This window comes from Cupressus sempervirens, chromosome 3 (genome assembly GCF_028749045.1).
Source record: "Cupressus sempervirens isolate cs-2001-9-10 chromosome 3, ASM2874904v1, whole genome shotgun sequence".
Taxonomy (NCBI): Eukaryota; Viridiplantae; Streptophyta; class Pinopsida; order Cupressales; family Cupressaceae; genus Cupressus; species Cupressus sempervirens.
The window spans coordinates 285,587,153-285,731,331 of NC_143120.1; the positions used below are offsets into that span (position 1 = coordinate 285,587,153).

At 36.5% G+C, this 144,179-nt stretch overlaps 2 protein-coding genes across 2 annotated transcripts; one reads left to right on the top strand and one right to left on the bottom strand.

Moving 5' to 3' along the window:
- Positions 1–18,374: 18,374 nt before the first annotated feature.
- LOC149566069 (uncharacterized) lies at positions 18,375–21,558 on the bottom strand. Its single transcript, XM_089816429.1, has 7 exons — positions 21,262–21,558; positions 20,250–20,919; positions 19,638–19,937; positions 19,514–19,593; positions 19,066–19,422; positions 18,677–18,909; positions 18,375–18,528 (listed from the first exon to the last, which is right to left on the bottom strand). The coding sequence occupies exons 1-7, from the start codon at positions 21,556–21,558 to the stop codon at positions 18,375–18,377; spliced, it is 2,091 nt and encodes a 696-aa protein (XP_089672555.1).
- A 1,279-nt stretch (positions 21,559–22,837) lies between these two features.
- Positions 22,838–109,216, top strand: LOC149566070 (spermidine hydroxycinnamoyl transferase-like). The gene is made up of 2 exons (XM_089819504.1): positions 22,838–23,488; positions 107,761–109,216. Exons 1-2 carry the CDS (start codon positions 23,060–23,062, stop codon positions 108,820–108,822), a joined length of 1,491 nt encoding a protein of 496 aa, XP_089675630.1. The 5' UTR covers positions 22,838–23,059; the 3' UTR covers positions 108,823–109,216.
- The last annotated feature ends 34,963 nt before the right edge of the window (positions 109,217–144,179 follow it).

Below are 144,179 nucleotides of genomic sequence, written 5' to 3' on the forward strand. Positions count from 1 at the left end.
TTATAGGGAAGACCTAATTGCAATGCAACAATACAATGTAAGGTTTGGATATAGGAGAGAGACTCTTATAGTTGAATCAAAAGATAAATCATCTTTTGAAGAAATGATAGAGACTACATGTGACATCTCTAAGGTACATTGATTCATTTTAGTCAACTTTCCTTTTTATTTTTATCATGTAAGAAAATTCAATGATGGGATTTTGTGTGTATGTCAAGAATAGGAGGAAGAAGGGTTTGAAATTGAGCCAAGGGTGCATTACCATGACAAATAAGGAAACCTATAACAATATTCTTCTTGAATGGCTAGAAAAATTATTGGAGCTCTTTCGAGATGAAAGAAAAACTGATGCTAAAAAAAAATAGCCAAATTAATGTAAATCTTGAAACAATAAAATATGTTGATAAGTGCTCTAGTGAATGTCTGGATATAATTATGGAGGTTCCCCAATTTCTCTCTCTCTCTCTCTCTCTCTCTCTCTCTCTCTCTCTCTCTCTCTTTCTCTCTCCCCCTCCCTCTACCAATTTGAAACAAGAGAGATAAAATTTTGCATGATAATCTAGTAGTTGAAGGTTCCATCTTCATTACATGTTTTCCATGATAGTCTAGTAGTTGGAGATGCTATCTTCATCACATTTTTTCATGACAGACTAGTAGGTGGAGGTGCCATCTTCATCACAAGATTTCCATACTAGCCTAGTAGTTGCAGGTGAAATCTTCATCAGAAGTTTTCCATGACAACCTAGTAGTTGTAGGTGTCATTTTCATGACAAGTTTTCCATGAAAGTCTAGTAATTGTAGGTGTCATATTCATCACAAGTTTTCCATGAAAATCTAGTAGTTGCAAGTGTCATCTTCATGACAAGTTTTCTATGATGGTCTAGTAGTTATAGGTGTCATCTTCATTAATAGTTGGAGGTTCCATGATATTCTAGTAACTTTGTAGGTGTCTGAGCTCTTCATCACAAGATTTCCATACTAGCCTAGTAGTTGCAGGTGAAATCTTCATCAGAAGTTTTCCATGACAACCTAGTAGTTGTAGGTGTCATTTTCATGACAAGTTTTCCATGAAAGTCTAGTAATTGTAGGTGTCATATTCATCACAAGTTTTCCATGAAAATCTAGTAGTTGCAAGTGTCATCTTCATGACAAGTTTTCTATGATGGTCTAGTAGTTATAGGTGTCATCTTCATTAATAGTTGGAGGTTCCATGATATTCTAGTCTCTCTCTCTCTCTCTCTCTCTCTCTCTCTCTCTCTCTCTCTCTCTCTCTCTCTCTCTCTCTCTCTCTCTCTCTCTCTCTCTCTCTCTCTCTCTCTCTCTCTCACTCCCCTGTACCCCTACCCCCCATTTTCTCTCTCTCCTTCCTCACCCCTATCATTCCTCACTCTCTCTAGATATAAAGTTATTACATATTTGATCGGTGTATCTCCTCCATTGACAAATATAAGCGTTGCTAGAGACTTCTTGGCTCTAATGTGTTAAAAGGGGTCATGAGGGATCCTAGTGTGTCGAAAGGGACATTAGGACCCCTTAAGATCCCTTAAAATGTTGTTTCTAGGTACATGTGCACTAAAGACCTTATGTCACTACTTGAGTGACTAGTAGATGGTGAGTATTCATCATCGTCATCTAGCATAGGCTCACATGCATATCATGTGTTAAGTGCAACCAAGGTGAATGTTAACTAGATCTTCCCAGTCTCAACAATCTCAAGAACCTGTCAATATGCCATCACCACTAGATTTGTAGGGCATAGAAATGAAACCATCATTATCCTATGTGGTACACTTAATTTCATATGTTGCAATAATTTTTTCACTTGTATGCATGAGCTTGTTCCCATTGTAACAAACGTTTGTATATGTATTTGGGTTTAAGTATGTAGTTATGACTATGTATGTTAATGGGGGATGTAGTTTTGTCATTAGTGATAGTTTTTTGCAAATATTGTTGTTTCTATGAAATAAATATTTCTTTGGGATTCTCATGAAGCTTTTGTACAACCATTGAATCATAATTCTTTAGAGTGGCAAGAGAAAAATAAGAATAGGTTGGTAGAGATGGACAGAGGTATCAAGTCAAGATATAGATAATATTTGTGAATCAAGTTGGGTTTGATATAGTTTTTGACAGTTGGAATGCTTTATAAGTTGTCATACCTCCTATATCTTTTTATAAGATCATGTTAAGTTGTGTTTTAGTGTACCTTCTTTTTCAAGGTATCTATAGAGCTTATCACTAAACTTCAGATTTTTGTTTTCATGTAGGTACTATAAAAGGGCAAGGAGGACTGGTTGGGAGAAAGCTTTAAAATTGGTGACATTGATTGAGGTGAGATGTCTAAGATTATTATAGATCCAATGGGTGTATCTCCCTCATTGACAAATATAAGTTCTTCTAGAGACTTTTTGGCTCTAATGTATCAAAAGGGGTCATGAGGGGTCCTAGTGTGTTGAAAGGGACATTAGGACCCCTTAAAGATCCCTTAAAATTTTGTTTCCAAGTACATGTGCATTGAAGACCTTCTATCACTTCTTGAGCTACTAGTAGGTGGTGAGTATTCATCGTCATCATCATTTGACATTGTCTCACATGTATATCTTACTTCTTTCCTTTGTTGCTTTCCCCTTCCTAGCCCTTCAGGTTCTTATATGTAACCGTTGTCGTGGGCCCAAGAAACTCTTCCCAATTTTTACCATTAACTAGGTGGCCTTTGTTCCTTAATCCTGAGTAGTTCATTAATAGTTTCATTCTTAAAAAAATTCATAACCAGATTCTCCATAGTCAATTTTCTTCTTGATTGCTACAATATTTTCTCCTCAACTGAACATTTTGTAATTAGTTGATATACAGTCACAATTTTCTCTTGGCCAATCCTTTATGCATGTGATTGAGCCTATATATCCACAAAAGGGTTGAAATCTAGATATGGTAGAAAAATAGTATTTGATCCATCAAGTGTTCCATAAGGGGTCGTAAAACCCCTTAGGGAAAACTTGATTGCTATGATGTGTCAAAAGGGGCCATTAGGGGTCATAGAACTTCTCAAAAAGGACATTAAATAACCCCTTATGAACCCATATGGCCCCTTAATATAGATTACAACCATCAAGTGTTTCGTAAGGGGTCTTACAATCCCTTAGGGCACACTTGATAGATCTAATACTATTCTTCCACTAGATCTAGATTTAAACCCTTTTGTGCATCTATAGGCTCAATCACGAGCTCAAATGATTGGCCAAGAGAAAACTGTGATTGTTATCGACTTATTAAAAAATATTCAATTGGGGAGAAAATATTGTAGGGATCAAGAAGAAAATTGTATATGGATAATCTAGTTATGAATTTTGTTAAGAATGAAACTATTAACAAATTTACTCAAGATTAAGAGACAAAGTCCACTGGTTAATGGAAAAGAGTAGGAAGAGCTTCTTGGACCCATAGCAAAAGTTATAGACAATGACCTAAAGAGCTAGGAAGGGGAAAGCAAAAAATGAAAGAAGTAAGAAATGCATTTGAGCCTATGTTAAATGATGATGATGATGATGAATTCTCCCCATATACTAGTAGCTCAATTAGTGAAAGAAGGTCTTTAGTGCACATGCAATAAAAAAAAAATCAAATAAAGAAGTGATCAGTGGTGTGGAATCATCCATACAGTAATGTGAATTATATCATCCCCCCCCCCCTCTTTCTCTCACACACACCCCTCCCTTACATCGCCTTCACCCCCCTTACTATATATCTCATTCTCACTAATTTTGGTTCTTCATAACCTGATAGAGCTATTGATGTAGGAGCATCAGAGGTTGTCTTGTTATCCTACTAATCTTTGTTCATTCTGCATGTTGGAGTCGAGTGCCAGTGGTTTCCAAGTTGTTGTTGCTAATGAGTTATTAAATGTTGGTTGTGTTACTATAGCTAGTGATGGTTGAGTTACTGTAGCTAGTGATGGTTGAGTTGCTGTAGCTAGTGATGGTTGGTTTATTGTAGCTAATTGATGACTAAGTTATTGTAGCTAGTGTTGACTGAGTTATTGTAGCTAGTGATGATCGAGTTACTATAGCTAGTGATAATTGGGTTATTGTAGCTATCTTGTATTGACCGAGCTATCTAGTGTTGGCTAAGTGTTCCTTCATGTGCTAAGTAAACCTGATATTTGTTGATGCTCAGGTTCTTCTTTGACTGAGTTTGTCATGATTGGATCTTAGTTTGAGCTAACTTTAATTTGGATCATGAATTTAATGATGGGATTGTGTCTTGGGATGAGTGTAGACCATTTTAAGGTTGGCCTATCTATTATATAATGATTTAGAATCTTCTGTAAGCCATTTTGGTAAGTATAAGTAGAGGTATTTGGTTTAGTTTAGAGGTAGGACTTAGAGAGTTAGACTAGATGTTTCTAGGATTACAAATTTGAAGTTGGATTGTAGATCTTGAAGTTATATTTTGTAATTGGTTGTAACTCAAAAGGCCTTATAGCTGGGCATGTATGTTGATAATTTGATGAATCAATAAAGTGTTGTGTTCGCCCTCTCCCTTTGGTGTTGTTCTCTATTTTTTTGCTTCTATTTTGTTTACTCGGTAAGGTGTTTGGACAATTAGGTGTGCCTTTATCCCTAACTGTTCATACTATCCTTCTGTTAGCTATGGAGAACTAGAAACAATGCTTCTAGTTTTTTAGCATTATGGTTGTTGGTAAACAGATTTTGTTCTTTCAAATTATTACTCTTTATTGTCCAATTTGGAACAATATCTAATCACAAACAATTGGAAAGCTCCTTATGGATGTTTTAGCTTTCGTCTAAATTGGTAGGTACAACTCCCTAAAATAGATTTGCAATGAATTATGTTTTCTTCCTAAACTACTTTGGAGTATGTTCTTAACCTGAGAATAGTAGAGGGATAACCGAGTTAGACCTAAATAAATCCAACTCAGGCAGATAGAATTTTCTCAACACTGAAATAGATTTATGCATCCACACATCTTATGAATCCATAAATTTCATCCACGTAATTAACTAATGTTGAACTAGGCTAATTCAAATCTGAACTCTGACTAATAAACTAGAAATGTTGGAAGGATTTCCTCTTCGAATGAACTATAACAACACTTATCACATTCATCCATTGCCTCAAAACAGGGGAGGTAAAACTCTATTCTTCCCTTGTTCCAATTCAAACAAAAGAGAAAACATGAACGAAATACAATACTAACTGGAATAGAAAATGATTGACATAAAATACCATTCGATTGTCTCTACAACAAAAAGTACTTCACACCAAAAAAATTTCAACCATTCATTAATCTTTTCAATTCATACATATAGACTTTTTTGAGATGATCGTTACAATGGAAGTTTAATTGGTTCATCTTCTGAGGATGAAAAATGGCAAGGTGCTAGTTTTTCGTATTAAAAAATTACAAAAGAAAACAAAAAAGGGGGCATAATATGAATCACTTAGACTTCTTCCCCTTTTCGATTTTCACCCTATATGCCTTAGCAACGACCATTATTGGGATTAGCTCTTCATGGTTGGGCACGTGTGTATTAGTGAATCTCAAAAGCCATTTTGAATGTTCCCTTGGCAACTCCTTTACAACATTTAACTGATCTGGCAACTCCTTAGCGGCCACATGTATCCATCCATTGAGCATTTGGAGTTATGTGGTCCTGTTCTGGCTACTAGAAGCCACTGCAAACAGATTATCCAAAAAAGTAGAGATGTTACTTTTCATTACTTCCACTCTAATGAGATCCTTTCCTTGACCACTAGTTTGAGAGTCTGTGTGCAACCCTCTCATAAGCTCAAATCCTCTATCTTGAGTTTTCTTTATTTTACCCTTGGTTTCTTTGAGTCCCTTCTCAGCTTCCTGGATCATTTCTAGCTTGAACTGCATACTTTGGAGCCATTCGAACAAAGGTTCATTTCCTTTCTTTAGAATCTTGGCTTCGACTACTTCTTTTTCTTTCATTTGGATGATCATCTTTAAAAGGGAGATACATTCATCACACCTAACTCTTTCTCCAGCCAGAGTATTATTGTTAGATAATATGTTATCCTTTTCTGTTTCCAATCTTAGGATAACATTTCCAATTTGATCTATGAGAGAAACTCCTTCTGATTTAAGTCCCTCGATCCATTCTCTACCAATCTGGCCATAATGCCTATCTTCCTATAGCTAGGAAATGAGGGCTTGCACTTCAGTTGTACTAGCAGTCTGGGTCACAAACATATCAAAAATAGTTGCTAGTGAAGTGACTAGCTGCTTGATAAATTTGTTCAATTATTCTATCTTTGCTTTCATCTTGATCTTTGACAATTTGAGACTCTCCAATTGTCCTCATATCACTTCATTGCTTGATCTCCACAGCCAACTTTTGTATCATGTCTGGCTTCTCCAAGATCGATCGAATGCAGAGTAAAATCTTTAGGTGTCATACCCTCAATTCTCCCTCCTTTGTTTGGCCTGGCTATTTCCATTGTCAAGTGCCATGTTCTTGGATCTTGCCCCAGTATTGACAAAGTCTTTTGCTTTTGGACCTTTGTCAATGCAGTCCTAAAATGAACTGTGAGAGATACAGTGTCCTTCGCAGAAATACTTTCATCTTTTCTCTTTCTTTTCCTTTCCAAGGTATCTTCTAACCAAGAATCAATTCCTATCACTTTGGAAGCTATTCTAAGTGATTCAATGCTGAACATTTTCTTCTTCACTGGAGTCATGGCTACAATAGTTGAAGAGAAAGGATTCTTTGAGTCCTTAGAGATGAGTCTAGAGGAAGCCTAGCCTTTCTCCATCTCTGAAGTCTTCTTCATCTCTTCCTCTGATTCGATAGACTTGCTACTGCTACTTTTTCCATCCCCTAGGTCTACTATCTATATAGGGGAACCACCTGGCTTCAAAAGTGAAGCACTTGCTGATGGCATGGGGCTATGATGAGGAGATGGGATTGGAGTGGTATGTGGAGAAGGAATGGGGGTAGTATGAGGAGATGGAACAAGAATAGTATGTGGGGAAGGTACTGGAGTAGGGGCATTGTCCTTTGGTTATTCTGCTTTCTTCTCTTCTATACCAGTCTAGGTTCCTATAACTGGCAAGGAACCATCATGACATGTTTGGGCTATAGAGATATTCTTGTCTGGAGGTTGATCACCTTCACCAGCAGGCTGAGCCGACCCTTGAGTGGAAGCTATAGTCACACTTGGTGTAGCACTCTAGGATGAAGTTGACGTTGTAGTTGTTGGAAAAGCTTGAGTGGTTGCTCCCTTACTCCAACTCTTTCTGGTCATCCACTCAACCCATTTCTCGGTTCTCTTGATAATCCTAGCCATCATGATATCAAGATTCTCCTCCACATCTACATATGGCTCGAAACTGATAGGAATCCCCCTTAATTTCGTCAAATATGTATTGCTATACATATTTTGACCATCATCCTCCAATCCTTCTACATTGAGATCAATACCATATGTCTTTATTTGTTCCACTGTGAGCCTAGGGAAAGCACAATCTCGACTCTCTAACTCATCCCTGCAATCTACCCAATAATCCTCCAGAGTGGTGACATGTTTGATCACACTCCTGATTTGAAGCACCTCTCTTGCATATCCATTTGGGTCGAACATGGGCCTCGCAACCTCATATTCCTCCAATTTGTACTTATTCTCAAATGCCTTGAGCATGCTTTTGGCATCAAACCAAGAATCACAACTGTAAGCCCCGACCTTCATGGGGAGCTCATACCCCTTCTTCCTTAAACTGGCACTCAACACATTCACTTGGATAGCTTGTCTCACGATCTCTACGAGCACGATCATGTCGCTTGGGTATCTGGGAAGCTTCAGAGGAAATACGTCAAAGGCTGAAGATGCAAATATGAGAAGGATGAGAATTGAATAAAGTAGCTACCAAATTGACTGATGGTTGCCATCGCTTCTGGGCTAAACCTCCTCTCTAGGCATCCTTGTAGTTCCTTGCAAATCCTTATTGTAAAAGAGTCATTATATCTGACATACTCTGTGTAACTATTTTGTAACTGCAAGCATGGATAAAATTCATAACTTTTTACATCATCAAGAAAATCCTCTATTCTGGGAAGGCCTGGCCACAATTGTAGAGAAGCTAACATATAAATCATGAAAGAAGACATGTAGAAGGTATTATAGAACTTTATAGCACTAAGAGCTCTGGATAGATGTTCACTTACCTCATACACCCAATCAACATAATGTGCATCTGAATAGATGATTTGCACTAAAAAGAAATATTGTTCTACGAAATTGAGTGCTTCTACCTCACCTTTCAACTAATGCAAAAGAACCAAAATGTCCACAATTCTAGGCTTGAGATTAGTGCCAAAAAGGGTCTTAGGAACCTTACACTTAGCTCCTCATGTCTTTTGGAACTAGTACCTCATGATTTCCTTCTGCCACACCATCTTCTTCAAGGAGAACTTGGACATGGTTCCTCCTATGGTCAATTCAAAATATTCTTCCCGCTCTGGAATCCGAAGGCAATTGACTACAGTTTGTCGATCAATTGAGATCAAAACTATATGATTCGAAAACAAAAAAAATTTAGTGTCCAGATTGTAATGGTTAATACATTCAACGATTAGCTCGAGGGCTTGAAGTGCCACTGGAAACCCGACTACTTCCATTAGCCTGCTTCCTCGAAGTTTCTCTATTATTGGGTGGATTGGGTCCATCCTCAACCTTCTTAGGAAATCTTGCATGTCGAAGAAACAAAGTGAGGTATCTGTAACATTCTGCAATGTTGACTTAATCCCATTCAGCCCATCAAATCCAATGAATCTTGTTGCCATCTTAACTGAGATAGAGATGAATTAAAAATCTTAAAACTGAAAATAGCACAGAGAGTAGAGCTTGCAACTGTGAGAGTTATGAAATCACTATTAAATTCAACAACATAACAATTTAAAAAGAAAGTGGTAGTTTGAAATTTTGTTATGTTCATCTCTATATAGAAATCCCAATCCACCCATTAATCTTCAAGATTCGCACCACACGAGTGAATTAAAGGATAAATCTGTTAGATTAGTAAATGCAAGGGTTCCTAATGGATTTTTCCATGTCTTTTCACTATTCCTGTTGGCCCAACGATAACTTTCCTTTATTACAGACTTACTTTCCAATTTTTCACCAAGTCATGGAAAATTAAGAACAGAGTACTCTGTGGGGATAAATTTTCTTAGCCAGATTTTGCTCAAGATACCTTCCCAAATGTGATTAACTTGCTTCAATTATCCTTTTTAAGTATCCTGCGATCGATCTATGAGCTCAATATGCTTACAGAAGTGATCTTTCAATAGATGTGAAAAATCGCTTTCCAGGGTTGAAAACCTGCTGAGGAGAAGGCAACTTCTATTTTTTTGCCCTTGTCTTATTTTCACTTAACTCTTTAAGTCAATGCGTCTCCAAGCTTCGAAAACTCTAAAAAGGGCTGTGAAAGTGAAAAAGGAACCCACTTACTTGCTTTTCTCCCTTGTGAATGCCTTTGTTAGAAAACTGACTTCCTGGGTCAAAAACCCACCGTGGAGAAGCTACTTCAGAGTTTTCTACCAGATTCTATTTTGATCATTATGATGAATTTTGAGTGACTCCCAAGGTAGAATACTGTAATGTAGGAACAATCTATCCATAAAACAACTCATTTCTTCCTTGCTTTAGCTTGTATACCTCATTTGTTGACCTCTGCGGAAAATCACCTTCACAGTTTGAAACTCTGCCAAGGAGAAGCCAATGCTAGGTTTTCCACAAACTTCATTTTCTTTGTGTGCAAACTATAATAAGTCACAAGCAAGTTCAATTCTTGGAAATGACTTTGTGAAGATCATGATATGACTCAAGAATCTCCATTGAAAAGGATCCTAGACTACCCACGAAACTCACGACAACAAGGGAAACCCACCCAGTTATGTAATGTGAGAGAAGAAGGAAGATAAAAACCTGATGGAGAGACTTTTCATTTGGGGAAAATAAATAGACTCAGACATACCTAAACCTATTTGAGACACAAGATCATTTTCCACTTTGCATAATGGGTACAGGATGAAAAGTGGGGCAACAATGGCTAAGTTCAAAATTTTCGATGTTATTTGCTTGACTTGTTAATGAGCCAAGCCCCATTTTGAAATTTGATGAAAAGTACATATAACATGATTGCATCATGTTAGTTTTGAATTTTCATGGTGTCCACTTTTTTCACACCATCTTGGTGCATATGCCCATAGTTAAAAATATATTTTACAATAAATAATTATTTAAGAATTGTATTCATGTGTTCTCTTTCTTTCATCCTGATGATGGATCACATGTGACCCAAAACATGACACACAAAAATCTTAGTCAATCAAATCCAAAAGTGATATTACAATTAATCTAATCGATTGTAGAAATATACTAGCTTTCATTTTTTTGAGAATTCACCATTCAAATTAATATATAATTCAGATTATAGAATCAACTTACTCTTTGGTGTAACATACCTTTGAAACTAGTGATCATTGCTTAGAATATTTCAATTAACCCAACGAAGAACCTATTGAAATCTATATATTACTTAACTTTAATAAACTAGCACTTACAATTTGGTGTACAATTAGGTATGTTGAAAAGGCATGGAAATTAAATTAGGAAAAAACTAGCTAACTTCTTGCAAGAAAAAAATGTAGTACATAATGTCAATTGGTAGGTCATTTAGAATAGAATATGGTTAACACAAAAAAGGTCTCAATGAAAAATTCATAGCTTCAAATAAAATATGCATTCACTTAATAGGATCCAATCATCACTATAATAAAACCTTTAAATCAAGTGGATAAATAATTTCTATTATCAATAGAATCATTTAGAGAGAGAGAGAGAGAGAGAGAGAGAGAGAGAGAGAGAAACAAATAGTTATAGATAGGTGGATAAGTGAAATAAGAAATATGGAAAGATTGATATTGAGATGAATATAGATCTTTCTGTGTGTGTGTGTGTGTGTGTGTGTGTGTGTGTGTGTGTGTGTAGTGTGAAGTTCTAGCAAGAGTGAGAGCGAGGAGGAGGGGGAGTTATATATGGATAGAGAGAAGTGTCCAAAAGTGGATTGGGAAAGAGGAGGATAGAGGTAGATATAAAGATATAAATATGTAAGGGTAGAGAAGAAGATAGATGTATATATGTATGTATATAGATATGTACATATCTATCTATGCATGTGTCTATATGTCTATACATCTATATATGTATATATGTATGTATGTATATATTGATAATCTCTATATCTATACACACACATATCTATGTGTGTGTGTGTGTGTATGTAACAATAAGAAAGGGGTGGGTTAGGAACACAAAGGGGTTTTAGAGTAGTTTCGAAGTGCACCACCTAACCAATTATCTTATTATTGCACAATCAGAAGGAAAATGACACACTAGGTTCAATTAGAACTTAAGCACTAAGAGGGTGGAATCATCCTTCACTTTTTGTGGAATGTATGCATCAGTTAGGGGATTGACTAATGCAAGACATAAAGAAAAATATGTGAAACTAACAAATTTGAAATAAATAAACTGATAGAAAATAGACAATTACCTACAAGTCCAAAAAATCGATAATCAAATAGGGTCATTGACTAGTGATTTCAGTTTCAATTTGTTTTGTGGGGAAGAAGTAGTTCATGACACCCTCTTCTCAGGAAGAGGTGAAAAAATAATCTCATTCCCAACACTTTTGATGAAATTTGGATGTAGATTGTCAATCAAATCATGTACTTTTTTTATTTGAAAGAATTTTTCTTCCACCTATTTTTGCTTATAGAAAATGGAAAAATTGTTAGATTAATAGGGGTTTTCCTTGGTCAAACCCTGATGGAAGAATCAACCTTGAAATAGAAATGAAATTTCATGAAAGGAAAACATGTAAATGTAAATGTGGGTTATATAGTAGATATACCTTGCAAATGTTTATGCCTTCATAAACTGATATTAAGATTGTGATGTCTATGAAGATGCATATATGTAATTATGTGTAGATGTAAGTTAAATTTGAATCAAGGATGTATTTCACAAATGTGTAGATCTATTAATACTCCTCAAATATCCTTAATTTTATTATGCTTGAATGACTTTTTCCTTGACGAATGGATGGATGAATTCATGTACATGGATAAAGGATCTTCTTGATTGATTAAGAACTCCTCTATTTGGCCATCATCAAAGAGAAGCTTGCTACAATGGATAATATTGCCTTCAAAGATGTCTTGGATTCTTGAAGAATTCTTGGAATGAAGTATTGAACTTGAATGCTTGAATTTTTGTCTTTAAATCTTGAGAATGCTCTTGAAATCCAATCATGAATGTGAATGTGTCATTATGGATGTCAAAATAAGGAGAGATAGGTTGCATATATTCTTCTCACAACCCTTTGTATCTCAAAACTCAAAGGAGTTGGAGACAAATTTATAAATATTTCTACCTCTACAAGTTAAGGCTTTGATTTAAATTTTGGAAAAAACATCTTGTGAAAAGCGTATGAAATTGAAATTGGAAATTGAGGGGGAAAGGAAGTAGAAAATAAAGGTAGTGGATAGTTGGATCAAGCATAATAGACATGAAATCTCAAGAACACAAAATCAAACCTAATTGCATATCTTATAATAGGTGTTTACAATTTAGGACACACACACACACACACACACACACACACACATATAAAGAGATATGGAGAGAGATAGAGAGATAGATAAATAAAGGTGGAGCTATTATATATACACAAGACCTACATGGAAGTGGAATCTACAAAGCGACAAGAGAGAAAATCATTAATCTTTGCAACAATGTAAAGAGCATCATTTGGTGCCCTAATAGTCCATTTATGATCAAATGCAATGTAAGGATCAAGTGTTTCTTTTGCTTTGTATTTAGATTGATGAATAAGGTTAACATTGTTGGTCTTGGTACATCCAATGTCATGTTTCACTTGAAAGTAGGAAGGTCAACAACATTGATGAAAGAATAAGGTAAAGAATGGGTATACGTATTTGTATTATAAGAATGAGAAGGTAAGGGATTGATATAGATTTGCAAGATTTGGTTGGGAGAGGAACATAATTTTTCCCTTGATCAATAACACCTTCAATGGATATAACATTAGAATATATAAGGTATTGAAATATAGCTTTCAAATAGAAAGGTTTTTCAATATCATGACCAAGTTGACAATGGTTTCTACAAAAAGCTTTTGGATGAAAGGATTTGGAGGATTTTTTTGAAGGATCAATTAGTTTAATTGGAGTAAGTGTTAAAAATTTGGTATTTATCAACCTCAACATTGCATTATGAAAAGATACAAAAAGAGGTATACACACAAAGTGGACCTAATTGAAAATCTAATTATAGGTTTTTAGAATTTAGCATAGTGCATACACATATATTTTGTTAGACTAATGATAAAGAGATATAAAGATATAAAGATATATGTAGATGAGAGCATGAAAGTGAGAGCGAGATAAAGAGATAGGAAAACAAAGGTGGAGAGATTATATGAATGCAAGATTGTGGATGTAGAACCTACAAGGATACGAGAGAGAAGACCATTAATCTTTGCAACAATGTAAAGAGGACCATTAGGTATCCCAATAGTCCCTTTAGGATCAAATTTAATGCAAAGATCAAGTGTTGGTTTTGGTTAGAATTCATACTATCGCTAAGGTTGACATCATTGTTGGTCTCAATACATTAAATGTCATATTTCTCAAGAGTAGGAGAGTCAATAAAATGGATGAAAGAAGGTAAAGATTGAGAATGCTTAATTGTATTGGTAGAATGAGAATGTAAAGGATTGGTATTTTGATTTGCAAGTTTTAGTTGGGAGGGTCAACATATTTGTTTCCTTGACCATTAACACTCTCAACAAATATAGCATTTGAATCAATAATGTATTGCACTATAGATTTCAAATAGAAACATTTTTCAAGGTCATAACCATCTTATCAATGGTATTGACAAAAAGCTTAGGGATCAAGGGCTTTGGAGGATTGTTTTGAAGGATCAATTAATTTAATTGGAGAAAGTGTCAAAACATTAGTATTGATTAACCTCAATGGTAAATTATGAAAAGATTCAAAAAATGTATGAATTAAAGAGAAGGTTTAAAAAAATAGATCACAAAGAAGCCACACCTTTAGATGTTACTGTTGCTTGCACACCAATATTGTTTGATGAATTATTGATTTTGACAAAGCCTGTAAGTTTTTGAAACTTTTAAATTGGTTGGGATGCAACATCACTCTATCAACTAGAGACATTGGGGACATGCTCTCAAACTCACTCACTTGAAGTTAATAATTATGAAGCATTGCACATGATTAAGTAGAAAAAATTCAGAAAGCAATATCGTATCTCTAATATCTTTTTGTAAATCAATAATGAGAATGTTTTGCACATGATAAGAAATTTGAGCATGCAAATGATTAAATATGCCAATTAGATCAATCACTTTTTATTTAACAACTCATTTACATTGTTTAAATCAGTTAAAAATATCTTGCAACCAATACTATTTTTAAATTGTTGAATGAAATAATTAGCAAGTTTTTAAAAAGAATCAATAAAATAAGGAGCTAAAGAACAATAATGTCGTAAGGCCTTGTCTCTAAATGTTTTAGTAAAAACATTAGTCACAAGTCTATGATCATAAGAGAAGTCATTACACAATGTTTGAAATATTTTCTCATGAGTCAAGGGGTCTTCTTTTCCAATATAAATATCTAAGTGAGGTATTTGTATATAATAAGGGATAATGATACAAATGATGTGAAAGGACAAAGGGATATAAATTATACAAGTAAGAATGTTGAATTTAGATTGAGTCATGGAGGCAAGTTGTTTTTGCAAGGATGACACAATTTGTGTAAGACTCTTGATAGTGGATTTAGTACAAAGGTTTTTATGAAACATGTGTGAAAGATTTTGAACATTACAGGAAATGGAAGGACCATTTAAGTATGAAAATGGAAATTTTTTTTAGATAGGCATGGATGATCGTTGAAAACACATAAAACAATCAAAGGAGGAGAAATGACATGATTAGGAATAATTCCAAAACTAACATATCTATCATTAGTGTTTGAAATGGATGTAGTCATGAGAGGTGGAGCATATGTATGAACACTATATATATAGACACTAAGTAATGAAGTAAAATAGAAATAGAAGGCTCAACTCTCATGTCAAATTTAGTTAAACCAAAATCTTGAGCACAATTTTAATGGACTAATATTGTTATGAATAAGATGAGAAATAATACACAACAAATCAACACCATACTCACAATTATGAGTCATCTTTGTTAATGTTTCTACTAAAGAGATAGTTTTCATTAGAATGTTCTTGACAGAACCATTTCTCAATCTTTTCAATCATGAAAAGCTTTTATACTTGGGTAGGAGACACTCTTGAGGTTTCATCTTCATCATGAGAGAGAGGGGAGAAGGATTCCCAACAATTTGGGAATGTAATTAGTATGCATATTTGTTTCATCAACATAATTAGTATGCATATTTGTTTCATCAACATTCCTAGAAAGCATAGAGGACTCAAGATCAAACAAACTCATAAGCATATGACATGTCCTAACAAAAGTGCTATAGGACTCAATATTATAACACTCTTGTACAAGGAAAAGAAAGAGATGTATGTGTAACAAATGCAAGTAAAAAATTGGAGATAAAGATGAAAAACACTCAACAGATTTATGCAACATAAATAGAATTACACATGAAACATAATGAATAGAACATATAATCATCAAATCAAAAGTAAGAATCTAACACTGAAATTAGAATGAAAATGCTATAAGTTGGATTTACCAAAATTTACAATAGAAAATGGGCGGTTAAACAAACAAAATAGGCTTTTAAAGTGGTTTCATAGTGCAACACCTAATGAATTTTGTTTTTATTGCATAATCAAAAGGAAGATGACACACTAGGCTCAAGTAGGACTTAAGTGATAAGTAGGTCCAATGATCCTTCAATTTTGGTAGAATGTGTGAATTGATTAGGGGGAAATGGCTTAGTAAGACAAGATAGAAATAAAATTAGGTGAAACTAACAAATTTTAGGATACACAAACTCATGGAAATAGACAATCATGTACAAGTACAAGAATTAGTAACTAGATAGCACCATTGGCCTATGGTTCCTACTTCAAGTTGTTTTGTAGGTAAGAGGTTTCCTAAGACGTCCCCTTTCTAGAAAGAGGGTGAAAAAGATATCCTATTTCCAACACTTTTGACTGAACTCATGTGTAGTCTATGTGGCAGATCATGTACTGTTCAAATTTGAAACATGTTTGCCACCTATTCCTAAACACAAAGAAAAGGGAAAGTGTTAGGCTAAAATGGCTATGCCTTGGTCAAACCCTGGTTGAGGAATCAACCTTGAAATGGAAATGAAAATACATGATAAGAAACATGGTAATTGTGTATAATTTTTGGATATGGAGATTCTAATGTCTATGAAGATGATTGCATGTAATTGTATTTAGTTGTATGTTGACTTTGAATCAAGGATGTCTTTAAAAAATGCATAGATATACAAATACACCTCAAAGATCCTTAATGTTGTTATGCTTGACTGATTATTTTCTTGAAGAATGGATGGATGGATGCATATAGATGGACAAATATTATTCTTGCTTGATTGAGAACTTGTTTACTTGGCCATTATGTGAGAGAAGTTTGTAACAATGGATAATATTATTTGCAAAGATGTTTTGGATGCTTGAAAAGTGCTTGGAATGAAGTATTGATGTTGAATGTTTGTCTTCAAATCTTGAGAATGCTCTTGAGATCTTGATCATGGATGTGAGTGCTTGATTGTGGATGTCAAAATGAGGAGAGATATGTTGCTTATATACCTCTTACAACATTTGAGAGCTCAAAATTCAAAGGAGGTTGACATGAATTTAGAAATCTCGCTAAATCCACAAGAAGAGCCCCAAATTCAAATTCTGAGTAAAACATCTTCTTGTGAAAAGAAAATGAACTTGAAACTGAAAGTTGGGAAAGAGTGAAGGGAGCTAGAAATGAAAGTGGTGGGTAGTTGGATTGAGGTAACATAGATGAAATTTAAAAATGAAAAAAGATCTAATTAAGCATCTAATTATAGGTGCTTATAATTTATAGGATAACACACACTGTGTGTGTGTGTGTGTGTGTGTGTGTGTGTGTGTGTGAGAGAGAGAGAGAGAGAGAGAGAGAGAGAGAGACCTCTTTTCTAGAATAAATCCATCCAAATGATTGATCAAATCACTATTATACCCTTACCATAAATTGATAAGGTAAAAATTAAATGTTGAATAAATGTAATATATTCTTAGTAATATTATCTATAATTTTTTTTGAAAAAAGAGGGGTAAAAACTTTATTGAGCTTTAGAACATAACAATACAACACAAACAGGGCCAGAGCCCCATGAGACAGCAAAAACTACAAAAAGGGCAAGAGAAGGATCATCCCCTCCCAGCACCATTTACATCCTCTATAAGAATCCTCTCCAACTCTTGACATAACTCACTAGGCATCTACATCCACTCATCAATTATCCCACCATCTATATTTCCAAATGCCCATTTGGCCAAGCTATCAGCTGCCCTATTCCACTCCCTTGGAATATGGGCAAAAGACACTGACTCCATCAAAGAGCTAACCTGTAAGATCTGCTACACTATCAAAGACATTTGCCAGCTAACATCCGTAATCTTTCTCTCAAGGAGAAGATTAACCAGAACTTGAGAGTCAGATTCACAAATTACCTTACGCCACCCTAGAGCATAAGCCCGCTTCAAAGCATAAAGGATAGCCCAACCTTCCATCCTATTAACAGTCAGCATCCCTTTATTGGCCGAAAAAATAAAAACCACTGATCTAGAAGAGTCCCTACCAATCCCACCAATCCCAGCTGGGCCAGGATTCCCTCTAGAAGAACCATTCATATTAAGTTTCAAAAAACCAGCAGGAGGGGGAAGCCAACTCCCCATCCGATGAACTTTTTGCTGCCCCCGTCTACCTCTCCTGACACAGACTGAGGCAGGAGATATCTCATGTAATCCCAACCTATCCACCATCTCAGCCTGATCTTTCTCAAGCGGAAACACTACCTCACTCTTAGCCATGATAGTCTCACGGATCATCCCCATAATTCTGAGCCAGACCTGTTGAATCCCTAATTTTTCACTCCGAAAAATTCTACGATTCCTTTCCAGCTAGACTTGCCATAGCAGAAAGATAGGCCCCACATACCACACATCTTGCAAAAAAGGGGCCAAGGAGGGGGGCCTCCCCAAAATCCCCCAGAACTCTACCAGGGAGGAGGCATGAATGCACGGGCGTTTCCAAACACCCCACCAGAAATGCCAAAGTTGCATGGTGAAAGAACACTGGAAGAACAGATGCGGAGAGTCCTCCTCCTCCTTACCGCAAAGAACACACCTCGAAGGGCCGAAAAAACCCCTCTTGCGAATATTGTCCCAAGTCAGGCATCAATTCCAAACCAAAGTCTAGGTAAAGCAATTGCACTTCGTCCAAGAAAACTTATTCCATACTTTCTTCCACCACTGAACCTCCCCCCCCACAAATTGTTGGGAGAGCAATTCCTGATACCCAGAAGAAATAGTGTAAACACCCTTGGGATTGGGAGCCCAAGCCAAAACATCATCATCTAAAAGAGCGCTACAATTACGGCCAGAAAGAATGTACTGGAGCTCATCACGTACCCCTTCCAAACCAAAGATAGGCCATTCCTCTGGGTTCTTCCATCTTGCCTCTACCACCTGCCCCTGAAAGGAAAAAGATTGAAAGTCGTGCACCTTTGACCAACCAGCTTCACAAAACCTCTGGGACAAAGTACACAAATGAGGATATTGAACGACTATGGGAGGGTGGCCATCCCAAGCATCATACCAGAAGTGAGCCTTTGACCCCCCTTTGCAAATCCAGAAGCGGCCCCTCTTGATGAGCTCAGCACCTTTCTTGAGAGTACTCCAAATTACCGAACCTTTTCCATTCAAGCTGTGTCGAGGGATGTCTTTCTGTGGGATCCCTGGAAAGTACTTCTGATTGAAAATTTTGGCCCAAACCCAGTCTTGTTCCATACACCAACGCCAATACAATTTTGCAGCCAAGGCAGTACTAGTAAGCACTGACTGTCGTAACCCCAAACCACCAAATTGTTTTGGACTACAAACAACCTCCCATTTGATAAGGCTCCACTTAGTAGAAGATAAATTGCCAGACCATAAAAACTGTCTTGCTAAGGAATCTAAATCCCTTACAAAGCTCATCGGTGCCACCTGAATCATACTCCTATACAAAGGAAGAGCCTGAACCACAGACTGGAGAAGTTGGACCTGACCAGCAAAAGATAGCCAGCGATGGGTCCAATGAGTAACTTTGACACCGAACTTATCCAGAATGACTTGCCAAGAATCCCTAGGTTACTTGCCACCAGAGATAGGAATCCCAAGGTAAAGCAACGGGAGACTCCCAATTTGGAATATGAGAATATGAGTGATTCTCCTCTGAATTGAAGGTGGAGTATTAAAGAAAAAAATGGAAGACTTGCCCTCATTGATCAGCTGGCCTGAAGTAGCAAGATAAACATCCAACACCCTGTAAATATTGGAGGCTTCCCGAGTGGTAGCTATGCCCATTAAAGCTATATCATCCACGAACTGTAAGTGTGATTGCCTCGGAAGGTTTACTCCCCATTTCCAGCCCTGAATGAAGCCCCCTTCCACATTCCTTTTTATCAACCGTCCCAAGCCTTCCACCAAAAGAAGAAACAAGTAAGGAGATAGAGGGTCGCCTTGCCGTAAACCCCGAGAAGCAACAAAAAGATCTGAATGCTCCCCATTAGTTAGAACTGAGAAAGAAGTCTAATTCACACAACTCATAACCCAATGAATCCAATCTTCCTCAAAACCAAAAGCTCCTAACACCTTCTGAAGGAATGACCACCGAACTTTTTCATAAGCCTTTGCCATATCCAGCTTGATGAACATAGCCTTATCTTTGGAGTTGGACATAGAATGAATAGTCTCAGTAGCCACAACCACCCCATCCAAGATCTAGCGACCCGCCACAAAGCCACTTTGTTCTTTAGAAATTAACATTGGAAGCCACTTTTTTAACCTATCAGCAATCAACTTAGATATAATTTTATAAATAACATTACAAAGAGAGATAGGGCGAAATTGACTTATCCGATCAACCCCTTCCCCCTTGGAGATGAGGGCAAGGAAGGTAGAGTTCAGGGCCCGTAGCATTTGCTTATTCTCCTGGGATTCCTGAACAACAACCAGTAAATCTACCTTGATAATGTCCCAGAATTCCTGGAAGAACTCAATCGGAAAGCCATCTGGACCCGAAGCTTTTCCTTTTTTCATTTGGAAAACAATCGTCTCTAGCTCTGCCAAAGATATGGTACACATGAGATGCTCTTTCATTTCCAAAGAAACCAAAGAAGGAATATAAGAGAGAACCCGAGCCTCCTCAACCGAGTCCCCCTGCGAATCCTCCCTAAAAAGAGAAGCAAAATACTGCATAGCTTCCCTGGATATATCCTGAGAAGAAGAGAGAACCTCCCCCCTATCAGTCACCAAAGTTGATATAGAATTTCCATGTCGCCTGGCCTTCACCGAATTGAAGAAGAAAGCAGTATTCTTATCTCCCTCTTGAAGCCAGTCCATCCGAGCTTTTTGTTTCCAAAAGATTTCCTCTCGCAATTCCCATTCCTCCAAGGTTTTTAATGCCCTAGCTTCCTTTCGCAACAAGTCATCTAACACTCCATCCTCCCTAATCATTTTGGTGACATCATTCAACTCAGCTTGAGCCACATTTTTCTCCTAAAAAATATTACCAAAGTAATGCCTGTTCCACCATTTGAGCTGATACTTGACATATTGTAGGAGTTTAGAAAAAGTATACATTGTTGCGCCAAAGGCAGGTCTACCATCCTTCCACCACTTAGCCACACATCCATAGAGGTCTGGATCCCTCAACCACATGAGCTAAAATTTGAACGGTGGTCTCTGAGGCAACCGAGAAGAAGAAATAGCTAACTTAATGGGCCAATGATCTGAACCTCTCCAATCTAATATCTCAGATTTGGAAGACCACCATTCACCCACCCAAAAACAGGAAACCATGAATCAATCAAGTCTTTTAGCAATGCAACTTTCACCCACCCTTCGATTATTCCAAGTGAAATGACCATTGCTAGGCTTGATATCCACAAGATTGAGTGCCGAAATATTGTCTTGAAGAAGCTCAAAAGAGGGCTCAAGTTTTGGAACACCCCCCCGTTTTTCATATAAATCAGGAATAGCATTAAAGTCTCCAGCAATAATCCATGGCAAATAAGGATAAAGACTACGAACAAAATGAATATTATTCCAAGTAAGAAGTTTCCCTTGGAGCTCAACAGGAGCATAGACATTGGAAAAAAGAACAGATTCCCCTGACTCAGGGCAAAGAGCGATCATGGATAAGGAAGACCTAAAGGAAATCCAACACAAAGGTTGTATCTTTCGTGGGTTCCACAAACATGCCACACCCCCCGAAGACCCCTAGGCTCCAATGCACTGACATTGACCATTCTTCCACAATTTAGGTGCTAAACTCAACATGCATTCAACATAAACCTTGGTCTCCTGAAGAAAAAGAACATCAGGAGAATGACTTCTAACCAATTCTCGAACAACTTTTTGTCTAGGGCCGCTATTCAAGCCCCTAACATTCCATGAAATAATGATCATTTCAAAGGAGTCAAAAAGTGGGAGTCCAATGTCTTAACAGAACCTGACTCCACCAAATTCTCCCCTATCAATTAAATCTTCTCTATGTCCTTCTTACGCCCACTTTTACCGCTCTTCTCTGAACTTCCCTTCCTTCCATCTTTCTGAAGAATGCCCAGGTGAGGAGACTTTCTGCGTTTATCCTTATCCGAAACATTGGCCTGAGTAGGAAGGGCTGTGCTCTCTACTCCTTGTCCCAAATCCACATTAGGCCCTAGAGTCGCCTGTGCACCTGCCTACTCCACAGTGACCATGGGCATGGCAAATTCCCCCTGTGATGCCAGAGGAGGATTGGGAGAGGTAGTCTCAAGGCCACAAGTCGCCACAAATTGATCCATACTGATAAATCCTGGGGTAACTTCTTGCTATCCTAATTCATCCAATACCTCAAATCTGTTAAAAGTATCCTCAACTTGTCTCTCCATTAAAGTCCTCTTATTTCCTCTATTACGGTTACGAGCCTTAGTTTGAACAAAATATTATCTATAATTTAAAAGACATTAATATTTAAAATAAAATTTCAACTTATTAAAAATTAACTCTAAGAAAAAAAATTGAAATAAATAAAAATAAAAATAGAATATCTAATAAAATATATAACAATCATATTTTCTCAAAACAAGATAATAATAATCGAACATTATTTTTATTCAAAATAATTATGCTATACATTTAATAAAATAAATAATTAATAGGTAAAATCAATTGCAATAATTTCAAATAATCATTTATATATTTATAAAAAGATAAAATATTAAAATAAATGTAAAATGTAAAAAAAAATTTAATATGTTAAAAAAATAAAATGATTCTTTTAAAATTTAAAAATAAATTAGTTAATATAAATTATATAACTGAAATTAATTCTAGAGTCTTGCATCCTTCTCCTCCCCTCAGTTTAAACTACTAATTTCATAATTAACCACATCAACTATGTTTGCAATGACTCATCTGAAAATACCAGTCAGTCAAACATTGCACACGTCTTAGATTCTGGTGTTCTTAACCAGCATGCTAAGCTTCTGGGTTCTCTCCATGTTCATTTGAGACGTGAGCATATATATATCCACCACTTCATTTTGAGTTTAGAAAGCTAGTGCACGCCTCTAAAAGCCTTGCATTTAAACTTGGACTGGCTAATTTAAGCCATCTAGCTCTAACTTGAATAACGTTTTGATTGGAGAATATAATGGAAGAAGTCTCAGAGATAAACTTGCTGAGGGTCTCCACGGTAAAACCGGCTATGCCTACAGAGAGCAAACGGATGTTTCTCTCTGCTTTTGATCTTATGTGGCGTGGTCTTACGTCAGTTGAAAGGATTCTCTTTTTCAAGACATCTTGTTACGAGTTTGATGAAACGGTGGAGAGGTTAAAGAGCAGCTTGTCATCAATTTTGGTGCAGTTCTATCCTTTGGCAGGGAGATTGACCTTTGGAGACGAGCAGGAAAGGCTGAAAATAGACTGCAATGATGAAGGAGTCCTGTTTTTTGAAGCCTCTACTAATCTCCATTTTCCTGATTTGGAAATCAGTGAATTTGAGTTCAGAACTGTTTTCAAAAGGCTTGTCCCTGCTCTCCGCCATTATCAGGAAAATGAATTACCACTTCTCTCTATCCAGGTAATCCTTTCTTTCAGTTTCTCAAATGGGAACAAATTTTACAAAATCTACTTGAGATTTATTTTTGAAGTGGCAACAATCTTAAAACAGGGCTACATAGGTCTCTTTGTTTCTGTAGACGCTGATTCAATATCTTTGTTTGCTAAATTCGATGCCTTTTATTGTCTGAGCCTCTTCAAACCTCTGCCCGAAATGTTACCTTACAATTTGATTTCCGGAAAATAAAAAATTGTAGTTTTCAACTGCACCTTGTACCACAACATGTTGCAGCTATCGCTGATCATCCACGTGCCCCCAAAAAGGGCACCTCTCCCAGACAGGATGACTAAGAGTTTGAAAATTTCCGCTCTAAAGAAGTATGACATTGTCTTAACTACATTTCATTCTCACAAAAGCAAAAACTAAAATCATTAACTCTGATTTCTTCCTTTCCATGTTACTCTTCTTTAAATACTTGAACTTTTATTTTCACAAATATTAAAACCATCAACTGCACACCGTGCCATAAACAGTTGCAACTTGCAGCTATCTTCGATCCAGGTGTCCCCCAGATAGTGGAATCCACCAAGAGAGGCGGCTAAGGATCAAAGTAAATTCTGCTTGATACCAATCTTCAAACGACTTGGCTACAGGGTATTTCCATGAAAACATGAACTACAATTTCTTCCTTGCCGCTTCATTAATAGGGTTTAGAATAAATATGCATCAGTCAGGCATAAGTTTGCCCCAAAGCACATAAACCACATCATAACTTAATAAGACTGGCAGGGCTTCCAAACCTTTGGTCGAACACCTTTACACAAACAGATCAAAATTCACACACTTACATATATCTCATCGATTTAAAATATATATAAGTGGATTTCATTGACAGAGATAAACTCAACATAGTTTTAAGCCTTATTTAGAACACCTACACAACTCTGTTCTCCAGGCTTTTCCCCGCTATCCTTTCTCTTCCTATTCTGTTCGTCCACACTAGAAATGACAAAAAGAACAGTTTATCCTTACAAAAATGACCACAAAGTCTCCTCATTGAACAGAAACGGAGTCATGTATCCATCTTTTCCTTTAGTGGCTTCTTGTTCTTGCTTTCTGTTGATTGTGTGCTCATTTAACCCAGGCAATGATTTGCCCTCCCAACCATAGACAATATCCGATTGTCTCCCCCAAGCACTCGAATATTTAATCTGCTAGAAGATGTGAATTGCAGTGAATCAAAATCTCTGCAGAATGAAATAACATTACTTTGTTTTTATATATACCAGCCTAGGTGTCCCTTCATCTAGGTTGGCCCTTCTGATAAATAGAAAATAAAAAATATGATTATGTAATGAGGCCAAATTGCCTTAATTATCATTTATTATACTTAGGAGAAAATATCTCCCTAAGTTACAAACACTAACACTTCCTCTTAGCTAGGAAGATATTACTTTCATGGATTCTCTCAGCATGACGTCCATCATGGCTACTCCCACGTGTGGAAAAACACAGGTACAAGGAATTCATCGTGGAGTCACTCAACATGATGACATTCATCATGGCTACCTCCATGCATGGATATGGATATGTGCACAAGTGTCTATCATTGAGTCATTCAATGTGATGTTGTCATCTCATCATGACATTCACCATAGCTACTCCCAGAGGGTGAATCCTACATGGCTACTCCCAAGTATGGAAATGCAAATGAGCACAAGTGCCCATCACGGAGTCACTCAATGTGATGTAGTCATCTCATCATGACATTCACTGTGGCTACTCCCAGAGGGTGAATAAACACAAGTGCTAAGTCATGGAGTCTCTCAACATGACATCTACCATGGCTACTCCTAGAGGGTGGAACAAGGGATTTCACCTCAAATCTCTCTATCATAGAGAAAGATGCATTAGCAAGGGCTTGCACCTCAAACTTCTCTCTCATAGAGAAGAATGCAATTACAAGGGCTTGTACCTCAAACTTCTCTCACGTAGAGAATAATGTATTAACAAGGGCTTGCACCTCAAACTTCTCTCTCATAGAGAAGAGTGCATTAACAAAGGCTTAGTGATGATATGGCTCCTTCTGAAGCTCAAGTTCTTGCGTCAATGTATTGACCTCCTCGTCCAAGGTTGCCTCTAATGGTTTATCATACTCCCTCTAAATGTTAATTCCTCCTATTTGAAGAAACTGATCACAATCTATATATGTACCTCCTCTTTGAGAGATGACTCAACTTAGTGCCACTACAAGCTCTGTCTCCATACATTTCTTCAGCCTGTGTGACTTCCTCGTGGGATGCAATAATCTCTTCCTCACTAGAATTGTTATGCAATCTCTCATCATCCTTTTGCTCCTTGATTCGTCCATGACACCCTCTGCAACGTTGACAACTAGCACAATGTCATCAGCAAGCACAAGAGTGGCTGTCATCTCGTCAAAAAAGTTAACATGGCTAGGGGAATCCATGACATTGAAGAGGTATGATAAGGCATTACTAGCCTCCGAAAAAAGAAACATGGGAATTGCCTTGATTGAAATATGGCGCTCCTGCTTGTTAATCCAAGTGTCAATGTACCTCAAATGCTTCTCCCTATGGACATCAAAAGTAGAAATGCAACGGGTCTACTCAACCAACATATCCATAAACATGGCCTTGTTGTGCTAGATGTGCCCCACTAAAGCAACATTTCTCACCAGTATGGGGTTTGATATCAAGCAAGAGATGAATGGAGACATAGGTTGAGAAGTCCTTCACACCTACCTTGAACTTAATGTTTGTAATAGGCTTGATGATAGGTTGCACCAGTGGCAGTGCATCCTTGTTCATCACTGAGGATTTTATGATTTAGCCATACACTTCTACAGTGGGGTAGTATGTTCTCTCCTTTGACAGTGGGAAGACTTTAATGCCAGTTGAAGATTGCAGAAACTTCACCTTCCATTGATCTTTGTGGGGCAGGCACATTGCCTGGAGTATTTGGCATGAACTTCTTATCTATAAGATATGAAAGCCGCTGTCTTCCTTCCTTGGTCCAAACCTTTGACAGTAGTCACATGCTCAATGCCACCAAATACAAACTTGATCTCTGATTTGAGCAAAAACACCCTATGATCTCCATGGAAAACATTATCCCTTTCCTGCTAGAACAATTGAAAGTTCTCGATGAAGTTTCTCTTGTGTCTGACAATTTTCCAAGAGAATTGTGAATTGCTTGTTACTCAGTTCGAAGTAACCATCATTAAATATTTCTGATCATTTTTCCAAGTGTATGGCAAAACGTAGAAGCTTGCATAGACACAGTATCCCACTTCTTAGACATCCTTGAAGTTATGTCCTCTGTTCTCAAGAAACAACACTGGTGACACCCTTCGCAGAACACTACTGTTTTGTCATGGCTATTGACATTTGCAGTCCTTGCGCTTGGCACTGATGAGGATATCTTACTCTTCACTTCTTTGTTAATTCTTAATCTGTAACCAGGCCAAGGGTTCCACATCATTCTTTGAATTCCACTGGAGACTTGTATCCATTGTGTGTGTAGCTTTGACCAAACACTTATTGCAAGTGCGACTAGAGCTTCAAAAAGAATAGCTCCCCTTCTTATAAACATATACACTTTATGCTAGTAGAAAGCAATTATGGTACCCTCCTTTTCGTTGTCAGTAAATTCTATATTCTAGCCAACGGGTAGAAGTGTATCCGAAAGGGCGCATGACGGTTGAGTCACCCCTTCAGGAAAGTATATGTACACCGCCGGAAGGGACTTTGAGACATCATCATAATCATATTGTAAGCATTGGACTGCATATTGCGTATATGAATAAAGATTCTGTTCTGTGTAAGTAATATCTTACTGTACTACATGCGGTAAGTATCCGTTTACCCTGTACGGTAAACATTTGGTGTTGTTGCCAGCCAAACCTGGAACAAAGGAAATGTTATGAAGATTAATGCCTAATCTGCTTAATAAAGATAGGAGTAAGATAAAAGATAAGGATGAAATACACATAGCACAAGAAGTTTTAATTTTAGCACAATAGGCGGAGCGCCGACAAAAGCTTTAGCAACTTACTGACAGACACTGAGGGGGTGAAGGAACACAAACAAAGAGAGTGCATTCACCTAGTAGACCAAGGAGGGCCCAGGAATTGCTAGAAGAGACTCGATGGCGATTGAATTTGGTGGAAGAGACAAGGGAGGAGTTTCTTAACTTGTATATGCCAAGGGTAGAGAATCCGAATAGAAGGGAAGTAATTCACATAGCTTGAAGTGCCGAAGGAGCGCGAGCGTGGAGTGAACTCTTCATTCTTGATACACCCAACGAATGGATACAAGTAGAGAATCAAACAACTTCGCTTGAGGAAGATATTTTATCATCGAGTAACGTGGTTGTCCAAAGTAGGGTGGTTGTTCAAAGCAGCACGGTTGTGCAGAACAACGCGGGTGCTTAGAACAACGCGGGTACACAACAAGTACCTCACAATAAGAAGAAAGTAGCAATGGCAGGACCAGACACTACAAAACATGTGAAACAATATGGATGGTGAATGGTGTAATGGACCAGGATGACTAGGTCCGACAATTCCTGGCCACCCTACGGGGTGTTGTGATTGATTGGTTTTCAGATGCCAATCCACAAAAATTAATTACATGGATAGAAGTCAGGAAAAAATTCATAGCAGAGTTCCGACTACTAAGGGACGATAATGAAATTGTGGCAGAAATATACAGTACGAAACAGGGAAAGAATGAAACGATTTGTGTGTATGCAAGAAGGCTGAAAGAGTTAGTGGGAAAGATGGAGAGCCCACTAGCAGATGGATTAAAGAAACAATGGTTTGTCGAAGGGCTACGGTTGGCACTAAAGAAGAAAATGAAGATTGTACCTCCAACATTGTACATAGATGCGTATAATCAGGTGATGGATCTAGAGAGAGAAAAAAACAAGCAAAAAGAAGAAACACAAATTGTCAGACTCAAACAATTCATCTTCTGAAAGTAGCAACAATGACGAAGAATCAAGTAAGAAAGTTCAAGCGTTGCAGAAATATATGCTACAAATGATGAAGGAATTAAAAAATTTGAAAAAGAATCTTGACTTGGTGAAAGGAGAATTGTGGTGTACAGACTATAAGGAGGAGGGCTACACAAAAGGCTCCTGCTCGAAAAACAATTTTGCGATATCTGCCAAGTTGTAGGACATTCCACAAAGGAATGCCCGTTCAATATGAAGTCAAAGGGACACCAACAAGTGTTACTGATGTAGGAAGTGTCCACTAGAACGAGCATGAACAACGATGCAACCTCAGGAGGATACCATAACAATAACCAGTGCGGACAAGGTGGTAATAATAATAATAACAATGGAGGCTAAAGTTCGATACAGTATGACTCAAGTGGACAACCGATGATACAATGGCGTATGTGCAACCTCTGGGGATTTTGCTAGAGACTATAGCATGAAGGAAACACCACAACTGTTATGTAGATGGTGTGGTCCGGGAGACCATGAGGATTCAAAATGCCCGAAGCAAGGGGTGAACTTGTTAAGCATCGAAACATGTGATGAGGAGATACTAGCCATCACTTGTGAGCAAGCAAAGAAGGCAATATACCTAGATGGCGAGGAAGAAAAGAAGAGGTTGCAGCAAGCATGCACAGAGTTGGAAAAACAAATGGAAACATAAAAATTACAAGCAAAAGACATTGTCGGCACCTCGAAGAGTAACCGAGTAGAACAAAACATGATAAGACAGGTAATGCAAATGGAAGTTCCTATGAAATTAAATGACCTTCTTACAATGCCTCAGTTGCGGACAACAATATTGAACATGACACCACTTCCAAAGGCAATAGAAGAGACAAAAAAAGATGGCAGGAGAGCGACTGCAATAGACCCAATGCTACTAGCACTCACTACTAGAAGACATCCGACAATAGTAGAGATGGGTATCTTGGGAACTGTACTCATGAACACAATCGTCGACAGAGGGTCAGGAGTAAACGTACTACTGAAGGATGTATGGAAAATGTTGGGACAACCTACATTGTGGCCACCTACATTTCAATTAATCACTGCACATCAGCACGAAATTAAGCCCTTAGGGGCCTTGATGGCATAGCCTGTAATTATAGGCACACAACCATTCTTATTAGATTTCGTGGTTATTCTGTTAAAAAGAAAAGGGTATGATGACATCCTCAGACGGGGCTGGCTGGTGTTGGCAAAGGTGAAACATGATTGGAAGCAGAATACCTTGTCTATGGAAGGCGGAGGCTAGAGATTTATAATCGACCTGCACACACAGATGGTAGTTGAGGAGGCAGTGTTGTCAAATTCCGAAGGTGAAGGCGAAGGTGACGATAAGGGAAAGAAGAGAATGAAACCTGACAAAGGAGTATTGAGATTAGAAGGAGGGCCGAATGATGACGACCTGGACTCGATGAATGACTTACTCGATTGGCAGATGGAGGATTACGAGCTCTTTTCGAGCTGTAACATGTTGGGAGTCGAAGAGGGAAAAGAAGGGAATGATTTTTTGAAAGAATATAGTGAAGTGAAGGAGGGAGAAGCACATGTAGATGAAACGTTGGCACATACATTTAGTGATGAAAAACTTATAAAGTATGAAGAGCCTACTGTAAAACCAATGAACTTAGGAGATGAAGCCAATCCGAAAAATATCTTTGTGGGAGATGACTGGAATCCAGTCCTGAAGGTAGCAACGTTCAAAATATTTATGGAGTACAAGGAAATCTTTGCATGGACGTATAAGGATTTAAAAGGAGTACCACCAGAGTTATGTGTTCACCGGATACCATTGATAGAAGATGCAGTACTCGTACAGAAGCAGCCATACCAGATGAACAAAAATTATGCCACACGGGTCACTAATGAGATTGACCGGATGCTAGAAGTAGAAATTATTTTTAGGGTGCAGACGAGTGAGTGAGTATCACTGATTGTGATATCTTTGAAAAAGGACACCACACAAATAAGAATATGCGTAGACTTTCGATGCCTAAATGCAGTAACAATCAAAAATCCATTTCCAATACCATTCACAGATAGCATTCTAGAAGAAGTTGCGGGGCATGAAATTTATTCATTCATGGATGGGTTCTTTAGATACAATCAGATATCCATCGCCAAAGAGGACAGGCTGAAAACAACATTCATAGTGGAAGATGGAGTATATGCCTATAACAGGATGCCATTTGGACTGTGTAATGCTCCGGCAACATTCCAGAGAATTATCTTACACATATTTGATAAAATGTCTGTCAAGAACTCTAAGTCATTCCTGGATGATTGGTCAATTTTTAGCGTAGAAGATAAACATATAACAACACTCGGAGAATGCATGGAGAGATGCAAACGGGTGAGGCTGGCACTAAATCCGAAGAAGTGCGGGTTCATGGTGCCACAGGGGAAGCTATTAGGACACATAGTTTGCAAAGCAGGATTGAAGACAGATCCTGACAAAATCCGTGTAATTTTGGATATGCCACTGTCAATGGATGTATCAGAAGTAAAATCATTCCTCGAACATATTGGATATTACCGGAGTTTCATTAAGAACTTTGCAAAAATATCCTACCCGCTGGACAAACTTACTTGCAAGGGCGAATCTTATAAATGGGAGGTAGAGTAGAATGAAGCTTTCGATGGATTGAAAATGAGGTCGGCCACAACATTGATTCTAGCTTATCTGAATTGGGATAAGGAGTTCCATGTTCATGTTAATGCATTGAACTATGCAATTGGAGCAACAGTGGCACAAACAAGTGACCACGGATTGGATTATCTAGTGTACTTTGCGAGTAGATTGTTATCTAAAGTAGAGAAAAACTACAGTACGACAAAACGAGAAGCACTTAGAATCGTGTACGCAATACAAAAATTCAGGCATTATCTACTGGCGAAACCATTTGTGTTTTATGTGGATCATCAAGCATTGTTATATCTTATGAACAAGTCGATCATACAAGGAAGAATAAATAGATGGTTATTACTGTTGTAGGAATTTACATTCAAGATTGTGTTACGGCCAAGAAAGAGTCATGTAAGTGCAGATCACTTGTCGAGGATAAAATCGGAGAGCCACCCAAGGGAGTCAATGATGATTTTCTTAATGCGCAGCTATTTCAAATTACTGTACTGCCATCCTAGTACATATCAATGGACAGTTTCCTAGCAAAATGTCGCTGAACAAAAGGAGGAAACTGGTGCTAAGGAGGCGAACATTTTAGTTGATCAATGGGTTACTATACAAAATGGGACTCAACCAGATTTTAAGGCGATGCATTCTGGAGGAAAACATACTAAAGGTGTTGAAAGAAGCGCATGAAGGACCAACAGGAGGACACATGGGACCGATACAATTGCGCGGAAGATACTGCTGGTAGGGTTATGGTGCCAACTGTACACAACGACACTAGGGAGTGGGTCGTTGCCTACGATACATGTTAGAGAGCTGGAAAACCATTGAAGAGAGACTTCATGCCTTTGAATCCTTCAGATGCATAGGAGTTATTTGAAAGATGGGGTTGGACTTTGTCGAAGCCCTCGAGGTAAGTAAAACTAGAAGATTCAGGTACATCATGGTGACGACAGAATATCTAACCAAGTGGGTGGAGGCACACGCACTACCGGACAACTTTGCAGTAAGCACAACTAATTTATCTGAGGAAATAATCACAAGGTACGAGATTTCGCTACAATTAACAAACGACCGTAGGGGACACTTTGTTAATCATATCATTTGACTACTCACTACGGAGTTCAAAATTTATCATTCAGTGTCGAGCCCATACTACCTGAGAGCCAATGAACAAGCAGAAGCTACGAACAAGATCTTGGTCGAGGTGATTTATAAATCTTGCAGTCGAGGGAGAAGATTGAGAAGAAAAACTACCATCAGCATTATGGGTGTATAAAACTTCATATAAAGTAACTATGGGACATACTCCATTTCAATTGATGTATGGGCAGGTGGCCATGGTAGTGACTAAATTCATGGTACCGAGTTTAAGGATCGTGATCGAGAACAAACTGGGAGATATGGAAAGTCTGAGAGAGAGGTTGTACAATTTAAATAAACTGGATGAGCAACGACTGCAGGAACAATGGACCACAAAAGTTACACAAAACAGGCCTAAGGTATGCCATGCCAAGCATTTAAAATTGAATAAATTTCATCCAGGCCAGTTAGTTTTGAAGTATAATGGGCGGAACTAGATTAGACCAGGAAAGTTCAAAGTGAAGTGGGTAGAACCAAACAAGATACGTGAAGTTGGTGATAATGGAGCAATCAAATTATGGACATTGGATGGGAAGGAAGTGCTTGATGCAGTAAACAAGTTGAAGTTGAAAATTTACCATGAAAGAAATAACACGCCTCCGTTGACGAACAACTCAGGGAGAATATAAAAATAATAGATAAATATTGTATATATGTAAAATAAATGTAAATAATAATAAAGAATGTAAAATGGTAATATGTTAATAAAATAGTAAACTGAAGGCCATATAATGCACCCTACCGTCAAGATGAACTTGTATGCAGGAGATGACCGCACTATACAACTTTGACGAAGCATGTCTAGTGAGTCCACCGTACGTAGGAAGGAGAACATTAGCCAAGAGAATCATTACCATACGGTACGGTAAGGAAGCCTACCGTACGACCATCAGAAAAGACTACTATTGTACAGAAGAAAGAGAGGTTATAAAAGGTGTCATATGACCATGAATTAGAAGGCAGGGGACTGGGAGACTACCGTACGACATGAACAAAGAAGGGAACAAGGGGAACACAAGTAGAACAAGAGAAAATCATACTGTACAGTAACATGGAAGACTAAAAGGAGAGCAATATTAACACCGTACGATATTACATCGCACACTAGGTGTCGTACTGTTGACTAAACAATAGGGAGAAGATAGGCACCAAACGCCTTCCATTTTTAAATATACCGTATGACTTCCACAGAACTAGAAGAAAGGAATATCGTATGGCCAAAAAGAAGTATGCTGGATATCGTAGACCTTGAGAAAGATAAAGCGAGAAAGACCACTGTATGGACCCACTTGAGAGGAGGAAAGTGTCGTACATTTTAGGGTAGACACAAAAAGCTATAAAGCCAAGGGTAGACAAGGAATTGTCTTGTACGATTGAGGAGCAAACATTGGCGTTCAAGCATTGTACGGTCATGTAGGAGCCAGAGAAAAAAAAACCAAACACCACAACGAATTGGGGTGTCCATACAGCCAAGCAGTAAGAAGAAATAGAAACATTAGAAGTTTGTCAAGGAAAGATGAAACAATTTTGATAGAAGAAAAGAGCAGTCGTAAAACCTCTAGAGGAAAGAAGCATTGCATTTGTACGATTACAAAAAACAAACAAGTGCAGCCATACAATTTCAGTTAATAGCAACCGTACCATCATTCAAGAGAAAGTTACAACTGACCTAATGGTTTTGTCTTCTTCAAGCAAAACAAAAAAGAAGTGACGGTTATGCATTTAGTTGAAAAGAGAGCGTGGAAGAAGAAACTAGAAGAGGATTCATCAAGCAACACAATGAACAGAAAGTCTTTACCATCGGGTGTACGTATTGCAGGCAATATAGGCAAGAAGAAAGCAAGGGCACAGTCGACTGTAACAACACATCTCACACCTCAGAATGTGGCGTTTGAGGGTTTGAATAGACTAGAGTCTAGAAAATGGTGGCAGGAGGCTCCGAATGATCACTTTGTACAGGACAATATACAAAGGGCACAGGTAGAATGGGCATTGTGGATGTCAGCATTCTGCATTCGCCTCTTTGAAGGGTTTCTTTGCACAATGCTAGAAACCTATGACAGGTTCTCACGAACATGCTCATTTCCTTATCTTGGACAGAATTCAATAATATCTTTTAGAGCCGTAGACTTCACTAGGGTATTCGGCATACCAGGTCAGGCACAGGGAGGAAGGAAAATCAATAATAAACCAAAGAAAGTCAACTGGAAAACTAAGAAGCAGTTGGTAGAATTAGTGTGTGGGAAACGGCCAGAGGTAGAAAGCAAAGCATTAATGGGTTCTTCAAAGGCAAGAGGACTAAAGAAATCTGAGGTGCTAGAAGGACATTGGTGCTATTTGATGGATTTAGTGAAGAGCATACTCACTAGTTCGAGTAGGGCATCAGACATTTCATTTTTGCAGGTAACCATGATGAACGGTATCATGAATGATATAGTGTATGATTGGGCATCCTTGCTGGCTGAGCACATGCAGGAGTTCATGTCGCTGCAACACAAAACCTTTTACATGCCAGACTATGCCATCAATCTATTTCTTGATGCTACCACATCGATGATACCAAATGATATATTAGAAATCAAGCCAGGTCTGATAGAACTAGGGGAGCCACCGATTATGCGGTGGAAACACCTTGATACTCCTGAAGGGTAGAAGGCCGTTGGACAGAAAAGAATGTGACAGGAGGTAGAAAGTTCTGAGCATAGGAACACGGATAGTGGGAGAGAGACACATTTTCTAAGGACAGTGACTTAGAGGAGGAAGTGGAGGTCAAGGATGATGAAGAGGAAGTCGAAGTTGTTATAGTACTGCCCCTACTATTTCTGAGGACCCTCATAGCTACTTCCTACTCACACTTAGTCCCCACAGGCATTCACATTCCTGGGTTTGGACAATTTAAGCAACCTATTGTCATGACGCTAGTCACCATAGCAACCAAACCAGCAACAAGACCAAAACCATAGCCAGTAGCATGACCAACAATATTAGCACCTTCATGGAGTACCAATCCTTCACTCGTAGTACTTGATACAGTCATGCCGAAGGTAGCCATGGGGTTACCTGGAGGAGTTGGCGAAGAGGGCTTGCCAATTGTACTAGTAGTAGAGGCTGATATTATTGTTCCAAAGGAAGAGATGAACACTTAGGAAGGAGTGATGGAGATATTGACAGGCGAGGGGTTGAGGACGCTAGGTGTTCATTTGGAGTGGGTTTAGATGCAGTGGTTATAGTGGATACAACATTGTTAGCATTGCTTGAGGAACCAGACAAAGAGAGCAGAACTCAGAAGTTGAGCACGTACTTGAGTATGAGGTTTCACCATGCACCAGGACCTCAAATGACATACCTTCACACACCTACATGAGAAGTAGCTTCAGAGGAAGATCCTCTACAAGCACAGGTGGAGGAGCGTTAACCGACATGGATTGATGGGCTACCACATAGCACTGTTGAACGAATGGTGGAAACAGTAGAGCGGGCTATGGGTGCTCAATAGTAGCCTCCAGTAGCATCGGAAACAGGGAGGAGAGAAGCATTCTTCGCTGATATAGCAACTCTAGCCACCTAGGATCACCAAGTAGTGGCCTCTACAAAGATACAAGCCTTGAACTCAGTAGTAAAGGAGCTAGAGAGTGTGAGATCCTTCATGAGAGTAGGATGCTCGATGGCCTTTACAATTTGTTTTGAGGAGCGGGGATGGCTGAGTTTGGAGACTGTAGAGATGCGCCAGGATTGGACCACTACAAGAGATTCAGGTATGGAGAGCCGAGTAGAGGCTTTGACTCTAGAGATAGTCGAGATACACAGGGATGCCTATTACACCATTTAGAGGAGCCAGGCAGACCAGGTAGCAGCAGAGAGGGCTCAAGAGGAGTCAACTACCAAGCTAGCCATGAAGAGGGTAGCATGGGAATCTGAGAGGGCAACGTTGTTAGCCCGACAGAGTTAGCTACAGAAGGTGGCAGTAGAGAAGGAATAGTTAGCAGTAGAGGAGTGGCTAGTAGAGGAGAAAGAGCTTGGAGAGATTTCTGACATGATGCAATCAGCTTTGGAGCTTTAGATGGAGGTAGAAGGAAAATTGAAAGTAGGGAAGGAGCAAGTGTATAAGCTTCGAGAAAAGCTAAATGAGCTTAGGGCACGGACGACTACTATACCAAGGACGCATCCCTCTTGTTAATGTTTAAATATTGATGTACTTAACTATTTTGGTTGTAATTTGGGTTTTGCTGCAAGGGTTGTCTCTATTTTGTCGTCCGGAGATGACTTTACTTTTTGGGGGGGATGATGTTGTTGGTAAATTCTATATTCTAGCCGATGGGTAAAAGTGTATCCGAAAGGACGCATGACGGTTGACTCACCCCTTCGAGAAAGTAAATGTACACCGTCCAAAAGGGACTTTGAGACATCATAATCATATTGTAAGCATTGGAGTGCATATTGCGTATATGAATAAAGTATCTGTTCTATGTTATATCTTACTATACTACATGTGATAAGTACCCGTTTACCCTATACGGTAAACACTTTTTAGGAAGACTAACATATAAACCTGGGATCTGTGATTCATTGTAATATTGCTTGTACAGTTCGCTCACCTGCATTTTATAATCAGTTCGAGTCTTGGTCAATCTAGCCTGGGCAAAGACAAGATAGTTTGCAGGCTCTGAGGTTCCCTAATATGATGATGTAGAGCTTGAATATTGGCATCCTGTCATTTATATACCTAGTGACCAAGGATGTAAAATTCTATCTTTGGCAAAGATGATCTCATGTATTGTTGCAACGAAGAGCCACCAAAACATACACAACCATTAGTCTCCATTTTGAGGACAAGAGAGTTTAACTTCTATCCTTCTGCAATAGAAGGTGTTGGAGGACAACCATCCAATCACATGCTAGTTATAGTTCATATGACCCACAAGTCAACTTCAGAAGATTGTAGAGTTCAAGCCCATTGTCAACAACAATGTTTCCATATAGTCCGTTCCAAAAGTTAATACCATGTGCCAAATGGTTTCGGCAAAATAAGAAAATTGTTTTATGAAAGAATAGGCACAAGATCGAATATGCTCTAATACCATGTTGATTGTGTTCTTGTTTAACCATGGGAAATGATTTGCCCTCCCAACCATAGACAATACCTGATTGTCTCTCCCAAGCACTCGAATATTTGATCTGCTAGAAGATGTGAATTGCAATGAATCAAAATCTTTGCAAAATGACATAACATCACTTTGTATATATACCAGCCTAGGTGACCCTTCATCTAGGTCTGCCCTTTTGATAAATAGCAAATCAAAAATATGTTTATGTAATAAGGTCAACTTGCCTTAATTATCATTCATTATATTAACCTAGGAGAAATATCTCTTTAAGCTACAGACACTAACACTTTCAATGTTCTTAGTGGAGGGAGAGATTTGGTTTCTCAACTCCCTAGATGGTCCCTTAACAGCTCTCATTGTTCTTTAATCTCACAGATCTAGGATTGAGGACTTTTAGAACTCAATCATATGCATTAAATGTAGGCATTACCCATTTATTTAATCAAGCAATAGTCTTAAACATATTATTCCTCCATTCCACCTAGTTTATAGGGCAAAGATTTTGGAGACAATGGGACATGCTTTCAGAATAGCTGATGGAAGGGCATTTAAAAGCGGATGACATTTTCAAAAATGGGGAAAGTTATGAAAAATAAGAAATTTCAAATATTTGTACTGTAAGGCATTTTCCATATTCATTATATAACTATATGATGAAACATTTGAACTGCACTGGGAATACTTTTGAGTTGACATTACCAATATTTTAGTGTCTAATCATTTGAGTATCTTTTATAAACAACAAATATAGAAGGCAGAAAGGCTACAACTGCAAAATGAAAAATGTAGTCAACTAGGTCTTCCTAGCTAGATCTGCCTTTTTATTGACTAGTCAAAATAAACCAATATGAGAGATCCCTCATCCATAACCTTAGCCAGTCCCTATTGTGCATCCTCGTCAATTTGCATGGCATCATCAAGATCAACATCTTACCATGCAATTGGAGTCTGACAATAATTAGGAGTCTATTGATCCTAAAGATACAAAGCAATATGCATGACCACCAACTTATCTGCTCATCAAGAGTCAATTCAATGCAGTTTGATTGACTAGATGAAGTTGTATGTGAACCAATTCCTTTCTGCGATGATTAAGTTGATAATATGTGAAACAAAATGAATAGTAAGTATCCCCAGTTTTGTTCTATCGTTGCCATGCCATATCCACCATTCAATAGGGTCAATGCAGGTCTATTTGTTCTTGCCTCTAGTTTGCTAAATGATTTACCCCAGAGATTGACAAAACCTAGCCACTATGTTCTAAGTAAAGTTGTCTCCTCATTGCCATACATCTTTCGATTTTTGAAGGTCCTTCATGAGTTCCTCCTTTATCTCTTCATCATTAAAAGAAGGCACTCTCCTAGGCCTTAATGCATATCACTTAAAATTTGGAACATTGGCTGCTATATGAAGTGGGTTGTTCATGGTGTTCCACTGTCTAGGCACAGACTTACTATGCACCTTATTAATCTCAAACCAAGAATATGGCTATGAATTGCTTGATTTCCAGGTAGTTATAAAATGTTTCAAAAATATCTCCAAGATAGGAGAGTGTACATCAACATATACAATGACTGGCATAATAGGTAAGATGAAGGGGAAAACATATCTACAAACAAAGTTTTCAGAAAAGAATGACTCATGACAATTTACAAAAAGTGAGAATTATTTATAAGTTGCAAACATTGAATAAAATAATCACACTTCTTTCTTTAGCTGTTTCTCATCTCTGGCCATCTACCCCACTCTAGATTAACCATCATTAATTGTAGAGGCTCTTGCACATAACGCATTCTCTTTGACAAAATAAAAAAAGTTGTCAAAACTAGTTTCCATAGGTTTCCTTCCTCAAAAAATCCCTAAGGAAATCAAGTGAAGTTGAATTGTTGCAAATAAACGACATGCATCTCTTGCTTCTGCCACCACTCACTTTATCTGATCTTTCCACATTTTTCAATGCATAAGCACAACATAGAGGCCAAAAAATGTGTCTGTATGTAGACTGTAAGTACCTTCCACTATCATGCCAGCTAACTTATACCTGGTTGTTGAATTGGTGATTACTTCTATAATAGAGGCATCCTAATTTAAATTGAACTACCCATAATAAGAGGTTAGCTCATCTTCAACCAAATTTGTCCCATGCCCTTCATCACTAAACTCGCCTTAGTATACTCTCTATAAGGATGGTAGTGTGTTTTTTATGTTTTCTAGGGGGCATATCAGAGACCAACAACATTTTTTTGATAGAGTGTACCATATATAGGATAACATGATCAAAGAAAAAATTGGCAGCTAAGGATGTGTAACTTCTCATGCCTGCATATTTAACGTCCTTTCTACACTAGTAGCACTTCTCTTTCCCTTGGTAGAATCTTCTCCCCTATGAGATTCAATATCCATGGTTTGAATAGGCAATGGCATACCTGATTGCCTAGTCTGCACTGTAGGATATTTCATCATTTACCTATATTGTTTATTTTATTTGCCATCAATTTGGTTTAGTTGTTACCTATTTAGATACTATTTGTTATTTGTTAGTTTCATATGTGACTGGTAAGTTCCAAATTCATTGCTATTTAATAGCTATATATACCGATCTGTCTAATACAACATTTTTATGGTTGAAAGTCCATTGTCGAAATGCTATCGAAGTGTAGGAGTCTCACCAAACTTCAAATAGTTGCATGAAAATCTGTTATCCCTGAGGTTGTCAGTGATCTTGGTGATCCACTGGACGTGGGCAGGAGAAAGAGGATTCAGACTAACTTATGTTGAGTTTGGTTTAGTGATATTCATCCAAAAACAGTGCATAAAGCTATGTCATTCTGATCTCTAACACGGCAATTGGATGATGCAAACCTGTATGTAGGGCATTTAGATGTAAGAGGAGCCATGTTCCACAGACAAAAGAGACATTTTCATCCTTGCAAGGGTGTGGAGAAAGCTCTCATGCAGACCTCTGCAAGCAGATCCAAATAGGAGCGAAGAGGAATGTATTAAATGGTTCATGCAAAATCTTGCAAGTGTCAACATTCTGCACTATGATTCCCTTTCTACTCACTTTCACACAAAGGGCTTTCTTCTGAAAAAGATTATATGGGTAAGAGGGATTAATGCACATGTCCATGCTTACCATTGCTTGTATATGTGATGCTTTGGACACAAGTGCAGTTTGGCTTAGCTTTAGCAAGCCAAAACACATAATGTGGTTTAGAATTGAGTTTTATCGCTTGGTACTGTGGTTGCAATGTGGTAAGTCTTGTCTTATGTCATAAAGAGGCTCTCTTGTATTCCACTAGGAGTTATAACATCATTGAATGTGATATGAGCTCCATGTGATTAGCTAGTTAGATATCTAGTTCTTGTATCATATAAGTTTCTTGTGTCCATTAGTATTAGTGTTATCTCCACAATTCAACTTTTTAAATAGTGAGTGGAATTGTGGAGGTGGTGATGTTGATGTGAGTTTTATGCCACTACATCATGCTGAATTATATGCTTGGTATTCCAAATGAAATAATGAATCTCCAACTCTCTCTTGAATAAGAATGTGCATATGCTAAATAATATATATGAATTGTGTGATCAAATGAGACAACCTCAAGGTTCCTTCTTACTATGGACTTTCACTTAGTTATAATGCTGTGATATGTTGGGTATCACATAGAATTTTGCTGTTCAATCAAGGATTATCAACTGCTTCAACTTCTTTCAACCAAATGAATTGCAAAGCAAAATTGTTTAGAGAATCTAATCTAATCCTAGAATGCTAGAGATGATGGGTGTCTTTGTGACTCGACTAGACTTAGTTTAATGATCGCAATCAACCAAGCTAGTGCAATCTCCTAAGCTAGATGTAAAAAGTTCTAAATATTACCATTCCATTAATACCATCCATCAATGTATTTCAATGTGCAAGCAATAATTTGATGCAAATGACTATGGAGTGGGTGCAAATTGGACAAGACTCAACTCAAGTGGACAAATGCATTTTGGTTTCACAAATGGGATTCCACAAAAGGCCTCAAATTTCACCCCTTACACAAAAAACTCCATAATTATGGAAAAGACACCTAAAACCACCATTCCACCGGAGTAGAGCATTTCCCATAGTGGAATGAGAAGATATTCACATTATTGTAATAAACTCCTTGTTATGTAGGGTTTTAGACCCCTACTCAAAGAAATTTAACTTCTTCAAAACCCAATGAAAATTGATGATGACCTAACCAAATCAAAGCTAGTTCATGTTTCTATCAAATCTCATAGGTTTCATAATATGATTCGACCATACCAATCTGTACATAGCACTGAAACAGGAAAAAAAACAGGTTTTGTACAGGAAAAATTAAGGTTATTTGCCTCCAAATGGTATTTCAACTTTAATAACCTTGAAAAACCACCTCTAATTGATGGAGGGAGTGTACTTATACCCCCTATAGCCTTCAGAATGGCTATAACCTACATTTAAACCCAATTAAACAAAAATGTCCAAAACATGCTTCAAGTTGCCTTGACAGTTTTTTGTCAATAAAAACAACTTTGCCCAACTATGCACTTTATAACCCCTAACCGTTACAAATAGGTCCAATTAGAACCAATAGACCCTTATACATGACAAAATACCATTTAGAAACATATTGACATGTTTTTCCCCCTTATGCCCATATTCAACAATGTTTGACAATATTTCACAATTTTCTATCAACTTTGCACCAAGGTCTGCTAGTGCTTCCAATTACGTGATATGAATTCAAATTTCACAAAATGGTTCATGGGAGGTTATTTTACACAAAACAAAACATAACTTGCAAATTTGCCTCATGGAGGCATGGATGGCCTTGTGTTACATCCCAAAATTTGACCTAATTTTAAATTTGCTTATAGCTGTTAGATTGAACGGATTTTTCTTTCATAATCATGTGAAGTAGGTAGTTATTTATATCCGTTGTACTAACTGTTAATGAAGATGGTCGTTATCCATTATTTGCCATGTGATGTTTAGCAGTTGCTTGATTTTGGAATTATGGTTAATAATAAAATTCTTTTAAATATTTATGTGAAAATTATTATGGAACTTGTTATTATTTTGGAAGTATTTCACGGGTGATTACATGAGAAGATGAAGAGGGGAAGCATTGCTAAACGGGATCAACGGAATGGGATACTAGCTTAGTCCAGTTATCAGGATTGACAGGTTTGACCTTAAACTGCCTTGGTAAGGATCTAGCAATTTGAACTTCAGGATACAACTAAAGGACCTGCATGAGCTATTAATAAATAATTTAAAATATAAAATAATTTAATTAAAATATAATACATACCTCAAAGGATTTTGAATGATCTTTCACCATATTATTTTAATAAATACCTATGTACATACACATGCATATAAATATAAAGTTACACCATAATATTATTTTCTTTATAACAAAATGATGCCACCTCATTAATATATCTACATATACGTAGATAGATATAAACCATAATAGTTTTTGATTTATAAACTTCAAATCTTCTTCCAACCTTTTATTCTTTTTTCTTGTTTAAAACCGATTGAACACTTGGCATCTTTAATTGGCATTCAAGAGCCAAGATATTTCTTTATGTTGTGGCTTCTTGGAAGCCAAGGAGTCACGTTACCCTTTTTTTAAGGAGTCGAGAGTGAGAGGCAGAAGACATCTATTCTTTCAAGCACCCGACTTTTATATTTTCTAGGCATCGAACTTCCTTTCTCAAGTCCGACTCCCTCTCTCATTTCCGACTTCCATTCACCACCCAATATCCTGCAAATATCATTTGAAATCACTGCCTCCATAGCATTACCAACCCTTTCCATCTTGTAATAGTCTTGTTTGCAGAAGATGTGATACACTTTTACACTGGATTTTTGCGCCTAAAGAACGTTTGTGGAGGGGCGAAATCATAGCGGCCAGCTAGGCTCATACTTTTTTTTTTTCCAAAATTGTCTTAGGTTACATAATCAATCATGTTCCAAGCATTGCTGTATATTTTCTTATCAATTGCTACTGGTTTCCGATTTCCATAACAGCTAAACTATAGATATAATCATCTTAAATATCATTGGATAGAACCTCTTGAGAAAGAGTTATTTAAGTGCAATAAAATCATGATTTAAATATACCATTTGGAAATCGGAATCAATGATGTTTGTGCTAGTCTTAAATAACATATTCTTTCAAGTCACAGTTTGTGATAAACTGGAAAACATATATTTCACAATGAATCATTTGAGAATCAATGGACAAAGCTGATTGCTCTGAATCTTCAAGCACCTAAGATTCACCGGTTGTATGGCCATGGAAAAGGTGAAGAGGTGAGATGAAATCTGCAATGACACGGAAGTGGAATCAGATATGATAAAATAAATTAAATAATTCTACTTAATAGCTCATGCTTGTCCCTATTGTCAAGTCAAGTGGTGGTGATTAGGTCATTGAACCCATGAAAAAAACCTTGGGCAAGGTTGTTTAAAGGCATGTTTTCCATCTATGATCACTTGATGTCAGTGGTGCTAGTTATTCAAGCATGTCCGTCCATAACTGTGCGGACATTCTAAACACCAGAATGCTCAAGTGGCTGGACTAAGAATATCCCAAGCCTGATCTCGGGGTAGGGAGGGTCTTTCTAATTCAATAGATTTTGTGGGGATAAGTATGGTCCGAGGTTGGGAGGTTAAGCCTAAGTCAATGCTTCTCTTACCGAAAGTCGAGACTTGCACAACCAACTAAAGACTCACTAGATAATACTTGTATGTTTTCTTTTTCTTCTTTCCATGTTAAGCATTTACTTTACTTGTATGTAGAAAAAGATAGTTAATCGTTATTATAGTTATAGTTAAATTCAGTTAAATTGATCATTGATATAGTTAATTTAGTTAATCATTATTTCAGTTGATCATTGATACAAATATATTCAGTTAATCGTTAATCTAGTTGTTTTACTTGATCATTGATATAGTTATCTCAGTTGAACATGGTTATTTGAGTTAATCGTTGATAGTTAAAACAGTTAATGTCCTATGAAAAGGAATTCAGTTATCTGTTCAATAATTCGTTGGGAAAATCTCTTTATAAATCGTCTTTGTTTTTGTTATGAAAAACTGTTTGTTACACCTTGGGTGCCTCTGCACCATACACCCTTCCTAAAAAGTTTCCAAGTCCCTTGGAAATTGATATTCAACTTGTCCACACTCGAACACTTCATCTCCTTTATCTTCAAAAACTATTTCACCTGGTAAACCTTTCCATTGGGTTAAGAACTGAAAAATGGCATTGTGCCATGTGTTATTGAACTTGTTACCAAATTGGTAATGTCCCAACTTTGCACACTGCCTGAAGGTGTGTTCTCTGACCCTTCTTTCATCTGCAACTGACATAGAACTTTCTTTTACACCTACATTCATGTCGTTGTAATTCTTGTGTTGGGCTGTTTGAATTTTTGGTCTTGAATCACACTCAAAACCCTTTGCTTGTCCTGCCCACTTACCTTGGCTCACTTCACCTTTAGTTCTCATGACTTTTCTCAGGTTTTCTGCCTCAAAGACTACTGTATAATCAGAATTGTGAACCTCTGTTCCATCTAATCCACATAGTACTCAATTTGCAAAATTAAACTGTCCACTAATCCTTGGTAGGCTCAAGAGATAAAACACTGTCCCTACTATGATAACCTTTGAGCCTTCTTGACCTGTTCATGCCAACCTTTGAGCCTTCTCGACCTTCTCCTTATCAGGTCTTGGCATCAAACCGTCGTCCTTGTTCAGTGGAGTGGCTGCAAACTCCATCTTCTTTTCTTCTTAGTATCCTCACAAGTTCTTTCTTGCTAAGCACAATCGCTTTGGTTGCCTTGGCCTGCTCTTTGTCATCTCTCTATAATGGTATTAGTGTAAAGGTGTTCCCATCCTTTTCAACATGATAGGTATTGTTTCTACCATCATACATGGCACGTCTATCAAACTCCTATGGTCTTCCAAGTAAGAGGTGACAACAATCCATTGGTAAAATATTACAAAGAAGTTTATCCTTATACCCACCAATATGAAACTCAAATGGACTGATTATCATTCAACCAAAACACCTTATAAGGTGTTCCATGAGGATTCTTTCTAAATTCATTTTGTCTACCATCTCATTAGACAATATTATCGGCAAAACTTGAATCTATTAACACCTTACATACCTTTCCTTTGCATTTGCAAATCGTCTTGAACAATGCTCTTCTTTGGATCATCTCCTTCTCCTTCGATGCTTTTAGGAGTTGTCTTCTCATCATCAATGACTCTCCCACTTTTGGAGCAGCAAGATGACTAGGAGAGTTGACATCTCCATCTTCATCTTCTTGCACCAATCGCAATCTCTTTTCACTCCTTTCACCACCACTTGAAGTAGAACCTTGCTTTTCAGGGCACCTGAATGCTGGATGGCCCAACTCATTACAAGTATAACACCTTCTTGAGAATCAATTGGAACTTCTACTTCCTCTAAATGTGCCTCTTAAAACACACCTCTGTTCAGCAACTTGGTCCTCGCCTTTGTTTGTATCTCCCTGGTCTTCTTGGGCCGTCTTCCTCTACTAGCGCTGCCTTTGTCTCTTCCTTGTCTCTCCTTCCTTCTATTAATCCTCTCTTCTTCCGTACATGCATTTGGAAACACTCCTTATTGTCCTAGGAGTGACTAGGCTTATTTCATCTTGAATATTGAATCTTAGGCCATTCAGGTACCTGGCCACCTTCTCATTCTCTGCATGATCTATAATGTCCCCATTTTTTGGCCAGTCTGTGCAGTTGATTGAGTTAGCTCATCATAGTGACCCTTGTGAGTTTACAAGGTGTTTTGGGGGTCTCAATTGATTACTTACTATTTTTAGTGCGTCTATTATGGGCAATTGCTATTTTTGATAGCACAATGGATGGCTTGGCAGTTGGTTGTCACCTACTGTTAATCAGGTTAATAATTGCATGAGCTCTTATTTATTTATTATTCATTGAGTTGCATTATTATAATAATGACTTTAAGTGATATTTCTTAAAAGCAAGTTGGAAAGTTTGTAGTGTTGAGTTCTTTTGGGAAACTTCCATGATTTCTGAAGTGGAGTTTTATGGAAACTTCTACCAATGAAAGCTTATAAATAAGAGTTCATTTCATTGGGAAGGAATGCTTGATTATATATTTGATTTTGTGCCTTTATGGCTTTTTCCTAGGTTCTTAAAAATATGCCCTTACTGATGTATATGTTGGAAATATTCAAGATATGACAAGTTACTAAGAGGGGAGGGGTGAATCAGTAACTTCAAAACTCTAATACAAATCAACACTTTAATCATATATACTATTCACCATTCATTCATCTTAGCTATTGTATGTATGAGAGATCGAACATTCATAACACATGTACACAAAGATTTGGTGACCCAGAAACCTTCCAAATAGAAAGTAAAACTGGGGTGGGGATGATACCCACAAAACTTCAATACTGCAGTATAAAGTTGGCCTGTTAAGGCTTACATTGACCACTTCTGGTGATCTGCCCTGTTAGAAGCACAAAGGACTGCTAGGTCCACCTTGTTAGAGGATTTATAAACATACAATGAAGTATGCACTCGGTTAAGAGATTTACAAAAGACTGTTAAGTCTACCTTGTTAAAGGATTTAGAAACTGGTTCACTTGTTAGGATGAAACAGTAGATTTGACATACAACTTGATTGCTGATTAGATCCTTGAAGTACAAATCAACTTTTGTGATTGACGAATCTTTACTATTCCTTGTGGACCTTGCTGAGTATTCTGCTCTACTGCTGATTTGCATTTACACTTCTCAAGACATTACATGTCTATTTCTTGATATTCTCATGCATGCATTGTAAATGATATAATACATTACATATATATCATTCCAATAATTATAATTGCAAGGTCGGCTAAAACACAAGTGAACAAAACATTACTGAGTCGGCCCAATAGTAAATAACTCGGGTTCACTGAATTGACTCGGTGACCTTCTAATACTCGGCGTCCACTGCATTACTCGGCATCGTCATGCACTCGGTAGAAGTGAAGGCTCGGTCCATACTAATCACTCGACGTAGTTCTGAACTCGGTGACCACTGGTGACTCAGTAGATGTAGTGTTACTCGGTAGATACTCCACGCTGAGTTTACCTTGCTTTACTCGGTAAACATTATAACTTCCATGCTTGGTTTACACTAAATTCTCATGACACAGTTTGACGGTAGACATTGAGATGCTTGGTGGATATTGAGATGCTCGGTGTACATTGGTAAACACTTCTAAGCTCGGTGAGTGTAGAAGATTGAGTGCTGAGTTTAGTAGCTATACTGATATAGATAAGTGTTGTCACTAATGGCAATAATAACTTAATTCCAATAGTATAAGGGTGGAAATTCTTTTTACAATTTAGCTACTGAGGTATAGCTAAGTTTTCCCAACTTCTCTATTGTTCATTACTGTATCTGAGAAGTGTTTTTCATTCCATTGCTGAAGTATAGTGGATTTGATATTTGTTGGATTCTCCTACTGTGTTCATTGTGGCTAAGGAGACGAAAACCCTGGAGGTTAATTAATTGTTGTTGTTTGGCAATTAAGTAGGGATTGAACTGGTTATTGTGATAGCTAGAAGTGTCATTCTGGAAATACGTGTGGTATTGGGGGGTTTCAGTTTGGACATTACTGAGGTATTGCTGGTGATTGGCGACATTGAAACACGGCTAGCAAGTGGCCAAGTAAATCTTCTGCAATCACATGGGTAACCCGTGAAGTGACATTGACATCAAACATCCTTTATAATTTTGCTGCTGTTGTAATTAGGATTTGAATTCACCAATCAGATATTGGGCATGAAGTTTGGTTGCATTCAAAATTGGAGGTGGTAGCTGCCAAATATTGAAGCCACATGAATGCGTTTGAGATGTCCTTTCTAATTGGAGGCAATTGAAAACATATTCAGCAAACAGGTTCTTGCAAAATATTGTAACTTGATAATAAGTTTTCTCATAAAAACTCATCTTTCCATTTCAATAAATTAAAATAATTCTAGAGTTGTTTTTATGTCATTGTCTTAATATGCAATCTGAAGAATTCAAAGAGATATAGTTTAAATAAAATAAAACAATGGAATTAGTTCATTGGCTATCTAAGATTTGCAGAGGAAAAACCAAGGGTTTTTATAGTGGTATTAGAGCGGTTTCCTGCCAACCTGCAAGAATTGGGCTCAGTTTGGTCAATGCTTGGTTCAAAGTGCAGTCATTATTTGATTTGATATTTCTATCATGGCTGATGATAGGAGGTTTGTGTTGGGTATGCACTATACCTGAAGAGGATGTAATTCTCCTCCCAAAAAAGAACTTGAGACTCAGTTTGGTTCAGATGGTAGTCCAAGTGGTTCTGATGGCACTGGACTACGACCCATAGATGTTGAGGTTGATAGAGATTCCCTGTAGGCATTTAGGAATATTACAGCTTGACAACAACAGATGACAGATGTACTAAAACAGTTGTCTAATACCCTGTAGCAGATAGCACTACCTTGAGAACAGAATAGGGAGAGAGCTCGAGATGTTTCTGTTGGTTCTCATAGATCTCTAGTTGAGGATAGAACCCAAGATGGTGTTGGGTACAGAGATGCAGATCAGGTTCGGGTTGAGGATCGTGGTGGATTTTCTGACAGAGCTGACGTAGATACTGACGCTCATGATAGGCTGTGGAGGCCCACATTTCTAAGACCTAAGATGGATGTGATCAGTATTGAGCTTGAGGTCACTCCTTTTGCTGATGATGTGCTAGCACACTTTACAGAGTGGGATGCTTTACCACATGGGATTAAATATCATTTGAATTTTGATAGGTTCTTAACTCAAAAATGGGAGCATTCCAAAGCAAGGCCGGGACTTGAGAGACAACAACCTCGACAGAATGAGTTACAAGAAGTTGCTAGTAAGATGACTTTGGAGCACTTTGATGGAACTGGGAAAGTTACAGCTTAGGCATGGATTCATAAGCTTGACACATATTTGGCTTTGCATCCTATGTCTAAAGTGGACGCTATAAGATTTGGAGTGTTGCATCTGGATGGAGCTGCCCATGACTAGTGGTACCATGGGTTGGTTTCTTTGTGACATGATCAGATCACTTCCTACCAGGAGTTTGTGGATCGCTTGATGGAGAGATTTGATAAGAAGGATTTGGAGGTGTATTTCTGTGAGTTGGCTTAGCTGAAGTAGTCTGGTGGATTGGAGAGCTACATCAATGAGTTCCAGAGGCTTTTAGTCATGGTTTATGATATTTTGGAGCTCAAACGAGTGATGTTATTCATGGAGGGATTGATTGAGCCACTCTATGGATGGGTGACCCATCTTCTCTACAGTTAGCGATGAGGAAGGCGCATGACTTGGAGTCCTCTTCTCGAAGTAAGGTTGCTTTGAAATCTTCTACTCTGCCGCCTGATGATGAGGAGTCCCCACCAGTTCTTGAAGACAAGGGCAAGTTAGTGGGGAGATTTGATGACATTTCTAGAGAAGATTTGAGGAGGCGTCAGCTTTTCTTTTGGTGCAAGGGGCCTTTCTCTAAGGGTCATACTTGTGCGTTAAAGCCAAAGGGAGCGGCAAATTGTGGTATGCGGGTTTACACTGATATGATTGAGGATGAGTCCTCACAACAACATGGGAATGTCGATAAAGATGATCATACTGGATGATAGAGTTTATACTGTGATGAGTATTTCTAGTTTGGTATTTGACTCACATGTTCAGGATTTGGATCAAGTACAGAGTTGGTCTGAGCCTAAGTTAGATTGTTTGCAGGATGATTGGGTAGGTATAATGAAGGAGAGTGTGTTGAAATCTCCTATGAACTCGCCAGTTAGTGATGTTCCAACTTTTACATCATCAGCACAGATATATAGTGCCATGTAGGTTATGTTATGGGTCCTGATGATGGCATTGGCATTCAATTGGTTCAATGAGGACGGGGATATCACTTGCTTCTTATGGGATCTCGGTGGAGGTTTTTTCATACCAGATTGCTCGAGGACAAGTAATTTTGGGGACGGAGGACTATAATGTCCCCATTTTTTGGCCAGTCTATGCAGTTGATTGAGTTAGCTCATTATAGCGACCCTCGTGAGCTGACAGGTGTTTTGGGGGGTCTTAGTTGATTACTTACTATTTTTAGTAAGTCTATTATGGGTAGTTGCTATTTTCGCTAGCACAGTAGATGGCTTGGCAGTTGGTCGTCCCCTGTAGTTAATTAGGTTAATAATTCCACAAGCTCTTATTTATTTATTATTGATTGAGTTGCATTATTATTATAATGTGACTTTAAGTGATATTTCTAAAAAACAAGTTGGAAAGTTTCTAGTGTTGAGTTCTTTTGGGAAACTTCCACGATTTCTAAAGTGGAGTTTTATGGAAACTTTTGCAAATGAAAGCTTATAAATAAGAGCTCATTTCATTGGGAAGGCACGCTTGATTATATATTTGATTTTGTGCCTTTGTGGCTTTGTCCTGGGTTCTTAACTGTATGCCCTTGCTGATGTATAAGGGTGGAAATTCTTTTTGCAATTTAGCTACTGAGGTATAGCTAGGTTTGCCCAACTTCTCTACTGTTCATCACTATATTTGAGAAGTGTTTTTTATTCCACTGCTGAAGTATAGTGGATTCTCCTACTGTGTTCACTGTGACTAAGGAGACAAACATCCTAGAGGTTAATTGATTGATGCTATTTGGCAATTAAGGAGGGATCAAACTAGTTATTGTGATAGCTAGAAGTGTCATTTTGGAAATACGTGTGGCATTGGGGGGTTTCAGTTTGGACATTACTGAGGTATTGCAGGTGATTGGCAACATTGAAATATGGCTAGCAAGTGGCCAAGTAAATCTTCTGCAATCACATGGATAACCCATGAAGTGACATTGACATCAAACATCCTTTATAATTTTGCTGCTGTTGTAATTGGGATCTGAATTCACCAATCGGATATTGGGCGTGAAGTTTGGTTGCATTCGAAATTGGAGGTGGCAGCCACCAAATATTGAAGCCACGTGAATGCATTCGAGATGTCCTTGCTAATTGGAGGCAATTGCAAACATATTCAGCAAAAAGGTTCTTGCAAAATATTGTAACTTGATAATAAGTTTGCTCATAAAAATTCGTCTTTCCATTTAAATAAATTAAAATAATTCTGGAGTTGTTTTTACAGTCATTGTGTTCTCCATTGTGTTAATATGCAATCTGAAGAATTCAAAGAGATATAGTTTATATAAAATAAAACAACGGAATTAGTTCATTGGCTGTCTAAGTTTTGCAGAGGAAAAATCAAGGGTTTTTACATGATCAAATCTTATACTGAGCCTATGGAATTCCTCAATATAGTTTGCAACATCCATCCATTTGCTCCAGATTTTGCAACTTTCTAAACACTTGCACTTCATAGTGTACAAGTAGAAATTGTCCCTTCAACTTGGCCACCATCCGGTCCCATGAGTTTATCACTAATTTGCCCATCTTTACTCTTTCTCGTTGGGTGTAATTCCACCATGTCAGGCAAATCCCGCCAACTTGGTCTTGGAAAACTTGACCTTCTTGTCCTCTACCACCTCTTTGTCCTCAAAATAGTTATTCAAGGCATCCACCCATCTATCACTTTTTAGCATCCATCTTTCCCCCACACATTGGCAGGTCTATCTTCACATCAAAAGTCTTTCTTTTCACAGTCTTCAAAGCATTTGTAAGCCTTCTCTCTTACGGAGGCATCTCCTCTTCTTGAGGTCTTTCCTGAGGGTCTCCATCTTTATCCTCTTCTTTGGACTCACTTTCTTCTCTAGTACTCCCTCTTCTTCTCCCTCTAGCTTTGAATGCTTCCACTTCATCTCTCAGGGCTTCCAACTCCCTAGCAACCACTGATTCACCTTTTGGAGGCATCTTTCCTTCACAACTTCAACTACTTCCAATCTCTTTCCTTCTCACAATCATAATCGTTGCTCTGATCCACATTGATGCAAAGAACCATAGAGTGGATGCAAATCAGACAAGAATCAACTCAACTAGACAAGTGCATTGGTTTCACAAATGGGATCCCACAAAAAGGCCTCAAACTTCATCCCCTATGCACCGAACTCCAAAATCTTGCAATTGACTCCTTAAACCACCATTCCACCAGATTAAAGAATTTTTCCATGATGGAATGGGAAGATTTTTCACATTTTTGTAATAACGACCTTGTTATGTAGGGTTTCAGACCATTAGTCAGAGAAATTATTATAGCTTCTTCAAATCCCAAAGAAAATTGATGAAATCAAAACCAAATCAAAGCTAGTTCGTGTGACTATCAATAAACCCCATAGGTTTCATAACATGCTTTGACCGTACCAATCCGCACACAACCTTGCAACAGCAAAAAGGTAGGTTTTGCACAAGAAAAGTCAAGCTTATTTGCCTCTAAATGGTATTACGACTTCAACAACCTCTAACAACCACCTTTTGTCAAGTGAGGGAGTGTATTTATACCCCCCATAGCATTCCCAATGGCTACAACCAACATCTAAATCCAATTAAGCAAAAATGTCAAAAAATGCTCCAAGTTGCATTGACAATTTTTGGTCAATAATAACAACTTTGCCTAACTATGCACTTTATGACCCGAAACTATTACAAATAGGTCCAATAGACCTGCACACATGACAAAGTTTTATTTTGAAACACATTGACATGTTTTTCCCCCTTATGCCCATATTTGACAATGTTTACCAATATTTGACAATCAACTTTGTACCGGGGTCTATCAATTCTTCCAACTACATGGAATGACTTCAAATCTTCACAGAATGGTCCATGGGACCTTATTCGACTCAAAAAAAACCATAACTTGCAAATTTGACTCCTTGGGTGCCCCTACACCATAATAAAAGTATAGCTCATAAATATGCCATTTGACCACACAAGGCAAACTTACAATCAGCAAATAGCTAGTAATTTGGTGTAATTGAGTTCACTAAAGATGCATTCAAAATACCTTCCATTCAACTAAATAGTATTTCTAATCAACATGAAAAGAAATCCTACTCTAAGTGAGGAAATGTAGAAACACAATACTCCAAAGCAACGCAAGTAATCCACCATACTCAACTAAATTTTAGGAATTAACATGCCTCCATCATTGTTCTCTTCGACGATGTTTTTTGACTTTCCAAGATAAATTTGATATTACATCCCCATTTTGTTGATTTTGAAAATTTAATTAGCCATTGATATTTCAAGCTGATTTGAAAATGGTTGGTTAAATTAGTTACTCATTTTGAGTTCATATGAATGGAAATATTGGTTATTCATTATGTTTCTTGTGGAATGGAAACTGTTGGTTAATTATATGCTATTACGTGAATGGAAAATGGTTAGTTAATATGGTTATTGGTTATGGCAACTAATTTTCATTTGAATGATGTGGAAGTATGCTTTTCCCAGGTTAATTCTTTTTGCAGGAAGCTCAACAATGGGGGGAAGCATTGACACAAAGGGAATTGGGCACCAACTTGTCACTGAGCTAACACATATGAGTCTAAACCACCATAGTCAAGGGAAAGCAAGCTAGGAAAACTAGATTATGCATCCACCATGAGCTAACTAGGTCATCAAATCTAAAAAGATACATAAATATATATTCAGTAGAACATTAAGAGGAGCAAGAACAATTGTTACTTTGATTTGAGAATGGGGATGCTTTGCAATCCTCCTTATAATGTCAGACATGATTTATTATAATGATATCCATAGTATTTATGTACATTTGTACATGTTACATACATGTATATGTATGTATGCATATATTTAAATGTAACGTATGTGCAAGAATACATATATTTGAAACATAACATATATGTATGTATGTGTATAGATAACATGTACAAACATGTGTAAATAATATGAGTATTATTGATATAATAAATCATGGGAAGGACTTCGTGTTCTTTTCTTATGTCAAATTAAATTATTGCATGAAGTCTATCGGGCTCTCATAAATTCCTTATTATTTCAGCCCTTTGCCTTTTTTATTCGAGATTGTAACTCATGCTCGCCACTTTGCAAATTCTCTCATGCATGTAACTCTTTCTTGGTTAGGCATAATTCCCTTATAACCAAGCATTTTGTTTACCGTATGGGGTAAATAGTTTAATGCATATATACAATAGACAAGAACATGTAACACAATAGCACTCCTTTTATTATTTGCATATATGCTGAAGAGATTACATAGTGCTTCCCATGATGATTACAACGATGATCCAAAGTTGTACATATACCATTCCGAAGGGGTGACTCAACTGTCACGCGTCTTTTCGGATGCTAATCTACCCGTCAGCTATTTTATAACTCTATCGACAAAATGCTAATCTACCCATCGGCTATTTTATAACTTTATCGACAACATGCTAATCTACCGTTGGCTATTTTATAATTTTACCAACAACACATTTCTCTATAAAGTGAAAGATCACAACCACTCAAACGCTTGCTCTCAAATATGCATGCAATTCTACACTTTTGTCTGCTATATTTCATCTCAGTAAAATTCCATCATATCAACGGTGCCGATAGAGGCTAGTAAGTCTGACATCGAAAGCTCGCAACTTGGATTTTTAGGATATACATTGCTTGCATCAATAGCCCCAAAAGGTTGTATTCTGGAAAGTTCTTTTATCATTCCTCATCAAATCTCATATTCCTCTAACATTGTATCCAAGTTGTCTATTAGATGATAGAGTTTATGTTTATAACATGAATATTTGTCAGTTGGTAATTAATCATTGTATTTTTTATTCTATTATTTTCATGAGCAAATTGGCTTGATAAATTCTAGTGGCCAAGTACAAATGAATGAGGAATGAATACACTGGCTTGGCTCAGGGATGTGACATATGTTTTTAACTTGTCTTTCAATACAAATTAGGTTCTCTTTTTCTGAATTAAGATTGAAAATATGTACAGCTTGTATGCCCTTGTATAGGGGCATTAAGTTACATGTCTCTAAGACAAGGAGGTGTACCCTTTGTAGTATAATAGTGAATTCTTTTGAAAGTCATGTTTTACTCTTGATATCACTATAAAATCCCTCATAGGGCAGTGAACTTATTACTATATAAATAACCTGCAAATTCCATGAATGATGGAGAGTCACACCAAGGATCATCAAGGATGGTCGAGCATGGCCGAGATGAAAGGTATAGACTATGAACAATGGATTTTGAGAATATCCCTCCAAATTAACAGATTGGATTAGTAATAAATTAAACATCAAAAAAGGAAACTTACGACTGAAATTGTAAACCAAGTCAACTCATGGTGGGCAATTGGGTGTAATCTTGTTTGTCAAGTCGAGCAGTGGGTGATCGGGCACATCGTGTCCATGTAAATCCTTGGCCAAGGTAGGATTAGTGGCAAATGATGTTGTTGTGATTACTAGAGGTCAAGATAACTTTCAGTCGGATGGATAGACTAATAGGAAGGTTACACAGTCTAGCTAACTATGTAGTTGATACTTTAATACCGGGATGCTCAAATGGCAGGACGAGATGGTGTTCCCATGCCTCATCTCGTGCAGGGTAGGACCATTCTCAATTGAGAGTGAGAGGGGGATATGCTAGGTCCATGATTGAGTGGTTAAGCCTCTAACAGTGCTTCTCCTCTCCACCAAAGCGAAGACTTGCACAAGATAGATCGGGTTTGCATTTTTAGAATGATATGATTCAGCGGGTATTTGAATTCCCTTTCATGCTCATTCAAGTTCAGCTAGATATGTATTTGTTATGTTACAATTGCATTTACTTCCCTGTATGAGGTGATATTTAAATGTATAAGCTGGTAAATGATCTCTCTCTGTTCCATGCAATTAATATTTAATTTAAGTAAATAAATGAAATAAATCTCCATTTGATAACTAAAGCATTTCATGAAAATCAATTAATCTGTTATAACCGTTAATCCTATGCATGTGAAGATGTAGATAACTCTTTTGAATGTTAAAATATAGGGAAACTAAGGGGTAGGAAAGATGGTTGTTACATTTGATATTAAAGAAAGGATTTTCTAGGAATTCTAGTTCATTTTTCTACAAATCTCTTGACTTCAATTCGACATCCCTGACTAGGTTAGCCCAACTCTCACTCACATCCTTGATTGACTTGACTCCCTAGCGAGCCAAAGTTGCTCAAACTTATCTCTTAGACTTGGAGACTTAAGAATTGCCACAAAACAAAGGCTACCTGGGACAATCATTGCCAAGCAAAAAGAGGGGGCTTCCATTTGCAATGAGGTGATGTGTGAAAACCTCACACTAGATGGTCAATGAGCACCAAAAGTAATCGGCAGAAGGGGTGTTCAAGAGAAAAAAACATTAGAGTTTTTTAGTAGCTTTTTGTACATCGTATTTGTTGTAATAAACATGAGCAAAGTCTATCCTCGTACAATGTCCACTGGTTGGGCTTTCATTAGCCTTGGAAACAAGTTTTATACTTTGAACAGAAATATCCTCATTTCTCTTACAAAATATAGATCTATATTTACATTGGCAGCAACCTATCTCCAATCTGACTTGCTCATGTCTTAATAGGTTGTACACACTAAGAGAAGCCTTGGCATAGAATCTTGGCCTACTTGAAGCTTCACCAGTATCCGGGGTTGTCATAAATTTGTCCATTTTATGTGTACCCTAAATTGAGGTTTTGGCCCATTTTTAATAGATATCAGAATATCTTTGCATTGTCTTTGATGAAAAGAGGCATAGGTGGTTGGAAAGTAAAACAAAGTGTCCAACTAAAAGTTAATTGGGTTTATAATTTTGTGTTGCAGCTCTCCCATTTTCAGTATTGTTTGAAACTAGACTTATGATCCTTCAATATGATGTTAGAAATATAGGTTTGGTTGGCACTTGGATATGTTGGTTATGTGTTATATTGATGACAGATTTTGTCATTATGACAACATATGTTGATGAGTTCATGACAAACAAAGATTTTATATATCGCAAAGGATTATTGGCACAACGAAGTTGACACAGAACAAGTTAAGCTATGCAAGCTTAGGATTATGTTCACAGATGAGTGTAGATGCCACATCTATGTTTGCTTGAGTTTATGTTGAGTATTGGCTGAGTTACAATTCATTTGGTGAAGACTGGTAGCAAATTAGTGTACAATTTATTGACAATTCAGTTGGTGGTATATTGGCTATATCTTATCAGTGAGATGGAATTAATCAACAAGCTTGGATCGTGGTTAAAGACATGTTTGTGATGCTATTTTCATGATAACAAGGTTTAGAGATTATTCTAGAAAGGTCGCTGAAGTGAAACATTTGATATGTTTTACTAGCAATTGACTGGGTTGGTGTAATGCATTGATCCTTATTGTAAAATGTGTTAATTGTATTGTAACGTGTGGGAACCTTAATGTAATAATTGTAATGATGCTTAAGAAGGTGCATATGCCTTAGTGAGGTCCTATGTAATTAATTGTACATTGGGGAAGCTTTAACCGGACAATCTAATTAGTTATTTGGAAGGGTATAAAGGAAAGATATTTTCCTTAGATGTAGGATATCACATGTACTATGATTCATGTATGTGGTTAGAGGATGTGATTGATAGTTGGATAATCATAGCAGAGTAGAGATTGATGTTGGTACATTGTATTGAGCTTCAAAGAAACTATATTGGTAATTAAGTTGCATATTGGTTAGTTCATTATTGTTGAATATGTTATTCTAAAGAATTGATCTTCATAGTTGCTAGAACAATTTAGGCAATGGGTCTAGTTGTTTCCCTATTTACCTTTAGCAGGTTTAGAACCTTTGAACAAGGGTTCATGGTCTCCTAACAGTGATCTATCCTTTAACAGGGATTGTTGTATTGAATGCACTGTAATTGGCTCCTAACAAGGTCACGTCCTTTCACAAGGAACTTATCTATTAGCACACTATCTTGTTGGTACCCTCCCCACCGAGGTTTTTCCTCTGATCAAGGGTTTCCCTAGTTAACAAATCATTGTGTCATTGTGCATGGTTTATCTCTTGTTGTGCTTCATTGCTTTGGTTGTTGGAGTTGGATTTAATGAATTCGGATTTAAAATTAATTTCTCACAATTGATCCTTCCCACCCCCCCCGCCCAACACACTTGTGTGTGGACTTGACTTCAAAATCTACAAATTATTGTAAGATTATATTTTGAAGACCTTTTGAATATATCTCTCAACTCTCTTTTTTTAAAAATGCTAATTATATTCCTAAAGCATTCTCTCCATTATAACATATCACTGATCTGAGTGAAGAGAAATAGAATAAGATAGCATGTTATTTTGATAACACAATGGCAAGCAATTCCCTGAAGTTTCTTCTTTCAGATTCTTTGTTGTTCCATGGGAGTATTATACACCGGGAAGACCAAACACAAAACTCAAGTTTGAAGAAGTTTGGCATGTGATTGGTGATACCACTACATGACATGCAAATGTTGCTAATGAGAAAAGAAAGTTTGATTAAGCAAATAGAAAGGCTAAATTGATCATCACATTCAATTTGTTTGATGAAGTTCTTCTCTTTATCCAATACTTGTATGCAACCAAAGATCCATGGGACTATGTAACAACTAGTTTTCTCAGGTCTTAATTAACAACTAACATACTCAAAGAAATACAGTTATTACTTCATTTTCATAGGAAGATAGTTAAATCAGTTTCGTACATATGAAAGAGATTGACAATGAAAATCAGTTAAACAAAATTTCTTAACTAAGAACTTAAAACACCATCAAGAAATTTACTATAGAAATTAAAATCTACATACCATGGAATTTGAACCAAAAAATCATTATAGGGATGCTTCTGCAATCACCTAGATTAGTCCACAAATACTACTATAACAATATCATTTAACAACTTCCATCCAATACCGCTATATCAAATATCAAATGACGATTACTATTAAATACCACTATATAAAATTGGGGCATCACATACCACTATATCAATTAGGGCATCGATTACCATTGGATCATTTAGGGCACTAGATACCATTGTATCATTTAGGGTTCCAGATACTACTGAATCAATTAGGGCTTTAGATACCACTGTATCATTCCTTTCCTTCCAATTTCTTAACTGTGGCAATAGCTTAAGATTAGAAGATATGCTCATATTCAATATTCATATAAATGAAATACTGAAATAACAATCCATTAGATAAATCTATCTCTCGCAAGTAAGTGTAAAACAACTGCAACGATAATATAACTCAATTAATCTTACCTTCTTGCATATACTTCATAAAGTAAAAATACCTGTCTGTTGTACGTCCGACAACTTGGGGAGAGGTGAAACATTGTCAGGGGCTTAACCACCCAATCTCAGACCACAACTTATCCCCACACAATCTCTAACGAGAAAGGCCCTCCCTACCCGAAATAGATAGGGATCATCTTGTCATCCACTGAGCATCCTAGTATCTAACCACACCACTTGACTTGACAGCAGGAGATTACAATAACAGGATCATGCATGAGCGATTAAATGATATTATTCTAGATTTAATATATCACATCTGACTTTTATTTTCTAAGTCATTGTAGACTCCATCTCACCTCTTTACCATTTCCATGGCTATATAGCCGGTGAACCGTAGGTGCTTGGATCTCAGAGCAATCGGCTTTCTCTGTTGATTCTCAACTAAATTATAATATATATATATATATTTTCCAACTTATCACAATTTGTGATTTGAAAAAGATATTCTTAAAGATTGCATAATTTATTGTTTAATTTTTAATCTCCTTTGGCATAATGATTTATGGATTAATTTTATGGTTACTTAGCTTTCATTTGCCATGAATAAATCTACTTAAAAGAGAATTAATTTTGTAATATCACACAAGATATCAACAAGTTATCATCATGATAAATATTGTAGTTTACTGCTATGAAATTCGATGTTATTGTACCTTTTATTTCAGGTTTTATTGCATTGGAAAACTCTCTTATAAGAGATACTATCTGATTGGATACTATGAAAGATGAAAAGAAAAGCTCATTATAATTCTCAGAGTACAGTCAGCAAATTGCATAATATAATCACAATCTTAAAGAAAGAGACTCCTAAGCTTAGCCGGTTGCAGGAAAATATGCATTCAAAAATATAGAAGGGAAACTCATGACTTGATATGTATCCTTTGGGGAACTTGCAATCTAATCGGCTCCCTCTTGATTTCTTTAGCGCTTGACCTCAGTATCTTAGCCGGAATTACTTACTCGGCTATGTTGGAATTGTTCAATCTAAACAAGGTTTATAACAATGGTAATTTGTAGAAGACTTAATGGCAGATTGCAGATGTTCAAGGCAGATTGCAAAGACGTTTTAATGGCTGATTGGAAATCATATCAAGGCAAATTACAGTCATAACAATGCAGGGACGAGTTGGTAAACGAACATGAAAAATCTGGACTGAAACAAGGAAGGAAGAATTCGGGCACCAAGGAGAAAAGGTGATCTCAACTCTCCACGGCTTCCTTAAATGGAGAGCAAACATGACTCCTTGGCTCCCATCGGTTACAAAAAGATTATAATCGATTCAAATTCCAAGTGTTAAATTTGATTAAAACAAAAAGAGGGAAAGATAAATAAAAAAGTTGGAATAAAGAGTTGGAAAGATTATAATTTGACTATTGTCAATTTATCATGCCAAGAGTTAATTGGTTAAAAGAAAAGAATATTAAAAAGAAAAGAATAGAGTTGGAAGATTATAATTTGAATATTATAATAATTCAAATGTTATCTTGAATATTATTATCATAATATATACTTGCATATGTTCATGTAAGTATATCAATGGGGTGACATCATTATATTAAGTTATTATAATATAATGGTGTCATTTCATTTTTATATTTATATGCACATATATAAATATTTATTATAATAATATGATGAAAGATCAATTAAAATTCTTTGAGGTACGTTTTATATTTAACTCAATTATTTTATGTTTCTCAAATTATTTATTTAAATAGCTCATGCAGGTCCCACAGATGTATCTTGTTTCAAGTCGCTAGGTCCTCAACCCATTTGCCCAATGATGGTGATGCTCCTGAGCCTAATTCTTTTCTAACAATGCTTCCACCCCTTCAACGTGTTTCCTGCAAGGAAATTCTCCGCAATTAAATCATATTATCATAATAAGTTATAAATAATTATAACGGCTAGCTGCCTTTTCAATTCCATGAATTCATGATATCAACTAGCATGTTATATTCACATGAAATTATAACTACTAACCATCTTATCATTACACAAGATTATAACCAATTTAACTGTCAACTTACTTCTTGTGAACCTCAACGGCTATATTTCAAATTAGGTCAAAAATTGGGATGTAACAAACCAACTCAAAATAGTGTATGAGGCAAAGAATTAGAACTAGATCCTAAATTTGCAGTCGTGTACACGGTAGACAATGAAGAATCAAGAACAATTGGAATCCTTTCTCAAGTGGATTGTTGAGTTGAGCACTTTGCTACAAGTTGTGAGTGAAACAATTGAGGATGTCATCTTAGTGCCCATTGTCTTTCGAGTGCTACCTTACAAATATAGAGTGCTTGTGACAACTTTGAATGTGATGGTACAAGCACCCAATTTTGAGAAGCTAATGAATCTACTTCAATAAGAAGAGTCTCTAGGCCATGTAGAGGACTCAATGACTACACACCATAGTAGGAGACAAGAGAGGCAATTTGATGGACTACCCAAAAGTGGTATTGCAACTCAATCTTAGAAGAAGTGTCCAATTCTTTAAAGTGTTCGATATGATGTAAATAATTATTGGTACAACCTCTTGGACAAAGGGTCATACAACCACAAGTCACATAAAAAAAAAGTCATTTCAAAGTGTGGATACATGATGAGAGCTAGAGAACAAATAGATACAACTCTTAAGAAGAGGATTGTGTATTTTACAACCACTTTTTTGAAGATAGTTCACAATCAAATTCTATTTTGTATGTGGACTAAGGTGCTAAGAAGGACATGATTAGGTAGGAGGAGCGGCTTCATACATGAAACCCTAACATAGCTGAGTTTCTCTTTGAGATGAGACAGTTTATGACATCCAAGGTATCGGTGAAATGTCCTTACAATTCGACATGCATTGTTGTAGTTTCACTAAAGTATTCTATGTGCTAAGACTTAAACAACAATATATTATCTTTAAGAGGTACAATGTGTCTTGGCATTGGTGTTGTGTGCCTAGACATAAGGCAGAGCTTGGGTTGAGGGATCTTAAAGCCCATGGTATAGCACTTGTTGCTAAATGGATTTACAAGGCACTCCATGGAGATGAACCATGGAAGGTGCTAGTTAGTAACAATATATGCCTATCTAGACCAAAGTAACAAGAATCAGAATCAGCAAGGCTGAATCGAATTGTGAATCGGCCATGAATTGGCCACGAATCAACAAATTAAAAAAACCCTTGAAATTTAGTAACTTATTTCATAAACCCTTTATTGCTGATTAGATTCACCAATTCACAAAAAACGGTTTGGCTTGAATCAAATTGCCGAATCACGTGAATCGCCACGATTCTCGTTACTATGATCTAGACCCAAAAAGGGTAAGCAATGGATACATGTGGACTTTCTTGATAAAGTTTTTGGGGAATTTGATTTGACAGTAATTGGCTCTCCTATTTTTGTTTCCATTTGAAAAACTTGGTCAAAAGTGAATAGACTTTTGGTTGGAAGGAGGTTGTAGGACATTCCCCACCATATATTTTTATTGGAAGGTCACTCTGGTGGGGCAGCAAGTTAAACAATAAACCTCGGACACTTACACAAAGCTGTTCTGCAAAGTATTGAACTGATAGGGGCATTAACCTTATTGAAGATATCATGAAGGATAGAAAATTATGCACTTGGGAGGAGCTGTCTACTAAATATGGAATTCCCTCATCTCAGAAGAAAACTTATTTACTCATTTGGAAGGCAGTTGGGCCCGTATTTCTAGGAAAGATTTTAAGTTCCATGCAGTTTGTAGATCAGGTCAAGTGGAGAAATGGTACCCCCCTGGCTGAGACCAAAGTCAAACATATTTACAACATGATGAGGATTGAGTCAGATATTATTGATCAGGTTAACACTACTTGGAGTTGTCAATAGTCGGAGTCTAGATGGTCATTTGTGTTGTCTAGAATGTGGAAAAGTCGTTATAAGCCCAAGAAGGTATGTCTTCGATGGTTAATTTTGCTTAATAAGGTTGCAGTAGTTGATATATTATCCTAATTGGGGATTGGTCATGAATGTTGTTTTGTTTGTAACTCCAAAGAGTTTGTTATTCACTTTTATTTTAGTGTTTGTATGCTTCTAGAGTCTGGTCTATCTTCCTTGGTCAACTAGTCACCTGGAATGATACTCAGGGACTATCATGGTCTGAGGTACTTGCTGGTTTTGTGGAGTCCTTTAATGATGAACTTAATGAGTTTTGGTCCACCTTATTTTGTGAAGTTCTTTGGTTTTTGTGGTCGAAGAGGAATGAGGACATCTTTCAACACAAAAGGTGACTTCTTGCTGAGTTTAATGATAAACTCATAGCTTTTTTATTATAAAACAGGTCCCAACGGTGATTGAAATTCCTAAAGACAGGTTATGATATTGGTGCAACAAGGAGTAATGTTATTGTATAAGAATGATGTGAGATCAGCTCACTTGTTCATGCATACAAAGGGATTCTGAACCATGAAGAACTGAAGGTCCTGGAGATGGTGTTTGATCAGAACCAGATAAATAAAGAAAAGGTTGAAGAAAAAAATGCCGAGCCACAGGAACCTGATGCTCCTAGATGGGATCATGTGGCTAATCCGGACATTGAACCTCCTTGGGGAAGATTACAGACTGATTAGGTAAAGACTAGCAATAACATTGGGGGCTCATGGGACTGAAGCCTCAAGACTTTCTGATTTTGGTATGATATATTTTGTTAGTTGATTCGAGTATTATAAACTCCCATATGATGTAAATTGTAAACATGTTAGATGATGATGTTAGCTGATCCTTAGCAGCTCCTGATATTGCTTGTGAAGATACTAATTTTTGAGTGATCTTGATGATGACCATCTGATGTGAAAGTTAATGTATTTGTGAACTATCCTTAATCAAAAAATAATATATTATCTGTTAATCAATTTACTGATGACAACTTGAAGATTGAATTTGACAAAAGTGATGTTAAAAAGGTGTGTCTCATTTGTGATAACTTTAAATATGTAAAGGTTGTTGCAAGTGCTCTTAAAATTGGTAAAATGTTTAGGCTTGATACTATTGACAATAATCAAGCCTTGGCGACAAAGAATACCTACTGCTCAACTAATTTGGTAAGTTGAGCACTATTATTTGCTTACTTCTTGTAATCTCCCCTTTCTAGAACAAGTGGTGTGAGTTTATTAGCCTATTTCTCCATGGTCCCATAGGCTAACCAAGACATTTAAGGGACTAAGGCCATTTAGTGTAGGTAGTCTTTGTTACAAGTCAATATGAGGTGTCTGGATGCAACTTTGACTTACTGCTTATATTAAGTCAGTTGGGCTAGGTCAGTACCATCAGTGGATCATAGATAATATTGTATGGTAATTGTTAATATGGACTAGAGATTTTAATAATCAGTTGTGATTATTAATTTATTTATCAATAAATTTAAGTTATAAATTTATTAAATTAAATTAAAATATTATACTTAATAGTTAATTGATATGAGGACTTAAGTTGGAGGGAAAGTTATTTTAAGTGACATGGGGAAATATTAAATGAAAGCACTCACAAGAAAACTGTAGAAAAGCATTTCTAAAAAATAAATGAAAAAACATTTGCAGAAAAATAGCACAAAAAAGAAATCACGAGAAAATAGGAGAAATAAGTAAAGTCCCAGGAAAATAGGGAAAGGCAAATGTGATGGAGAAAAGTGATTTTACTTATCCCACATCGGTGAGATGAGTGAATGAACTCTTATAAGAGCATTAGAAAAGATTTCCAGAGATCACTTTCAGGCATGTTGGATGAAATAGAAATTTATGATTTATTGAAGAGTTCTTCTTCAAGGGTTCGCAAGGATGAAATCTCTCATGAATGACATTCTCTTCGCTGTTGAAAGACATAGTTAAGAGGATCATTCGTTAATACAATCTAGTATTTAGTGGGTGTTTACATCAGGTATTTAAGCATACATTCAAGAGTTCTTGTTTCTGATCTAGGTTTAGATTTCATAAAAAACAGTGAACAAGTGTTGAGGGTTGAATACACTGTTTGGCCTGGTATGTTCTGAGCCAAATTTCAATGCTCAAGCCATATATTCAGATTTGGCCATCTCAATATTGAGCTCTGGGTACAAAGAAAGATGGACTTGAAAACTTAGAAGGGGTACGATCAGGTTTTGAAGAGTTTCAATGGCAACTGCAAGAGACTAAACAACCGCCAATCATAATTCTTCAGTGTTGTATTTGCCTGGGCTGAGAACTACGTGTCTAGGGCTGGGAACTGTATTTTGTCAAAGACTAGACTGCTGTTCAGTATCATTCTTCTTAGCCGCACCAGATTGAATTTGGAAAATACTTGTCTAAGGTTAGGAAAGTATATATTGCTGTTGAATGAGCTGTGAATCTCCATTTCCAGTATAACAATTTGATGGTATGTTTCAAACCATTTTGTTATCATCCTTATTTAGAGTAGTAATCAGTTTAAGATGACTTGTATTTCAGATCCATCTTAAAAATTCTACAAACATCTAGTGTTCTATTTTCTCAGATAATGTCTTTCAATAATTTATAAATGCTGCATTTCATTGCTGTATTTGCATTCATATTATGCCTGGATAAATCAGAATCAAACACATCAAAGTAGTTATTAGAATTTTTAAAAAAAATCAGAACAAGGGCAACCATTACAGCGATATCAGAGTAGATGTATCTTGCTAGCCTATAAGGTTGATCAGAAAGGTGAAGTCTTATGAAGAGATGCTAAAAGATACTCAGTACCTTCGTGAGCATCCTGGATGGTTTAAATCCATCTTCAAGAAATAAGAAGTTAATGAAAATAACTCTTCCAGTTAAAATATTCAGAATGTCAGTAAGATCGAATTAAGAAGACAAAATCTTTGCTTTTCTTGCAAAGAAGCTTGGGAGCCTGAGTATGCACAGAGAAATTAGTTAAGTAGAAGAAAATGGCATAGAAGAGAAGCTTGGGAAAGAAGAAATTGCTTTGGAAGGAGTTGATGCTTGCAAAAATAAGGATGAAGTAGCTTCTTCATGTCCTCCTGTCGCAGATGGGTACAATGATGTTCAAGAAATGAATAAATAAATGTTTCTTCAGGAATGGATTGCGTTAGTGTTTGTGTGGGTAACTTGGAGGTTAGGCTTGACATAACCGGTAAGATGATGGTTCCTCTTGATGATTGTAACTGTGATTTTAATGATGTTCCACTATGTATAAATGGAAAGCGTATGACCCCATTTAGTGAGATAGTTGAATTAGATGAGCCTATTAGTGTTTTGACACCAAATGATGATGAAGACAATTCTATGTTTGGGCCTAACTCTGCCCCAGTTTTAAATAAGTGAGTGTGCAAAGAAAATATCTTAGAGGCAGTTAATTGTGAGAATCAAGTTCTTCAAGACCAATCAGTTAATTCATAAAGTGAAGCAGATGGAGTTCATAAGCCCTGTAAGTCGCATACATTGGAGAACCAATTGAAGGTCAATGAAGTTAAGATTGTGGCAGCATTAACACATTTTGACAACACTCATTAGATGGTTGATGATCACCTTTGGAGGGCTTAACTTGAGAAAAGACAACAGGGATTTGATGGAGAAACTTCTCATTTACACGTAATGAAGCTATGAAAAAATGAAATCAGATTATTTACGTCTACTCTCAGATTGAGATCATCTCCTCAATCTCGCTCAAATATATTCTGATGCATGGAAAGGGAAAGAAGTTGCAAGTATTACCTATGAACTTATGAATACCGAGACTACTTTGGAGACTGCTCAAGTGGTCCTACAAGAAGCAGACAATCAGATTGATGAGTTTTGTTAAGAGTTGACCTTGGCACATTCTTCATCATCCAAATCCGAAAATCAATAACCTGTGGCAATCTCTGCTAAAGAGCAACCTAATACAAAAATTATGGAGGTCATAAAAATTGTTGAAGGGGTCAATGCACTTGGTAAGAATGAATTGATGCACAATGCTTTCAGTATGTTCCAAACTAATGAAATCCAATATGTTGATAGGGACTACAAAATACATCAAGAATCTGAAATCTTGAACTTGGAAGACCAATCTTTACATTATGATGCATATTAAAGCCTTGGGATTGCTGCTATAACAGGCTACACAAGCATATTTTAGAGGGCACATTTGAGAGATCAATGACTAACAAGGATCAACCAAAACTAAATGATGAGATGTACGAGGCTTTTGATGTCAGAAATGAAAGGTATGAAGCAAATACTCATTTAATGATTGTGGACCAAAATCCATCACCTGCACATGATTTGATTTTTCATGAGATGAACTGTAATGTTCCCATTATAAAATAAATAATAAATTAAACTTTTGTAATAAGCCAATTGATTTTATGTATCTCGGACCCATTTTTATTTTGTTTCCGTAGTTTGTGTCGCCGTCGGCTATCTTTGTACACCCTCAGAAAGTTTCCCAATGGGTATTTAAGCACGGCTTGTAGGTAGTCTTTAAGTATGCATTCTGGATTATTTCTTTGTACTGTGAACTCCTATTTAGGGTTCTCGATTGTTTGCCATTTCGGAAGTGAAAGACCTTCCCTATTTGGCTTATGCGGTTTCGGTGGGATTCAACCCTCACCCTATTCCATTGTTGCATGCAATACTTCGCTTGGATCTGGCAAATCAGAGCACCATCTTTGGCAATTATTATTCGCATTTAAGTCTCTGTTATTGTGTGGAATTTCTCAAGATCTATTGTGTTTTACGTATGAACCAAGATTATATTCCGTGTTGAGTTTAGATATCTAACCCATCTCCATATTGCCTCTTCCTTACGGTCTTCACCCTCAATACACCTCGCCGTACATTACTCCTAAATAGCCTGTCGTACACCCACCCCTCTCTCCACACCATACTCCTTTTGCAATCATCGTACGACCCTCATTAAGCCATTGTATGACCTTCCCCTTACCCCCGTACGGACTCCTATTGCACAACCTTCGGTACAGACTTCTACCGTACGGCTCACACCTGTTCCCTACACCATCGTACGGCGTACGCATTACCAACACACAAGCAAGTCATAATAGTGTACGGATTCCTCCCGTACGGTTGCCTCTCTCCTTCCGTTCACCATCCCCTCCAATCCATACGGTTATACCAAGCATCTCGAGCTTGTTCCTCAGACAATGTATGGTCACCATACACTACTCTGTGCACCATTTATGCCACTACCCAACCCTCCTATCTCCAGACCAAGGCTTCGGAACATCACATTGGTATCAGAGCCCTTCAATCTTGTCAGTCTATGGACAATGAATGAGAGTTTATAGCCGGAAGAGAAGGACACATTTCGTTGATCGAATGGCTGCCGAACTAGAACCCACAGCTACCGAACTTGTGGCACTACTGAGGGAACTTGCCAAGAATTAGGCACAAATCACTAATACGCAACGAATCATGGAAGAAACTCTCAAGAAGTTGGCAGAAAACAAAATATCTAGAGAACAAAATGGTCACAGCGCGGACTCGGTGTCGGGTAAATCAAACCCTCAGCCAACACACTCTCGACCTTCCATGCCGACTTTTCCACCACGAACAGAGGCACAACACAGAGGGAGATGGCCAACCTTTGAAGAGATGGAAGAACAACTAAGAGAAGACTGGAAGAATGCAAACCTTGAAGAAGATATATCCTATAAAGATTACGCGGATCTGAGAATGAGATATTTCTGAGGATACTTTTACCATTATCTTAGAAGAAAGCTGAGTAAGGTAAATCTGTCTCCATTTGACGAATTTGGTTCCATATCTACGCAAGTGTGGGTAATGAAAGCCAACACCTACTTCCAGCTGAATCCTATGCCAGAGGAAGAAGCAATCAAATTTGCCGCCCTGCACTTGGAGGGAGTTGCACATGAATGGTGGCACCATGGCACCATCACATTAGGGCATGATCAAATAAATACTTATGCGAAATTCAAAAAGAGATTGATAGAACAATTTGATGGTAAAGACCTAGAGCTCAATTTCAAAGATTTGGCGCAACTGAGACAAACTGGATCAGTCGATCAGTTCATTGCGGAATTTCAGAAACTCTCTGTTTTGGTCACGGACATCTCCAAAAGGAGACGAGTAGTGCCCTTCATGGACGGACTGACAGAACCTCTAAAAGGTTGGGTAAAGGGGTTCAATCCTGCCACCCTGTCGGAAGCAATCAATAAAGCACGGAGTATGGCATTGTCATCCGCATTATCCTCTCGAAATTATTCACATTCTAAACCACCAATGTTTCCAAGGGAAAAACCTCCGCCCAAGAAGCCGTTGTTGGATGAAGCTACCAGACAGGAACTCCGAAGGAAGAAATTGTGTTTCAATTACAAGGGACCTTGGGAGCCTGGCCACTGATGCCTTGGAAAGCGGAAGATCCATTACATTGAGGTTGTGTCCGATCATGAGGATGAACAGGAAGAAATGTCGGCCGAAGATAACCAACCCCACAATGACACCAACATCAGTTTGAACCATACAGAGAGGATTGCCGCTTTGGTACAACACGGAGGAACCATTGCATTGGTTGGCAGCCCGAGGTGCACAGTTTTTCGTGTATGGGGTACCCTTCAAGGACAGGTTTATGGTGATGTTGGATAGCGGAGCTACTCTAAATTTCATAAACTCATCCTTGGTAAAGCAAAGAAATCTACCGACAGAGGCGCATATAGGCTTTCAAGTCAAGGTTGTTGAAGGGACTTTTCTGCCCTGCACGCACCTTGTTCCTCAATTGAGTATCACAATGGCAAATCACATGGTGACTGAAGATTTCTACATAGTGGACCTTGTCGACATGGAAGTCATTCTCGGCATATAGTGGAGGGAGACACTTGATGAATACACTCAGAGTTTCAAATGGATGGACTTCACCTTTGTTGTTGACGAAAAGAAGGTTGTCCTCCGAGGAATGGAAAATGAAGGACCGAAAGAAGTTTCTGCACATAGGATGGAGGCAATTTTTCGGCACGATGACGTTGTGTGGGCTGCACATTGTTTTATCTTGGTGGAACCTATAAAGGGGCATCAAACACCTCCACAGGATGATGAACTCCAAGATATTTTAAGTAGACATGATAAAGTTTTCATGGATATTCTTCCTAGCATACCACCTCATTGAGGGTTTGAACACACTATCGAGTTGGGATCAGGAGCGAAGCCGGTCATAAAAATACTGTATCGCCATCCCAAGAAATTCAAAGATGAGATTGAAAGGATGATTCAGGAATTGCTAGAGAAAGGATGGATCTGTCCCAGTTTTGGCCCATTCGCGTTATCTATGGTATTGATCAAAAAGAAAGACGGGATGATGCGCATGTGTGTGGACTACCGCGCGCTGAACCAAAAAACAATAAAAAGTAGATATCCCATTTCAAGGATAGATGAGTTGCTGGATGAATTGCATGGCGCGGTCTATTTAAAATAAATAAATCTCCATTCCGGATACCATCAGATCCGCATGAGGGAGGAAGATGTGGAGAAGACGACTTTCTATTGTCACTACGGACATTATGAATTTCTAGTCATGCTGTTCATATTGACCAATGCACCTACTACATTTCAATCATGCATGAATCGCCTCTTCAACAAACAACTGCATAAGTTCTTATTGGTATTCTTTGATGATCTTATTTATAGCAGGACATGGGAGGAGCACCTGAAGCATTTGAATGAAGTCCTAAGTATCATGCAGGAACAGTCCTTGTTTGCCAAGTAGACCAAATGTGAATTTGGTATGATGGAAATATTGTACCTGGAGCATGTTGTCAGTAAATACAAAGTTCAAGTGCATCAAGAGAAGATCCAGGCTATCCTCGACTGGCCACCCCCAAAATCATTCACGGATTTGCGAGGATTTGTCGGATTGTGCAGTTACTACAGGAGGTTTGTTAAAGGATTCTCTCAGCACAGCACACCCTTAACGGATCTAACAAAGAAGGGGTCTTTCCAATGGAATGAAAGGGCACAACTTACCTTCGATAAGTTGAAAGAGGTCATGAGCACTTGTCCCATACTTGCACTACCTGATTTCACTCGACCATTCATTTTGGGATGCGACGCATTCGAGGAAGGCATTGGAGTGGTACTGATGCAAGATAGACATCCCATCACTTATGAGAGCAGGAAGCTTACGCCAACAGAACGCCTATATTCCATCTACGACAAAGAAATGTTGGCCATCGTACATGCACTAACCAAGCTCTGACAATATCTGGTAGGTGCCAAGTTTGTCATCCATACGGATCGCAACAGTCTGAGATATTTTCTAGAGCCACGGGACTTGAACGAACAACAACAAAAATGGGTAAGAAAAGTTCAAGCTTTTGATTTTGACATTGAATATGTGAAAGGGAAGAACAATGTGGTTGTAGATGCCTTGTCCAGGAAACCCACCATCTGCTCACTAGACCAGATTTCAGCTGACTAAAAGGCACATCTGTTAGTGGAATATTCCAAAAATACATTTGCCTGTGAAATAATGGATGGCCACACTCACAATGATCAGTACAGAGTGGTGGATGACATCATCTACTATAAAAACCAGATATACTTGGTGCCAGAATCCAAATTGAAGTGGAAAATCTTGAAGGAAGTACACGACTCACCTCTAGTTGGACATTCGGGTTTCCTCAAAACTTACAAAAGTCTTCGGGAGAGGTTTTCATGGAAAGGACTTAAAGGGGACGTATTGTAGTATGTAAGAGTGTACGGTCTGCCAACAGAACAAGTCCGAATGTACTTTTCCTGTCGGGTTGCTACAACCTTTGTCAATTCCCAAACATAAGTGGAAAAGTATATCAATGGATTTCATAACAGGGCTTCCCAAGGTGAACGGAAAGGATTGTGTTTTTGTGGTGGTTGACAGATTGACAAAGTATGCACATTTCTTCGCCATCCCCTTCGACCTTCAAGCCGTACAAGTTGTCGATCTGTTCTTTAGAGAAGTCTTTCATCTACATGAGTTACCCCGAAACATCACTAGTGATCGAGATAGACAATTCATCAGTATCTTCTGGACACAATTGTTTCAGACGACAGGGATAGAACTATCGCCAAGTACAAGTTACCAACTGCAGACAGACGGACAAACAGAGATTGTGAACAAATGGCTCAAAGGCTACCTTCGGAACTACGTTTTGGCACAACAACAGACGTGGGTAAATGGATCCATTTGGGGGAATATTGCTACAATACCACGTACCACATGTCCATCGAAATGGCACCATTCAAAGCTCTGTACGAGTACGAACCCCTCTCCTTCATCGACACAGTTCTGCATGACAATCGTGCACTAAGGGCGAGGGATTGGCTTCAAGAGGGACAAGACATATTGAGGTGCTTGAAAGAAAACCTACAACAAGCACAAAATCAACAGAAGATGTATGTCAAAAGACATAGAATAGAGAGGAGTTTCGAAGTGGGGGATCTAGTCTATCTCCGGTTCCAGCCATACCTACAATCTTCATAAAGGGAACAGGAAAGGAAAAATTGAAGCCACGATTTTATGGCCCCTATCGCATGGTTCGTCGCATTGGTGAAGTAGCGTACGAATTGGAACTTCCGAAGGGAAGCCGCATTCATAATGTCTTCCATGTTTCTTGTTTGAAGAAAGCCATATGGCAAAATGTCACAGTTGCTACCAACCTTCTGCCACTCAACGAAGAAGGAAAGCTCATTTTGGAACTAGCCGAGATCCTCGAAGTACATGAAAAGACCCTACGGAACCACACTATGAAGGAATACTTGGTATGCTGGCAACACCTACCATTGGACGATGCAACGTGGAAAGGCAAGCACATTCTCCAGCACCTGGCATTGCATTTGCTTGAGGACAAGAAAACTTTGGGACAGGAGGATTGTAATGTTCCCATTATAAAATAAATAGTAAATTAAACTTTTGTAATGGGCCAATTGATTTTATGTATCTCGGACCCATTTTTATTTTGTTTCCGTAGTTTGTGTTGTCGTCGACTATCTTTGTGCACCCTCAGAAAGTTTCCCGATGGGTATTTAAGCACGGCTTGTAGGTAGTCTTTAGGTATGCATTCTAGATTATTTCTTTGTACTACGAACTCCTATTTAGGGTTCTCGATTGTTCACCATTTTGGAAGTGAAAGACCTTCCCTAGCGGTTTAGGCAGGATTCAACCCTCACCCTATTCCGTTGTTGCATGTAATACTTCGCTCAGATCTAGCAAATTGGAGCACCATCTTTGGCAATTACTATTTGCATTTAAGTCTTTGTTATTGTGTGGAATTTATCAAGATCTATTGTGTTTTTCATATGAACCAAGATTAGATTCCGTGTTGAGTTTGGATATATAACCCATCTCCATACTGCCTCTTCCTTACGGCCTTCACCCTCAATACACCTAGCCGTACATTACTCCTGAACATCCTATCGTACACCCACCCCTCTCTCCACACTGTACTCCTGCAATCACCGTACGGCCCTCATTAAGCCATCGTACGACCTTCCTCTTACCCCCGTATAGACTCCTGTTGCACAACCTTTGATACGGACTTCTACCATACAGCTCACACCTGTTCCCTACACCATATGGCATACGGTCTGCTTTCTTGGTGTACAAGTTACCAGCACACAAGCAAGTCATAATAGTGTACGGATTCATGCCATATGGTCGCCTCTCTCCTTCTGTTCACCATCCCCTCCAATCCATACGATTATACTAGGCATCTGGAGCTTGTTCCTCAGATAGTGTATGGTCACCATACACTACTTCGTGCACCATTTATGCCACTACTTAGCCCTCCTGTCTCTAGACCAGGGCTTCGAAACATCACATGAAGGATATGATCAATGTGGATAACTTTGGAAAAGGGCATCACCTAGTTCAAAATTGTATGGTTAAGCATGAAACAATGATGTATCTTAAACTTGAACTTGCTATTCATCATTCATTGCTAGTTTGTGGTCAGATTCTACATACTCTTAGATTGATGAAATTGCATAATACCATTAGTGTGCAACAGATTGATGAATTTTCTATCTTGATTCAAAGGATTTCAGCGAGCACCTTGATGATTAGTTTCTATCCTATTATGCTGATCATAGAGTTTTGAGGCTTTCCATTATTGATAGCAACTAAATGCACTAGACAAGATTCACAAAATTTTCACTTTAATTCTTGGAATGTGATTTCTGATGTTGATGGGTTTCATGTGTGATGCATATTCTTCTTCTCCAATGATTTATGAAGATCCAGTTGTGGCTTGTGGTAATATGGTAGATCTAGTTGGGTTGAAGATAAGATCACCCTAGGATTATTTATAGTTTACTTTCTACAGTGTCATGGTGGCCAACCGTGCACAATGATGCCAAAGAGTGGGTCGTTGCATGCGATACATGTTAGAGGGTTGGGAAACCACTAAAGAGGAATTTCATGCCTCTGAACCCTTCGCACGCATAGGAATTAACGTTGGGGGTTGGATTTTGTCAGACCCCTTAAGGTGAGTAAAACCCAAAGATGTAGGTACACTGTGGTAGCGACGGAGTACCTTACCAAGTGGGTAAAGGTGCGGACCCTACCAGACAACTTTGCAATAAGAACGACAAGATTCATCTACAAGTATATCATCACAAGGTACAGAATCTCGCTATAGTTGACAAGCGACCGTGGGGGACATTTCGTCAATCACATCATCCATCTAATGACCACAGAGTTCAAGATATACCATTCCCTATCGAGCTCATACTCTCCTAGAGCAAACAGACAAGTGGAAGGCATGAAAAAAATCTTGGTTGCAGTAATCTACAAGTCTTGCGCACTTGAAGGCGAGGATTGGGAGGAAAAGTTTCCATTAGCATCATGGGCATATCAGACCTCGTACAAAGTCATCACGGGACACACTCTATTGCAACTGATGCATGGGTAGGACGCTGTAGTACCAATAGAATTCATGGTACCAAGTCTGTGAATAGCAATCAAAAACAAACTAGGAGATATGGAAAGTCTCGGAGAAAGATTGCACTACTTGAATAAACTTGACGAATTGCAGTTACAAGCACAATGGCTACTGAAGTTTCATAGTGCAGACGTAAGGTATGGAATGACAAGTATTTAAAGCTCAATAAGTTTCAACCAAGTCAATTGTTATTGAAGTATAACAGGCGTAAAGAGATCAAACCAGGCAAATTTAAAGTGAAGTGGTTCAGGCCATATAAAATTCGTGAAGTGGGCGACAATGGAGCAATAAAGCTATGGACCCTGGACGGAAAGGAGGTGATAGATGTAGTAAACGGGTCTCAATTAAATATATATCATGAAAGGAATAAAGTCCAGGGAGAGAATGAGACCCGGACAAACAACTCAGAGACAGTATAAAAATAATAATAATTAGTAGTAATGTATATATGTAAGATAAATAAATATAAATAATTATAATAAATATGAGAAAAATGAGAACACTATATGGCCAAAGATTAAGAGGAAAAGGAGATAAACAGCATAACCATATAGCTCATAAGGAGATAAAGGAGAAAAATAGATAAAGAAAGTTGAAGCACATACTGTACGGCCATATCAAGTCTACACACCACAGGACAGAAAGCACCGTACGAATTGGGAGGGGAGGGTGAGTGAACTCCGTATGGACTTGGAAAAAAATAATGGAGATACCATACGGTTGTAATCATTAAGAACATCGTACAGGTAAGGCAACTTGAAAGATATTGTACGGTGAGTTTTGGCAGGAGAGAAGACCGTACAGTAAGCATAGACAAGAAGAGAGATGTCTTACAACAAAACCAAGGCATAAGGATACCGTATGGCCATGTGGCAAGGAAACTTGTTTCCTAAGAAGGAAAAGAACCGTACGGTGACAATAGGGAGACATCAGATGTAGGAAGTACTGTGTGAACAAAGGATAAGGTAGTGTTGTCCATCGTACGGACTTATGTTGAGCAAGAACATAACACTGTATCGACTTGAAGGGGAAGGGCATATATTTTGTATAGACTTGAAGAAAGACAAAAATGCCAATTGTGGATATCGTATGGCTCAGAAAGAGAGCAATCTAGGCATCAAATTCATCATATGACCGTAAGGAAAAGGGAAGACCAACACATGTACCATACAGTGTATGGACACAATAGAACAATATAAAGGAAAGTATAGCAATAATAGACTACCGTACAACATACAGACTGTAATAAAACGGTATATAGCAAGGAAAAAGACTGTTGTACGACCAACACAAGAAAAAGCCTATCAAAACTCAAACTTAAATAGTATAGTACGACATTAATATCATTGTACGACCGAGCAAGTTTCATGAGAGGGCTATTGATCACCATAGAAGACATTGTACGGATTAGAGGAATAGCATCAGGATGCAAGATATCCAATACGGCAAAAAGAACAATGACCTGTAGTACACAAATATAGCTAGAGAAGCTGTATGTAGCACGTGAGCAATCAAATTCAAAGGGCTATCTCTCAGGAGCTGTACGGACATAGTAGAAGAACCTCCCATAAGAAGAGTCCAGTAACCTAATTGTTTTTTTGGCCACACAAAAAGACAAGAGGGGTGACAATTATGCATTCAACTGGGAAGAGGGCTTGGAAAAAGAAATTAAAAGAAGATCCAACAACCAGTGCAACTATGAACAGAAATGTGTGAAGACCTTTCCATTAGGAGTGCGTATTGCAGGAGACACAAACACAAGAACAAGTAAAAAGAAAGGCAAGCAAACAACATAGCTAGCTGCAACCGATCATCTCACAACATAGAATGTCTTGTTTGAGGGTTTGAATGGAGTAGAATGCAAGAAATGGTGGCAGGAAACACCTAATAACCATCTTGTGAAAAACAACATTTGGAAGGCATAGGTATAATGGGCAACATAGATGCCGATATTTTGCATTCGAGATTATGAAGGTTTCCTGCGCACAATGACAGAAACGTACGATAGGTTCTCTCGAACTAGTTCGCTCGCTTATCTTGGGCGCGACCTTGTAATTTCATTCAGTGCACTAGATTTCACATGGGTATTTGGAATACTTGGTCATGCACAGGGTGAGAAGAAAATCGACAACAGGCTGAAAAAATTAAGCCAAGAGGTGAAGGCACAACTGATATAACTAGTATGCGAGGATTTAACGCAAATAGAGAAAGAAATCCTCATGGACACTACAAAGGGTAGAGGACTGAAGAAGTCCAATATTCAAGAAGGGCACTAGCGTTGTCTCATGGACATAGTTAAGAGTCGACTCACAGGATCAAGCCGTGCATCCAACATCTCATTTCCATAGGTCGCGATGATGAACGTGACCTTGCATGGGAGAGTATATGATTCGGCTGCATTGTTGGCAGAAAGGATGTATGAATTTATGAAACTACAGCATAAGACATTCTACATGCCTCACTACATAGTTCTGTTATTCTTGGAGGCGACAATGAGGATGATTCCCCACGACAGGTTGGAGGCCAAGCCTGGGCCACTTGCACTAGGCGAACCCCCTATCATGCAATGGAGACACTTGGACACGCTTGGTAGTAGGACGATGGTCGGGCGGAAGTGACCAAGATAGGATACAAGAGATATTGATAGTGACTATTAGGATACTTCTTCTGATGAGAGTGGGACTGACGAAGAGGAGGAAGAAGATGACGAGGAGGTGGAAGTGATTATGGCGACACCACTACTATTTATGTGGTCGACACTATCAGCAACAACACATTTGGTTATGGTGGGTACACACGACACACATCCCAGGGTTTGGTCAGTTCAAACAGCTAGTGATGATGACCCTAGTCAAGGTAGTGGCTCATCTAGATACATTTACCTCGACCATTTCGGAGGTCATGGCCATAGTTGGGACAGTCATCACCGACAACAACCGTACTGAAAGAAGTGATGGAGTTACTAGCACAAGAGATTCCTAAGAGCTCGGGAACACTACAGGTCAGACTAGAGGTAGTAGGATCTGACGCAATGGTCACCATAGATGATGCGTTACTAGTCATCAGTGAAGAGGTTGCAGTCAAGGACTTAAGTGAGCAGGAGTTGAGTGCATATTTGGGTAGCAGGTTCAATATTAGACTAGTGGTGCCGACACTTGTCACTATCTCACCCATGATAGAGGTACCTGAGGTGACAGATCTTCCAACCCTAGTAGTGAGTCATCATCCTACGGTGGAGCTACCACCACCCCCACCATCGACAGGAAGCATGGCTAAGAGGATGTTAGAAGTTGTAGAGACAACAATGGCTACATAACTCACCACACCATCAAAACCTCCGACAACTATAGAGGAGGATATGGAGATATACTTAGCAAATGTACTGACTAGAGGTAGACGAGTAGTACTCTTGGCATAGAGACATGCCTTGGAGCTGGTAGTACGAGAGTTAGAGCAAGTCTTGGCATTTATGAGAGTTGATTGTCCAAAGACGTTCTCCGTATATTTTGAGGCAAGAGGATGGCCGAGCATAGAGACCCCAAAGATGCGAGAGGAGTGGAATACCCAGGAGCCTATGGTAGAGTAGAGTTCAGCACCTCACGTGAGAGATAGTACAAGTGTATTAGGAGGCGTACTATGCTCTACGCAGGAGTAAGGCAGATTAGGTAGCAGTAGCATAGGCTCATGAGGAGACAACTACTAGACTAGCCTCAATAGAAGCAAGTTTGGCCACCCAGCAGGCAGCTTGGGAAAAGTAGTGCGTGACACTCATTGCTGAGAAGGCAATAGTTGTATCTGGCCCCATGTGTCCTCCTGCAAGTCCTTCATGTGCTTCCTTCAACACCTTTGGTATTTCTTCTTCTAGAAGACACCGTCATAAAAGTTGGTCAGGTCCCATCTTACACATCAAGCTGTTGATCAATTGAAACATTCGAATTCTCAACACAAGTTTCCTCTCATTTGGTGGCATTTCCCTAGGAAATTGCACCATCGAAAGATATTCCCTAATACTTGCATACCAAGATGGTAGTACAATAATTTGGAATAGTTGTGCGTTAGGAAAATTGTCATTGACTCCCTCTGGTGGTTCTTCTGATTTGATCCTTGATAAATGATCCACACTTACATGGCTTCTTCCTAGGTCGTACCACAATTTTGAATTAAACTCCTGTAACAGTAATCGCCATCTGCTTATCTACCCCTAGATGATTGGTTTGTTCATGAGATATAAAAGTGCTTGATGATCTACATAAAATATGAATGGTGTAGCCAGTAGATAATGTCTAAACTTCTACACAACGTATACCATTCCAAGAGCCTCCCACTCTATTGTACTATAATTCTTTTCTGCTTTAGATAATAGTCTACTAGCAAAGTACACTGGATGATACAATTGGTGGTCACCTGTCTGTGCCAACGTTGCTCCAGTTGCGTAGTTCAATGCGTCAACATGGACAAGGAACTTTTTGTCCCAGTTTGGATAAGCCAAGATAGGCATTGTGGCTAATCTTGTTTTTAGTCCTTCGAAGGCTTCATTCTGCTCTGCTTCCCATTTGTAGGGTTCACCCTTGCAGGTTAGTTTGTCGAGCAAATTAGAAATTTTCACAAAATTCTTAATGAACCTTTGGTAGTATCCAATGTGTGAAGGTGGCATTTCCAAAATTACCTGGATTTTGTCAGGATCCATCTTTAATCGTGCTTTGCATACTATGTGTCCCGATAGGTTCCCCTATGGTACCATGAATCTGCACTTCTTCGGGTTTAGTGTCAGTCTTGCTTGTCTGCATCTTTCCATGCATTCTTTGAGTGTGGTCAGATGCTTGTCCTCCGTACTAAAAATTGACCAATCGTCCAAAAATGCCTTGAAGTTCCTAACTGACATCTTATCGAAGATGTGCAAGATAATTCTTTGAAATGTTGTTGAGGCATTGCACAATTTGAACAACATTCTATTGTAGGCATATACTCCATCTTCTACTATGAAGGTTGTTTTGAGCCTATCCTCTTTTGCGATGGATATCTAGTTTTATCCAAAAAATCCATCCATAAATGAATAGATTCCATGCCCCATGACTTCTTCCAAAATACCGTCAATGAATGGTATCGGGAACAAATCCTTAATCATTATTACATTCAGGCATTGAAAGTCCACACATATCCTTATCTGAGTGGTGTCCTTCAGAGATATCACAATCGGTGATACCCACTCACTTGTCTGCACCCTAAAAATAATGCCTACTTCAAGCATTCAGTTGATCTCATCAATGACCTTTGCGACATAATTTTTGTTCATCCGTTATGGCTGCTTCCATAAGGGTACTGCTCCTTTTGTCAGTAGTATCTAGTGGACGCATAATTTCGGCGATACCCCTTTCAAGTCCTTATACATCCATGCAAAAACATCTTTATATTCCATAAATATTTTAAATGTTGCCGCTTTCGGGACTGATTCCATTCATCTCCCACAAATATATTCTTCGGGTTAGCTTCGTCCCCTAAGTTTGTCGTCTTTATTGTGGGTTCTTAGCATTTAATCGGCTTGTCTTCACTAAATGTATGTGCCAGTGTTTCGTCTACTTGCACTTATCCTTCCTTCACTTCTCTATATTCCTTCACGAATTTATTTCCCTCTCCTTTATTTCCTTCCTCGACCCTTAACATATTGCAACTCAGAAAGAGCTCATAGTCCTCCATTTGCCAATGGAGTAGGTCGTTTACCGAATCCAAGTCATCATCATTGGACCCTCCTTTCAGGCTGAGGATACCTTCTTCATTGGGTTCCATTTGTTTCTTCCCTTCATCGTCTCCTTCGCCTTCACTTTCAAAATCCGACGATGCTGCCTCCTTTCCTACCATTTGTGTATGTAGGTCAATTACAAATCTCTGGCCTCCACCTTCTATGGACAGAGTATTTCGTTTCCAGTAATGTTTTACTTTCACTTGTACTAGCCAGCCCTGTTCGAGGATGGTGTCGCACCCTTTTCTTTTTAATGATATGACTACAAAATCCAATAAGAATGGTTGTGTCCTGATGGTTACAAGTTGTGCCATCAGGATCCCTAAAGGCTTGATCCCGTGCTGATCGGTGGTGAGTAGTTGAATTGTAGGCGGCAACAATGTAGGTTGTCCCAACTTCTTCTATATTTCTTCTAGTAGTACATTCACTCATGATTCTCCATCTATGATTGTGTCTGTGAGGATGGTTTCAGGGATACCTATTTCTATTACTGTAGGGTGTCTTCCTGTAGTGAGTGTAAGTAGCATTGGGTCTACTGCAGTTGTTCCGCTGCCACCTTATGTGTCTTTTCCTGGCTCTTTCGTCACCTTTGGGAGTGGTGTCATGTTCCAGATTGCAGTCCGTAGCTAAGGCATTGTAAGAAGGTCATTCAATCTCCTAGGAACCTCCATTTGCATTACCTGTCGTATAATATCTTGTTCTGCTAGGTTCCTCTTTGAGGTGTCGGCAGTGTCCTTTATTTGTGATCTTTCAGCTTCCATTTCTTTTTCTAATTTTGCTCTCACTTGCTGCAATCTTTTCTTTTCCTCTTCCAGATCTGGATACATTTTTTCTTGCACGTGAGTTGTAATGCCTACCCCTAGTTTACTTTTAGTTTGTAGTGTCGGATTCTTGTAGGCTTCCAGGAGTAAGCGCAATTCTAGAGGGAGTGTATGTAATGCCTACCCCTAGTTTACTTTTTAGTTTGTAGTGTCAGATTCTTGTAGGCTTCCGAGAGTAAGCCTAAGTCTAGGGGGAGTGGATGTAATGCCTATCCCTAGTCGACTTTTCTTGTTGTATTGTCGGATTCTTTTGGGCCTGTTTTATGATTATGTTTTATGATTAGCAGTACTAGGATACCAAATTTGATTAAATGTATTTCATATTCAGTTGATTATATGTGATGAGTTACTAGTTATTTAATGTGTTTATGATTATTTCGATGATGATATATGTATGTTCATTAGTTATTTTAGTTATCTCATGATGATAGATAGATGAGTGATTTATATGTAGTTCTATGGATACTTACCCCATACTTGCATGTGTATGGTGTACGTGTATGTTTTACTTTATGTTTGACGTTCCTGATGTGGTTGAGGGAGGGAGTCGTAGTCACGTTCTAGTCGGGAACTACACGATGTACCACTCCCTGCCATTGCCTGTTTAGTTTAGAATATGAGTATGTACATGCGTGGATTTTATGCAGATTGCAAGTATCGGGTATCGACTTCCCTAAATTGCCAGGATAAGTGTACCCTATTGCAGTATCTCAATGGTATAAGTGGGGAGATAATTCTTGAGTCCAAATCCTAACCTAAGCCAATTGTCCTAGAAAGTAGGAAAAGTATTTGAGTTGTTTACTCATTCTGAATTCGTCAAGTGACGTTAATTCGTAATTTTGACCCTAGAGTTTGATTATGTTCTTTGACTTTCAGTTGAGTTTTCGTAGTTGGTTTTGTGTGTATGTGATGATTTTCTAGTATAATTAAATCAAATTAAAAGAGTATTTAATGATTTAATTTAATGAAAACTTTATAAAGAAAATTCGATATTTAATTATATCTAATCAATTGAAAAATTAATTAAATTAAATAATTAAATTTTAATATTTTATTGAAGTTCTAATTCTGGCATTTTATATTCATTTAATTTAATAATAATTTATTTAGGAGTTCTATTTTAATAATAGTCTCTAAATAATATTATTAGTTAAATTAATAAATATTATACTAAAAGCATCTCATGATTTAATAAGAGAGAGAAAGCATTAATTTAATAAAGTTTATTTTAATTAAATTGCAAAAGCTTGACATGAAATTAAAATAATACTATAATTAAGGAAAAAGGGTGTTCGCGTGATTGTACGATCGAAGCCTTGATTTTGGGAAAAGCTCTTTATTAAGAAATCAAAGTTCATTTCTCCATACATAGGTTTGGAGAGACGATTTCCGAGAAGAGGTTTTTCCAAAGAGAAGGAAAATTCTGCGTGTTTTGTGCATTCATTATTTAGCATCAGATCCAGGTAGGATCTCGTGATTTTGCGTAGTAGTTCTTGAACTAAAAATATCTATCTTCTTCGTGTCTAGATAAATCTGTTTTCGGAATTTTAAATTTGGTTGAAACCCTTGTGTTGAAATTTACTGTTCTCTATTCTTGAGGACGTCTATGAATGAATTTCATCTTTTTGAAACCCTTGTGTTAAAGTTTGATGCTATTCGTTCTTGAAAATGTCTGTGAGCGATTTAATTAATTGAAACCCTTGTTTGTCTTTATTGTTCTTTGTTTTCGAAGACATCTGTAAACGAATCAAAAATTTTGAAACCCTTGTCTTGAAAATTATCAAGATCTGTGTTCTAGGCTGATTACTATTTGGGGAGGGTTTGGAAAAGAAATTGAAATTGAAATGCAAAATTTGATCAATGATTGTGCTTTTTCTATTAGATCTATTGTGCAATTATTAATATATATATATATATATATAATAGAAATTGCAAAGTTTATTGTGAGGAAGTATTTATTATTATTATTATTATTATAAAACAAAATGAAAATGGAAATTCTTCTATTTTTGTATGGAGGACTATGATTGGTTTTGTTTATAAAAAAAATTAAATTAAATTGTTTTGGGGAGGCTGGCCACCGACCGCACCTCCCTCCTCCCTTGTTTCTACTGGCGGTTGTCTTTTCTCAAAAAATTTATAATATTGTTTTGGTGGGCGGCAGCCACCACCCCTGCCCCCCTTCTCCTTTTCACATCACATGACTATGATGGCAGCCAAGGCTGCCATGCAGTCCTTGATTGCTGCGGCAACCGAGGCTGCCAAAGTAGTTAGCTGCACGCAATATAAGTGTGATGGCAATCCCACTTGGGGTTTGGGGTAAGTATTTTTAATTTTTTTTTTAATGTTCTAAATTTTATTAATATTTTCTTAATGTGTGATTGAAAAATAGTTTTATTTTAAATAATTATTATATGATGGTTATTAAATATTGAATGTAATGTTATTATTATCAATAATAATTCTTATTTTATTAATTGACTCATAATTATTTTATTGATTAAATAATATAAGTTATTTTATCATTATTAATTTAAAGAGTATTGAATTGAATTTTAATAATATTTATTTAAAGATTTTTAATTAAATTATTATTAAAATATATTTGTGAAGTAAATTGATAATAGAAATTGGGAAAAGTTTATTTTAGTAAATTCGGGTTTTGGTTGACAATTCTCTGTCATATTTAATTGACTTTTAATAAGATTTATGAATCTATTATTCTTGTGAACTCGGAAACATTAGCAAATCAACACTAAGGGAATTTTATGATTCAAAAACCTTAGTAATTATAATACTTTGAGAAAACTAAAACTTGAACCCTAATTGAGATTGAAAACTCTATAAATAGTAATACTTGGAAAAGAAATCTAAAACCTTGGTTGTCATTGAATCTTTGTGTTTTAAAAATGAAAATGAGAACTTGAAAAGCTATAGTAAAAATTGAACTGTTGTGTTTTCAAAACCCAATGGATTATGAAAGTTACTTTTGTATGTACTGTATGCGATGTGCGGTTTACTAATATTGGGTTCTTGTTGACTTAGTACTTTGACCAGTCAGGATGTTTATCTAAGGCTTGGGGAGTTTGTTCTATGATGATGTTATGTATCCTATCTTTTATACTTGACCATTGTAATGTAGTCACATGTCTTCTTTGATGAGTTTGATTTGTTGGTTGTTATTGCTTTCTAGTTTCTCTTATGTAGAATTAAAGTGAATGGTGTGACTTTTTTGGTGTAAACTATGAGTCTTCGATCAATTATCTTTGGATTGCTTCCCAGTTGCTTGTATAGAAATGAAGTGATTATGTGATTTGTTTTGGTGATGTCATGTTATGTCATGGTTTGGTATATGTGTACTTGATTTTGGATTAGTCTTGTTAGGATGATTGTATTGGTGAAATCTGTGATTTTGATCAGTGATATTTCAATGCTTTCCAGTTGCTTGTTTAAGAACTGATGTGTGGTTTATGGTCGTATGAGACCTTCTATTTTTACTGAGCTTAGAGTAGGTTATCGGTATGTCATGTTGGGAAGTGGCTTGCAATGGAGCCCGAAGCCCTAAGTGACTGCCTGGGTAACCTATTGTAGGTTGTTTTAGTGTGATGTCCCCACTTTCCGATTAGGTTTGAATGCTGTAACCTGCAACCATTTGTTAGTACAATATCGAAAATTTAATGTAAAAAAAATAAAAAATATTAGCAATATTAGATTTTAGTAAATACTAATCTAAATACTACCCAAGCTACCCTTCCTAATCCTTCGGGGGAGATCCTTTCTCCAACCATCTAACCCTCTGGTGAGAACTACATCTCGATTAGGTGATTGTCATAGAAAGAGATTCTCCCTTAGGCCTCTTTGGGATCTCTAATAACACTACTTGGTAGAGATCCCACCTCTACCAAGTCTCTACCTCTAACATATGCATATGTTTGACCACTACAATATATATTGTCTCTAAGGGATTCTCTATAAATCCCTCTCTAGAATCCAAGTTGGAATTCCAACATTCGGTTACAAATGCCCTCTAGTCTCTGAGTCCCTTTGTAGGTAGCTCGACACTCATAACGAATGCCCTCTATCAATATCAACTTGGTTTCAAGAAGAAATACATATTCCTTATCTTGTAAATGATTATGAATCTTTGATTGATAGCTTTATCTGCAATTTCATCTCCAAAGCAAAACTAAAATGATTTTATATCTCTGTTATGAATTAGAATGGTACTAGGAAATGCTCTCCTTATCACCGTGTCACTCCAACTGTCCCTGATTATCACTATCCCATATTTTATTTTATTATTCTTCTCTTACCATTCCTATTATCGCTACTTCTGTTGTGCTACTATCACATTATCTATCTTATATAATTCTTATGCACTCTTCATGAATCTTTTGTATTCAGTATCTTTCCCTCTGTGCTTATCGCTTTCTTCATTCCCTTTTGAAAGATCTGGTTATTAACTATGATTGATTTATTAGAGTTGTACTTATGCATTTTGCTTGTTACATATTTATCCATGTTGGCTTTATCTTTCATTCTTTTTATGTAATCTCCTTTATGTGAAACCCATACTGGTATGTTACCTTGTCATATATATATATATATATATATATATATATATATATATATATATATATATATATATATATATATATATATATATATTTCTTTTGTTCAAGCTGAACTTGATTTTTTTATTTTGATTGCGTAGGAATTCTTCCTGGTGTCACTAACATCTTCTTGATTTTATCGTGTCTCTCCTTTCCAATATCTCCTTTTTGCGTTCTCAGCTTCCTATCTGGTTGATGTGGCTTGCATTGCATATTCACACTTATTTTCTGATAATTCATTAACTATTTAGTCATGTCCACAATATCTGAAAGTGTTTTGTTGTGCAATGAATGGGAGCTCATTGAATAGCTTTCATCTTTAATAGAGATATATTGGTATTTTTCTTGTCAGGGAATTTTTCTTCCTGCTTGCTCCATGGTTCCCCAGCTCATGTGGCTTTCTCCCTGTTCAATCTCCTCACTATGTTCCTGCTTATTATTCTCTTCCTCTTGTATCTGCTCACATATTTGTATTTGATGTGTCTGTATTTCCTTTGGTAGATGAGACCTTCCCTTGGATTGTTCGATGGTCTTTAATACTTTGATTTGATTCCTACTCTCTCCGTTCGATTATCCTTGTAAGATTGGATTATTCTCCCCATTGCTACTCTTGCAATATTGGGTCTGTCACCATGTGTTTCCGTCTTGTCTAAATAGAATTCGGGTCACTGTGCTTTGTCTGAGATGTACTGATGATCTATTCTTTATTCATAAGTTGGTGTCTTGTTTGATGCTTGCCATATCTACTTCCAACATGCTCTATCTGTGATCTCCCTCCGTACAATAATTGTCTTCTATTTCTCATGGATAGGGTGTGTTCTTCTATTTATCAATTTTTGACCTTCCCTCCCTTCTTTTTCCCCTTCGTTGATGCTTTTCTCCATACTTTTATATGTTGCAATTATAGGGATGTGACGTACAAAATATGGGTCACGTGTTAGGGAAATTATTATTTTAATTATCAGTAATTGTTTTTAATATTAAAATAATATATGTACTATTATTTAAGATAGAAATGTTGATGATATTTATGGATTGATAATTATATAGGTTAATTATATACTATAATGTCCATGTGTTGTAGCTAGTAATTATTCAATATCTATTTAATCCAATTAATTAATTGATTTATTTTCAGGCTCTAGGATAGGGACATTACATTTAATAAGTGATAACATTTCATTAAATAGGTTTGAAATATATTAATAAGATATGGTGCCACATAAAGTCACTAGGGGGCCGGAGTCTTGAGAGACTGGCAGGGTAACCTTAGAGTTGACTCATTAGTATGCTTTGTCAACATGAAAGGATACTGATGCCACATAGAGACACTAGGGGGCCAAAGTCCAGAGAGGCTACCAGGGAAACTTTAGAGTTGGCTCATGCGATGACACTTGTCCACTTACATAGTAGATTTCCTACGTGTCATTGTTGTCTCTAGGGATAAACGATACTTGTATCTTGGTACCCTTTGAGATAATTTACTTTTAGGTGTTTCCTTGAACTAGATGTTGGTTGTGACTTGTGTTTTGATATCTGTACGGGACTTGAGTTTATCTCTTGAGTTTATCTCCTCAGCACGTGGGAGTGAGCCATTTAGGTTCCATGAGGTCAAGTGGTAGTGCATTTTCTTATACCATTGAGATCCAACCTTTGGATGCCATTGCTGGATGTGTTGTGCAGTTTATCCTTTCTTTCTGATCTTATATTTCTATTGAATGGTTATATCTTGTTATACTGTACTTGATTTGTCATAGATCATATGAGATGATGTATTTTATATATGTTGTATATTCTTTAAGCTTATCATACCCTGTGACTTGTACAACAGATGATTAAGCATGTCTGATTATTGCCAAGTGGCATCTTATATAATTGTATATTGTTTAAATGGATTTGTACTTGTAATTATTCTTTGATGTGGAGTTGTTATATATTGGATTTAGTATTTAATTAAATTTAAATGAGATTCAACGTCATGGGACCCTTAGGCAATGTAATCTATTTATGATGGTTGTATGTATGTGAGTTATTGCTTCCGCTATTTTATCTCTTGTTGTTATTGCTTCTACTGTATTATCTAATGTTAAGTTATTATCTTTCAAAAAAAAATTGTTTGACAAACATAGTGAAATTTTAGGTTAATTTTTTTTGGGTCACCTGGCGAGGCATTACACGAGTGATGGCTAATGTTTCCTCATCACATATTTCTATACTTAATAGGTTTACCCCCTTGCTTAGGGCATTTCAAATCCTCATGGTCTCCCAGACCACATCATCTACACAATAGTTGTGGTTGTTCCCTTCGTGGTACAGTATCTAGAAAAGTGTCCCCAAAGGTTACACGCACGATATTGTATCATTGGCCATCCATTTGGATCGTACTGTATCTGACTTCGGCCCCCATTATTGTTATTATTATTATTGTTATTATCGCCCCATCCACACCAATTATTGTTATAGTACCCTCCTGAGGTAGACACTTCCTGTGTTAGCAATACTTGTTGGTGTCCCTTCATTTTCATATTGAACAGGCATTCCTTGGTGGAATGTCCCACTATTTGGCAAATATCGCAAAATTGTTTCTTAGGACAGGAGCCCTTTGTGTGGCCCTCCTTATAATTCGTACACCATAGTTCCCTTTCTCTCGCTAGGCAAGGATTCTTTTTCATATTTTTGAACTTCCATCATCCATAATATGTCCTATAGTGCTCGGACCTTTTTACTTGATTCTTCGTCGTTGTTGCTTTTGGAGGATGAATCTTCTGAATCCGATGATTTATCCTTCTTTTTACTCATTTTCTGTTCACTGGCCAGGTCCATTGGCCAGTTATATGCATCCACGTATGACGCTAGAGGTACAATTTTCATTTTCTTCTTCAGTGCTGGTCATAGGCCTTCGGAAAACCACCTTTTCTTCACCCCTTCAGCTAGTTGTCTTTCCATTTTTCCCACAAACTCTTTCAGCCTCCTGGCATATATACGGATCGTTTCATTCTTTCCCTGTTCAGTACTATATATTTCTGCTACTATCTCGTTAGCATCCCTTAGTAGTCGAAACTTTGCTATGAATTCTTTCTTGATGTTTGGCCATGAAGTTAACTTCTACAGATTGGCATCTGAAAACCAATTAATCACTACACCCTATAGGGTCACCGGAAACTATCAGACCCAGTCATTTTGGTCCATTACATTGTTTGCTGTCCAGATTGTTTCACATGTTTTACAGTGTCTGACTAGATCGATCGTCCCATCGCCATTAAACTTGGGCAATGTTAATGCATGTAGCTTCAGTCTAACATTACTGTGATTAGCATATACATATGTATATATGTACAACGGTATGATGCACGTGTTGTTATACATATATGCATACATACGTGTTGTATGTGATCATTCACAGTTTGAAACCGATGACATATATTTTCCGAGATCATTAAGGCATGATTGGAAGTACTTTTGATTCCTTTGATATTTAGATCATTATCAATCTATCCTTTATATCAAGCTGCAGATCTTAATGATTAGTAATACATTGATTACTTTGGTTAAGGTTTGTAACAAATCATGAAGATTAGTTACCTCCAAATAGGTGTGTGAATGAATGGTCATGTCTCCGAATAGAGACATGAACATTCATCCCTGCACCCTTTCAACTTGATATATATAGCAATCTGCCCGAAGTAAACAAGGCATCAAAATCTATTAATGCAAGCACATCAAAGGATCGAAGGAAATCCTATGTTTCATAATATTGTTTTATCTCTATTATTAGTGCACTAACTTCTACAGATTCTGGAAGCAAATCAGTCCATTGGCATTAGTGTTCGTACCTGCAACAAAATTGTGCATCAATCTGCAATCGAATTAAAATTTGGTAAGAAACTTTACATGGTATCAGAGCCTAGTGAAGGAGAGATCTCATTAAGTTTAAAAGATCAGATTTCACATAAAATTGTAGCCTATCTTTTCTCTACAAGATGACAAACACATTAAGATTCAAACACCACCTTGCAAGTGCTGATAACTTCGAATCTTAGAAACTTCGTATAATGATGTTATTAAAAGAAAACAAAATGGAATCTTTTGTAAAAGAAGATAAGGAAGAACCTAAAGATGATCCAGAGAAAACATTATGGATCAAGAATAATGAGAAGGCCATGAAGATAATCGTGGATGGTGTTTGAGATCACATTGTGCTTATTGTGGCAAAACATGCAACAACATATCGCATGTTTCGAGCTCTTGAAAATGCATTCATAATAAATAACACTGGCAGAAACTTGCTCTTAAAAGACAAATGAATAATATCAGTATGAATAAAGGAGAAACTATAAATGCCTTCTTCATGAGAATCATAGATTTTGAGAGATTAATTATCTACAGTCAGTTGTGAGATTGACAACCAAGAATTATCCCTAATAGTGTTAGGACTTCCAAATTCTTGGGAATCTTTTGTACAAGGTATAAGTGTTAGATCTAAAATCCCAAAACTAGATCAATTAAATTTATGATTGTCTTCAAGAAGAATCGAGATTAATGATTAAGGGAAAACACAAAACCTTAGATGAAGACATTCAAGTTCTTAACACAAACTCTCATAACAAGGGAAAGAAAAAGAACAACAAAAGGAAGAGAAACTTTCATGGAAAAGGATTGTCTAAACAAAAGAAAGGCTTGTCCAAAATTCAATGTTTCAGATGTGATTAATATGGACATTATGTGATAAATTGTCCTAATCAATCTAAACCTCAAGAGTCATTTGCCAAATCTAATAAATCAAACGAAGGACATGAATCTAAGAAATATGCCTTCTATTCAACATTTTCCAGTCAAATATCAACCAAATCTAACACTTGGATAGTTGACAACGGATCTTCAAGACACATCACTGGATATCAGGATAACCTAGAAAGCATGCAAATAGAAACAGATGAAGTTACAATTGGTGATGATTCTTCACATTCCATAAAACGGATTGGGAGCTGCACCATCAAATTGAAATCTAGGAATTCTATTTAGCTTTCTAGAGTTCTTTATGTACCAGGTATTAAAAGGAATTTAATATCTATATCTGCACTTGAAGATGATGGTTATAGAATTGCATTCATGGAAGGTACTAGCTTGGCCTAAGAATTCAACCATAAAGAAGGCTCTAACAATAGGAGTAAGACAAGGACTATTATATGAGCTATGCACTAAGACAAACTTTGCACTTGTACATGAGACTTCAGATTCAAATGAAATATGGCATAGAAGATTAGGTCATATCAACTTTCATGCCCTAACGTCCATGGAGAAGTTAGTAACCGGATTGCCCAAATTAAGCCATATTCGCAATGAATCCTGCAAAGGTTGTGCCTTAGGGAAAAACACTAAAAAGTCATTCCCTCATAGTTTGAGCAAAACTAAAGATGTGTTAGAACTAGTGCACTCTGATCTATGTAGACCCATGTCTTTGCCATCTATAGGAGGGTTCCTATACTATGTGATATTTGTTGATGATTTTTCAAGGAAGACATGGATATACTTCCTTAAGTGCAAAGAATCTAAAGAGATTCTTTCTAAGTTTAAAAAATTCAAAACAATCATTGAAAACTCCTCCGGAAAGAAAGTTTCGAGAACAAATAATGGGAAAGAGTACACTTCTGAAATATTTAAAGAGTTCTGCAGACTTGTTGGGATTAAGAGGGAGTTTACAGTCCCCTACAATCCTCAACAAAATGGAATTGCTAAAAGGAAAAACAGATTTATTGTAGAAGTTGCTAGGGCTATGATTTTGGATCAAAACTTGAGCATGTCATTTTGGGCTAAAGCATCTAATACAAAGTCTATATTCAAAATAGATTTCCTCACTCATATTTGGACAATAAGACCCCTGAAGAAGCAATTTTAGGAAAGAAACCTAACAGTCACTTAAGGATATTTGGATGTCTTGTGTATGTTCATGTACCTAAGGAGAAAAAGACAAAGTTAGAACTTTCTGGAAGAAAATGAATTCTTATTGGTTTTAGTGAAATAGTAAAAGGATATAGAATCTACATACCTAGACAAAAACAAATAGAACTCAACAGAGATGTCATTTTTGAAGAAGATATTGCCTTCAGAAGAGCCAAAACTTCTAATGAATTAGATATAGTTCAAATATCCCAAGAAGAGGCTCTTGCTCCTAAGATTTAGAGGGAGTTCCCTAAAGAGACTTCAAATAAAACCGAGATCCTAATTAAGACTCGAGAAGAGAGTTTTGATCATTCTAAAAGGCCACTTTGGACAAGAAAAATTATACATGAAGGAGCTGGATTTGCAGCGCCTTTAGAGACTTTCTGAGAAAGCAAGGGACTTGGAAAATTGACATCAATTCTTTCATGTGTGAGAGTCCAAACCTTGAACCTTCAAGTACTTTAGAAGCACTTAAGCTTGGAAAGATGCAATGGTGGAAGAGTATTAGTCAATACTAAAAAATGTTGTTTGGGATATAGTTCCTAGACTTAAGGGAAAATCTGTTGTCTTCAAAATGACTCTTCAAAGTTAAGTATGCTGCAGATGGTAGCATTGAAAAACATAAAGCTCGTTTTGTGGCTAGAAGTTTTTCTCAAAAGGAAGGAATCAACTCTGAAGAAAATTTTGCACCAGTTGCCAGGTATACCTCATTTAGAGCTGTAATAGTCATTGTAGCAGCCAAAGGTTGGAAAATCCATCAAATGGATGTAAAAACTACTTTTCTAAATGGAAAAATTGAGGAAGAAGTATACTTGGAACAACCAAAAGAATTTGTGACTAATGATGTTGCCTCTTATGTATGTAAATTAAAGAGGGCTCTATATGGACTCAAACAGGCTCCCCAAGCCTAGTATGAAAGGATTGACAAATACCTTTCTAAGTCTTGGATTCACCAAGAATGTGGCTGATCCAAATCTTTACTTTAAGGTAACTAAAGGAGATATGCTAATTCTAGTTCTTTATGTTGATGACCTTCTGATTACAGGGGAAGAACATCTCATTAATCTATGTAAGAAAAATTTGGCTTCTAACTTCTAAAATTGAAATGAAGGACTTGGGAATTCTTTATTACTTTCTTGGTTTGGAAGTGCATCAGAAGTTTCGGAATATCTTTCTAAATCAAAAGAAGTATATTGTCGATATTTTAAAAAGATTTGGAATGTGGGACTGTCGACCTATGTCTACACCTATGGAAACCAACTTACACAAGCTAAAGGAATCAAGTGCTGAATCTAGACTAGTTGATCCCACTTTATACAAACAAATAATTTGGTCTCTAATGTATCTTGTAAATACTCGACCTGATATCTGCTATGTTGTGAATGCATTAAGTCAGTCCATGTGTGAACCTCGTGAGATTCATTTTGTTGCTTTGAAGCATATTTTAAGGTATCTCAAAGGTACTCTTGGGTATGAACTTAAATATGAGAATACCAGCTTGGAATTACATAGATTACTAATTTTTATTGGGCCGGAAGTGTAAAAGACTGGAAAAGCACATCGGAATGTTGTTTCAGCTTAAGATCAACTATGATCTCTTGGATTTGCAGAAAGAAAGCTTCAGTTGCTCAAAGTTCTACGAAGGCAGAGTATATTGCTGCAGCAATGGGAGCCAAAGAAGTAGTGTGGCTTTGAAAGTTGCTCTCTAACTTGTTTTGTGAGCCTATGAAACCTACGAATATTCACTATGATAACCAAAGTTGTGTCAAGTTATCTATGAATCCGGTATTTCATGATAGCTCCAAGCATATAGAAATTCCTTATCACTACGTAAGAGACATGGTGGAAAGAAGAGTTATTCAGTTGGAATATATTAATACAAGATCAAACAACTGACATTCTCGCCAAGGCTCTTCCTAAAGTGAAGGTTGATCATTTCAGAAAGAAACTTGGCTTGGTTGAAATGTAAGTTTATGAGATTGAGTCTCAACTTTGTAAATTTGTATTATTTTAATAAAGATGTTTAAAGTGTAAACTCTTTTGTCATATGTGTGACTCTGACTCGTGGGCCTACCCTGTGTTCATTACTTAAAAGGTGACAATCTTTTATAATGAAATGTTGATTCTAATAATATAAGGTGACAACTTTATAATTATTAGATTACTATCATGATGAATATCATGTGACTTGATATTCATGGAAAAATCATGATAGTTAAAAGAGCATGTTGATGGATATCATGTGACTTGATATCTGTTGAAGATCAATATGTTCAAACTCATGGTGGATATTATGTGACATAATATCTATGGATATACCATGACCTTTTATGATGGATATCATGTGACTTGATATCTATGTACACACCATAAGTGGAAAGAATATCATGAGACTTGATATTCTTAAATATATCTAGAGGATATTACTTTTCAAATAAGGAGAACTTATATATATGCACTATGCACTTTTTCTTCCCTAGCTAAGAGGGAGTGTTAATGTATGTAGCTTTGGTCTGACATTACTGTGATCAGCATATACATATGTATATATGTACAACAATATGATGCACATACTTTTATACATATATGCATACATACGTTATGTATGTGATCATTCATAGTTTGAAACCGATGACATATTTTCAGAAATCATTAAGGCATGATCAAAACTACTTTTGATTCCTTTGATATTTAGATCATTATTGATCTATCATTTATATCGGACCATAGATCCTAATGATTGGTAATACATTGATTACATTGGTTAAAGTCCATAACAAATCGTGAAGATTAGTTACCTCCGAATAGGTGTGGGATGAATGGTCATGTCTCTGAATGGAGAAATGAACATTCATTCCCACACCCTTTCCACTTGATATATATAGCAATCTGCGCAAAGTAAACAAGGCATTGAAATCTATTAATGCAAGCACATCAAAGGATTGAAGAAAATTCTGAGTTTCATAATATTGTTTTGTCTCTATTATTACTACACTAACTTCTATAGATTCTAGAAGCAAATCAATCCATTGGCATTAGTGTTCATACCTGCAACGAAAGTGTGCATCATTCTACAATCGAATTAAAATTTGGTAAGAAACTTTACAGGCAATTTTTCCTTCTGTCCTGCCATTGTTAATTTCTTCTGAATCTATGGTACTTACTGTACACCCGTGTTATTCTGTGTACTTGCGTTGTTCTAGGTACCCATGCTATTCTAAGTAGCCATGTTGTTCTGCACAATCACGTTACCCGGTGTGAAGAGATCTTCTTCAAGTGAAGTTGTTTCATTAATTGCAGGTTTATAATAGTCCATTTCATTGATTGTAGGTTTTAAACAACTTTTATGGTTTAGATTTTGTAGCGAAGTTGATTGCTTCAAAGGTAGCTGCAGTATATTGGTTGTATTAGAGTAGAGCAATGGAAGCATGATGGATACAAGTCCACTAGATGTGAGCATCACTTTTGCAAAAAGAGAGTAGTACTTGTTAGCTTGATTGCATATCATTTCTCTTTAGGCCCGCAAATTGACGAGTCAATATCTTTATGTATGAAGACAGATAAGAAGAGATTAAATGATTGTTATAATGAGAGCTATACTTCATAATGGTATGAGATGTACTCTTCTTTGGTAGGAGAATATATCGCTTGTAGGATGTAAAAACCTCAGCTGGCTATATCCTTAACAATCATCAATTTTCCTTTGCTAATCAATAGTCTAACATTTCGTCAAACTTTTGGCAATCTTTACTGTTATTTTTGCAAATTTGATAATTTGATTTTTGAAATTACACTAGAGAATGCAATTGGGCACTTACAATTTCAGACCAATTTAATACTAAGAAGTTTGTATGAATGTCAACATTAATTCATAATTCTGCCCTACAAATTGTGCAATTATATAATTATAAAGGACAAAGGATTTTCTCCAACTTTAATTCATTACCAACAATGTTTCAAACAAATAATAGCAACAATAATATTTAAAATGCCAAGAACCTAGAAATATAATTGGCTTTGACTTTTAATTTGTAATCCAATGTGAATCTACAGCAGCCCCAATAATAAATATCGCAGGCCATATAAATTGAACATAACGCTTGAAAATTGTAATACGGCCCCTTAGAAATGTCACACAAACCCTCCTTAGGTGAACATGACCCTGCAATTGATAAACTGCTGCCCTATAGTGAAACAGCAGCCCTATAACATTCAGATTGAACTCATAGCCAAGATGTAGAAGCATAAAATTAATAATTCAGCCTTCAATTCGCTCTCCAGAATCTAGTCTTTAACACTTGTTCAATCAACTTCTCAATAACAATAGATACAATAGAGAAGCAATCATAATTTTCTTTACCTCAACAACAAATTGCAAGATAAACTCAGAATCTAACCCTTATACTTCAGCAAGGGCACAAAACCACAGGCTCATAATTGTTACAAAGACAACAAGCAAAGAGATAAACAAATAATCAAATGCTTTACTCATCAAATGAGCTCATATTTATAGTCTCCAAATGGCACAAAGTATCCCAAATGAACTTCACTTAAGAAGCTTCCCATACACAACATTAAAATATAATAAAATGTCATTATAATCTGATTTATTAATTGCTTTTAGCTCTAAAAATGACCTTTTTTTTACCATAACTTAAAATTATGACAGGTAAGGCCATTGTTTCTTGTTCCCATGATTTAAAACCTTTTGTCCCGGTTCCAACGAGCTATGATACTGAGGTGACCGATCAACAACACTATCAAAACTAGCAACCTCAGCGTATTTATATCAATAGTAATAATTTACCCGTCTTGTGAAAACAACTAAAGAGGCATCAGAATCAAAATTTGACAACACCAAAGTGATCTTGATGATGAAAGATGATGAATGAACCTAACAGGGTGACTTATTATAAATAGACGCTCCCTCCAAGATCCTTGGAGCTCAAACTAGAAGCTCAAAATAAAAACTAAGAGCATCGTCCAACTCCTCTAACTCAACTGAGCTCACCGGAACCAATAGATTATAGTAAGTCCCTCAAACAGAGCCAAAACACACCCTAGGCTGCTGGAAAGCCTATAATTACACAATTAAGACCCTCAAATCCCATTGTTAGCTCACAAGGGTTGCAATGGTGAATTGACTTGGCCAACTGTAGGAACCTCCTAAAAATGGGGACATTATAGGATTTTTGGATTTTCTAGTTAGTTGTTATCTTGGGTTACAAAGAGGTGAAACTAAGTATGAGTTGAAGTCTTTTGCTAATGAGAAAGGAACTAATTGTAGGATTTGGGACCGAAGTGCAGTTTCTTGTTATGAGGTTTGATCACAGGATTGGAGTTGTGGTCAAAATTTCAGTGTTGGTTCCGCTCTTCACTTTCCAATCAGCACCCAAAGGACTATGGCTTTTAGCATGCAAATGAGTTTTTATGCATTTCTAGTCGAACAAATGATTAGTAGATGGTTAAGAATTGATGGTAAAGACATTTTCTCATTGGAGATGGATTTTCAACTACTTCCATTCTCATGACTCCTATGTATTCAATGATATTTCTGATTGTTTGTTGTTGCCTTAGTTTTCACATGCTGTTTATGGTGGCCTCAATCTTGGGTCAGTTCAATTTTGAGCACTTGTAATCTTCAGTACGACTAGTTATGGGAAATTCTTTGAGCATAGTTCAATTATTCAACACTATCTCTTGGGAGAGTTTGGAACAATGCAATCTTTTTGAGGTGTTCCTTGTCAATCTTTCAAAAGATAATTGGTTGATCATAGTGAGATGGGTTAGCCTATGTATTCAAGGTGGAGATTAAGTTACGATAGGGCATGTTTTTGGTTGGCAATAATAGAGGCATTCCGTGGTTGATAGATTGCAAAGTCGTAATAGTGATTGATCTTCATTTTCATGATGTCATGTGGAGTGATACTTGGGTCTATGTTATATGGTTGAGCACAGTTTTCTTCTATTGCCTAGGACCATGATTGGCAATGAGTTTTCTGATGTAATCTTCTTAAGTTCCTTGCTTAGGATTTTAGTTTTGGGTTTGATAACATTTTCTTTATGGGGTTCTAGCAGAGGAGATTGTAGTTTGCATATGTTGGTTTATTAGTTATGATCAAAGTAGTGCAGTATCAATGTGGTGGTTATGTAGAATTGTAGGGGCACCGGGATAGTTCTCAAGCTGGACTGATTGGCCGGCTCAAGATTGATTCAAAACATTGAGGTTACATGGTTAGCAGCTCACCAGTTAATAGGAATGTTGCAAAGTACTGAGTTTTCTGGATTAGATTGTGTTTGTTTATTTCATCAACGTTTCGGATCACACTACATGATCCATCATCAGGATAAGGAATGTTGCAGCCTATGTCGACATCCCAAAACTCACTCCTATAGTTTTTCAGTTAAATCCTTTCGAAGAGCATTTTCTTGAGGAGATGACTAAGTTTATGTAGTGCTTGATTTCTCTTCTTGGTAGAGATTGGCAGGATTCCTCTAGTTTGGGCACCTTGTGTCTACAGTAGATGGTGTTGCAATTTCCCTAGGCTGGCTTAGGACCCTACGATCATTCTTGGTTTCCATATGGAGTAGTTAGTTGATTGTGGATTGCATTGGCATTGCTGGAGGATAAAAAATATCTGGGAAGGGCAGAGTGTAATATCCCCTTTCTAGCACAAGTCACATGAGTTTGTCATTAGCCTATTTCTCCATGGTCTTGTTGGCTAATGAGGACAACAAAGGGACTTTGAGGCCATTTGGCCTAGGTAATTTTCATTGCTTGTCAATCTCAGGTGTCTAGATGAAGTTTTGGCATACTTACTATTTATAGTAAGTCAATTGGGTCAGATTGATATCATTAGTGAATCATAAATAATATGCTGTCAATAATTGTTAATATCAACTAAAGATTTTAACAATCGGTTGTGATTATTAATATATCCATCAATAAGTTAAGTTATAAAGCCAAATTAAAATATTTAACTTAATTGGGGACTTAATTTTAAGGGAAAGTTATTTTAAGTGACATGGGGAAATATTGAATAAAAGCACTTGTGAGAAAATAGTACAGAAGTGTTTGCAAAAAAATTGCTTAAAAGCATTTACATAAAATTATTGCAAAAAAGCACTAGTCAGAAAATAGAAGGAAAAAATAGAACCCCCAAAAATAAGGAAAGACAAAAGTGATGGGGAAAGTGATCATGTTGTGCCACATTGACAGGATGAGTGAGTGAGCTCTTATAGGAGTGTTATAAAATAAATGATCTCCAAGAGCTCACTTTCAGGCATGTTGGATGAAATAAGACATTTATGAAATGTTGTAGAGTTCTTCAAGACTATGTGAGGATGAAATACCTCATAAATGACATTATTTTCATTGTTGAAAGACACAGTCAAGAGACTCAGTGAGCAATACTGTCTATTACTCAGTGGGTATCTAATCCAGCTTTAAGCATGCATTCAAAAGTTCTTGTTTCTGATTTGGGTTTGAATTTCATAGCAAACAGTGGATAAATGTTGAGAGTATAATAGACTGCTGGGACCAGTCTATTCTGTGCTGAACTTCCCTGCTGAAGCCATATATTTAAGATCTGGTTGTCCCAATATAGAGCTGTGAGTACAAAGAAAGCTGGGTGTGAGAACTTAATAGGGGTTTAATCAGGTTTTGAAGAGTTTCAAAGGCAACTGGAAGAGACTTGACAAATGCCAAACATCATTTTTCATTTCTGTATTTGTCTGAGGCTGAGAAACTACGCATCTAGTGCTGGGAACAGTATTCTGTCAAAGACCAGACTATTGTTCAGCATCATTTCTTTGGCCACACCAGATAGGAATTGGAAAATACTAAACAGTATTTTGTCAAAGACCAGACTATTGTTCAGCATCATTCTTCTTGGCTGCACCAGATGGAGTTGGAAAATACTCGTCTAAGATTTCAAAGTGTATACTACTGTTGTATGAGCTGCAAATCGTCATTTCCAGTATAATGATTTGATGGTATGTCTTAAACCATTTGGTAATTATCCTTAATTGAAATAGTAATCAGTTTAAGGAGATTTGTATTTCAGATCTGGCTTGAATATTTTGGAAACATCTAGTGTATAACTTGTGCGCTATTTTCTGAGATGTCTTTCAATTGGATTCATATTATGACTGGGTAAACCGGTATCAAACACATCAAAAGACTCATCATAATCGGAAAAGAAAATTAGAACAAGGGCAACCTTCAAATAAGAAAAACATGGTAAAAGAGCTTCCCTCACTTGAGAAGTTTGAGTGCTATTTGTTCTAGTTGCCTTTTTGGTAAACAACATTGAGCACCATTCCATTCTAGTGAGCATTGTGCAAGCCAACCTTTAGTTGGTGCATGCCATTTTGCATGTACCCATGGCACCTAGCCATGATGGTTTTAGGTACTTTCATCTTTTTGCTAATGAACACAAAATAAAAATGTGGGTATATTGTTTGCAGACAAAAAATGAAGCCTTTTCCTACTTCAAAGAGTTTCACAAGTTTTTGGATAAAGATATAAATCGTAGTATTTGTATCCCCCACTCAGAGAGGGGAAATATACTGAAATAGGATTCTCCACCTACTTGAAGGACAATGGAACTCGTCATCAACTAACAATATCATACACACCTTAACAAAATGGACATCTTGAATGAGATACTTGCATCATCATGGAGATTGTACATAGCATATTGCAGGATTCTCATTTCGGACATGCATATTGAACTGAAGAAGTGTGTATAGTAATTTCTTATTATGTCCTCACCAAAAGGAGAGTTCACAGCAGTATTGATTAAATCAAGTCACGATCTTTCAACTGTCTTCTAGATGGCTGGCTTATACAAATAACATCAATTTAATAAGAAGTCTTTGAAAATTAATTTAAGGGTAATGATCTTTAAATTAAATAATGAAAATATTCCAAGGCAGCAATTTCCTAGAATAAAAGATAATTAACTTATAATTAAGGCTCAAAGAGTTGCGACTCTTTCAAAATGGCGGAGATAATGAAGAGTTGTGACTTCGCCCATATATTGTAAGATTAAGGAGAAGAATACAATTGAAATAGGATATCGAACAAGTAGATAAGCATTTGACCAAGCAAGAGATATGCAGCCTCGGAATTAATAAGTTAGACAACAATTCATATTCTGATCAAGTATTTTGGTATGAAGTATAATGCATGATATTCTGAATTGGCTGATTTGTTATTTGTCTTCCATTTGATGGGAAGTAGGAATGTATGCAGATAAGAAATTGCACAGAGAGAGAGTTTAGCTGATTTGTTATTCGTCTTCCATTTGATGGGAAGTAGGAATGTAAGCAATTGCAGAGAGAGAGAGAGAGAGAGTTTGGCTGATTTTTTATTCATCTTCCATTTGATGGGAAGTAGGATTGTATGCAGATAACAAATTGCAGAGAGAGAGAGAGAGAGAATTAATTATGATAAAGATTTCTTTAGAGCTTTCATTCAATCTTCCATCCCATTGTGGAGTGGAGAATGGGCATATAAGGGATGCAAGTAGACCAAGCACGAGTAGGCCTTTGAGGCTGAATGATGGGTGTCGTTACATGCTCCTAGGCTTGATGGATAGGCTCGAGGCGCCTTGTATGATATTTAAGGGGCTCCATGAAAGGTTCCATGCAAGTAGACCAAGCACGAGTAGGCCTTTGAGGCTGAATGATGGGTGTCGTTACATGCTCCTAGGCTTGATGGATAGGCTCGAGGCGCCTTGTATGATATTTAAGGGGCTCCATGATGTGGGTGGTTTGCTGGAAAAAGCCTTTAAGGGAATCCCACATGTACATTATATGATGAGGATTCAGTTGGTAGGTTGACGCAAGAGAGTGGTCTTGATCTCTTGCCAACAAGTTTGATTGCTTAGGTTTTATGTACCAAGTTATATTGGAGATAGTGTACTAGTCTGGGTTAGGACTCGCCAAGAATTATTACTTATAAGCACCTTAGGGGAGTTGATGGATAGTGAACTAGTCTGGATTAGGACTCACTGAGAATTATTACTTATAAGCACCTTAGGGGAGTTGATAGTGTGGATGGGCCTCGGTGTAGTTTAGTGTGGAAGGGTTCCATGGTTTGAGACACTCTCAAAAAAGGGCCCCCAATTATATCTTTGTTTCCTCATCTTCAACCCCTTTGCAATATTATTGTTGAAGGGTTTGAGTAGGATGGCTGATTTTAAGACCCCTAAGCTCTAGGTTCATTTGGAGGTAACGTGTTGGAAAGACCATCATGAATCACCTTTTGGTGGTTCTAAAGAAAACTGTCAAGAACTTGCTGGGAATTTAATCAGTAAGCTCTGCAGTGCTCTTAAGGAAAGGGATGTTTTGGCTTGGGGTTTGGATCTGAAAAACAAATTTTTTGTTGCCTATAGCTACCTAGAGTTGGATGGTCATTGCATGGTCGGGGCATGCGCCTTAGTGGAAGCAGGTTTGGAGTAATTTCTATTGGCCTAAATACAATTTTTTTCTTTGGCAGGTTTCCCAAACCAAGTGCCTCGCCTGGGAGAATGTATGGAAGAGAGGCTTTCGAGGTCCTAGATGTGACCTCTGTAAAAGTATTGAAGAATGTATTTCTCGTATCTTCTTCCAGACTTCTTGCTCAAGGGAGATATGACACCTGTGGTGGGGAGCAGGGAATTATGCTTGTTTCCATGACCCCTCCTTAGTAGAGTTTTGGGAAAGTTTGGGTCAGCTTCCAGTTAAGGGCTCTTGTCTACAACTTGCTTGGGTTCTTGGCCTGAATTTCATCATCTGTAAGTTATGGTTAGAAAGAAATCAAAGGAATCTTTCAAGATTCAAGAAAGGTGGGTGTTCCTGTGTGGCATAAGACTGTAAATAGGCTCCAAGAAATTATTCCAGCAAAATGTAATCTTTCTATTCCTGCGGACTCTAGTGATTTGGTTTTGTAAAGAACTTGAATCTTGTCGGCAGTGGTGTGGGTTCCTTTGTCAGGAGGAATTGAGGCAGGCCAAGCAAAACATCCATAGAGAGGAGAAGTGGCTCCCTTCTCCCAAGGGACTTTTAAAAGTAGTAATGATGGTTCTTCCAGGAGAATATTGGGCATGCAAGAATTGGTGATATTGGTACAGGCAGCGATGGAGGTGTTGTGTTCTTTTTCTGTACATATAAGGAGCAACACTCCAATAACCTTATGGAGGCTATAGCTATTCTTCATGCTATAGAAAGAGGGTGTTCTCTTGGATGGTAGAGGATTGCATGTGAATCCGACTCTCAGATTGTAATTGATATGCTGATGGAGGTAACTGGCATTGAGCCTTGGTGGTAAAGCAAATCTTCAATCTGTGCTCTTCTTTGGAATATATATATATATATTCTCTATGAATGGAATAGAGAAGCAGATTGTCTGGCAAAATGGGCTTTTGAGAATCTGGATAGGTGGGACACGGAAGACTGGAGCCTCTTGTGCCAAGGATTCATTTTGATGGATGCCAGAATGCAAGTACATATCAACTAGAAGCACACTCTTGTGCTAAGTTTGGCTCATGACTTGATGTTGACACGAGCCCTCCATATTACTTATTTAGTCTAAATTGCATTCTTATGCAACTTAGCTACGTGAATCTAAGCGCATATGTGTGTGATTCCATCTTGGCAAGTTACCACCATCAGCTAAAACCTGTTCCTAGATTATAACCTCTCATCGATCTAAGAGGACATGCCCCATCAAGATTACATCCTTCCTAAAATGACCCCACCTATACAACATCCATCATCATTACATAAACTCAGAAAATTGTCTTACTCCATAATGCTTCACAAGCTTCTGATCAGACCAACACTAACCAAAAAGGAAGAGTCAATCATCATTAATTTTTTTCTAATATATAAATAACTACTTCATGAAGAATTACAAAATCTTAGACCAGCATTCAAAGTATAAACCTTTGGTATATGACAATGACTGCATGACATATGACACCAACTTTATATATCTGATATCTGACAGGTTTGTGATCCAGATTATATAGCAGCGACCAGTCATTGATTAATATACATTGAATGGTCAAGCATCTAAGAAGAAAATTGTATTAGAGAAAAGAGACAAAGGAACAATTATTGGTCAATTATAGAGACAGTTGTGTACAACAAGCATCAAGGTGGCAAGTCCAAAAGAGGTGATCTTAGAAAACACAAGCAAGTGATTTTTTACGAAGTAAGCCAATACAAAGAAAGAATACGATCTTGAGGAGTAATGTGTTTTCAGTTAGTAATGATTCTTTAAATGATGTGATGTCAGAAGTACTGTGATTAACTGAACAAACAAATAGTTCTAAAGAGGCACATTTACTTCCTAAAGAGAAAACACTACCAAGGGACATCTCTTTCCTTGAGACATTGAAATAATAATATGGAAGATTATGATGGGGAGGAAAGAATCAAAGAGTTCTGATCAAATATATAAGACAGTTATAATTTGCAAATGAAGGAAGATTGATCAAGTAGGAGTCTGAATGAATGAATAATATTCAGCAAACAAGGTCGGATGCATGACGTGTAGACTCTGATCTTATTAATTTGCTATTCAATTTTCCATGTAGGAATGGTAGTAGTTGACATATCAATATGTTTCATCATTGCTACTACAGTGTTAGGCATAATTAAGAATAAAGAGATTCCTTAACACTTCATCCAACAAACCATCCCATTATGGAGGGAGGATATGGTACATGCAAGGAAGGCATGTAGTGTAAGGTCCATTCAAGTAGTATGACCAGAGAGGGACTAGGAGGCCAAATCGTGGGTGTCATTTTGTGCTCACTTGATGGATAGGCTCGAGATGCCTTGTGTGAACCCTCATGGCACTTCATGACATGGATGGGTTATTGTGGAAGATCCTAAGGTAATTTTTCATGCACATTATGACGAAATAGATATAAGGGATGCAAGGGGCACCTATTTAGCATCAAGTAGTGGTGATCCAAGAGGGACTAGGGACTGGGAGGCCAAATGGTGGGTGTCATTCTATGCTCCTAGGCTTGATGGAAAGGAATAAGCTCGAGGTGCCTTATATGTTTTCTAAGGAACTCCATTAATAAAATTAGTTATATCATATGATTGAGTAAATGTTCCTTACCCTAGTGGGAAATATATGTTTTATGGATCATGTTTCAATGATTACCTAACATAATTGTAATGTCTAAACCGCAATCTATCTTATTCCATGATTAGTAAATGATATCACTAACACTATTCCATTTCTTTCTCTACTTATATTGAAATTTAGGGCAAAATCTAGGGCATTGGAAATGGGGACATTACAGAGACTAATAAGTCATTGCCATCACAGCCATTTTAATATCCTCCAAGTAATAATTAACTAATCAAATTGTCTTTCCTAATTGCTTTTAATGAAACAATTAATACAATAATTCAGTGATTAACCTGCATTATGTAAACGCGATGTGATGTTTACAACCGCTGAATTTTCCATGACTGCTATTCCTTCTTTCCCAATGCAATTGAAACTCTTTAACAAGTTTTTGTGTTTTGATCCCTTACTGAAAGTTTTCACACATTGTTGCAGGTTTATAACTTTATACCAAGGTTGCATGGGTACGTGGGTACGGGAACGGGAACGGGTACGGGAGCGGGTACGGGTACGCATATTTTTCAAAATAGGGGACGGGGGTACGTGTGTAAGCCTAATTTTTTCTATATAATTAATATTTTATAGAAAATATAAAAATCAAAATATCTGTCATGAGTCATGACATTGAGCATTCAAAACAAGAAATTTGAAAATATAAGCCATAAGTCAAATATATATATATATATATATATATATATATATATGGTATTGTTGAATGTTTAAAGTATTTTTCATAATTGGGGACGGAGGTACTTGGGTATGTCAAACTTACTTAAAAATTACACTTTTATATTTAAAAAAAATCTGATTTTATGAGTCATGACAATGGTTTTTCAAAACAAGAACAGTGATAAAGTTTGCAAATGTAATGTACTGTTTTCAGTTTCATATGTTTGAAATAATAATACATGATAAATGCTTAGATGCATAACAAAGAAGGCAGACTTTAAACATGAACAAGAAGATCCTAAACCATATGACAATGACGTATTGCAAATGATAAACTTTTAACTTGAACAGTGATAAAGTTTATTGTTAATGAGTATCAAAGTTTCAAACTGATTTGGTATTGAATTAAGTTTGATAAACAACAAGCTAATACAAAAACAAAAAACCAAAAAAAAAAAAATCAGAATCTTAATCAAGGTCCTTAGCTATGATGCTCTCCACCGAGTACCCGGTACGTGGGATACGTGTACCCGGTACTTGGGTACGTGGGTACGAGTACCAGGGGTGTGGGTACGAGTACCCATGCAACCTTGCTTTATACTGATGTGAGCTTCATTCTTTAAATGTTTATTATCTATTCACCTGTCTGTGATTAACTTGGCACCTATAGATGCTTCTCAGAATTCCTAAAACTAAAGTCTCTCTCTAAGTTGATGTTTTAGCATTTTCTTCCTACTACTAGCATTTAATCATTACGGTGATATATCTTGTAGATTCTCCCTTGTAGCTAGCTATATCCTTTTATTCTTGTGTGAAATAGCTTTATGATTTTCTATTTTCCTACTTTTATGTTACAGTTCATTGGAGATGCATTCACTGTTTCTTTTGCCTATTCTCAGCTATTTGTACCTTCACAATCCATCCCGTCATCTATTTGGGTTCCCATTTCTCCTGCTAGTGTTTGTTGTCTGACTGATGCATGTGATGTTTGGCAATTTATTTGCAGAGTAGGAAGCTAAATTTCAAAGCTATTTATATTATTGCATTGTGATCAATAATGATATTTTGTTCCACATTAATGATCTCTCCCTCAAGCTTTGGATTTTTATTTAGCTTTAATAATAAATAAATTCTACTTATTTTCTAAATGGAGATTTGAGATGTTGAGATGGCATATAGGTAACAGCATTTAATGGGGGTGGCATTTGCATTGGGACTCGTCTTCATCATATAGTAGCAGATGGAAACTCATATTGGCATTTCATGCAATCATGGGCTGAGTGTTGCAGAGGAGTGCCCATTTCCAGATATCCTGAGCACAAAAGAGACTTCTTTAGACTTTCCAACATCATTAGCAATACAAGCAATATTGCTGCAGCAGACAGCAAATGCACTTTCCATGAAAGCAAAGAAGCACAGAGAAAAAGCTGCAAAACAGATGGAGAAACACAAAATTTGCAGCCTCAGATGCCAGGCCATCAAAATGAAAGCAGTGAAACCAAACTGTTGGATTCTAACCAGATGCACAAAATTAATGAAGTAAACAGACCTGTTGAGAAGGGTAATCAGGCTAAAGATTTGATATACAGAACATTTCATTGTAGTAAAGAGATGATTCAGAAGCAAAAGGCTCAGACTGAGAAAAATGGAAACCAAGCTTTTAGCTCTTTTGTGACAGTTGCAGCTCATTTTTGGAGATGCATAGTTAAAGCTCGACAGATCCCAGATGAATGGCCTGTCTCAATGCTTCTGCTAGTGGATGTCAGAAATCGAGCGAATCCTCCCTTGTCTTCAGCTTATTTTGGCAACTGCGTACAAATTACATTTGCCAATTCAACTGCTAGAGAACTGTTGAGCCAAACAGTGTCCTTTGCATGCAGCCTCATAAAAGAAGCAGTTAACAAGTGCACAGAAGAAAGTCTTATAAATATGATAAAATGGGAGGAATCTAATTGGAGGAACAAGGATCGCAAGAAACCTGAGAAGGATCCTATGAGAGAGAGGTGTACTGTGCATGTTGTTAGTTCTCCAAGGTTTCCTGTGTATGAGGTTGATTATGGGTGGGGGAGGCCAGTGAATGTGCAAGCTGCATCAATGAATGAAATTGGACCGATGGTATTGTTTCCTGGCAGAGATGGTGGTGGTACAATGGATATCTCTACCTGTCTTCCTCTTTCTCAGATGGATGTCTTCCATTCCCTGTTTGTTGGATCTCTGAGTTCATTGCAACCCGACAAATGAAAGTAGGAGTCAGGACTACCATGTTCAGTAATTTAAGCTTCTATCCTAACCTTTAGTTAGGTATTTATACTTTTGTAGGCATCTTAACCATGTGAGATACTCTGATGACCAATTTTCATGAGTAGTCACTTCTCAGACGTCCTTGTTGCAATTTGAGATGCATTGCTAAATGTCACAAGGCAAGGGAACCAATAAAGAATAAAAGCACCTCTAAGAAAGTTGAAATATTTGCATTGGGAAAAAGGAAGATGCAAATTTTATCAAGCCATGGACTTGAAAATTTAAGGATTGTTAAATTTGAAAGTGATCCATAACAAAGAATATTCTATGCAAGACAACTGTGAAATGGTTGGTCCTGTTCTGCAATAATTTAATCTTTACAGTCTAACCTAAACCACTTAGCTTATAATTAACAATATGCTGCATCATCATTGGCTTGAAGGAAAAACTTAAATACTAAACAGGACTTTTCCTTTTTGTGGTTATGTTGCAAAAGCTCTGAAAAGCATAAGAAAAGGAGCATTGATATAAACCATGGCCACAGTAAATATTGTCTAAAATGCAACAATGATGTAAATAGCATATTAGTTACAGAAAAAAATGCCTAAAATACATTTTGTCACATATATGCAATAGAGTAAGCTGATAATACAACTAATACATTATATTTTGAGACAATTTGTTTTGTAGATGTATCACAATGCCAAGAACACAAATAATGGTTCTGATAAACAATAGAAATACTTGGCGATTGAGTAGTTATATGCTTTGATTAGCTTACAGTTGCATTAATGTAATGTTTCCAACAAGCTTTTTAAGATTAATATTCAAATCTGAAATATATTTAGAAAATACAATATAAAATATGTTGAAATAGTCACCATATGTACAAAATTAGAAACAGACAATACTGAATTTTCATAAACTATGTCAGGAAATTCACCCAAATTTGGTCATGGAAATTATCTTCACCCAAATGTATGTGGCTGATTTATATACTTAAAATAAACAGCAAACTGTTATACAGCACTAAACAAAATTCCTATCTGTTTAGAATACAATCATCATTTACAGACACCAACTGCTAGTTGTCATCTCATTTAATCCGCAGTTCAATGTGGTATACATGCAGTAATTACAAATTTTAGCTCATTTGCACAGATCGACACACACATCGCTCCACAATGGCAGGGACATACCGACCAGCATGGAATTCAAGAGTTGAATTTGCTTCATACATTCCACAAGAGAAAAATTCGATCATCAGCTCAAGCATAGAAACCTTCTTCACTGCAGTAAAAGGCCTTGCCAACATCGCTGAGAAGTTTTCTCCTCATGAAATTTACCATGCATGATATTGGCTTCATTGCTATTCTGAACATTGGAAATTGCCCTTCGAAATACAAGAATTTGGAATCCTTTATATACAGGAGGTATGTCCTGTCCATTTTAAAGGGGACAAGCTAATATCCAGACAAAATGCACTAAAGACAAAACAAAGTCAAACCTTCTTTTTTTTTTCAGATTTGCGAAAAATGTAGTGATTTTTTTTCCAATTTTTTTGTTGTTTTTTACTACAAACTATGCAGATCATGAAGATCAACTAATCAAGTTTTCAAAAAAAATCATGATGTTTTCAATTTTTTGAAATTGGTCAACTGTACAGTTTGTAGGGAGGATCGCCGCATCCATTTTAAAGGTCACATTTAACATGATCTTGTGTAAGGCTTTTATGCCACCCCTTGGGTGAATGTAATTTTTTTTAATTGAGGCGGCTTGTCAGCAATCCTGAGAACTCCCAAGGCTTCTTTATTAGGGCAGCATTCCCTAAAGTTGTGACAAGGTATTTTAAAAAAAACTGATTTGGCTACCCTTTATTAGTTGGGTATTTCTGATTACCCAATCACTGCCAGTGCCATCACGACTTATGAGATAATAAAAATCCAAATTGGGGCTGCTTTGACATTCTCCTAATAAAGTCCTCCTCAAGTAGGCTCCTAAAATCTAGAGAGACAAATTGAAGCCCTTTCTTTTTGTCATGGACTTTGTCAATTGGTCGTTCTTATGTTCTATAACAGATCAGAGGATGTGATTCTAAATGTTGATGTAAAGAAAAATATACACAATCTAATGTAGGAGTAATCATGGTTAAATTTTATGGGTTGTAAAAATCTTCCAATCAAGGCCATTATGTTCAACATTTGAGAGGTCTATATATAGGTTTAAGTGTTAGGATTGGGTGTTGTACATCTTGTATAACGTTGGATTAATTTAGTTACGTAAGATAAGTATCTATTTGTCTTGCATCATAGATGATGTGTTTAGAGACATTAAATTTTCACATGAATATCTATTTGTCTCACATCGCTTGTAAAGTTGTATGTAACAATAGATTAGTTATTGTATGTGCGGGAAACAAGGAATAATAAATTATTATTTGGAGAACAATCATAATGTGAGAACTTAGAACTTAATAGGAAATAAGGGCTTGATTGTTTTGTGTTTTATTGTCTTAAGGTGCATACTTCTATTTTACCACTTAGTTGTATTTGTGTGAACTTGATTTTATGAAAGCAAGCACATATTTAGTAGGTGGCATTGATTACAATGCTTTGTTCATTCCAAATAACTCTATCATTGATGATGCTTGGCTTGTTGATTCAAGTGTTTCCTACCATATGACTCCCAAAAAAGAATGGCTTTTTACATAAAACAAGGAATATGATGGAGAAGTGTTTTTTGGATTGATAACACCTTAGTAAAGATTTTTGGTGAAGAAAAATGAAGTTATGTTTCATTAATGGAAGGGTTATAACCATTGCTAATGTTTTATATATTTTAAATCTTGCGAGAAGATTACTTTTGTTTTCAAGTTGAATGATTTTGGAATGAACTGGCATTTGATAAACCATTGATAATGTTTTACATATTTTAAATCTTGAGAAAATATTACTTTTTTTCCCAAGTTGAATGATTTTGGAATTAATTTGACATTTGATAAGGCTAGTTGTAAATTGGTAAGGTTTATTTTGCGATTAATAAGAAATCTCGAACATGGACTTTTCAAGCTACATTTGATTCTTTCCAATGTTATTGTTGGCTATTTTTGCTGTTGTCAATCCATAACAATTTGAGATATCTTCACTATGGACTAAACTCTATTACGGTGGGTTAACACAACATATTTTCCAGTGGCTAGCCTTCGGGTTATCCCTTCCACTTACAAGTCGATATCAATGAGAGCTCCTTTATGTGCAGGGACCTAAAGGTTCAATTCAGATGCACATCAATAAGATATCTATTGGGTCTTACAAATATCACAATTCATCGAGGTATCAGAGAAGGGAAAACTTGGCATTTTGGTAGTCCATGTTACCTTGATGGGAAAACATTGGTGAAACATATGGTATGTTTCACTAAAATACATATAGAAGATGTCATTGGTGGGATATGTTTCATGTCTTGTTGATATCTTGAGTGGGTTAACATTTTGTGTTATCCTTCTTTTGTAGTTTCAAAGGGTTCATTTTTGCCTCTTGCAAAATGGAAAAACTTGCTTGGCTTTGCCACATGGATCCATTTTGTCTAACCACCAACTAATGCGGCCTAATACTATTTGCCACATTTTATCAAATTTTATATAATGCATCTTCATCTTGTCAACAACCTTGGTTTCTTTCACATTTTTGCAACAAGTTGATGGGAGACCTTGTGAAATGGGGAACGTGGGTCAATGTGTCATGTTACCCCATCCCACAGTTTTTTCCAATGTCACAATTTGTTTTTTTATGGCTCGGGCATGTTACGAGGACCATGCTTTAATGTTAAGTGACTTATTTGGCTCTGTACACATGACTTTAGTATATATACATATACATATATACACACATATATACACATACACACATAAATACACACACACACACACATATATGCATACATATATAGATATACATATACCCACGTGCACATGCGCGCGCACGCGCGCATGCGCACACACATACTATTGAAAGTAGATTGATACAAGTATGAGAATGTGTTTCAATCATTGTTTTGTCACTGATGTCAAATCTGCTACGCCCCGGTAAGACAACTGCTTACTTGATTTGAGTGCTATCACTTGTTTGATTGATGAAGAGGATCTGATCAAATGGGATAACAAAAGCACCTAGAGAAAAGGTTGAGTTATGGTATGTAAAAAAGGAATACAAAGATTAGTTAAAATAGTGATGATATGGTGCATTGGTTGTCTACTTAAGGTTGCAAAAGTGGGATACATTGACAAAGTCTAGAAGAACAAGTATGAAGAATTGAGTCTGCCAAGCTTGATTGAGTGGACAGTAGGTGCTGAGAAAAGTGAGTGCAAACTGAGCAAAAAATTAGGTGGAGCCAAGAAAAGTCAAAGTTCAGTGTATGTCGAGTGATACAATGTAAGTTTAGTTGATGCCGAGCACCAGTAAACTTTAGTGTTTGTTAAGTGATCTAGTTGAAGAATAGTATGGAAGCCGAGTGACAACATATTGATGTCGAGTGCCAGTATTCATGTTAAATCATGGATTTGACGAATTTGAGCTGACTATTTTGTTATCTTGAATTTTGTGAAACATGTGGAAGATAAGTATGATGAGTTGGTGGCACTAAATTCATGGTAAACCATTTTGAGGTGAATTCAAAGAGGATTGAAGGAGAAGTTTCTAGATGGGACTAAAATGAAAAGATAGGTAGATTCATTGAATCCTACCTAATCCTACCTAACCTTAGAATGGACGATAGAGGATGAATGAAAAAATATCTTAATTTTTTATTTATAGATATGGTTGATCAGAAGCATGGTTGGTCAATGTTTGAGAATCTATGTTAGACAAGAAGTCTAAGGTATTGCTTCATTCAGAGACCAAACAGAAGAGATTTCTATTGGCAAGCAAAGCAAGAAGGCTTAAGAGTATGAATGCTTGAAGGGTGAACAAGCTACTAGAGCTAAAGTGTGTGAAAGCCAAGCAGAATGGAGGATTGAAATAGAGATATGTAATCTACAAATGAGTTGTAATTTGTTATCAGATCAAGCCTTACTGTTACTTTCTGATCATTGTACCATTCTAGGGTAAATCCTTTGGATTAAGGTTGACCTAATAGTCATTTGTAAATCCTTTAATCAGGTAACATCCCAAGTGGATAGTCTAAAGTCCTCTAACAAGGCTCACTCATAATAGGGTGATTGAAATCATCTAACCAGGTCACATTTAACAGTGTGTATTGTAAACTTTAATAAGGTTGGTCTTTCATAGGGTATCACTTCAAAAGAGTGAGAATGAGTAGCATGTTACCGGTGGTTTTTCTCAAATTGGATTTCCACATAAAATCATTGTGTCAAATGTGTTATTGAATCTATTGTGTTTCATGCTTACATTTCTGCAAAGTTGATTTAACAATAACCTACAAAGTTTAAGTGATTGTATGATCTAATGGATGCATGCATGAATATATTTTATGGATATGGCTTCACTAAGCTGTGAAAAGTTTTATTTGTACATATGGACCTTAGATAACTGATTCAACCCCCCTCTCAGTTATTCTAAAGAATTCTAACATATGCGTGTGTTTATGTGTTTGTGTGTATGTGTGTGTGTGTATTTATATGTATGCATGTACATGTCTATATATGTGTGTGTGTGTGTGTGTATGTATACACACACAAGATATTTTTTTCTCTTTTATCTATATGTGAGCTCATTTAGCCATTTCTTGCCGCTTCATGATCAAGTTTCTATAAAGATTAGATTTTGGATATAACATTCATTTATTTTTGCATCGATAATTAAACTTCATTGTAGTTGGGGTTTCATGCTTGGACTATATAAATGTAGTTTCTCTACATAACTTTTGGGTTCTTCTCTATTTTCATTTGCAATGGCTATGTCCTCTATTTGTAATTCCCTTTTGCCTTACAGTAGCAAAATTTCTTGTTTTTCATTATTGTTCCAATTTGATATGTTGTCCAAGCATGGGTGCAAACTTTTGTGACAACAATTTTTGGCATGCCCTACAGGACACACATTCAAATTAGTTGCGTAAGTCTATTGTATAGCTAGTTTAAAGTCATAGTTCACTAAGAATTTTGGGTGTTATTCTTGGTGTCATCAGCCTTTGGAGGCAGTTCAATCAAACACCAAGGAGACTCTAGGATAATCTTTTGGTTTCAATTTTGGTATTGGTATGTAAATGCCAAGTTTGGTCTTTTGTTTGTTTTTCAAGTTATGGAGAAGACTAATGAAGATAATAAATTTTGGGATCAGCTAGAAATTTTCTCATCCATATATAAAAAGTCATAATCTCCTACATATAAAAAGTATGAGTTGGAATTGCAACAAGTGGAGACACACATGTTACCAACCATATCATTAGAGACAACCCTTCTTGGCATTGGGATTTGGGGGTTGTAGAGAACAAAAATGTGGTCAAGGATACTTCCTTGAACCTAGCACCATCAAGAGAATGCCCCATAAGGCATCTAGCTCTACAACAAGTCAGCATGTTACCATTGATCATGCTTACTCCAAAGCATGAGGGTGAATATCACAAAGAGGAGCAAGTGATCTTGCTCAAATGGACGATAGAGGATGAACGGAAAAATATCTTAATTTTCTATTTATAGAGATGGTTGGTCAGAAGCAAGGTTGGTCAATGTTCAAGAATCTAAGTTAGACAAGAGGTCTAAGGTATTGTTTCATTCAGAGACCAAACATAAGAGACTGTTATTGGAAAGCAAAGTAAGAAGGCTTAAGAGTATGAATGCTTGAAGGGTGAACAAGCTATCAGAGATGAAGTGTATGAAAGCCATGCAAAATGGAGGACTAAAACAGAGATCTGTAATCTACAATTGATTTGTAATTTGTTATCAGATCAAGCCTTATTGTTACTTTCTAATCATTGTACCAGTCTAGGGTAAATCCTTTGGATTAAGGTTAACCTAGTAGTCATTTGTAAATCCTTTATTCGGGTGACATTCCAAGTGGATGATCTAAAGTCCTCTAACAAGGCTCACTCATAATAGGGTGATTGAAATCCTCTAACCAAGTCACATTTAATAGTGTGTATTGTAACCTTTAACAAGGTTGGCCTTTCATAGGGTATCACTTCAAAAGAGTGAAAATGAGTAGCATGTTATTGGTGGTTTTTCTCAAATTGGGTTTCTACATAAAATTATTGTGTCAAATGTGTTATTGAATCCGTTGTGTTTCATGCTTACATTTTTGCAAAGTTGATTTGACAATAACCTACAAAGTTTAAGTGATTGTATGATCTAATGGATGCATGTATGAATATGTTTTATGGATATGAGTTCACTAAGCTATGAAAAGTTTTATTTGTACATATGGACCTTGGATAATGGGTTCACCCCCCTACCCCCACCCAAGTTATTCTAAAGAATTCCAAGATATACGCGCGCGCGCGTGTGTGTGTGAATACACACACACATACATAGGATATTTTTGTCTCTTCCATATGTAGGTGAGCTCATTTAGCCATTTCTTGTTGCTTCATGATCAAGTTTCTATAGAGATTAGATTTTGGATATAACATTCATTTATTTTTGCATCGGTAACTAAACTTCATTGTAGTTAGGGTTTCATGCTTGAACTCTATAAAGGTGGTTTCTATATATAACTTTTGGGTTCTTCTCTATTTTCATTTGCAATGGCTATGTCCTCTATTTGTAATTCCCTTTTGCCTTGTAGTAGCAAAATTCCTTGTTTTTCCTTATCTTTCCAATTTGATATGTTGTCCAAGCATGGGTGCAAACTTTTGTGACAACAATTTTTGGCATGTCCAATAGGACACATATTCAAATTAGTTGCGTAAGTCTATTGTTTAGCCAATTTAAAGTCATAGTTCACTAAGAATTTTGGGTGTTATTCTTGGTGTCATTAGCCTTTGGAGGTAGTTCAATCAAACACCAAAGAGACTCTAGGATAATCTTTTGGTTTCAAGTCTGGTATTGGTATGTAAATGCCAAGTTTGGTCTTTCATGATTTTTTCAAGTTATGGAGAAGATTAATGAAGATAATAGATTTTGAAGATAATATCCTACACGTAAAAAGTATAAGTTTCAATTGTAATAAGTGGAGACACACATGTTACCAGCCATATCATTAGAGACAACCTTTGTTGGCATTGGGATCTGGAGGTTGTAGAGAACAAAAATGTGGTCAAGGATAATTCCTTGAACCTAGCACCATTAAGGGAATGCCCCATAAGGCATCTAGGTCTACAACAAGTTAGCATGTTACCCTCAGTCATGCTCACTCCAAAGCATGAGGGTGAATATCACAAGTAGGAGAAAGTGTTTCTTGCTCAAACAGAGAGTGTCCTAATGTTGGAGAGATTCTTTGTTCTCAGCATTAGGAGGGCATTCCAACAATTTGTGGTAACTCTTGTTGCCTTGCTTGGTTTCCCAAGTGCATGAAAGAAACAAAAAATAATTTAAAAAGGGCAAGTACTTCAACAAGCCAGTTAATGGCTTTGTTTAATGTTTTTATTTTAAAATACTTGTGCATAGTAGAATAGATTTTTTCAACTTTCCAAAAGTGTATGAGTACAACTATATCACTTCTAGAGATAGCAATTTTTTTCCCTTTTCGTTGAGGTTGTAGAGTTGCAAAATTTTACACGAAGTTATAGGCGAGCTAATGTTTTGTTCCAATGTTGGTGACTCCATGCCCAATTGATTTATTTTGGTCATTAATCATATGCTTAGAAAGAAAGCATCCCCTCTGAGCTGCTAGAAATGTTGGTTGTTTTTGTCATGAGCCCATTGCAAATAACTGATATGAGATATCTTCATCATGGGATAAACTCTATTATAGTGGGTTGACACATCATATTATCGAGTTGCTAACCTTTGTGTTATCCTTTCCACTTACAAGTTGATATTAGTAAGAGTCTCTATGATGTGTAGCAACCTAAAGGTTCAATTCAGATGTAGGACATTGACGATACATCTTTATCTCACTGATATCACAATTAATTAGGGAACCAAAAGAGTGAAAACTTGGCATCATGATTTCCCTTGATACACCATGAGAAAAAAAAATTTGTGAAATATAAGACATGTTTCATGTCTTGTTCATATCTTGGGTGGGTTGATATTTTGTGCTATCCCTATGTCACAGTTTCACTAGGTTCCTTTTTTCCTCTAGTGAAGTAGCAAATCTAGTCAGGGTTTTCCATGGAGATTCATCTTTTTAACCATTAAGTGATGTGGGAAGTACTATTGGCACATTTTATCAAATTTTATGTTGTGCATCATGTTGATCAATGGCCCTAATTTCTTTCATATTTTTGCAATAACTTGTTGGGGATCCTTGAGAAATGGTGAAATCAATGGATCAATGCCATAGGGTGGGTTAAAACTATTGGGTGGAAATTTTGTAAGTCATTGAAATCACAGATTACAAAATTATGGATATTTTGCAATAGATACTAATTAAGGATCAGTTGCAAGAAAACTACATGATGTAAGATAAATTTTATCCTATTTCTCAAGGAAGGATCTCCTCTTGTTGCTATTGGAATCAATAAAACACTTAACTATTTATTTACTCTAATAAGCTAATTCAAGACATGATATTCATTATAATCTCTTATTTCACAATATGTGTTTCTAATGTAATACAATGCTAAAGCAATATTCTATTTTATTTACAAAGTAAGTATTGGAATGATAATTTTGATAAACAAAATATTAGATGTAAGAATAATCTTTAGGATACCAACATTTTATGTAACCAAGAAACTCATGAAAGATCAAAGTTTGTCCATGGTTTCTTATGAGATTTCAAGAACATGAAAGAAATATATGTGCACCTCAAAGTCTACAACATGTATTCCACCTTGTATGCACAAATTGAGAAAGTAGAAGTGACACAAAGTATGCAAGTTACCTCCTTGTCTGTGTGTCCTACAATAGCTTCAAACTTGAAAAGAAACTCAAAACCTACAAGATCAAACCTAAAACCAAATTATAACTCAGAACATAATAAGAAACTTAAACTCTACAAGATTGTATTCAAATCCTTTTTGAAGAATAGTGAAAAAATCATCATCAACTAAGAAAATGTTCTCATGTCACATTTTTGGCACAAAATCTCACAACAACCTACTTCTTTTATTACAAGTAATTTAATCTACATCTAAGCACAAAACATTAGAGTGCACATACGAACTGGAAGAGTTTTCTTGTATTCCCAAAAGATGAAAATTACAATGAACGCCTTCCTTTATTGCTAGGTGAAAGGATGAGAAATGGGTGAAGAAAGAAGAGGAAACCATTAATCACCTTTGACTTACTCGAGACTACAAAGCATAATGCACTTGTAATCTAATTACATGTTAAAAATTTGCATGTGATACTATCATATGTAATTACAACTTTTTACCCAATTACATGTAATTTGTCAACAAAACTACACCTATTTATAAAGCTTTTGAAAATGGCTAAGTGTCTAACAAGTCAAATTCTACAACATCATCATTTTTGTGGTCTTCATGCTGCTACAAGATACTTTGTGCTTAAAATATTCAGGCTTTGTGAAAGCATCACAAACTGGAATAAGAACACACATCCTTGACTATTTTGCATCATAATGGTTATTTTTTGAAAAGTACATTTGTTTCTTTTCATCTTTTTCTTGAAATAATTATATTCCTATAAAAATTCCATCTCTCATCCCTTTCCTTGTATGGTTCTATCATGTGATTGTTCTTTCCTTGTACTGTTCTTTAAAAATTCATAACATGGGTTTTCAAGATTAAACTTTGTAGATCTAGAAGCACACAAGTGGGAAATAATACTAGAGATTTCATATGGGAGAACAACAAGCTTTAGGTCAAGTAAATAAGGAGTATATGTACATACATACAAAAAGGGAGTTTATTTATGATAGGTAGGGTCTTTATATCCCACTACAAGTTATCCAACAAGTAGTTAGAACTCACAAATAGGGTTTCAAGTCAATTTGTAGCCTTCGTAAAAGTTTAGAAAGAGTATGTACTACACTTGGAAATGGACCTTGTGTTTGTGTGGTGTGGAGGTGACTTTCTTCTTTTGAAGTAATTCATCACTTAGAATGGGATTTTAAATCCCAACTGCATATACAAGAAACATGAAGTTCTGACATATGTAACTTAGGATAATGATTGAGAAGGAAATAAAAGAATCAACACTCAAAAATAAAAACATACAAAACTGGAAATGAAATGAGATATTTTCATTAATATGGAAAAACAAAAATATATAGAAAAACTTGAAAAGAAATCCTTAGAAATTGCAAAAAGAACATACCTCCTCTTGATAAATGCAAAGGAAATATTCTACCAAAATTTTGGGGAAAATCTAAAACAAATCCAAGAGACTTATGGGTTTAGAAAAAGATATGTAGAATGGAGTTATATAGGCTATGAATTCGACCAACCCACTTGTGAAATTAATGTGCATTCAAGTCAATAAGAACTGCTTGACAAGTGTTGATGATTGAGGAAAGGAATGCACAAAAATAGAAACAAGAAGAACCGTTCAAACCTAGAAATGAAGAGTTTATGCCCTAGATGGGCTTCTAGTTGAAAGTTACAAATTTAAATGCTTGCAAACAATCCTCCAAATATTTTTTTGATCAAACGGTGCTCTAGGCAAGCTAACTAGAGTGAAACACAAGCGTTGAATGCAAAAGAGAAGATGCAAAGGAAAATGAAATCACTTCCCAGGAGTTCTTGATGTGATATGCAGCAATAAAGACTCAAAATGAGTTTTAATATGATGTCTGATTATCCTTAAGCCTTGCATTTTGACTCAAATGTCCTAAATTAAGATTTTTATGAAAAATCCAAATTTGTATTAATGTATCTACAAATGCGCAAACATGTCAATAACCACCACTCATATGTCTTGATAAAAAAATGAAGGTAGTGCAATGTGTTAGAATGTGTTTTTAAGACCCATTCGGTGCAATGTGTTAGAATGTTTTTTTAATACCCACTCATATATGCAAAAGATGAGAAAATTTCCAGAGTCTTATAGAGTTAAAATGCAACACGCAAAGACTAAAAATGGTTTTTAATACTTTACATACTCTAATACTCATATTGGATTTTTGGAAGGATAATACATGTGTTTCAATACATATAAAAGAATGTAATTGAGACAAAAATTGCCACCTTAGAGCTTTGACGAGTTTTTTTCAATGCAAAAAGCATATATATTAATAGTTTTTAATATATGTGCAACATATTGCCACCTTTAGACTTACGATGGATTGTTTTGGTCCATTTAGATGTGTTTGTAAGATCATTTGAAATACATGTAAATGCATTTAAATCACCACTATTGACATATAATTGATTTAAAAATAAAATGCATGCTCAAACATAATTTATGACATGCAATGGACACAAAAATTACCAACCTTTCACATGACGAGTATTCTCATGTGTATTTACAAGAAAAAATTAAAAGAAAAGACATGTAATCAAAATTTAGAAACTCACCTTCACATTATAAATACATTTAAAGCCCATGCATCTTTATGTGAACATATAAATATGAAGTTTAATTTCCATTTTATATGTAAATATGCCCAACATGTTATTCAATCGTCAATGAAAACTCTACTTAGGTGAGATTTTAATTAAAGAATGACAACATGTAGTCAGTCCTAAAAAGTCCATTTGCTAAATACTTAATGCTTTAATATCTTTTGATAGACAAGTTTGATTGAAGCCTAAGATACCTCAAAATCAGTGAAACTAAAAATACAACAATCATAGGGAGAAAAGAAAACCCAAAAAAAAGCACACGACCTAGAAAAAGCATGACTCACCTTGAAGAATTTAAACCACAAAATTTTTTGCAGGGTTGTCCAATTTTGTAAATGCCAAATTGAGGACAACAAACACATCATGTTATCCCATGCTAACAATTTGTTTTCTAGTGTTATGATTTAATTGTTTACAGCTCAGGCACATTACCAAGACTACTCTTTAATGTCAAGTGGCTTATTTGTCTTTGTGACCACAACGACAGTGCATCTCCATGCCTATTTATCAATTTATAGGGATATTTTTGTCTCTTTCATCTATTAGTGCACTCATTTGGCCATTTCTTGTCGGTTCATGATCAAGTTTCTAAAGAGATTAGATTTTGGATTTGATATTCATTTATTTCTGCATGTATTATCTAACCCCACTATGGTTGGGGTTTGAACTTCATATAAATTTGAGTTATGTGTAAACTCTATAAACACAATTTCTATACTTAACTTTTGGGATCTTATCTATTTTCATTTGCAGTGGTTATGCTTAGTATTTATAATTTCATTTTGCATTGCAGTAATAAAATTCTTGGTTTTGTCTTATCTTGCCAATCTGATACATCATGTATTTTCTTGCCTTATATGGGTTGTTTCTTTTTTGTTTTCTTATTTCATGTGGCATGTTAGATAAGCTTGTAATTTTTTTATTATGAAATTTATTTTCCTTGGAACATATGGTAAGTTGTAACCTGCATATGAGCCCTAGGAGGGTAAAATAGAGTTAATGTTAGTCCTAAGTGGTCACATTACCAGAGGGGTGTGAATCAGTAATCAACTGATTATGCAACTTCTCAATCACCCAAACCCTTATCACGGTATAATCTTTTTTAAAATAAATGAAAGCATTAAACATACAAACACATCCACTAAAATGCAACACTTGACACAAATATTTTGGTCTCGTGGAAACCCAACTTAGATGAAAACTATTGTGGGAATTAGTAACAACAAATTGTGCACTCTTCTGAAGTATGCCCTAACATGAGGTTAATCCTATTAGGAGTTTACAAAGGCATTAAGTGTCACCTGGTTGAGGGATTTACCTCTAACTCTATTAGGAACTTTATCCTATCAAGAGTATCCTTGTTAGAGGACATAAAACACTAACTAAAATGTCACCCTAATAAAGGATTTACAATAAAGGACCTATTAGGATCCACCTATAAACACCCAAAGGACATGCTTGTGACTTAACATTCATTTACTAATTATTTCCTCTATGAATTAATGATTCATTAACTACTAATTAATCATATGTATCCCTCTATAATCCAATCTTTGAATCATTTAATCATTCTTGTAATATTAATTAAATAATTAATATCATTTAATTAATCATCTTTAATTAATTGATCTTTATTGATTAATTAAATCCAATTTCTAAAATCCCATTATTTAAATAATAATTATTAATTATTTAAATTAACTAATTTGTTCCTCTTAATTAAATTTATTTCCAAAATTAGTTTAAGTTAATTTCATCTCAATTTTCATCAATTTCAATTTCCTATTAATTCTACTCAATTTCATTTAATTTCAACTAATTCCATCTTTCTAATTTAATTGAATTTTTATTCAATTAAATATTCTAAAATCTTTTTAAAAAATTATGACAAATTATCAATTTTGAATGTTGAAAATCCTCACAAACTAAAAAACCATTTATTTTTCCTTTGAAAATCATGTATTCTTCAAAATTAGTAAAAAAAATGTCTTTTCATTTTCTATTTTTGGAAACTTTCTCTCAAATAATTAGAAATATCTTCAATTTTTATGTTTTCTTTTTTCGGTTTTAAAATTGGGAACTTACCAAAATCTCTTTAGGCTTATCTCTTCTTATCCATTGATCTTTATTTTCTTTGATTAACCTTGATCATCCATTTTAACCACAAATTCTATATAAGCAACCATCATTCTTGATATGATCTCTCACTCTCTCTTTCAATTCTCTATATGACTTATGCATATTTTTGTCACTCATTCTCACATCGAACCTCTGTCAGTTTGCTATCATTTTTCTATAATATGAAATCATATCTTTTATCGTATTTCTTGGAGCTCAAAGTCAAGGTTTTCTTGATTCATAGTTGAGTACAACACCTCATATGAACAAAGAGAAGCAATTAAGGCCAGCTAAAATCTCTCGACTTGCATGTTTGATTGTCTGTTGTTTTTTATTAGTTATGCTTTCATTTCTATTGTTTGTAGGGTTGAATATATTTAGTATTTTAGTATTTTTAATAAATTGGTGCTACTAATCAATTTGTTTGAGTCTCACAGTTTTAACCCTATGACACCACCTAGTTAAGGGATTTTAGTCCTACAAATTTAGGGAACAACAGTTAGAATGATATGTTGAATAGAACCCCCTTTTCTTGAGAATATCTATTGTAATACACAAAAACACTTCCCTTCATTTTATACTACACTTCATTCTTCACTAACTTCTAGCTTGATTGCACCTTCACACTTTAACTGCATTTCAATCAATACACCAATTTTTTGCCTTCATCAAATATACAACATTTTGTGAAACCCTAAATGTTCCACCACCTTAATCTTCCCCTAACACACTTTTCTTTACAATTTCAAATGCATCAATCGCACACCATGCACACAAACACAAATCTCTATACACATATTGAATTTCCTATACCATGTCATCCCATAATTAACTTTACATTTGAATTCATGAAGAATAGTCAAACATATTTTGATCAAACAAACCCTTCCTCTAGAATATTCATGACAACTTGCATTAATCTATGGAATTCATGTTCATCACCCATAATCATTGAGATATGTCACGACATCATGTATATCTTAACTAAATTCACTAATTCATCTATACCAGTCATCGATCCTTGATCTATCATCGATAGCTCAAGAACACAAACACTTTATCCATAAACTTGGTTTATCTTCCCAACACCCACTCATCGATCATCCAACTAATTTACAATCATAACTATGTCTCTACAAGTCATGTTCATCTTACCCCTATGACCAATCTTCTTAAATCTTCGTAGATTTTATAAAAAAATCAAGTTACTTATTTCCTATCACTAATTATTCTAGCAATTCCACTATTTACATTCAATTGAACGTAACTAACTAAATATTTCACATCAAGAGTAGTGGTTGTACATTTGATTAACAAAGACACTCATAAGTCTCCCATAAGGATAAGAATCATTAACACTCACTAAAATACCCCTTATATCACATTCATACTCTACAACCTACAAAGAATAATAGGTTAATCTTTGACATCAATGACAACACAATTATTGATCACCATGCAACCAAACTTGTAGCATGACAACTCCAATCATCTCCTACCATAAGTGTATCAGTTATGCCAAAAATATCCACCTTTGGCATTGATGACAACACCTATATTTAAATGAAATTATTTTTCCAAACTTCTTTTTATCTAACATAATACTTTTACTCTATCATTTGTAAGAAACTCCCCGTTTCATTGATCTCCTATCTTTATGTTGTCTTGTTTACTACATAATCATTTTCCATGCTTTCTCCCTTTGTAAACTACAATCTACTTCTGCTCATGTACTCATTATTTTTCTTTCTTTCTTCTTTTTTCATCCTACTTGATGTTGACGTTCTCTCTTCCTTTAACACCAATGCCAAAGGTACAAAACAATTCTAGTTGACCATGTACCTACAAACTACTAACTTCTTTACTAGGTTTTTTCACTTCCTTGAATGAATTGATTGCACTGACTGACTTACTACATTGAATCCCCCTAAGGAGGAGTCCCATAAACATCAATCCATGTATAGGATAGTCAATAGATGTAATGTACTAATGCACCAATATCTTCTTCTGATGTAGGAGCATCCTAGGTGCAAGGGCAACCTTGCATCACCCAAAAATATTTTACTTTTAGTCTTTTCTATTTTAATAAGGACTAGTAGATAGGGTGGTTACAATTTATGGGAACTTACTATTTTAGTAAGTTTCTCATATGAGCTCAAAATGTTCTCATTTTCTATAGGAAGTTTCATTTGAGAATTGAAAGCCTACCATAAAAATCTCATTGCTCAAGCATTTGTATCAGAGAAATTATTGCAGATTTTTTGAGCCTATAGATCACGAGTTGGCATTTTTGAAAAGTGGCTATAATAGCCAATCGAAGCAACAATTCCTGAGTTATGGTCTTCAAAAGTTGGGCTATCAAAATTTCTAAAAAAAATTTGTCAAAAATGTATTTGGCCGACTCTATGTGTATTGTTAAGGTCTGTCGGCCCTAAGTATTAAGTTAGAGCATCTAGAACATTTCGAAGCAGCATAAAATTGCCTATTTAAGAAAGGCCCAAATATTGTTTAGGATAGTTCTGGGTGATAGTTAGAAACTTGTCTTGCAGATTATTGTAATGAAGGTGCCCATGTGGGTTAGCATATTGTACTTATGAATTCTGTAATTTGCGGTGCAAATAAGAAGTCCATATTTTGTTCTCGCATTTTTAGTTGTTTCTACATTTCTATTATGATTTTATGGTATTAAGGAGAGCTCCCTACATCAAGTGGTATCAGAGCTAGAGTTCTTGAGTGTGTCGATAGATTGCCGATTATGAGGTAGTTCACACTAGGACTGTGATTTGGGCTAAGCATGTAGAGAGATCACCAATTGTGAGGCAATTTGCACTAGGGTTTTAGTGGAAGTGCAAAGTGCTTCCACAAAGAGAGTGTGGTAGAAGAGTTGTAGGTGTTACACCTAAGGGTTTTTGAGCCCTCCAAAGACAAATGCAAACATTGGAAGAACAAATGCATAGAAGAATGAATCTTCCCATAAGTGATGAAAGCGAGGATAAGGATGAAGTAGAAGAAAATGCCAAAGAAAAGGTAGTTCTAAATCTAGAGGAAGAAAGGCTTTTTAGGGCTATCTCCAAAATTGGAAAAAGACCTAAGTTTGAGGTTCCCACATTTTTGAGAAATCTTAACCCTGAGCCAATCGATTGGATCAATGAACTAGAGGAGTACTTTGAGTATGAAGATATTGATGATCCTGATAGGGTCAAGTTTGTGAAGGAAAAACTAAAAGGACACGTAAAGATCTAGTGGCAGGAGGTTTAGTTGGAGCAAAATAGAAAGGGAGAGGAAAAAATCACTAGATGGTATTAGATTAAAGATAAACTAAAGTGACAATTCATTCCTATGGATTATGAGTTTGATCTATTAAAGAAGATACAAGGGTTGAAGCAAGCAAGAAAATCTATTCAAGAGTATACTAAAGAGTTCTACTAAGTTCTCACTAGAACCACCCATGCAAAAATTGATAAGGAGAAAGTCGCTTGTTATCTTAATGGGTCAAGGCTCAGCATTTAGGATGAGCTAAGTATGGTTTGAATGAGCAGTATTGAGGAGGCATATCAATTTTCCCTAAGAGCTAAGGAGAAATTGAGCAAGAAGTTTGACAATAAGAACAATGGAAGAGGTCACAATGGAAGATATGGTGGATGACCTTATGGTGGTCATAATGATGATCAAAAGAACAAGGATGAGGCTAGAAGTAGTAGTCAGAACCAGAGGGGAAATAATTTCAATCATTTCCATGATCAAAACAATAGAGATCAGAGAGGAAGAGGTGGAGGACAAGAATCTGGAAGAGGAGGCTTCCGTGGAAAATGTTTTCACTACAGAGAAGAAGGGCATAAAGAATTTGAATGTACCTAGTGCCAAGGAAGGATAGATCAAAGAACAGAAGGTTAGGCGAGAGTTGCACATGTTGATGAAGATGCCAGATCCTCACATTTTGAAGATTCTAAAAGAGGAGAAGTCCTAGTTAACCAAAGAGTCATGTTGAGTGGTGAGAATGAACCTGAGCAAAGATGGAGCTTGTTTCGGACAAGGTGCAGATGTGACGATAAGTGTTGTGATGTGATCATTGATGGTGGAAGTACTGACAATATAGTGTTAGAAATGATGGTCACCAAGTTGAAGTTGAAGAAGTAGAAACACCCACGTCCATACCATATTGCTTGGGTGCAAGATGACCACAAGGTCATGGTCAATGAGTAGTTCTCAGTGAAGTTCAAGATTGGAAACTACCAGGATGAGGTACTATGTAATATCATACCTATGGACATGTGTCATATGTTGTTGGGTAGGTCATGGCAACTTGATAGGCATGTTGTACACAATGGGTGAGAAAATATTTACATTCTAACTAAGGATGGAGTGAAATATAAAGTTCAAGCCTTTGAAGGATAAAGAAGAAAAGGTAAGTAGTGCTTGCAGAATATGTTTTTTTGATGGAAAAGAGTTTCTTAAAGGTATGAAACATGAGAATATGTGTTTTTCTATTATTCCTAAAGATAGTAAAGAATAAGTAGAGGAGGTACCTACAGAAGTCTTAGATATGTTGGAAGAGTTTTTTGATATTGTATCAGATAATGTACCTGATGGATTGCCCCCAATGAGGAAGATCAAACACCAAATGGATTTGATTCTAGGAGCCAGTTTGCAAACAAGGTAGTGCATAGAATGACACTAGCAGAAAGTGAAGAGTTGAATAGGCAAGTTCATGAGTTGTTGTAGAAGGGGTTGATTCGAGAGAGTATGAGTCCATGTGCTATACCAACAGTATTAGCACCAAAGAAGAATGGAGAATGGAGGATGCGCACAGATTCTTGTGCTATCAACAAGATCACAATATAGTAAAGATTTCAATTGCCAAGGATGGATGATATTATGGATTGTTTGAGTGGAGCTAAGTATTTCACAAAGATAGATTTGAAGAGTGGGTACCATTAGATTTGTATCAGAGAAGGTGATGAGTGGAAGACTACTTTCAAGACAAAGGAAGGACTATATGAGTGGCTAGTCATGCCTTTTGGGCTAACCAATGCACAAAGCACTTTCATGAGCTTCATGAATGAGGTACTAAAGGAGTTTTTGGGTAAGTTTGTCATTGTTTACATAGATGATATATTGATCTTTAGTAAGACATTAGAGGATCATTTGATCCATATTTTCAAGGTGTTTGATAAATTGAGGGAAGAAAAGTTGTTGATAAACCTAAAGAAGTGTACTTTTGTAAAGGAGTTGGTGTACCTAGGATTTGTAGTCTTAGGAGGTCTAAAAATGGACCCAGAGAAAGTAAAGGCTATCCTTGAATGGCCTACTCCAAGGAGTGCGACAAAGGTACAATCTTTTCATGGATTGGCTTCATTTTACAAAAAGTTCATAAGAATTTTTAGTAGTATTTGTGGACCCTTGACTGAAACAATGAGAGGGGATAGGAAAGAGTTTAAGTGGACTGTAGGAGTAGATAAGAGTTTCGATCTACTAAAATGGAAAGTTACTAAGCAACCTATTGTAGCACTTCCTAATTTTAACAAGGTGTTTCAAGTAGATTGTGATGCTAGTGGTATTGCAATAGGAGTTGTTTTGAGCCAAGCAGGTAGACCTGTTGCTTATTTTAGTGAGAAGTTGAATGATGCAAAAAGAAAATATTCTATTTATAATCAAAAATTTTATGCTATAGTTCAAGCATTGAAGAAGTGGAGACACGATCTTCTTCCTAAGGAGTTTGTTTTGTATACTGATCATTGATGAGACCAAAATATGGTCTATTTTGTCATTTCATTTTTAGTTTAATTTGCAAACTTTCTAAAGAATTTGATGTTCAAGAACATGATGTTTATGATGATTTTAGAAAAATGTGTGCATAAATACTTTTCAAGATCAAAATGAATATGCTATCAAAAGATATGTCATTTAATTACAAAATACTAAGAATGATGCTTTTTTCTTCCTTAGCTAGGTTGGGTAGTTCTCCTGCAGCAATGTGACATAGGGTAAACTAATTTAGATAACATGTTTTGAATAAGTCTTGATGTATGTTATTGTTTTGGAGGTGCTAATATTTTACAGATATAAAAGCAAAATCAACTCAACCAAGTGAGAGTCAAAGCGGTTGCTCACGTTAATAGACCAGCCTTGAGTGAAGGAAATTCAAGGGTCATGAGCTCCTAAATTACTATTCTATTTGGTGCTAGAATTAATGCACCTATTGTAATAATAAATATCATCATTTGTTTCAGTAGTTGAGGAGTCTTGAATTTAGGAATTTTGTTCCTAGTTTGTGTTTTAAATAACTGGAAGTCTATGTTCCAAATGTGCTAGGTTTTAGTCAGTAATTTTTCAATAGAAAGAAGAAGTTGCTAAGTTTTTAAGTACTGAATAAAATTTTTCTATTCATCAGTCTATACGTTTTATTGTTATAAATAAAAATATCATTTCAGGTTTTCATCTCTAAGTTATTTTACTTCACTTCTCTATGGGGGCCCACATAGGGAGTGAACTAATTAGTTAGGATAGGATTTATATTCAGTTCGTAGAACCCAAGTAGACTTTGTTGTTCCTGCAACCACTAATAACAAAATTAATGGATTGTTCCTATAGCATAGTCAATTGAAGTAATTCTCAGCTGTATTTTCATGCTTTATTAAAATAGATTTGGTTCTTATCTCTAGCATAAATTTCATGTAGTTTAAGCACTTGAATTTTTGTGGAGTAGTTCTTAAGTTGAGATAAGTTTGAAGCATATATTTTGCAAACAACATTTCAAGTTTACATCCCTGGTTAATAAATTAAATGAGTCTAAATGAGTTGGATAAGAACCACTTGAGATGTCCAATCTTGGGTTAAGCAGCCCATTGCTATAAAATTTTGATCCCTTTCTTTGGCCAAGCATTTTTGGCATCGTTGTTGGGGATGGTGTTAATTCAAACTAGTCTTTATAGTTGTATTTCTATTCCTTGTAGAATAGAGTTTAGTAGTAAAGAAGCATGTTGTGCATAGAAGAAGAGACCACTTAGGGAGATTCCTTCCTCATGATAATTAGGAAGAACCATTCAATGATTTTCAACCTAAACTAGATGAACCCCAAGGAGAGAACGATGAAGATGAACCCTTTGAAAATCCATTTGCTGACATTGACTTTGAATCAAAAGAATAACTTTTTGATGAGCCTGAATATCAAAATAATCTATTAGCCATTTTTATCTATCAAGAATCACCTCTTCTTCCAAGAATGGTTGTGCCTACCTTTCCTGTTCCTATCCCACCTCAGCAAGGGAACCAAAACTTGAAGAACATACCTGTTGCTGCACTTCCAAAATTCTATGGCCTTATTACAAAAGACCTTGAAACCTTTCTCTTTGAATTTGATATTCTTTGTAGGAGCTATGACTACACAACCGATACCCATAAGTTGAAATTGTTTCCCTCTACTCTGAAGGAGGCTACTCTTCAATGGTTCATTGGGTTGGGTGCAAATATTGTAGCAAATTGGATTGAAATTAGTAATTTGTTTCTTCAAAAATATAAAGAATATTATAGAGGTCAAGATATGAAGGGGGATGACATTTTTTAAATGTCATGGAAAGAGGGTGAAACCTTGGAAGACTATATTTCTAGATTCTTGTTTAATGTGTAGCGAAATACACAACATAACCTAAATGAAGAATCTAAAAAGAATTTTTTTTGAGAGGTGTGCAAGAAAAAAGCATGGAAGCCCTGGATCTAATGGTTGGAGGAGATGTTACACAAAAAACTTTGAATGACATCAAGGAGATATGTCAAAACTATTCAAGGGCTATTGTGAAGAAAGGTAGAGGACTAAGGAGCCTAACACATAAGACTAGTGGTGGGTCTATAGTATCAAAGATGGAGTTATCTAATTTTTTGTTCAACTTCAAGCAAGATATCATTAATGATGTCACTACTCAATTGGATATCATGTAAGGCCGAAGGAAAAAGGATGAAGTTGATGCTATGCTAACTAAATTTTTCCCTTGTTGCAGAGAAAGGAAGAAGAATTGCACATGCAAGACCATTGCATCAATGAATGCACAACCAATGCCCACTAAGTTCAAAGCAATTGATGAGGGTACAGGAGAAGTGATTTATGTTGCTCAAATATGACCATGGGCTCAAAGATAAGGTATGCCTCAAGACCCTCTGAATAATATTGGTTATAATAGTAATCAAAGCCAAGGCAATATTCCCCCAAATTTTGTCCCTCAAGGGCAGAATTGGAACAATAATTGGCCCAACTAGCAACCTCAATATAATCAAGCCTATCATCAACCACCTTAGTATCCTCAGTAGAATACTCAATGGCCTCAAAAAAAATAACTACATTCCTCAGTGGGGCCTTAATCAACAACCTTTGTATCAAGGGAATTGGTAGCAAAAACCATAGTGGGGGCCTAGCCAATCACCTTAGTAGCAAGCCTTGATGTCTTTGCCTCAGCAACAATCCCTAATGCCTCAACTTCCTATAGCCAATGCTAACCCATAGAAGTAACCACAATTTCATGCTCAACCAACACCAAATCCCAACAATAAGTAGCAAGGTTATTCTTTGTAGATCAATGATATTCATCTTAGGTCTAGAACCAAGTTGCCTACACCTAAAGGACCTATAATAATTGAAGTCACTGATACTAAAAATGTTCTAGAAAGTCAACTAGTTGATCTTCCCATTTCCTCATCTGCACAAGCACCTACTCCTCCATTTCCACAAAGGTTAGTTCCTGTAGCTCCATCTAAACCAAATCCTATAGCAACTGATCTCCTAGACCAACTTAAGCAAATGAATATACATATTCCCTTATTGGATGCACTTAAGGAGATTCCCATTTACAATAAAAATTTAAAGGAAGCATGTGTCAAGAACTCTAGTACAAAGAGAAAAGATCCTCCTACTGTCCATGTGTTGGGACAACTTTCTAATTTACTATTGAGCAAAACCTCGACTCCTAAATATTATGATCTAGGAAGTCCTGTTGGTACCATACATATAAATGACATCCAAATTCAAAATGTTTTAATTGATTTAAGAACATCAACTAATATCATGACTAGAGAAGTCTTGTTAAGACTTAACATTATTGGATTAAGGGAGACTCCTAGAATACTTCAGTTAGAAAAAAATTCAACTATCAAACCTGATGGTATGATAGAAGATATCATTGTAACATTGGATTCCTTAGATTTTTCTTCAGACTTTGTTGTGTTGTCACCAAGAGTCACCCTTGGATAATATCCATTAATCCTAGCAAGACCATGGTTGGCCACTGCAGATGCATGCATTGCATATCAATCAAGAAATATGACTATATCAGATGGTACTAACGCTAAAAAGTTAATTTTGTACTCTCTTGCACAACCTCAACTAGATCTTGACCAAGTTTCTTGGCTAGACCTTGGTGATGATCCTCTAGAAGTTAATTCTATTCAAGAACACATGATGCTAAAAATAAACCCATTTTTTGTATCTTAGGAAGAAGATGATATACTAGCAGCAATCCTTACTAATCAATATGATTCTGAGGGTGTCTACTTTTGAAAATCCTGTCAGCTCGTTGCAAATTGTATTTCCTAAATGTGATGCACCTCAATCTCCTATAGCACTTGATTACCTTCATACATTATTACCCCATGAAATTAAATATTCATCAATAGCAGAGATTTTAATGATGGACAAGGTAAAGAAAGTAGAGATTGTTGTAGGAAAAGAGATGAATATCAATAATGAACTTATTGTATCTCAGATGACAAGTATCATTAAACTATTACAAGATAGTGAACAAGCCTTTGCATGGGACTATATTGACATGAAGATTTTAGATCCTAGTCTTTATACATATAGGATATTTATCAACTCAGAATGTAAGCTAGTGAGACAACCCCAGAGGAGGGTAAACCCAACATTAAAAGATATAATCAAAGTAGAGTTACAAAAACTTCTTAATGCTGGATTTATTTATCCTATTTCTGATACTCACCTTTAGTTATTGTTCCAAAAGGTGGGGGAGGAAAGGAGAGTATGTGTAGACTACAGGGAGCTTAATAAAGCCACTAAAAAGGATCACTTCCCTCTATCATTCATTGATCAAGTACTAGATAACTTAGTGGGAAAAAGGATATTTCTCATTTCTAGATGGTTTTAGTGTCTATCATCAAATCCAGATCTCTCTAAAAGATCAGGATAAGACAATGTTCACCTATCCTTGGAACATTTTCTTACTCTATCTTACCATTTGGATTATGTAATGCACCTGCAACTTTTTAGCAAGTGGTACTTAGCATATTTTTTGACATAGTTGTTGATTGTGTTGAGATCTATATGGATGATTTCACCACTTATGGTGACACATTTGAACAAGCTCATGCCAACTTGGAGAAGGTGTTAAAAAGGTGTCAAGAATACAACCTTTCTCTTAATAGTGAGAAGTGTTATTTCATGATGGAAAAAGGAGTTATTCTTGGGCACTACCTTTCCTCTTTTGTAATTCAAGTGGATCCTACAAAGATTGTTGTCATTACTAATTTACCAATGCCAACCAAGAAAATAGATGTTAGAAGCTTTCTTGGACATGTTGGATACTACAAGATATTCATCAAAGATTTCAGTAAGCTTGCTACTCTTTTGTATAACCTACTTAAGAAACAAGCTGAATTTGAGTGGACAAAAGACTGTGAAGCAACTTTCTAGCAATTGAAGGATGTTTTGACAAAAACACCTATTCTTAGAGGACCTAATTGGAAGCTACCCTTCCACATTCATACTAATGCATCTGACATTGCTTTAGGGGTAGTTCTTAGACAAAAAGAAGGTATTATTGCGCATGTCATTTATTATATTAGTAAGAATTTATAGGGTACTGAGATGAATTATATTGTCACTGAAAAAGAATTACTTGTTGTTGTGTATGCACTTAATAAATCTCAACATTATATCACAAGCTATGAGGTTTTTGTCTACACTGACCATTCTACTATAAAATACTTGATGAATAAACCTACTATCTTTAGTAGATTAGCACGTTGGCTACTCCTCATGTAGGAGTTTAATGTAAAGATAATAGATAAACTAGGTCGAGCCAATGTAGTAGTAGATTTTCTATCACGACTTCAAGTACCTGATGATCCTATAGCCATAGATGACAACTTTCCTAATGAGCATCTATTTTTTATAGAAAGTTATAACCCATGGTTCACAGATATAGAAAATTACCTTGCTATAGGAAGAACACCACCACACTTTTCACCCAAGTAATGTCGTCTCTTGGTGGAAAAGAGGTTCAATTTCTCATGGATAACTAGATTGATGTTTTGTACTGGACCAGATCAAGTAACTCACTAGTGTGTAAGGGAAGATGAAACATATGACATCCTATGGGAAGGCCATGATGAACCATGTGGGGGTCATTTTGCAGCAAAAAGAATAGCCTACAAGATTTTAACAACCAAATACTACTAGCCTAGTCTCCACAAAGATGCAACAAAGTATACAAGGTGATGTGATCAATACCAATGCATGGAGAGGTCCACTAAAATTGATGAAATTCCCCTACAACCATAGGTGGTAGTCACACCTTTTGACAAATGGGGTATCAATTTTGTCAATCCAATAGAGCCCTCTTCTCATGGAAAATCATACATCTTAGTATGTACTGATTATGCAACTAAGTGGGTTGAAGCACAAGTTATGACACATGCACGAGATCAAAAAGTTGCTAATTTTCTATATGAATGCATATTCACCAGATTTGGAGTACCTAGAGAAATTATCACTGATCAAGGAGCTCAATTCACATCAAACCTAATTGTAGAACTCATGAAGAAGTACATGATCCATTATGGTACATCTTCCCCATACCATCGTCAAGCTAATGGTCAGGCAAAAATCACAAACAAAGAGATAGAAGCAATCCTCACTAAAACAGTTGCTATTCACAAATGGGACTAGGTTACCAGGCTTCCTAAAGCAATTTGGGCTTATAGGACTACATGGAAGAGCACCACTATATTTACCCCATTTGAATTACTTTATGCTAAATCTTCTTCCGTGCCTATAGAATTTGAACACAAGACTCTAAAAATTTCTTTAGAGCTAGATATTCATCTTTCAAAGGCTCAAGAAGATAGGTTACTGCAGTTGAATGCCCTTAATGAATACCATAAATCTATCCTACACAATACACAAATAATCCAATAGCAGCAAAAGAAATGGCATGATAAGTTCATCTGTGACAAGAAGTTTTCTGTTGGAGACTGTGCCCTCCTGTATGATTCCTATTATCAACAAAATCTAGGAAAATTCCAAACCCATTGGCTTGGACCATACAAAATCATTTTTGTGTTTGAGAATGGTGTAGTATAGCTCTCTACCATTGATCTAGTTTGCTTCAAACTCCTTGTTAATGGACACCATTTAAAACTCTATCATAAGTCGTCTAGTCATGAAGAGTTCCTGCAGCAATTCTAGTCATCTACTAATCCTACAATTCTTGTAGTAATTGCAAATGTGCTTCCCACTCATTTGTCGTCCTCTCTCTAAAAGAATTTCACTCATCATAATAAACTACTTTCTTTGTGAAAGTATTTTCTCCATAATAATTCCACCTCACTCCATTGTTTCTCGTCTTTCACCCCACCTCACCATTCATTAACTTGCATGATGGTATCAAATGACAACATGACTTAATAGGTCTGTATGCATACTCAAGTTAAAACCTTTTCTTAATGTGTTGTTCTATCTTGAGTTACCTTTGTCACTAGCAATTACAGGAGCCATTGTCTAATTTAGTTATTTCATTTTTTTTGTTATAATTAAATATCTATGCTATTCTTTGTGCCGCCACATATTGTGTCCTTTCCATAAATCATGATAAGAGGATAATATGATGTAACAATCACCTTTATGTCGCACACTTTTCACAAGTTGGTAAGTACGAGTTCCAGCTAAGGTACTTCATGTTGAATTAAGTATCATAAGTGATCTTAAATGCTAAAAATGTCAGTTGCTTAAAACAAGTAGTATTACGTGTCTTCTCATCTATTGCAAGCTTTTCCATTTCTTAAATTACTCTGGTAATCACTCTGGAGGAATAATGGGGGGTGGTTTGTTAAGAAGATAACCAATTGACCATAAAACATTGTTGGGAGACCCAGTTTGCCTATCTATATTTCAAGCCAAGGGGTGGACGAATTACATGTTCAAATTGTCTGCATGAAATGAGGAACTTAACTTAGAATTCTTGTGAACATTGAGGGATGGTTTTGCTATAGTCAGAGGAGTAAGGGTTCCATTTTCACCCAAAATTGCAATAGATATAATGGAATTGCCATTGGAAGGAGTGCATTTTTCAAACGCATTAGACCCAGTTTCAGCTAGAGCCCAATTTATAGTGCATACAAACCCATGGCTTTAGATAGAGTAGAAATAAGGTACAATCCGCACATCTTTACCAGAACCATTTAACAAATGTGCTACTTATATTGTGAGACATTTTACTTGTGAGGGGAGAAATTCATATTTGCATGCCACACATTTCAAATTTTTGAGCTACCTAATACATGATGACTGCCCTTTGAATGTTCCTCATTTTATGTATCATATTTTGTTAAAAAGAGCTACTATAGTACAAAAAGGATGTTTCACACCACTATTTTATTAGGCTCATCATAGAAAAAGCCTTTAGGGAACAACTTGGGATATCTTGGGATGATTTTGTTCAAAAAAAAAGTGCAAAGCCCTATTAGGCAAGTTGAAGAGGAAAGAGAACCTCAAGAAAATCCTGTAAACCTAGCACTAGGCTCTTCCTCAACTAGACCTAGGTCATAGAGAACCTCAATTTTCACTCTTGTAGCTTCTACCTCCAAGTCAGGACCAACATCTAATAAGGGTAAAAGGAAAGTTAAAAAATTTCCAAATACTAGCTCTCCTGCAGTTCCTAGAGTTTATAAGAAGAAAAAGGGGAATGTATAGGAAACATCTCCAGAACCTCCTATAGCTTCAAAGGCAATAGAAGTACCCTTTAGGTGTAGAACTCAAAGGAGCCAATCATCTGTAAAACTTGATGAGGGTGCATCTTTTCAATCCCCTATGTCTAAAAATGTAGCTATTGAAAAAGAGCAATCATCTTCTTTTGATAAAGATAAGATCATTATTAAAGAGGGTGAAAGTGCAAAATGTGTACCTATAGTAGCAGGAACATCCTCTATCTAGCCACCCATCATTTCCATGGATTTAGACAATGGATACAATGTATCTATTGGAGTTTTAGATTCTCCTCCACCTCAAAGAGAAAAAATTCACGAAGAAGATGTTGGAATAAATTTTGATGTAGTTAGTATTGTTGTTGAACATATTCTTTCTCAAGGACTTGATGATTTAGTATTTGTAGCCCAGCAAACTGATCCTATTGATCCTTCACCTAAGACACATGTTACTTTCCATCCGAGTTCCATTGTTTTATTGTTAAGCATTTTTTCATAGTTATCTAACCAATTAATTTAGGAGAGGGAAGAATGAAAAATAGAAAGAGAGGCTAGAAAAAACCATCTTCAATCAAACTCAAGATTTAACTGAGAAGGATGAGGAGATTGAGCAATTAAGTGGTAAACTTACATGAGTCATTACCATGATTCCTGAATTAATGTCTTGTCACTCTCCTTCTCATGTTCATGCTCTCTTTTTGAAAGAACAATTTGTCAATTACCAGATGACCTGTGTAATGTAGGGTAAAAGTTTAACATTGAATACTCCTCATGAATTCTTCCAAGCTTTTCATACTGCCCCTGTAGCCATCAAAAATTTTCTCTATGAACTCTTTTTAGATAATTTAGTAGTCATGATAATAGAGATTGAAACCCTCTACCTTACATGGGTGATATTCAACTTAGTGCATTAATGTCTTGGATCCAAAATGAAATTAGCAAGAAAAACCAGGCCCATCAGTATAGGGAATTAGAGTACGAGATGCCACTTTTTCTTATGTCTAAGGCCAAGAATGCCAAAACTTTGTACTATGAATGGTTGAAAATTACTTACTCAAAACTTGGAATTCAAATTATTCCTTCTTTAAGGGGAATAGTCTATCAGGAATATAAAGCTATGGTAGAAACAGATCTTCCTACAATAAAAATAGGCGAATCAGTGGCATTGGATAGGATTGAGTGAAGACTTGCAGAAGAGGGAACCTCATTCTTTGCTAAATTTAATCATGGCCACTCGATGAGCACCTTGGTATATCATGCTAGGGGAAGAAAGAAAAAATGATTGCATTTCTTTAACTTTTCAGCCTTTACTGTTGTTGTCCCCATTGCTTGCTAACCAACAAGATTTAGAGAAATTTGATATGTCAGAAGAGCTTTGTAGATGGGAAAGGTACAGAGAGAGTAAAGGTTTTTATTGGAACATTGCTATAGGGGGTAAAGGACAAAGTGTTGCCTCAGATTTTAGGATGGCTGCGAGGGTGAAATTTTTTATGTTTTCTTGAGGCCAAGTCAAAGTTTTAGTTGGGGGGAATGATGAGACCAAAATATGGTCTATTTTGTCATTTCATTTTTAGTTTAATTTGCAAACTTTATAAAGACTTTGATATTCAAGAACATGATGTTTATGATGATTTAAGACAAATGTGTGCATAATTACTATTTACAATCAAAATGAATATGTTGTGAAAAGATATGTCATTTAATTACAAAATAGTGAGAATGATGCTTTTTCTTCCTTAGCTAGGTTGGGTAGTTCTCCTATAGCAATGTGACATAAGGTAAAGTAATTTAGATAACATGTTTTGAATAAGTCTTGATGTATGCTATTGTTTTGGAGGCACTAATATTTTGCAGAAATAAAAGAAAAGTTAACTCAATCAAGCGGGAGTCAAAGCAGTTGCTTGCATTAATAGACCAGCCTTGAGCAGAGGAAATTCAGGGGTCATGAGCTCCTAAATTACTATTTGGCACCAGAATTAATGCACTTATTGTAATAATCAATTCTATCATTTGTTTTGGTAGTTGTTGAGTCTTGAATTTATGAATTATGTTCCTAGTTTGTATTTTAAATAACTGGAAGTCTATGTTCCAAAGGTGCTAGTATTTAGTCAGTCATTTTTCAATAGAAAGAAGAAGTTGTTGAGTTTTTAAGTACTAAATATAATCTTATTGTTCATCAGTATGTATGTTTTATTTTGATGAATAAAAAAATCATTTCAAGTTTTTATCTTTGAATTATTTTACTCCACTTCTCTGTGGGGGCGCACACAGGGAGTGAACTAATTAGTTAGCATAGCATTTATATTCAGTTTGTGGAACCCAAGTAGACTCCACTACTCCTATAGCCACTAATAAAATAATTAATGGATTGTTCCTGTAGCATAGGTAGTTGAAGTAATTCTCAGCTATATTTTCATGCTTTATTAAAATAGATTTGGTTCTCAACTCTAGCATAAATTTCTCATAGTTTAAGCACTTGAATTTCCATAGAGTAGTTCTTAAGTTGAGATAAATTTGAAGCATATATTTTGCAAACACTATTTCTGTAGACACCTAAATTTGATTACACTATTTTAGTAATCCTATTTAGTTATCTAAAAAGGCATTATTAATTAAATTTCTATTTAATTAATCCTTTTTCATCCCCTAGTTGATTAATTTAATTAATCATCTATAGTCCTAATTGATAAATCAAATAATCTATTATTTATCAATTAAATCCTATTCTTCTATCTAATTCCAAAAATCCTCATTTATTAAAATAAATCTATTTGATAAATGAAATCCTCAAATTCAGAAACCCCTAACCTATCTCTAATCCTCCACTTAGCCTAATCCACCCCATCCACCCATACTAACCAAGCTTAGCCACTAACTCACCCACCCTCATTAATGCCATCCACTTGCACATCTCTAACATTCCTAATCTAATCCTAAACCCAAGCCTAATCCACCCCCTAATGTTGTCACATTCCTTAAACAAGTTTAAGACTTTCCTAATCCAAACCAAAGTCTCCCCTCAAAAATCCCAACCACTAAGTCATGAGTGCTCTTACAAAACATAAAAGACTCTTACAAGCCCACTCATGACTCTTACACCCATCTTCCACACTCTTCCCTCTTCCACACTCATTCCTCTTACATCCCTCTTACATACTCAACCCCACTCATCATGCCTTTAACCAACCCTTTAACCTACCCTCTCACACTCATCCTCCTTGTGACAAGTGTCACCTTCCCATTGGTGCTAAACAAGAACAATCCATGTGCTCTCCTTTGAGTGCATCCTAGCCCTCCTTAAGCCTTCATCCATCCTTGCATCTAAGCCCTCCATCCCTCTACCCCTTAGCCTATAAATTGAATCCCATCCCAAGCCATTTCATCAACAATCTTTGAGCTAAAGTTACCATACTATTTTGAGAACCAAAGCCATCAACCATACCCTTATAATGCCAAATTGAGAGCTCACAAAGCTACCAATTTGCCATTACCCATCTCCATTGAAGCAGCTTTTGAGCATCTTGAGCATACATCCACAGCAAAAGGACACATCTACAGAATCAAGAAAGCATGGAGTGCTTTTTCTTGTGAGGTTTGCACTTCTTGTTTTCTTTCTTTGTCCAAGCATATATGTGAATTTAGTTTTTGGTTTGTGAATGTTTACTTTATTTGTTAATGTTCTTTGCATACAAATTCTTGTTCTACAATTTCAAGTTTACATCCCTAGTTGATAAATTAAATGAGCCCAAATGAGTTTTATAAGAACCACTTGAGATGTCCAATCTTGGGTTAAGCAACCCATTATTGTAGGATTTTGATCCCTTTCTTTGGCCAAGCAATCATCAAGCTTTATAATATTTGAATAGTGAAGGAAAATTGAACCAAAGGCATTTAAAGAGGGTTGAGTTTTTGCAAAGTTATACATTTTTTTTGAAACACAAGAGTGGGAAGTCTAAAAAAGTTGCAAATGTTCTTAGTAAAAGACAACTTTTGTGGACAAAAATTTAGATAGAGGTGGTTGGATTCAAGGAACTCGGTACATTGTATCCAAATGATCTTGATTTTGGTGAAGTGTGAAAGGCTTGTACAAAACCTATTACACTGATAGGACAAAGTGGTTGGATTTCATGATCCAAGATAATATGTTGTTCAAAGGAAGCCAGTTGTGCATTCCCAGAAGTTCAATAAGAGAGAATCTCATCAAGGAGAAGCGTAGTGGAGGATTGGCTAGATATTTTGGCAGAGATAAAACCATAGCAATGGTTGCTAAAAATTACTAGTGGCCATTGTTACAGCAAGATGTGATGAAGTTTGTACAAAGTTGCAAAGTATGTTAGATGGCGAAAGGAGTGAAGAAGAATACAAGGTTGTATCAGCCATTACCTAGACCAAAGAAGTCATGGAAGGATATCAACATGCATTTTGTTCTTGGATTACTAAGGACACAATGCGGGCATGCTTCTATTTTTTTGGTGGTTCAAAGATGGAATATTTTATTCCTTGCAAGAAGACTAGTTATGCTCTTTATGTAGCAGAGTTGTTTTTCAAAGAAGTGGTGAGATTACATGATCTGCCAAAGAGTATAGTTTCAGATCAAGATACCAAATTTTTTGGGTATTTCTAGTGTACATTGTGGAAGAAGTTGAACATAAATTTGAAGTTTAGTTCATCACATCATCCACAAACTGATGGACAAATAGAAGCTATGAATTGCAATTTGGAAAATTTGCTAAGATGCTTGGCTCAAGATAAACCAAAAGGATGGGATATGATTTTACCATAGGTAGAATTTGCATATAATAATTCTATCAACAAGAGTACTAGTAAATCACCATTCCACATTGTATATGGGAGCGGTCCTAGAAATAATTCTAAACTGAGATAGTTGGATAAAAGAGAGATAAGTAGTGTTGAAGCAGAAGATTTTGTTGAACATATGAAGAACATCCATGAGGAGGTGAGGAAGCACATCATAAAGATGAATACAAAGTATAATGCTAAGGCAGTTGTGAAAAGGAGATATAAGGAATTTCAAATTAGAGACAAAGTCATGGTTCATTTGAGAAAGGAGCATTTTCCAGTGGGTACATATAATAAGCTGAAGATGAAGAATCTTGGACCGTGCAAGATAGTGAAGAGGCATGATTCTGGCAATATGTATGAAGTGGAGTTTCCTATTAAACTAAATATTTCATCAGTATTTGATATTTTAGATTTGACAGAGTATTATGAAGGAGATGATGGAGGTGAAGTTTCAGAAGTACAATGGAGCATTCTAGTAGCTAGTTTGACTACAAAGGAGATTAAGGAGATACTAGACAGTCATGCTAGAAAAAGTACCAAAAATAGAACTTATGAGGAATATCTAGTCAAATGGAAAGATAGACTAGTTCAAGATTCATCATGGCTAGCAAAGGAGGAGGTTAACTGTCTTGGTTCTCCTTTAAACACCTAAGACGTGACGGGGTCACTTTTCAAATTACCCTAGGTGTTTAACGCAGGAGCATCCTGGGTGTAAGGGAAATCTTGCATCACCCAAAAAATATTGTATTTTTAGTCTTTTCTATTTGAATAAGGACTAGTAGACAAGGTGGTTACTATTTATGGGAACTTACTATTTTTAATAAGTTTATCATACGAGCTCAAAATTTTCTCATTTTCTACAAGAAGGTTCATTTTAGAGTTGTAAGCCTACCATTAAAATCTCATTGCTCAAGCATTAGTATCAGAGAAGTTATTGTGATTTTTGGTGAAAAATTTTGCAAAAAAATCTTTAGGCTCACCATTGGAGGCTTTAGATTGCCTAGATGAGGTCTGAGAACTTGATGGAAGGGCACTAGAATGGTTCCAAGCCTATAGATCAGGAGCTAGCATTTTCAAAAAGTGGTTAGCCAATCAAAGCAATAATTCATAAGTTATGGTCTTTGGAAGTTGGGCTACCAAAATTTCTAAAATAATTTGTCAAAGATGTATTTGGCTGACTCTATGTGTATTGTTAGGGTTTGTCGGCCCTAGGTATTAAGTTAGAGCATCTAGAACTTTTCTGGGCAACATAAAACTTCCTATATAAGAAAGGCTCGAACATTATCTAGGACAGCTCTGGGTGATAGTTAGCAACTTGTCTTGCAGATTATTGTAATGAAGGTGCCCATGTGGGTTAGCATAGTGTTCTTATGAATTCTATAATTATGCATTTGCAATACAAATAATAAGTCCATATTTTGTTCTCACATTTTTTGTTGTTTCCATGTTTCTGTTATGACTTTATCGTATTTAAGAGAGCTCCCTCCATCATCTTCTAGTTCAAATCAAGTACAAGAATGACTCCTAACCTTCCTATTAGATATTCAAATTTATCTTAAGGCAATAGCTTTGTTAATATATCAACTACCTACTCCTTGGTCGGCACATATTCCAACCTACCTCTTTCTCCTGTACCTATTCTCTAAGAAAATGATACTTAACAGTAATATGTGTTGGTGTAAATACGTATTTACTATTTACACTTAAGTTTACTTAGGTTAATGCATTATTTTATTATTTTATTTTGTGAGACTCTTAGGAGTTTGCACACCTTTTTGAGTTGTCATGTTGACAACATAAGAGTATGCAACTCTATTTTAGCACATGGTTTCTACAACGCTGATTTGTGTGTTACATCCTTGAAG

Bases quoted from the DNA above. Each gene is read 5' to 3' on its own strand.
- LOC149566069 (XM_089816429.1), bottom strand. From the start codon at position 21,558: ATGATCGCTCTTTGCCCTGAGTCAGGGGAATCTGTTCTTTTTTCCAAT. The intron at 19,938-20,249 runs GTAATGTTATTT...CTTCTTTCTCAG, and splicing joins ATTTCGCCCTATCTCTCTTT to TTCTAACTAATGGGGAGCAT. The intron at 18,529-18,676 runs GTATCAGGAATT...AATATTCGCAAG, and splicing joins GTTTACACTATTTCTTCTGG to AGGGGTTTTTTCGGCCCTTC.
- LOC149566070 (XM_089819504.1), top strand. From the start codon at position 23,060: ATGGAAGAAGTCTCAGAGATAAACTTGCTGAGGGTCTCCACGGTAAAA. The intron at 23,489-107,760 runs GTAATCCTTTCT...GATGGCATATAG, and splicing joins TACCACTTCTCTCTATCCAG to GTAACAGCATTTAATGGGGG.